This window comes from Salvelinus namaycush, chromosome 2 (assembly GCF_016432855.1).
Source record: "Salvelinus namaycush isolate Seneca chromosome 2, SaNama_1.0, whole genome shotgun sequence".
In the NCBI taxonomy this organism is placed as follows: Eukaryota; Metazoa; Chordata; class Actinopteri; order Salmoniformes; family Salmonidae; genus Salvelinus; species Salvelinus namaycush.
This window is the reverse complement of record NC_052308.1, coordinates 44,283,103-44,427,281: the sequence shown is the minus strand read 5'-3', so window position 1 is coordinate 44,427,281 and position 144,179 is coordinate 44,283,103. Positions and strand designations below refer to the sequence as shown.

The window sequence follows — 144,179 nt, the reverse complement described above, 5'->3', positions numbered from 1 at the left end:
GTGACATGGGGCCATGCATTATCATGCTGAAACATGAGGTGATGGCGGCGGATGAATGGCATGACAACAGGCCTCAGGATTTCGTCACGGTATCTCTGTGCATTCATATTGCCATCGATAAAATGTCCGTAGCTGTAACGTTCGTCGTCGGAATGAGACCAAAGCGCAGCGGGGAAAGTGTTCATGATTTAATGTTCACAAAAACACTCAAACGAAATGACAAAAGGAGAAAACGAAAGTGCACAGTTCTGTCAGGGAAACAACCTAAACAGAAAACAACACCCCACAAAACCCAAACGGAAACTGACAACTTATATATGATCCCCAATCAGAGACAACGATAGACAGCTGCCTCTGATTGGGAACCACACTCGGAAAAACAACAAAGAAATAGAAAACATAGATTTTCCCACGCGAGTCACACCTTGACCCAACCAAACATAGAGAATAAATAAGGATCTCTAAGGTCAGGGCGTGACAGTAGCTTATGCCTGCCCATACCATAACCCCACCGCCACCATGGGGCACTCTATTCACAACGTTGACATCAGCAAACCACTCGCCCACACACCGCCATACAGATGGTCTGTGGTTGTGAGGCTGGTTGGACGTACTGCCAAATTCTGTAAAACAATGTTGGAAGCAGCTTATGGTAGAGAAATTAATATTACATTTGCTTGCAACAGCTTTTGTGGACATTTCCTGCAGTCAGCATGCCAATTGCACGCTCCCTCAAAACGTGAGACATCTGTGGCATTGTGTTGTGACAAAACTGCACATTTTAGAGTGGCCTTTTATTGTCCCCAGCATCAGGTGCACCTGTGTAATGATCCTGCTGTTTAATCAGATTTCTGATATGCCACACCTGTCAGGTGGATGGATTATCTTGGCAAAGGAGAAATGCTCACTAACAGGGATGTTAACATATTTGTTCACACCATTTGAGAGACATTTCTGGGATTTTTTCTTCCAGCTCATGAAATATGAGACCAACACTTTACATGTTGCATTAATATTTTTGTTCAGTGTAGATACAACCTTATACTAAATAGTAACCCTGTAACAAAATACTAACCCTGTAACTAAATACTAAATACTAACCTTATAGCTATCATTGTCTTACTTAAGATAGCCTGACGACTCGGTCTCTACTGAGTTCATGGCAACGCAGTCATGTTAGAATGACACTATCTGTCAGAAGACAATGTATATCCTTAAAACTAAATACTAACCTTATACGTACACCATATCTTATAGTAAAGTAATATACTGTCTCGTTTTTGTAGAATTCTAATGATGACCCGCCTCAGTGTAGCCCTCCATACTACAGTGCCAGTATATATTCCACGCTGAGGGAGTGGTCATACTGACTGTCAACTGTGAGGATGTGGACACGCCCCGACAGACCCTCACCTACAGCATTGTGGGAGGTGAGAAAATATCCCATTTCACATGTAGTGCACTATTTTTGACCAAGGCCCATAGAGTTCTAGTCAAAAGTAGTGCACTATATAGGGAATGGGGTGCCATTTGGGACACAACCATATCACATAATGTGCTCTATTACTAGTGATCAGTGATCAATGGCTTGGCTGCTATCTAGAATTTAGGAGAACTGTTCGAAGAACCCCTTTTGGTTTCAGGTAGAACCTTTTTGGGTTCCATGTAGGGTTCCTGGAACCAAAAAGGGATCTACCTGGAACCAAAAGGTTGCTCCTATGGGGACAGCTGAGGAACCATTTTGGAACCCTTTTTTCTAAGCGTGTAAGCAGACTAGTCAGCCCAGACAGAACACATTGTTTAGACAGAACACACAAGATATAACCCCAGGTACAGACGGAACACAGAACATTCAGTCCAGAGAGAAATCATACAAATGATGGAAAATGCAGCCCAGAGAGAAAACAGAGCTTCAGCCCAGATGGAACAAAGACCTCCAAGCCAAGACAGAATGAATCAGAGGGAATGTAATTCACCATCTGCTTGAATTGCGGGTAAATTTGATTAGATACAAACTACCGCATTCCTTTTCTCCCAGGGAACACTAACAACCGATTGACCACGGATGGAGCACAGCTGGTGTCCAGTGCCCAGTTCTCCTATGACACCCCATGGTTTATGAGCTGCTGGTCAGGGCTCAGGACCATGGCATGCCTGTATGCTCCACTACTGTTACGGTCATTGCCAATGTGGTTCCCTGGACCACAACTCGACCAACAACCACCACCACGATCAAGGTAACTCACCACTTTTACACTTTATATCTTACCTGCAGCTAGTAGGTATAAACAAACATAGTGTGAGTACCTCTGCATGTTGTGTGTTATATGAGTGTCGTAACATGACTATCATTAAATGAAGACTGTTATATTATCAAATCAATTCTCTATGTGTAATTATTCCTTACGTGATTAAACTAATCATGTCAACTTTAATTAACTAGAAAGTCGGGGCATCACGGGATTTAAAAGAGTTTCTATTTCCCAAATCTTATTGATTACAGTCACTTATTAATGTATTATTACCTCATCAGTCTCATTCCTGAACGTCGAAACCCCTTGGATATCTGATATCCGATATGACGGCTTGGTAGGCAAAGGAAAGGGGTGAGGACAGATAATAAAGAGCCGGAGAACGGAATGGACCCACTGCATACATACAGTTGAATACGTTCATCGTAAATATGGATATTACTAGGAAAAACAATTCTCATTAGAAGACTAAGATCATATTGTTATCTTTACAAAAGTATTATTATGCTTAATCATTTATTTTATACAACATGCAGATGCAAACCCCATAACTGAGAAGTGTATACAAACAAATATACAGTAATGTGTCTCCTGTCCTTCATGAGGTCACCAAATGAAACAAACTCAACATGACTGTTCCTTGATTTCCCACCGACCAATTCCACATTCTCAAAAATATAAATATTGTTTAATTCTCCAATTTTGGGGATGTAGGAGTTTTGGCAAGTTTCTCTCTGTGTCCAGAGCTCAGAGGCAGAGTATTTACAACCTCTATAAAGTGGCCTACTCCCCCTCTCCCCCTCTGCGGGAGAGAGAGGCGCTGTAGAGCGGACCCACTGTAGCCTGATCCTTCAGATCTTTACAGGAGAGTCATGACAATGTATGAGTTTGCCTGGAGCCAATGGCTGAGTGTGTCTAAATGTGTGTCATGGGCAACATGTGTGAGTTTCTGCATACATCTGTGTTTTTGCTATCTTTCTCTGTTGGTCTCCCAGTCTGTCCAAATCAAAGTTTATTTGTCACGTGCGCTGAATACAACAGGTGTAGATCTTACAGTGAAATGCTTACTTACAGGCTCTAACCAATAGTGCAAAAAAGGTATTAGGTGAACAATAGGTAGGTAAAGAAGTAAAAAGACAGGTTATATACAGTAGCGAGGCTATAAAAGTAGAGAGGCTACATACAGACACCGGTTAGTCAGGCTGATTGAGGTACTATGTACATGTAGATATGGTTAAAGTGACTACGCATATATGATGAACAGAGAGTAGCAGTAGCGTAAAAGAGGGGTTGGCGGGTGGTGGGTGGGACACAATGCAGATAGCCCTGTTAGCCAACGTTGCAGGAGCACTGGTTGGTCGGCCCAATTGAGGTAGTATGTACATGAATGTATAGTTAAAGTGACTATGCATATATGATAAACAGAGAGTAGCAGCAGCGTAAAAAGAGGGGTTGGGGGGCACACAATGCAAATAGTCCGGGTAGCCATTTGATTACCTGTTCAGGAGTCTCTGAACAGGTAATCAAATGGCTACCCGGACTATTTGCATTGTGTGCCCCCCAACCCCTCTTTTGGCTTGGGAGTAAAAACTGTTGAGAAGCCTTTTTGTCCTAGACTTGGCACTCCGGTACCGCTTGCTATGCGATAGTACAGAGAACAGTCTATGGCTGGGGTGGCTGGGGTCTTTGACAATTTTTAGGGCTTTCCTCTGACACCGCCTGGTGTAGAGGTCCTGGATGGCAGGCAGCTTAGCCCCAGTGATGTACTGGGCCGTACGCACTACGCTCTGTAGTGCCTTGCGGTCAGAGGCCGAGCAGTTGCCGTACCAGGCAGTGATCCAACCAGTCAGGATGCTCTCGATGTTGCAGCTGTAGAACCTTTTGAGGATCTCAGGACCCATGCCAAATCTTTTTAGTTTCCTGAGGGGGGAATAGGCTTTGTTGTGCCCCCTTCATGACTGTCTTGGTGTGTTTGGACCATTCTAGTTTGTTGTTCATGTGGACACCAAGGAACTTGAAGCTCTCAACCTGCTCCACTACAGCCCCGTCGATGAGAATGGGGGCGTGCTCGGTCCTCCTTTTCTTGTAGTCAATAATAATCTCCTTAGTCTTGGTTACGTTGAGGGATAGGTTGTTATTCTGGCACCACCTGGCCAGGTCTCTGACTTCCTCCCTATAGGCTGTCTCGTCGTTGTCGGTGATCAGGCCTACTACTGTTGTGTCGTCTGCAAACTTAATGATGGTGTTGGAGTCGTGCCTGGCCATGCAGTCGTGGGTGAACAGGGAGTACAGGAGGGGACTGAGCACAGACCCCTGGGGACCTCCAGTGTTGAGGATCAGCGTGGCAGATGTGTTGCTACCTACCCTCACCACCTGGGGGCGGCCCGTCAGGAAGTCCAGGATCCAGTTGCAGAGGGAGGTGTTTAGTCCCAGGATCCTTAGCTTAGTGATGAGCTTTGAGGGTAATATGGTGTTGAACGCTGAGCTGTAGTCAATGAATAGCATTCTCACGTAAGTGGTCCTTTTGTCCAGGTGGGAAAGGGCAGTGTGGAGTGCAATAGAGATTGCATCATCTGTGGATCTGTTGGGCGGTATGCAAATTTAAGTGGGTCTAGGGTTTCTGGGATAATGGTGTTGATGTGAGCCATTACCAGCCTTTCAAAGCACTTCATGGCTACGGACGTGAGTGCTACGGGTCTGTAGTCATTTAGGCAGGTTGCCTTTGTGTTCTTGGGCACAGGGACTATGGATGTCTGCTTGAATTATGTTGGTATTACAGACTTAATCAGGGACATGTTGAAAATGTCAGTGAAGACACCTGCCAGTTGGTCAGCACATGCCCGGATTACACATCCTGGTAATCCGTCTGTCCCCGCAGCCTTGTGTATGTTGACCTGTTTAAAGGTCTTACTCACGTCGGCTACGGAGAACGTGATCACACAGTCGCCTGGAACAGCTGATGATCAGGCTGAGGTGGTGACTCGCAGGGTGCTAAAGTGGAGGCCTCAGTCCCTGTTCATAGCTGTCCTCGCCATCACCGGAACTCTGCTGATGGGCAGCCTGAGACTGCTGCTCTAGAAGCTATACATATAGTACCAGTCAAAGGTTTGGACACACCTACTCATTCAAGGGTTTTTCTTTATTTTTACTATTTTCTACATTGTAGAATAAAAGCGAAGACATCAAAACTATGAAATAACAAACCAAAAAAGTGTTCTTCAAAGTAGCCACTCTTTGCCTTGTTGACAGCTTTGAAAACTCTTGGCATTCTCTCAACCAGCTTCACCTGGAATGCTTTTCCAACAGTCTTGAAGGAGTTCCCACATGCTGAGCACTTGTCGGCTGCTTTTCCTTCACTCTGCTGTCCAACTCACCCCAAAACATCTCAATTGGGTTGAGGTTGGGTGATTATGGAGGGCAGGTCATCTGATGCAGCACTCCATCACTTTCCTTCTTGGTCAAATAGCCCTTACAAAGCCTGGAGGTTGGTTGGGTCATTGTCCTGTTGAAAACAAATGATAGTCTCACTAAGCCCACACCAGATGGAATGGTGTATCGCTGCAGAATGCTGTGGTAGCCATGCTGGTTAAGTGTACATTGAATTCTAAATAAATCACAGACCGTGTCACCAGCAAAGCACCCCCACACCATCCCACCTCCTCCTCCATGCTTCACGGTGGGAACCACACGTGCGGAGATCATCCGTTCACCTACTCTGCGTCTCACAAAACATGGCGTTGAAGCCAAAAATCTCAAATATTGACTCATCAGACCAAAGGACATATTTCCACCGGTCTAATGTCCATTGCTCGTGTTTCTTGGCCCAAGCAATCTCTTCTTATTATTGGTGTCCTTTAATAGTTAATAATTATGTCAAGAACAGCTCAAATAAGCAAAAAGAAACGACGGTCCATCATTACTTTAAGACATGAAGGTTCAGAAGAGACTATGGGAATCAGGCCTTCATGGTTGAATTGCTGCAAAGAAACCACTATGAACAGTTGATGTTGAGATGTGCCTGTTACTTGAACTCTGAAGCATTTATTTGGGCTGCAATTTCTGAGGTTGTTAACTCTAAATTATCCTCTGCAGCAGAGGTAATTCTGGGTCTTCCTTTCCTGTGGCGGTCCTCATGAGCCAGTTTCATCATAGCGCTTGATGGTTTTTGCGACTGAACTTGAAGAAACTTTCAAAGTTCTTGAAATGTTCCGGATTGACTGACCTTCATGTCTTAAAGTAATGATGGACCGTCGTTTCTTTTTGCTTATTTGAGCTGTTCTTGCCATAATTTGGACTTGGTCTTTTACCAAATAAGGCTATCTTCTGTATACCACCCCTACCTTATCAAAATACATCTGAATGGCTCAAACGCATTAAGAAGGAAATAAATTCCACAAACTAACTTTTAACATGGCATACCTGTTAATTGAAATTCATTCCAGGTGACTACCTCATGAAGCTGGTTGAGAGAATGCCAAGAGTGTGCAAAGCTATCATCAAGGCAAATGGTGGCGCCTTTGAAGAATCACAAATATAAAATACATTTTTTGATTTGTTTAACACCTTTTTGGTTACTACATGATTCCATATGTGTTATTTAATAGTTTTGATTCTTCACTATTATTCTACGTTGTAGAAAATAGTAAAAACAAAGAAAAACCCTTGAATGAGTAGGTGTGTCCAAACTTTTGACTGGTACTGTACGTATGTAGAAGGCTGTTCTGCCTGCAGTTATGGAACCCCTACCTGTCCCAGACCTGCTGTTTTCAACTCTTAATGATCGGCTATGAAAAGCCAACTGACATTTATTCCTGATTATTATTTGACCATACTTGTCATTTATGAACATTTTGAACATCTTGGCTCTCTCTAATTCTCTCCTTCTCTCTTTCTTTCTCTCTCTCGGAGGAACTGAGCCCTAGGACCATACGTCAGGACTACCGGGCATGATGACTCCTTGCTGTCCCCAGTCCACCTGGCCTTGCTGCTGTCCCAGTTTCAACTGTTCTGCCTGCGGTTATGGAACCCCTACCTGTCCCAGACCTGCTGTTTTCAACTCTTAATTATCGGCTATGAAAAGCCAACTGACATTTATTCCTGATTATTATTTGACCATGCTTGTCATTTATGAACATTTTGGCCATGTTCTGTTATAATCTCCACCCGGCACAGCCAGAAGAGGACTGGCCACCCCTCATAGCCTGGTTCCTCTCTAGGTTTCTTCCTAGGTTTTGGCCTTTCTAGGGAGTTTTTCCTAACCACCGTGCTTCTACACCTGCATTGCTTGCTGTTTGGGGTTTTAGGCTGGGTTTCTGTACAGCACTTCGAGATATTAGCTGATGTACGAAGGGCTATATAAAATAAACTTGATTGATTGATTGATGTACAGACAGACAGACAGACTTAACTGCCTATTCCAGCTTCTATTCTGTCTCTCTCCGTAGTTTAATGTCTCTCTTTCTATTTTTTGTCAGGCTCTCCTTCTACACACATGCTCCTTTTAAACATGACCCCAACTCTCTTACTAAACATTTGAGCAAAGGTATTTTGTTATTGTATATGTTGTGGTCTATGGACCATTCTGGCTTGGACAAGGCTTACTAACTTTTGTAGTAGAATAATAATATATTGTCCAAATTGCTCTATCAGAGTTAAGTCTTCTGGCCCAGAGGTTTGACCCAGGTATGACCCAGGTTATGGGCATACAGTAAGTGTTTCTGAAATGCCTTAACATGGTGATGTTTGAGTCATCATAGCCAGTTCCTGAAACCCAAGGGACACAATCAGGCTCATGTTTGTTACCCATCAGCCCCCCCATGCTCTGTGCTGATAACCCCACTGGGGGATGTTGTTGATGTGTTGTGTTCAGACTCGCCCTGTCTGTAGTGCTGATGGGAAAGGTGACCTAGGACAAGTAGAGGAGAAGCCCAACATACCCAGAGGAGGAAGCTCTAGAGGAGAACCCCTTTACCATGTTTAGTCTGACAATGTCTAACTGTCTACCTGTCAGTGATAACACACCACCAACCATGAAAAAAAACGTTCAGGAAAAAGGTCTTCTGACACACAATAAGAATGTGTCATAGCACACACCATCTGACGTTTGATTGATTGTAAATGTGAGACCACGGTTCCAAGCATCTCACTGCCTGGCAGTAATGATGTCACTTTATTGATTTACTGCCTTATTTACTCATAGAAATGGAAAGATAATTAAATTGAAGTCTATGGATTTCCTGGTTATGACTGAATGGCTAAGACAATTATTTTTGTCATTCGCGCTCAGCGGTTCAACAGCAGAGCTCACGATCCAGGTGATGATTTGTCTTTAGATTCCGTTAGCCTGGTCTCAGATCTGTTTGTGCTGTCATGCCAACTCCTATGGTCATTGTCGTGTGACAGCATAAAAAGATCTGGGACCAGGTTAATACCTACACCTTTCATCTGTATGTCTTTAAGGTACCATCTCTAACAGTGTCTTTCTTTCCTGTCTGTTTGCTTGTTATTCGCTCAGACACTGGGAGAGCAGACCTCTTTATCTCCATCTCTTCGTTCAAAGACTCAATCATGGACACTCTTACTGACAGTTGTGGCTGCTTTGCATGATGTATTATCTCTACCTTCTTGCCTTTGTGCTGTTGTCTGTGCCCAATAATGTTTGTACCATGTTTTGTGTTGCTACCATGGTGTGTTTTCATGTGTTGCTGCCATGCAATGTTGTTGGCTTAAGGTCTCTCTTTATGTAGTGTTGTGGTGTCTCTCTTGTTGTGATGTGTGTCCTATATTTTTATTTTTAATCCCAGCCCCCGTCCCCACGGGAGGCCTTTTGGTAGGCAGTCATTGTAAATAAGAATGGGTTCATAACTGACTTGTCTAGTTAAATAAAGGTTGAATAAAACATTTTAAAAAACAACGAGACGATGGAGAGATGCTGGCTGGGATGGGAACAGATGCATAAACAGAAACCAGGACGATGTGTGATTGTTTGTGTGTGTATCCTATCATTATCACTGATTACTGAAGATAATTACTACCCAAGAGAACCTGCTGAGAATGTTCAGTGAAGAACACAGTATTCAACCACCAGAGGCCAGCAGAGAGCTAATTGAAACAGTCACAGACATTGAATCAGCCGGCAGCCCTAAATATGTCCACATGAATTACACTAACTTTAGTAAGCAAAAGGGAGGGGATGAAAAAATGGAAGAGAGAAACAAAGGTTTGCCTCTCCCGCCTGTCAATCACAGACCACGGCTCGTCCGATGTGCTTGCCTTGCGTGAGATTCCTTTAGACTGCATAATGTCTGTGCCTCGACCTAGGTTGGGCAAAACTAAACATGGTGTTCGCCTTAGCAATCTCACTAGAATAAAGACCTCCATTCCTGCCATTATTGAAAGAGATTGTGATACCTCACATCTCAAAATAGGGCTACTTAATGTTAGATCCCTCACTTCAAAGGCAGGTATAGTCAATGAACTAATCACTGATCATAATCTTGATGTGATTGGCCTGACTGAAACATGGCTTAAGCCTGATGAATTTACTGTGTTAAATGAGGCCTCACCTTCTGGTTACACTAGTGACCATATCCCCCACGCATCCCGCAAAGGCGGAGGTGTTGCTAACATTTACGATAGCAAATTTCAATTTACAAAAAAAACGACGTTTTCGTCTTTTGAGCTTCTAGTCATGAAATATATGCAGCCTACTCAATCACTTTTTATAGCTACTGTTTACAGGCATCCTCGGCCGTATACAGCGTTCCTCACTGAGTTCCCTGAATTCCTATCGGACCTTGTAGTCATAGCAGATAATATTCACATTTTTGGTGACTTTAATATTCACATGGAAAAGTCCACAGACCCACTCCAAAAGGCTTTCGGAGCCATCATCGACTCAGTGGGTTTTGTCCAACATGTCTCTGGACCTACTCACTGCCACAGTCATACTCTGGACCTAGTTTTGTCCCATGGAATAAATGTTGCGGATCTTAATGTTTTTCCTCATAATCCTGGACTATCAGACCACCATTTTATTACGTTTGCAATTGCAACAAATAATCTGCTCAGACCCCAACCAAGGAGCATCAAAAGTCGTGCTATAAATTCTCAGACAACCCAAAGATTCCTTGATGCCCTTCCAGACTCCCTCTGCCTACCCAAGGACGTCAGAGGACAAAAATCAGTTAACCACCTAACTGAGGAACTCAATTTAACCTTGCACAATACCCTAGATGCAGTTGCACCCCTAAAAACTAAAAACATTTGTCATAAGAAACTAGCTCCCTGGTATACAGAAAATACCCGAGCTCTGAAGCAAGCTTCCAGAAAATTGGAACGGAAATGGCGCCACACCAAACTGGAAGTCTTCCCACTAGCTTGGAAAGACAGTACCGTGCAGTATCGAAGAGCCCTCACTGCTGCTCGATCATCCTATTTTCCAACTTAATTGAGGAAAATAAGAACAATCTGAAATTTCTTCTTGATACTGTTGCAAAGCTAACTAAAAAGCAGCATTCCCCAAGAGAGGATGGCTTTCACTTCAGCAGTGATAAATTCATTAACTTCTTTGAGGAAAAGATCAGGATCATTAGAAAGCAAATTACAGACTCCTCTTTAAATCTGCATATTCCTCCAATGCTCAGTTGTCCCGAGTCTTTACAACTCTGCCAGGACCTAGGATCAAGGGAGACACTCAAGTGTTTTAGTACTAACAGAAACTCACCCCATTCCGTACAAATGTGCGTAACCGCAACATTCAAACGAGGCTACAAAGAAAACTAATGGGACTGTAGTGACTGTGTTGACTTCAAAATCGGGGGTGTGAACTAGGTTTCTATTCAAGCGTTGATAGACATGGTAATGGCTCTATAGTGTTGGAGAAAAGTTGAAAAAAACTGACCCTCCGTTACATCTTGACGTGTCATGTCGTAACGTACAGCACGCCTAAAGCAACTATTTCTGTCTTACAATCGCTCTCCACCAGGTGTAGCACTTCTCTCATCGTTTAAAAACAAGAAATGGACAGTGACGGGAGTAAGGGGGGATACCTAGTCATTTTTTTCATCATCATTGCATGCGATCATCATTCTCAAAGCCGCTGTTTACTTCTAAGATCACTTTAGCACCGCCCTAAAAACCCGATTCAAATTCGACACAAACCTTCAAATAGGTATGTAATGACACATTATATAAACTCTTTATAGTGTTTTATTTACATTTTAGCGGCGATAAGGTGATAAGTTGGACAGATCGAGTGAAAAAAGCAATTTTCCCACACGACATCTGTCCTTCTCACTATCACGCATTAGTTTCGCTTCCCCACCCGCCATTTAAAAAAAAAACTTGACGGGGCTCATTGCCTGCTTGAATTATGCATAAACGGACAGTGTTTAGGTCTTGTAATTGATTTTGTTGGAAAGGGGAGAAATTGTGCTTTACAATGGTATTGACATTACAGTTGATCTGGAAGTATTACGTTTTTGGGGCGCTAAAATAAGGGCAATTGTACGGACCAAGGTGATATTCGAGTTTACGTTATATCTCTTGACACAATGATGAAAATAATCATGGCCTCTAAAACTTCAAGCTGCATACTGGATCCTATTCAAAATAAACTACTGAAAGAGCTGCTTCCTGTGCTTGGCCCTCCTATGTTGAACATAATAAACAGCTCTCTATCCACCGGATGTGTACCAAACTCACTAAAAGTGGCAGTAATAAAGCCTCTCTTGAAAAAGCCAAACCTTGACCTGTTGCACAGCAACTTACTTCCTTCCTGAAGACAAACAATGTATACGAAATGCTTCAGTCTGGTTTTAGACCCCATCTGTCACGATCGTCGTAGTGAGGAGACCAAGGCGCAGCGTGAGAGAAATACATTCTTCTTTTTAATAACGAAGAACACTTAATTAACAAACAATACAAAATAACAAAACGAACGTGACCGCTATAATACTGAGTGCAAACATGCAACATCACATAGACAATTACCCACAATAGCCTAATGCCTATGGCTGCCTTAAATATGGCTCCCAATCAGAGACAACAATAAACAGCTGTCTCTGATTGAGAACCAAACCAGGCAACCATAGACTTTCCTAAACATCTATACTGAACACAACCCCATACACTCAACAAAACCCCCTATACAATACAACCACCCAAGACGAGACAAATACACACAAACATCCCCCCCTGTCACACCCTGACCTAACTAAAATAATACAGAAAACAAAGATAACTAAGGCCAGGGCGTGACAGTACCCCCCCCAAAGGTGCGGACTCCGGCCGCAAAACCTGACACAGAAGGGGAGGGTCCGGGTGGGCCTTCCTACGGCGGCGGCTCGGGTGCGGGACGTGGCCCCCACTCCACCATAGTTAATACCCGCTTTGGTGGCTCTGGCAGATCCTGGCTGACTGGCGGCTCTGGCAGATCCTGGCTGACTGGCGGCTCTGGCAGATCCTGGCTGACTGGCGGCTCTGGCAGATCCTGGCTGGCGGGCGGCTCTGGCAGATCCTGGCTGGCGGGCGGCTCTGGCAGATCCTGGCTGGCGGGCGGCTCTGGCAGATCCTGGCTGGCGGGCGGCTCTGGCTGCTCCTGGCTGGCGGGCGGCTCTGGCTGCTCCTGGCTGGCGGGCGGCTCTGGCTGCTCCTGTCTGGTGGGCGGCTCTGGCTGCTCCTGTCTGGCGGGTGGCTCTGGCTGCTCCTGTCTGGCGGGCGGCTCTGGCTGCTCGGGACAGACGGGCGGCTCTGACGGCTCGGGACAGACGGGCGGCTCTGACGGCTCGGGACAGACGGGCGGCTCTGACGGCTCGGGACAGACGGGCAGCTCTGACGGCTCGGGACAGACCGGCAGCTTTGACGGCTCGGGACAGACGGGCAGCTCTGGGCAGATTGGCTCTGGCGCCTCTGGACTGAGGGGCTGAAGCTCTGGCAGCGCCGGACAGGCGGGAGACTCCGGCAGCGCTGGAGAGGAGGAAGGCTCTGGCAGCGCTGGACAGGCGGGAGACTCTGTAGCGATGAGACGGAGAGACAGCCTGGTGCGGGGGGCTGCCACCGGAGGGCTGGTGCGTGGAGGTGGCACTGGGTAGACCGGACCGTGAAAGCGCACTGGAGATCTTGAGAGCAGGGCTGGCACCATCCGCCCTGGCTGGATCTTCACCCTAGCCCGGCAGATGTGGGGAGCTGGGATGTTGCGCACCGGGCTAAGCACACGCACCGGGAACACCGTGCGCTCCACCGCATAACACGGTGCCTGCCCGGTACGACGCCCCCTCTCTCCACTGGAAGCGCGGCTGGGAGAGCTGTAGCGCCGAGCTGGCAGAGGACGTGCAGGGCTAGGAAGGCGCACAGGAGGCCTGGTGCGTGAGGCTGGCACAGTCTTAACCAGACGGCTAGCACGCACCTCAGGACGAGTATGGAGAGCTGTCCCCGGTGACATCAACTCCCCGACACGTTCAGTCGGGCGGATGTCGTGCCTCATGCACCAAACCAGCACCTCCCTCATAACTCTTTCCTCCAATTACGCCATTAACTCCTTCACTGTCTCTGCGTCGCTCACCTCCAATTCCGCCCTGACCGGCTCCTTATGGTAAGCAGGAGGAGTTGGCTCAGGTCTGACTCCTGACTCTGCCACACTCCCCGTGTGCCCTCCCCCAAGAAATTTTTGGGGCTGCCTCTCGGGCCTCCAGCCGCTCTGCCGTGCTAGCGCCTCATAATAGCGCTTCTCCGCCTTCGCTGCCTCCAGCTCTTCCTTGGGACGGCGATATTCCCCTGGCTGAGCCCAGGGTCCCTTGCCGTCCAGGATCTCCTCCCAAGTCCAGGAGTCCTGTCTCTGTTTCTGCTGCTGCTGTCGCTGTCTTTTCCCACTCTGCTTGGTCCTTTGGTGGGTAATTCTGTCACGATCGTCGTAGTGAGGAGACCAAGGCGCAGCGTGAGAGAAATACATTCTTCTTTTTAATAACGAAGAACACTTAACAAACAATACAAAATAACAAAACGAACGTGACCGCTATAATACTGAGTGCAAACATGCAACATCACATAGACAATTACCCACAATAGCCTAATGCCTATGGCTGCCTTAAATATGGCTCCCAATCAGAGACAACAATAAACAGCTGTCTCTGATTGAGAACCAAACCAGGCAACCATAGACTTTCCTAAACATCTATACTGAACACAACCCCATACACTCAACATAACCCCCTATACAATACAACCACCCAAGACGAGACAAATACACACAAACATCCCCCCCTGTCACACCCTGACCTAACTAAAATAATACAGAAAACAAAGATAACTAAGGCCAGGGCGTGACAGTACCCCCACCAAAGGTGCGGACTCCGGCCGCAAAACCTGACACAGAAGGGGAGGGTCCGGGTGGGCCTTCCTACGGCGGCGGCTCGGGTGCGGGACGTGGCCCCCACTCCACCATAGTTAATACCTGCTTTGGTGGCTCTGGCAGATCCTGGCTGACTGGTGGCTCTGGCAGATCCTGGCTGACTGGCGGCTCTGGCAGATCCTGGCTGACTGGCGGCTCTGGCAGATCCTGGCTGGCGGGCGGCTCTGGCAGATCCTGGCTGGCGGGCGGCTCTGGCAGATCCTGGCTGGCGGGCGGGCGGCTCTGGCAGATCCTGGCTGGCGGGCGGCTCTGGCAGATCCTGGCTGGCGGGCGGCTCTGGCAGATCCTGGCTGGCGGGCGGCTCTGGCTGCTCCTGGCTGGCGGGCGGCTCTGGCTGCTCCTGGCTGGCGGGCGGCTCTGGCTGCTCCTGGCTGGCGGGCGGCTCTGGCTGCTCCTGTCTGGCGGGTGGCTCTGGCTGCTCCTGTCTGGCGGGCGGCTCTGGCTGCTCGGGACAGACGGGCGGCTCTGACGGCTCGGGACAGACGGGCGGCTCTGACGGCTCGGGACAGACGGGCGGCTCTGACGGCTCGGGACAGACGGGCGGCTCTGACGGCTCGGGACAGACGGGCAGCTCTGACGGCTCGGGACAGACGGGCAGCTTTGACGGCTCGGGACAGACGGGCAGCTCTGGGCAGATTGGCTCTGGCGCCTCTGGACTGAGGGGCTGAAGCTTTGGCAGCGCCGGACAGGCGGGAGACTCCGGCAGCGCTGGAGAGGAGGAAGGCTCTGGCAGCGCTGGACAGGCGGGAGACTCTGTAGCGATGAGACGGAGAGACAGCCTGGTGCGGGGGGCTGCCACCGGAGGGCTGGTGCGTGGAGGTGGCACTGGGTAGACCGGACCGTGAAAGCGCACTGGAGATCTTGAGAGCAGGGCTGGCACCATCCGCCCTGGCTGGATCTTCACCCTAGCCCGGCAGATGTGGGGAGCTGGGATGTTGCGCACCGGGCTAAGCACACGCACCGGGAACACCGTGCGCTCCACCGCATAACACGGTGCCTGCCCGGTACGACGCCCCCTCTCTCCACTGGAAGCGCGGCTGGGAGAGCTGTAGCGCCGAGCTGGCAGAGGACGTGCAGGGCTAGGAAGGCGCACAGGAGGCCTGGTGCGTGAGGCTGGCACAGTCTTAACCAGACGGCTAGCACGCACCTCAGGACGAGTATGGAGAGCTGTCCCCGGTGACATCAACTCCCCGACACGTTCAGTCGGGCGGATGTCGTGCCTCATGCACCAAACCAGCCCCTCCCTCATAACTCTTTCCTCCAATTACGCCATTAACTCCTTCACTGTCTCTGCGTCGCTCACCTCCAATTCCGCCCTGACCGGCTCCTTATGGTAAGCAGGAGGAGTTGGCTCAGGTCTGACTCCTGACTCTGCCACACTCCCCGTGTGCCCTCCCCCAAGAAATTTTTGGGGCTGCCTCTCAGGCCTCCAGCCGCTCTGCCGTGCTAGCGCCTCATAATAGCGCCTCTCCGCCTTCGCTGCCTCCAGCTCTTCCTTGGGACGGCGATATTCCCCTGGCTGAGCCCAGGGTCCCTTGCCGTCCAGGATCTCCTCCCAAGTCCAGGAGTCCTGTCTCTGTTTCTGCTGCTGCTGTCGCTGCCCTTTCCCACTCTGCTTGGTCCTTTGGTGGGTAATTCTGTCACGATCGTCGTAGTGAGGAGACCAAGGCGCAGCGTGAGAGAAATACATTCTTCTTTTTAATAACGAAGAACACTTAACAAACAATACAAAATAACAAAACGAACGTGACCGCTATAATACTGAGTGCAAACATGCAACATCACATAGACAATTACCCACAATAGCCTAATGCCTATGGCTGCCTTAAATATGGCTCCCAATCAGAGACAACAATAAACAGCTGTCTCTGATTGAGAACCAAACCAGGCAACCATAGACTTTCCTAAACATCTATACTGAACACAACCCCATACACTCAACAAAACCCCCTATACAATACAACCACCCAAGACGAGACAAATACACACAAACATCCCCCCCTGTCACACCCTGACCTAACTAAAATAATACAGAAAACAAAGATAACTAAGGCCAGGGCGTGACACCATCATAGCACTGAGACTGCACTTGTGAAGGTGGTAAATGACCTTTTAATGGCGTCAGTCCGAGGCTCTGCATCTGTCCTCGTGCTCCTAGACCTTAGTGCTGCTTTTGATACCATCGATCACCACATTCTTTTGGAGAGATTGAAAACCCAAATTGGTCTACACGAACAAGTTCTGGCCTGGTTTAGATCTTATCTGTCAGAAAGATATCAGTTTGTCTCTGTGAATGGTTTGTCCTCTGACAAATCAACTGTAAATGTCGGTGTTCCTCAAGGTTCCGTTTTAGGACCACTATTGTTTTCACTATATATTTTACCTCTTGGGGATGTCATTCGAAAACATAATGTTAACTTTCACTGGTATGCGGATGACACACAGCTGTACATATCAATGAAACATGGTGAAGCCCCAAAATTGCCCTCGCTGGAAGCCTGTGTTTCAGACATAAGGAAGTGGATGGCTGCAAACTTTCTACTTTTAAACTTGGACAAAACAGAGATGCTTGTTCTAGGTCCCAAGAAACAAAGAGATCTTCTGTTGAATCTGACAATTAATCTTGATGGTTGTACAGTCGTCTCAAATAAAACTGTGAAGGACCTCGGCGTTACTCTGGACCCTGATCTCTCTTTTGACGAACATATCAAGACTGTTTCATGGACAGGTTTTTCCATTTTCGTAACGTTGCAAAGATCCGAAATTTTACGTCCAAAAATTATGCAGAAAAATGTATCCATGCTTTTGTTACTTCTAGGTTAGACTCCTGCAATGCTCTACTTTCCGGCAACCTGGATAAAGCACAAAATAAACTTAAGTTAGTGCTAAATACGGCTGCTAGAATCCTGACTAGAACCCAAAAATTTGATCATATTACTCCAGTGCTAGCCTCCCTACACTGGCTTCCTGTTAAGGCAAAGGCTGATTTCAAGGTTCTACTGCTAACCTACAAAGCATTACATGGGCTTGCTCCTACCTATCTTTCTGATTTGGTCCTTCCGTAGATACCTACACATACGCTACGGTCACAAGACGCAGGCCTCCTAATTGTCCCTAGAATTTCTAAGCAAACAGCTGGAGGCAGGGCTTTCTCCTATAGAGCTCCATTTTTATGGAATGGTCGGCTTACCCATTAGAGAGACGCAGACTTGGTCTCAACCTTTACGTCTTTATTGAAGACTCATCTCTTCAGTAGGTCCTATGATTGAGTGTAGTCTGGCCCAGGAGTGTGAAGGTGAACGGAAAGGCACTGAAGCAACGAACCACCCTTGCTGTCTCTGCCTGGCCGGTTCCCCTCTCTCCATTGGGATTCTCTGCCTCTAACCCTATTACAGGGGCTGAGTCACTCGCTTACTGGTGCTCTTCCATGCCGTCCCTAGGAGGGGTGCGTCACTTGAGTGGGTTGAGTCACTGACGTGATCTTCCTGTCTGGGTTGGCAGCCCCCCTTGGGTTGTGCCGTAGCGGAGATCTTTGTGGGCCATACTCGGCCTTGTCTCAGGATGGTAAGTTGGTGGTTGAAGATATCCCTCTAGTGGTGTGGGGGCTGTGCTTTGGCAAAGTGGGTGGGGTTATATCCTGCCTGTTTGGCCCTGTCCGGGGGTATCATCGGATGGGGCCACAGTGTCTCCTGACCCCTCCAGTCTCAGCCTCCAGTATTTATGCTGCAGTAGTTTATGTGTCGGGGGGCTAGAGTCAGTCTGTTATATCTGGAGTATTTCTCCTGACTTATCCGGTGTCCTGTGTGAATTTAAGTATGCTCTCTCTAATTCTCTCTTTCTCTCTTTCTTTCTTTCTCTCTCTCGGATGACCTGAGCCCTAGGACCATGCCTCAGGACTACCTGGCATGATGACTCCTTGTTGTCCCCAGTCCACCTGGCCGTGCTGCTGCTCCAGTTTCAACTGTTCTGCCTGCGGCTATGGAACCCTGACCTGTTCACTGTGATTACTATTATTTGACCATGCTGGTCATTTATGAACATTTGAACATCTTGGCCATGTTCTGTTATAAAGTCCACCCGGCACAGCCAGAAGAGGACTGGCCACCCCTCATAGCCTGGTTCCTCTCTAGGTTTCTTCCTAGGTTTTGGCCTTTCTAGGGAGTTTTCCTAGCCACCGTGCTTCTACACCTGCATTGCTTGCTGTTTGGGGTTTTAGGCTGGGTTTCTGTACAGCACTTTGAGATATCAGCTGATGTAAGAAGGGCTATATAAATACATTTGATTTGATTTGATTTGATAATCTATGCCTATTGCTATGTTAATTAAACAATCCTTTACCCTCGTTCTCCCCGTTTCTCTACGCTTTCTTAAGAGGCTTGTTTTACCCCGAAAATGGGAATCATTGCTGTTTGGACTGCAGGGGGGTTTAATGGCCCTCTGCAATGTATTGATCGTCATCTCTGGGAAGAGAAAAATAACTGGATTAACGGGGCCGGTGACAGAATGTGGACAGGGATACATTGCAAAATCTCACTGTCTACATCCCAAATGGCCCTATGGGCCCTGGTAAAAAGTAGTGCACTATATAGGGAATAGGGTGCCATTTGGGATGCACACACTGAATAACTCCATAGGGGCTGTAATAGATGGGAGCTAAAGAAAGTTCTTACCTGACTATATACAAACAGTACAATGTTTTACACTGTGTTTCCTGATTGAGATTTCATTATAGATTGTGACCAGCGTGCCTTTTACTGTCAGCCTGTGAGCTGTCAGCTCTGTTTTGATTAATTGGTTCTAATAGATTAATGAATGTGTGATTAATGAACAGGTCCCTCTCCACTTCTGTGGTGTGTGTGTGTGTGTGTGTGTGTGTGTGTGTGTGTGTGTGTGTGTGTGTGTGTGTGTGTGTGTGTGTGTGTGTGTGTGTGTGTGTGTGTGTGTGTGTGTGTGTGTGTGTGTGTGTGTGTGTGTGTGTGTGTGTGTGTGTGTGTGTGTGTGTGTGCGCGCGTGTGTTGCATGCTCGCATGTGTGCGTGTGTACGTGTATGTGTGTGTGTGTTAAACTCTGATGCTGCTGATGCTCCTGTCTCCTGGGCCTGTCCCTGTCACCGCCATTCATCGTCAATGTTTGCATCACAGTTATAGCCCTCGGGCCTTCCAGGCCCTAGCATATCGGGACAGCTCATAAAGATAGAGAGAGACGGAGAGAGTGTGTGTGTCTGTGAGTGTGTGTCTGTGAGTGTGTATCTGTGAGTGTGTGTCTGTGTGTCTGTGTGTGTCTGTGTGTGTGTGAGAGTGTGTGTGTATATGTGTGTATATGTGTGTGTGTGAGTGTGTGTGTGTGTGTCTGTGTGTGTGTCTATGTCTGGCTGTATAGGAGGGGTGAAGGTGGTTGTATTTTAGGCTGTATTTTGTTTTCAACATCAACATATCTCACATCCTCAGGAGAGCCAGGAAGTTTCAGTTATAGTGATGTCATTATGTGCGATGTAAGTGTAATGCACTCAGATTGATTTAACGCGTGCTGGGTTGCCGTGGCGAAGGCAGCTTCGTTTCTCAGTCAGTCCTGGATGTACACAGGAAGGAAGGAACCTGGGCTGACATCACCATGACGATGGGAGAAGCCATCATGTGATTAACGATGCCAAGGCATGGCTGGGAGAGAGAGGCGCTGGCTGATTCACTGGCTTAAAGGACAAGGACAACCACAGTCAGGAACCACCTCCAACCCAACCCATGAGAAAGAATCTATTTCATCATCCTATTACACCTTGCACGCACGTTAACGACCACCCATGCCTCATAAACAAGCAACTAGATTGTATTGTGTGTTGATTGTGATTCCTTGGTGTCGTAAAAAGATAATCCTCCTATCCCAACAAGATATTTCATCTCCTCCAAGCAGGGGTTACTTTGAGAACATTCCTGTCCTTCACTCCATCTCTCTCTTCTCCTGTTCTGTTTTCTCTCTCTCTGCTCTCCCTGCTAAAGTGGGTGGCAAAACATCTGTCTTTGCCTGATATGAGAATTATGTACCTCCATCCATTCCCAGTACAACTGAACAGAGCTGGGTGAGTTGGGTGAATTTTGGCCCCTTCCTCCTGACAGAGCTGGTGTAACTGAGTCAGGTTTGTAGGCCTCCTTGCTCGCACACGCTTTTTCAGTTCTGCCCACAAATTTTCTATGGGATTGAGGTCAGGGCTTTGTGATGGCCTCTCCAATACCTTGACTTTGTTGTCCTTAAGCCATTTTGCTACAACTTTGGAAGTATGCTTGGGGTCATTGTCCATTTGGAAGACCCATTTGCGACCAAGCTTTAACTTCCTGACTGATGTCTTGAGGTGTTGCTTCAATATATCCACATAATTTTCCTACCTCATGATGCCATCTATTTTGTGAAGTGCACCAGTCCCTCCTGCAGCAAAGCACCCCCACAACATGACGCTGCCACCCCGTGCTTCACGGTTGAGATGGTGTTCTTCGGCTTGCAAGCCTCCCCCTTTTTCCTATTTTTGTTTCATCAGACCAGAGGACATTTCTCCAAAAAGTAAGATATTTTTTCCCATGTGCAGTTGCAAACCGTTGTCTGGCTTTTTTATGGTGGTTTTGGAGCAGTGGCTTCTTCCTTGCTGAGCGGCCTTTCAGGTTATGTCAATATGGGACTCGTTTTACTGTTGATATAGATGCTTTTGTACCTGTTTCCTCCAGTATCTTCACAAGGTCCTTTGCTGTTGTTCTGGGATTGATTCGCACTTTCGCCCCAAAGTACGTTCATCTCTAGGAAACAGAACGCGTCTCCTTCCTAAACGGTATGACGGCTGCATGGTCCCATGGTGTTTATATTTGCGTACTATTTTTCGTACAGACGAACGTGGTACTTTCAGGCTTTTGGAATTTGCTCCCAAGAATGATCCAGACTTGTGGAAAGCTAAAAAAAAAATCCTGAGGTCTTGGCTGATTTCTTTAGATTTTCCCATGATGTCAAGCAAAGAGGCACTGAGTTTGACGGTAGACCTTGAAATACATCCACAGGTACACCTCCAATTGACTCAAATTATGTCAGTTAGCCTATCAGAAGCTTCTAAAGCCATGACATCATTATCTGGAATTTTCCACGCTGTTTAAAGACACAGTCAACTTTGTATGTAAACTTCTGACCCACTGGAATTGTGATACAGTGAATTATAAGTGAAATAACATGTCTGTAAACAATTGTTGGAAAAATTACCTGTGTCATGCACGAAGTAGATGTCCTAACCGACTTGCCAAAATGATAGTTTGTTAACAATACATTTGTGGAGTGGTTGAAAAACAAGTTTTAGTGACTCCAACCTAAGTGTACGTAAACTTCCGACTTCAACTGTATATATATATATATATATATATATATATATATATATATATATATATATAAATGTATTGGGAATAGGGTTCCATTTAGAATGCAAAAGGCAGCCAAGCCAATCAGAGCACTCACAATGCAGGAGCTTAGAATAAAATGGGCCTGAGATCCTTCAGCCAATCACCACAGACTATTCTGCATCTGCGACATTTAGAAAAGGTTACATAATTAAGCACGCAAATGATAAGAGTTATAGGGGATGGCACGCCTTGATGAACAGCAATCTCTGGTTGAACACAGTTAATGATGGTGCTTATTGGTAGATGATGGCACAGTGGCTGTGAAATTAACCTAGAGGATGACTTACTAAGACTGTGAAATGTGGTTGTCTTACCTATAGCTACCTTTATGCACTAACTGTAAGTCGCTATAAATGAGAGCTTCTGCTAAATGACTAAAATGAAATGTAAATGTAATCATCAGGGGTGTTGGTTTGGAGTGGGGGGCAGATTTTGTCACATTTTCCACCTCTCAGATACCTAATACCTCAACCAATTAAACCTGAAATTAGGCTGGATTTTCAATGCTGAAACTCCTGAAACCTACACCATCCATACAAACGTGAGGACTGTGACCAGAAAGAGCGAGGAGGATAAGGATGGAAGTCTGAGTTTGTGAGTTGAATTGTGAGATTTCGATGTTGTGATTCCACACTCAAAGTCACGTTTCTAGGATGGATTCCATCCATTCTGCTCGAGACTCTCTTGGCTGTCCCTTTAACAATCAGACTGTGCAGCTCCCTAGCGGGTAGGGGGAGAGATCGCGTGTCCGCTACCCAATGACAGTGCAGGATGCTGAGACCGGTGTGAATGGAGGCTGGAAGACGCTACTGTCTCTGGATGGTGATGGAGAGGAACTAATGGTAGAAAAAGGTACATTTCTATTTTGATTAATTCAAGATCAACGCAAATACGTATGATAGAGAACGGCACCGAATCACCACATGCAGAAATAGTGAAGTGTTTTCGATATTATGGGGTTGACGGTTCTCTTTCGATTAGACGGATTGAGGGAATGCATCTGTGCGTAAAATATCACTCCCAATTCATTCGTTGGATTGCATAGTAGATGAATGCATGGGAAAAACATACTGTAAGCTAATTTGTAGAAGTCAATATGTGTTTTTATCTTGTATATTTCAGTCATTGATTCGGTTGAACATCGAATTGGTTTGTGAGTTCATTTCGAGTAGAATTGGTATCAAGGAAAGGTGAAACGAATTACATATCTCTATTTAATTTTCAACAAAAAAGATTTCCAGGGCTTTAGAGTAGTATTTCATCCTAAACGCGCCTAATCCTCTGGAATGTATGTGATGTTATCTATAGTGGCTAGCTGTCATATATTCTCACATTGCATTGGAGAAGAACGATGTATTCCCATGAAACACGAGACATCATGGGCACTAACAATTTGACATAAGAAACGTCTGTAATGCCTCAGGCTTACATTATGTAATATATTTCCTTATTAGGGGAATTCAAGAGGAACATTTTGGGAGATGCTGTCATTATGAATAAGAAATATTATGCAATATCGACACCAGGATCATATTTATAAATAATTGAGGCTATTTGGCTAATTAACATTAGCGTGTTATGTTCCAATAATTTCAATAATCGATTGAGAAGAACCCGAAGAACCCCAGCTACATGTGTCCCCCTCAAACGAACGAAACCCCCCTCGGAAATCGACGTTTCATTTTGGCTAACTGACAGAGGCGACAGCCACTAGGAAAGGCGTGTTTGTGCTATCTGATCCTCTCAACCAATCATGAAAGGCAAGGGGAGGGATTTTAATTGTGGGGCGTCTTGTAAGCAACAGGGCTTGTTGATGGTCATTCAGTATTTTCTACCTAGTAAGTAGACCTTTCCCCCGTGTTATTATGGTCAAGTGACAACCTGCTGCACTGTCTCATTGAAATGATTGATCTCCAAACATGTCCCTGCCTCCGCTCAGATAGGATTTCCTTCATGACCATTCTGCACACTAGCCTATGCAGCTGACCTTTTGCCGCAAGAGTTGTGCCGATGTGGAGTGCATTTGAAATTATGTTCAGGTGTGCGTGCACACGTTTGTTTTCGCACTCTAGCCCATGACAATGTATTGATGTATGAAAGATTGACCATTTGTGACTGCAACGATGATGCCACATCGATGTGTATAATTATTGATTTACAATGACATTTAGAGAGACACTGCTATGATCTTATGTGGATTTCGTGTCCAACAAGATGGCAAAGATAAAGGACACTATGGGCCTAATAAAGGGTTTCTAAGGGATGGACTTAAAGGTTGCATGTGGTTGATTAAAGGGAAATGACATTGCCTTATAAAAATGCAGCCAGCACCAGAACCTAAAGCACTATTAATTGGCACAGAAAGGGTGAAAGTCATGCTTTCAGAGCATCTGTAAGGCCTATCTCCGCGAAAATGTCCATGCCACTAGGCCTATCTAATAGTTATGTTGCCCCTCGCAATCACAGCTGCTTGCGTTTATCTGCCCCATATTTAGGCCTCCCACGTGCATTTACGAGTCTAACAATATTATAATCGTTGGGCAGGTTGATTGAAGCCAAAAAAAGGTGTAAATATACAAATACCAGTAGGCTAGTGGTGCGCGGATCAGCTGTTTTTTTCACCAACACCCGCCCGCAATTGCAAATAACCCATCAGCACCGCCCGAGACTATACACTGATCATATAGGCCTACAAAACATTAGGAACACCTGCTCTTTCCATGACTTAAACTGACCAGGGGAATGCAGGGGAAAGCTAGGATCCTTTCTTAATGTCACTTGTTAAATGAACTTCAATCAGTATAGATGAAGGGGAGTAGACAATTGAAATATGGATTTTGTGGGGTGGTGGGAAAAAGTTTTTGTCCCCGCTGAAGACATCTATATCGGTCCGCAAATAGAGCACTATTAAAGGACCAGTTTTGTGAAAAAAAAAAAAAAAAAAATGTATTCTGATTTTTCAGTGGGTGGTGCAGCCAAACTTCCCGGACTATTCATATTTTGTGTGGTTGAAATACTATCAGACGGTATTTAACTGCGCAGTCGCATTCTCTCAAGATGCCGAAAGAAATATATCATAATTCTCCACTCTTGTTCCCGAGTATCATTTTACTGCAAGAAATGTTTATTTTTGCAAGAGTTAATGTTAAGGCTATGTGAGAGGGTATAGACCTAGAGTCAGTGTCCAGATTTCAGTTTCCATTTAACCCATCTGAACAGTAGGCTACAGTTCTCGTAACGTGCCATAGGCCTATTTGAGGCCCCCATCCTGTGACTGTCGAATTTGTTTAGCGCTTCACAATCATCACACATAACATATAATCCTATTTTACCACTTCACCAACTCTTTCCAAACATTACTTTTCTGGCCCTCCCTTCTCTTTTATTTCCAACTCTCAATTTCGCAGCTTTTCTCTTATTGAATTTAACTCCAACATTGTCCTTTTTGCCTCCATGGATCAACATTCACTTTTTCTGCCCATTCCAAAAATTATTTGACGATTGGCCTGTAGGTTGTTTGGCGGAGTACCGTTAGGCCCTGAAGTTTAGGCTCGTGCACTAATGCCAGATAGCCTAAAATAAAAACCTCAATGTAGACTATAGATATAAATTACACAAGAATGATACATTTCTGGATCTTTTAAGGTATTGAAATGAAACAGTCAGGGAGCAGGTCTCGAACCCTTGACCTTCTAGCCAGCCCAGCCTCACATTCAATTCGCGCATATATGTACAAAATGTATTTCAGCAGATTTCGTGCGTTTTTGTGCATTTTTGGGGTGGTTCAATTCGTTTGAAAATACACGAATTTCTGTGCTACTTAATTCGTGCGAAAAGACACGAATTTAACCAGTAGGCGACACACAAGCCGTTGCAACAACCATAGACGCGATCGCCTGTATTTATTTATTTTACGTTATGAATATATAGATATATTGTCTTTTTTTAACCATTTAACCATAAGAGGTTATATATATATTGTCTTTATTTAATCCCTATTAAAACATTGTGGTTTTATGCCTATATGTACTGTTTTCGATTTTTCTGAACAGACTTTTCAGGATAGAATGAATGTAAGCAATGCACGATGGTTAATGGTGTTTTATTCGGTTGTAGTTCCATGTATTTCTTAAAAAATAAACGTGTAAACCATTTTTATTGAACAGAATGTAACTGAAAATACAATGGCAGCCTTGCCATTGTCCATCAATAACAAAACATTTTTTTTTCGTATAACATTTGGGGAAACGTATGCAGTCATTGTAGTCTTACATTTTGTTGGCCAACCAAAATTACCAAAACGTTAACCCGTAATAAGGCTAGGGTGGCTGAGTGTAAATACATGGCTCTGAGTGTAAGCACCTTTTCACTAGAAACGTTCTTGTGTTCAAATTACCGTCAGTGCGAAATAGCTAGAAAGCTTTCATATTTCCACTTGGCTGCACCTACGGTTACGATAACGATAAATCAAGTGCAATACCTGCGGCGACCTGTGTCGAGCAGCAAAACACCGGAAAGCTTCTAGCCTACCGGAAAGTTACAAGAAGAACAAGAATAGTTACCTCATCCGGTCATGTGACACTCTGGATGCCCCCTAAAAGCAATTTCAACCGTTTTGAAAAATGACGCCTGGTAACCCCAAAAAAATACCAGGTGCATGAAAAGTTTGGACTTAGAATATTTTTTGAAAACCTCCATAAATCACTCAGGCCATTGACTCGAGAAGAAAAAACATAAAATATTTTCCAGAAGAAAAAACAGAATATTTTTTGAAAACCTCCATAAATCACTCAGGCCAGCACCCATTGATTTGGGGCGGTAGTATAGCGCTCCCAGAGCGGGTATGGAAGTCTGGATCCCCCCCTAAAAGCATTTAAGGCTCTGTGTGTCTTTAAGCACCATACTTTTTCACTCCATCCTTGCTGTGTGTGTGTGTGTGTGTGTGTGTGTTTGTGTGTGTGTGTGTGTGTGTGTGTGTGTGTATGTGTGTGTGTGTGTGTGTGTGTGTGTGTGTGTGTGTGTGTGTGAGAGAGAGCTTTTCTTTGACATCTGTTTAGCGAAATTACTGATTTACAGTTCATGAGGGTTGACCGATTCACACATTTAAAGTTTTGGAAAGATCTGACCTTTTTAAACCTTCGAAACAGCACCTATGACCCCATTTTAAGGCACTTCCGGTTGGCACAGGAAGCTATAAGTAAATACATATCCTGATCGGGGTATGCTTTTACAGAATCCTGAGTTTTAAGTCTATACGTTAAGAACTGACTGATTTACACAGGGTTGAATGCACTATATATCACAAACTGCTGGTTGGGTATGGCAAAACACTTTTAGGGTGATTTTATCACTTCCGGTTGCTCCAGGAAGCTTAGAATCAACACAGGTAGACCTCATAGTGGCTTGATGGATTGTCATTGAAGACAGGTTCATAAGACATTCATAACCCACATAGGCTTCAGGTTGAATTTAGGGGTGCAGGCAATGTATTCCTATGGGGTGAGATGTCATTGTAAACTGTTTGATGTAAACACCTTCTTTTAACTGTTAAGGGTTAATGCCACACGGTCAATGTTAGGCTTGCACAGAGACCTTAGGAACGTTCCTGAGGTCAAATTGTGCTTCTAAACCTTAACAGTTCTCTCTCTGTCTCCCAAAAGCAAAAGACTTGAAATGTAGGTCAAGGGTCATCTTCTTGTCACTGTCGCTGCGCTCAGACCGAGCAAGCTACGGTCAAGCGGGGCATCTCGTTGAACTCGGCACGGCTATGGTGATGTCATTTTTAGTGGTGATTTCAGAATGCTATTTTGGTGGTTTTTCACTGTTGAAACATATTGCAAATGCACAAAAGTCAACTAGCAAGTCAGTGTCCATCAGCCAATTAGATATTTTCAGACACCAAACTGATACCATCTGACTCCAAACTCACTTTTTCCAACTCGTTTAGAAGCCAACTATCACATATTTCAGAGCAGGCCCAAAATTCACAGCGCCTTCCATTTAAACCATAATAAAACAAATAATACGTAGTTATGTTCTAGCTGCGGGTCCAGTTTTCACATTATGTTTAGCCCTATGTGAGGCGACCTCGAATCCCAAGTTCGGCTCGATAGGTCATTCGGTGCCCGAGCAAAACCTTAATTGGTGCTGAAATTCCACTTTTTTCCATGCCTTGCTACGGGGTCCTTGAATGAGCTATCGGACAGAAATGTCGGGGTCCGTCTCTATGGGCCAAGCCGGTTTCAATGCACCTAGTCTTGCAACTCTGGGACTTTTCTAAATGTCACCATTTTGTAATGCTCAAAATGAATTGAAGTCAATGCAAATGCACCGAGGCTTTTTATCGGTCCGAGAACCTTCTAGAGCCACATAACTCACCGTGCTTAATCGATCTGAGCTCTAGAACAGGTTTGTAAAGTTTCAGAACTCTAGGTCTGACGGTTCTTTAAAAGTTCAAACAAAAGTAACTATTGCAGGCACTGTCTGCCTCTAAGCCCCTCAGTGTGTCACTCCATCCTTTCTGTGTGGGTGTGTACATTTTTCCTTGAAATCTGATGGGATGAATGACTGATTTACAGTTCATGAGGGTTGCCTATTCACATATATTAAGTTTTGGAAAGATTTGACTTTTTTAACCCTTCGAAACAGCCCTTTTGACACCAATTATGGCACTTCCGGTTGGCACAGGAAGCTGAAAGTAAACACATATCTTCATTGGAGTGGGCTTTTACAGAATCCTGAGTTTTAAGTCTATACGTTAAGAACTCACTGATTTACATAGGGTTGAATGCACTATTTCGCTCAAACTGCAGGTTGGGTATGGCAAACACTTTTAGGGTGATTTAACCACTTCCGGTTGCTCCAGGAAGCTTAGAATCGACACAGGTAGACCTCATAGTGGCCTGATGGATTGTCATCGAAGACAGGTTCATAAGGCATTATTAACCCACATAGGCTTCAGGTTGAATTTAGGGGAGCAGGCAATGTATTCCTATGGGGAGACATGTCATTGTAAACTGTTTGATGTAAACACCTTCTTTTAACTATTAAGGGTTAATGCCACACGGTCAATGTTAGGCTTGCACAGATCGGGAGGACCTTAGGAACGTTCCTGAGGTCAAATTGTGCTTCTAACCTTAACGGTTCTCTCGCTGTCTCCCAAAAGCAAAAAAATATGAAATTGAGGTCAAAGGGTTATTTGGGTCCTTCTTCTTGTCCCTGTCGCTGCACTCAGACTGAGCTAGCTACGGTCAAGCGGGGCATCTCGTTGAACTCGGCACGGCCTGGAGATAATGGCAATGCCATTGCAGGCTTTGTGTGTCTTTAAGCACCGTACTTTTTCACTCCATCCTTTTATCCCCTTTTCTTCGTGGTATCCAATCGCTAGTAATTACTATCTTGTCTCATCGCTACAACTCCCGTATGGGCTCAGGAGAGACGAAGGTCGAAAGCCACGCGTCCTCCGAAGCACAACCCAACCAAGCCGCACTGCTTCTTAACACAGCGCGCCTCCAACCCAGAAGCCAGCCGCACCAATGTGTCGGAGGAAACACCGTGCACATGGCCCCCTTGGCTAGCGCGCACTGCCCCCGGCCCGCCACAGGAGTCGCTGGAGCGCGATGAGACAAGGATATCCCTACCGGCCAAACCCTCCCTAACCCGGACGACGCTAGGCCAACGGACCTCCCAGTCGCGGCCGGCTGCGGCAGAGCCTGGGCGCGAACCCAGAGACTCTGGTGGCGCAGCTAGCACTGCGATGCAGTGGCAGAGCTTCGAGACCCACTTAAAAAATGTTCGTCTGAACACACTGCAACTGGATCTGTAACTTTTTTTTTTAACTCCTTTTTGTGAACATGACCAATTTGTCAATGTACGATTTCTCTTAAATTACGATAGATAAATGGCTGGTTCTTTTTTTCCTGACACCGTATGCTTATGTACTTTGAGTGAAGCGGTCAAATTAGCACCCTACTTTACGTTTTTGACCTTTAATCCCAGAAAAATGGCCATAACTCAAAAAGCGTTGAGGCCTCGACGCCATCTTGTTCGGGGCCAACTGTCCATTATGTCTTCGAAATATTTTCCGTTTAGGAGAAAAGGCCACATGCATTTGCAATGTGCTTGTGCATTTGCAATATTATTTATTTTCCCTCTGGTGGGAATTTCCTAGACTGCGGAAAAATGACCAAAATGTGTTATTTTTATAAAACGGAAACCGAACGTCCGAGAGATTTAGTTTGATGACTTCCTGAAAGATCTCTCCCCGCGCACGGCCCGACGCTGTCCGCGAATTTTAGAAATGTTGCAGGACGTCTAGTAAGGGACCTTACATTTGCAATGTGGCGTTTCTCACTAACCATATGGCGAGTGCTAAAATGTTCCCTTAAGGTATGGAAAGGCCTTGGAAAGGCCATAAGTGTAAGCCAACATAATTCATTATTTTACATTAACATGTAATACATGCATTATGAAGAAAGTGGTGTAATTTAGGCTCCACGAAATATGAAATGGGTTATGAAGAAAATCGTGTATGGTTGCCTACGTGACAAAAAGGCGTTCTGATTACAAGTGCACCAGTATCCAAAGTATTAAGCGAAATCAAGCACAGAAAACAGCATTGGCATTAATAAAACAATATTTCCCACGAATTAAGTCGCAGGTAAATGTGCGTCTTTTCTCAAAAATTCTGTTCAGCAAGTCTAAAACAGTACATATAGGCATACAACGACACATTTTAAAACATGGTTAAACAAAGACAACATTTCTGTATATTCATGACGTTGAATTAGCCATTAAGAAGAACAAAAATGAAATACAAATTATCGCTTCTACATGGTTGTTGCAACGGCTTGTGTGTCACCTACTGGTTAAATTTGTGTCTTTTCGCACGAATTAAGTAGCACAGAAATTCGTGTATTTTCAAACGAATTGAACCACCCCAAAACACCCCAAAAATGCACAAAAACGCACGAAATCTGCTGAAATACATTTTGTACATATATGCGCGAATTGAATGTGAGACTGTGTTGTTCTAGCCCGAAGTCCAGCGCGCTATTGACTGTGCCGCAAAAGCATGCTCGTGCGGCAGAGTCGATATCTGCGCTTATAAACCATGGGTGTTATGTCTTTATTCAACCGACCCGCCCTTCATCCACACAATGTATATAAGCGCGGAGTGGTTACTACGGTAGGCTACTATGCAATGTGTTGATTGAATCTTAGTTCAGCACCATGGACAGCACCGCGATTGGTGGATTCGGCACTATGTTGGGGCGATTCAGCACCACAGCCCTGGACAGCAATACATGAGAGAGGATGTATGCACCAAGGGGCAGACCGGCCATCCAGCATTTCTTGAAAATGCCAGATGGTCTGGTCCATTTTTTTGCCAGGTGGGCGGGTCTAACTTTTTTGTTGTTTCGCAAAATGATAATTATCTTGCTAATAATGGGGGCCTCAAGGAAGAAAATGGGCCAGTGTGTTAGAAATTCCTGGGCCAATTTATGGTCCCAGTCCATCACTGTGTTGTTGTGGCTTCACAGACAGAAAGCCTAGACTCTTTGAATTTGGGGTGACTCGAGAAACCCTGGAGATTCTCAAGGAACCATTGCAGTCAATGGGTTAATTTTTGCACCATTGGTTAGTTGAGGGGTTCTTGGAGGAACCTTTTCAATGTTTCCTGGAGGAACCTTTTTGCTGGCACATGCAAAGCACTGATTATAAATCCATATATACTATTATTTCATCATTGGATTTGTTGTGCTGCCAGACTCAGAAGAAAATGGAAATTTGTGACTTTTGGTGATGGCTTTATGCGATAGCTAGCAACTTGTAAACAATAACCCATTCCTATTTGAGTACTATTTTAATAGCAATGTTGAATAATACAACATTGTCTGTCAAGCCAATTGTATTATATGACTGTAGCCTCCTGTTTTAATTCCGAAAAGTTTATTGTGATGGTAATGACGTTTGTTTATGATGATAATTATTAGGTGTTGGCTTAGGTCACCAGTTAGCTACAGTATCTTCAACCTAGCCTACACTCTTAAAAATGCTTGGTTGTTTGTATGACCTATCTGGGTTGCAGGCATTGTTTCACTTAGTTGGGTTGTTTTCTTTAAAAAGAGCCAGGTTGGGTGGTTGATGCTGGGTTATTGATGCTGTATTATTAACCCTGCATTCATAACCAAGTGGGAAGGTGGTATTTACCACAAACGACTGGGAAACATCAACTTGAACGCCCCTCCAACTGGTCATCACTAGTGGGAAACTGACCTTTGACATCACCTACTAAGGAAATTACCTTGAAAACAGCATTTTCGGCAAGCAATCTATTATACCGTTTTTTTTAACATTAGAATTTGTTTGCAAGCATGATAGCTGTACTTTTAGTGTATGGTTGACACAGCTTGTTTTCCATTAGCCAATCGTTGTATATCATCACGTTCAAAGCACGTGAATGCATCCAAATTGTATTTACTACTTCACAACTGGAAATTGCCACCTTCCCACTTGGATATAAACACAGCATAATATATGACTCAGCGGGTCAGATGAGAAGAATGGGGGTGTTGCTTAGTAAGGGCGTGGCAGTCACATAATTATGTTTGGCCACCCGTGAGAGTAAATTCCTTCCTGTTAATCTTTCTGTTGTATTGTCATCTCATGTTAAGGTTGAACACTGATATTTTTGTAGCATCAATGAGGCTTACAGACATGTATGAGTTCCTCAAGAGCCTATGCAAATCCCAATGTTGGATTTGTTACCACTTTATTACTATATAAAGAAGTTATTGCATTTGGATGACTGTCAATGCTCTATATGTAGTCAGCATTGTTAATATTAGATTATGTAATATGCATAAACATTCAAAGAAAATAGACATTTCTATTGTACGAACTTTCAACTTCATATGATAAACAGAAATGACATTTACTCTTACCCGTAGCCAAAAATAACTACCTGAAAGCTGTGCTTCTAGTATTCTGATAGGCTGCTGCTGCTGCAATATTTTATTAAAAAGGTAAAACATTTAACTTTTCCCATCACAAAAAGGTTCCTGTTTGAACCTTTACATAGGCAGCCCAGTATCAGCATATAAACGTCAATCTGTGACATTTTTGCGAAAATATATGCATCATGTCACAGGGGTTCCTCGAGGAACCTTTGTGACCGGAAAAGGTTCCCCCCTGAGTGGCAATTTACCGATTCGCAAAAGGTTCTTCCAGGCTCCTTCACTTCTAAGAGTGTTGGCTTTAGCTCAGCGGGATTGAAAAGTCTTGTTGGGCCCAGGAGACCCGGGGTCTAAACTCAGCCGGCCACATGCAGTTCTTGCCGCTTTTCCAACATTTTCACTCCAGACTTCACAAACACTGCAGCCATTGCCAACCAATTGAAGATAATAATTGCAGAACTTCCTGATACAGTATGTGTGTTGTATAATTCGTTTGAGTTTAATTAGCTACAGTCTCTCAGAGGGACTGGCTACTGAAAAAGCAACTTGTTTGGCTAATGTTACACCCGCTCCACTTCTTTCAGCTAATGTAGGCTGACATATTACATCCCTTCCAATGGATTTTTTTTCATTCACTTTTGCCATTTTGTATTTGTAACACTCCTGTCCCATTTTAAAGTTTCTTGTTGCAGCAAACTGAAATTATAGTTATTACTGAACTCCCTGTCTGCTCTCGCCTGTCATTGTATCATTGTAATTGCTTCTGTTGAAGTGTTTTCTCGCAGGTATTTCTTCAGCATTTCTTTCTTGTCCCCAAAATGCTTAGCCTTGTCCCAGATCTATTTATGCCATCTTGCCAACTCCCCCTTGTCATTGTAATTGCCAAACACCAGGCTACTTAATGCCTCCCTTACCTCAAATACCCTTTATAGACTGGCGTGTTGTCATATCACAAAGCTATCTGACTCTGAATGGTGGCAGAGATTTCCTGTAAAGATATTGGCAAAGTCAGGTATTGTGTGAGTTCATAGACAGCCGTTCAGCCATGTCACATAGTTGATTCTGAAAGGGGGAGGTGGCACAGTGCTATAGGCAAAGTCAGGTCTGGCTGTAGGGCATGCGGATAATTGCTCCGAAAAGCTAGTGGCCATCTTGTCCCCACCCTCACCCTCACCCTGGCCCTGGCATGGAGACAAGAGTGTGTGGCACCGATGAGCAGACCATCTGTTGTCAGTCACTCATCACTTTTCCTTTTAACTTCCTCTATCCACCCGCACCGGAATTCACAGGAATACCTTTTTTTCCCTCCCCTTTTGAAACTTAAGTCAGAGTTATGTAAGAGGACTGCCAAAACCAGGTGCTTTATCACTGTGAGCCCAGACACCGCAGTCTCTATGGAAACCGTGTCTTCTGAAAAAACGATGCAAGGGTGGCCCGGAAGGAAGGAAGAATACAGCCCAGTTATCCCCAAAGACACACTGCACCACCACTATCCGTTTAAAAACAGCCGTTCATCTTTAGGTTTCTTTCAACAGAACCCTCCCGTACTATCCCCGTACTATCCTGTACCATCCAGTACCATCCTGTATCCTCCTGTATCCTCTTGAGTCCTCCTCTGATAACACTGGGGTTTTATCCAAAAGGGCAGCTATTCCCTATGTAGTGCACTACTTTTAACCAGGGCCATATGTGCCCTGGTTAAAAAAAAAGAAACTATTCAGACCCCTTGACTTTTTCCACATTTTGTTACATTACAGCCTCATTCTAAAATGGATTAAATCGTTTTTTTCCTCATGAATATACACACAATACCCCATAATGACAAAGCAAAAAACGTTTTTTTATACATTTTTGCAAATGTATTACAAATAAAAAACGGAAATATCACATTCACATAAGTATTCAGACCCTTTAATTCAGTACTTTGAAGCACCTTTGGCAGCGATAACAGCATCAAGTCTTCTTGGGTATGACGCTACAAGCTTGGCAGACCTGTATTTGGGGAGTTTCTCCCATTCTTTTCTGCAGATCCTCTAAAGCTCTGTTTGGTTGGATGGGGAGCGTTGCTGCACAGCTATTTTGAGGTCTCTCCAGAGATGTTAAATCGGGTTGAAGTCCAGGCTCTTGCAGAGTTGCAGACACACATTCAGAGACTTGTCCTGAAGCCACTCCTGCGTTGTCTTGGCTGTGTGCTTAGGGTCGTTGTCCGGTTGGAAGGTGAACCTTCTCCCCAGTCTGAGGTCCCGAGCACTCTGAAGCAGGTATTCATCAAGGATCTCTCTGTACTTTACTCCGTTCATTTTTGCCTCGATCCTGACCCTTCTGCCAGTCCCTGCCGCCGAAAAACATCCCCACAGCATGATGCTGCCAACACCATGCTTCATCGCTTGACATTCAGGCCAGAGAGTTCAATCTTGGTTTCATCTGACCAGAAAATCTTGTTTCTCATAGTCTGAGAGTCTTTAGGTGCCTTTTGGCAAACTCCAAGTGGGCTGTCATGTGCCTTTTACAGAGGAGTGGCTTCCGACTGGCCAATCGACCATAAAGGCCTGATTGGTGGAATGCTGCAGAGATGGTTGTCCTTCTGGAAGTGTTTCCCATCTCAACAGAGGAACTCTAGAGCTATGTCAGAGAGACCATCGGGTTCTTGGTCACCTCCCTGACCAAGGCCCTTCTCCCCTGATTGTTCAATTTGGCTGGGCGGCCAGCTCTAGGAAGAGTCTAGGTGGTTCCAAACTTCTTCCATTTAAGAATGATGGAGGCTACTATGTTCTTGGGGACATTCAATGCTTCAGAAATGTTTTGATACCCTTCCCCAGATCTGTGCCTCGACACAACCCTGTCTCGGAGCTCTACGGACGATTCCTTCGACCTCATGGCTTGGTTTTTGCTCTGACTGTCAACTGTGGGACCTTATATAGACAGTGCCTTTCCTAATCATGTCCAATCAATTGAATTTACCACAGGTGGACTTCAATCAAGTTGTAGAAACATCTCAAGGATGATCAATGGACAGGATGCACCTGTCCTGAAACAGGATGCACCTGAGCTCAATTATCGAGTCTCATAGCAAAGGGTCTGAATACTTATGTAAATTAGGTATTTCTGTTTTTATTTTTTATACAATTGCAAACATTTCTAAAAAACTGTTTTCACTTTGTCATTATGGGGTATTGTGTGTAGATTGCTGAGGATTACATTTTATTTAATACATTTTAGAATAAGGCTGTAATGTAACAAACATTTTGAAAAAGTCAAGGGGTCTGAATACTTTCCGAAGGCAATGTACATGTATGTGATGGCCAGAAACATGACTGCCATTTGAAGTCTCTGGTGTTAAGTGACTCCACAGGGAGTTGACTCCTACTGGGCAACACAATCTGGCCGACTTAGCAGTAGCCTACACAATAAGTATTATACACACGCTGCTCTGTACTGTTTCATGGGTGGGAATTACAATTGATTTGCAGTACACATAAATTTAGCTATATTAGCTGTAACATAAGAGGTGGATGCTATATAAGGTACACCTGTATGATGTAGGTCTATAGATGGACAGTGAAAATACAGTTGTTCTGCCCTTTGATGATAAGGAGTCAATACAACAGCATAAGTTCCATTTGTATGTACAGTATACTTTCTGCCTACCCCTGGGTCATATTCGTTAGTGCAAAATGTAGCAAAGCGTTTTGAAACGGAAAATGAAAATGAGTGTTTCTTATTGGACAAGATCAAGATAGTCCCTCCATGTTTCAGTCCATTTGCTTCCTTTTGGGGTCTAGTGAATATGACCCTGGTGTGTGGAGTGATAGGAGTGATTACATGTGGCTGAGTGCTCCAGAAGAGGAAATGGAAGCATGCACAGCTGAACTCTGGGGGATGTATTCTTGAACCGATACCCATTCCGGAGGTTACTGCTTATTGACATGTATTATATATGAATATAGTGTTTGTATTAGTGTATTGATAGAGAGCAATTCTGGGATTTAATAGTACTGCATTTGAAATATCTTCAAATACTTTGAGCATTTGCCTTGGCATGCCAGATGGGTATGATACTTGGTTCTATGCATAGAGTATATGTGATATTGTGGTTGCTATACTAGATGTACTAAATACTATGCACAGTGAGGTAGGTGTTCTCTGCTTCCTGATGGGGTCAGCACTAATAGGACTGGGATGAGTGCCTGGGCCGGGGGAAGCCAGGGTGATGCTGCGATTCCCAGTGGGTTCACTTAGAATTGGAATCCCTCCCTGCAAAAGAAGCCCACAGAGCCACAGGCTGGTGTGACTCACTCACCCAGCTCTCAATGTGAACAGGAGGAGAGGAGCTGCTTCTTATGACACTACACCTACCAAACCCTGTAGAAGGAGTGTGGGATGTGTGTGTGTGGGTGGAGAGAGTGTGAGAGAGAGAGTGAGAGAGAGAGAGAAAGCAAGAGAGAGAGAAGTATGCTGTGTGTATGTTTTTGACAGATAAAATATGCAGCATATTTCTTGTCATTATAATGACAAATTCCTCTTTCCCCAGATCTGTCAATGTCGAGGTCCTTCACCCACACAGGCATGCAGTGAGCCGCCCATGTGTGTTACAGAGTGAGGGTGCACTGTGATCGTCGCAGCTTGCCCCTGGTAAGGACCCCGTGGCAAGCGTCCGGCCGGCCCAGGCCACACCTCCCACACCCAGAACATGTACGGCAGCGCCAGAGCGGTCGGCCACATCGAGAGCAGCCCTGCACGGTCCCCGCGCCTGCCTAGGTCCCCCAGGCTGGGCCACCGGAGGGCCAACAGTGGGGGCGGGGGCGGTGGAGGGGGCAAGACGCTCTCCATGGAGAACATCCAGTCACTGAACGCTGCCTACGCCACATCCGGGCCCATGTACCTAAGCGACCACGAGGGAGTGGGCTCAACCGCCACCTACCCTAAGGGCACCATGACGCTGGGGCGCGCCTCCAACCGGGCCATGTACGGGGGCCGCGTCACGGCCATGGGCAGCAGCCCCAACATCGCCTCGGTGGGGCTGGGCCACCACGCTGACCTGCTGTCCTACAGCGACCTGGGCTCCCTGTCCATGCTGCAGCACCACCACCACCACCCTCAGGGGGTGTCGTCGGCCCTGTTGCGGCAAGCTGTGAGAGGCAGTGGGGGGGAGCTCCTGGAGATGCAGGCCACACTCCGGGACATGCAGCGGGAGAACGATCTGCTGAGGAGAGAGCTGGACCTGAAGGACAGCAAGCTGGGCTCGTCCACCAACAGCATCAAGAGCTTCTGGAGCCCCGAGCTGAAGAAGGAGAGGATGATACGCAAGGAGGAGGCGGCGCGCACCTCCGTCCTCAAGGAGCAAATGAGGGTGACTCACGAGGAGAACCAGGTTAGAACACAACATGTTTTCTCCCCTCGTCTCCCCTATGCTGCTACTTGATTTTCAAAATACAGAAATATAGCCGGTATGATAGAAAACGCAGCATCATACTGGCTGTATTTCTGTATTTTGAACGTTATATACACTACATGACCAAAAGTATGTGGACACCTGCTCGTCAAACATCTCATTCCATAATCATGAGCTTTAATGTGGAGTTGGTCCCCCCTTTTCTGCTGTAACAGCCTCCACTCTTCTGGGAAGACTTTCCACTAGATGTTAGAATATTGCTGCGGGGACTTCCACTCAGCCACAAGAGCACTAGTGAGCCTGACACACAGTCAGCATTCCAATTCATCCCAAAGGCGTGGAGGCCAGTCAAGTTCTTCCACACTGATCTCGACAAACCATTTCTGTGTGGACCTCGCTTTGTGCACGGGGGCATTGTCATCATGAAACAGGAAAGGGCTTTCCTCAAACTGTTGCCACAAAATTGGAAGCACATGATCATCTAGAATGTCATTGTATGCTGTAGCATTACAATTTACATTCACTGGAACTAAGGGGCCTAGCCCAAACCATGAAAACAGCCCCAGACCATTATTCCTCCTCCACCAAACTTTACAGTTGGCACTATGCATTGGGGCAGGTAGTGTTCTCCTGGCATTTGCCAAACCCAGATTAATCCGTCGGACTGCCAGATGGTGAAGCGGGATTCATCAGAGTCCAATGGCGGCGAGCTTTACACCACTCCAGCCGACCCTTGGTATTCCGTATGATGATCTTAGGCTTGTGTGCGGCTACTCGGCCATGGAAACCCATTTCACGAAGCTCCCGACGAACAGTTCTTGTGCTGACGTTCCAAAGGCAGACGATTTTTACGCGCTTCACCATTTGGCGCCGTTCTGTGAGCTTGTGTGGCCTACCACTTAGCGGCTGAGCCGTTGTTGCTCCTAGATGTTTCCACAACAACAGCGCTTACAGTTGACCGGGGTAGCTCTAGCAGGGCAGAAATTTGACGAACTGACTTGTTGGAAAGGTGGCATCCTATAACGGAAAGTCACTGAGCTCTTCAGTAAGGCCATTCTACTGTCAATGTTTGTCTATGTAGATTGCATGGCTGTGTGCTCGATTTTATACACCTGTCAGCAATGGGTGTGGCTGAAAATAGCCAAATCCACTAATTTGAAGCCGTGTCCACATACTTTTGTATATGTAGTGTATCTTGAAAAATGGATTATTGACACACAAAACATTTTGGGACAATATCATCAATGGTCTATTGAAACAAATACCAAAAGATTTTGGGTGGAGTTTTCCTGTCCGCTTCTAGTCAATCTCCCTTTTACAACTCACACAGACATATGTCTCCTCTCTCTCTATCTCTCTCCCTTCCGGTCACAATCTCTCACTGTTCTCCCTCCTGTCTCGTCACTCTAACTATTCTATTTTCCTCCCAAGGTACTGTCTCCACTCCCTGACGTCGAAGAACTATCCCACTGTCATGTTTGTTTAATACATTTGGAAAGCTTTTTGGAAAGAGGTGTTGGTGGTCATAAATGTTTCGTCATCCACTCGTACTCTACCTCCGTTTCTAATAGTCCCCAGAATGAATAGGAGAGGGGGAGGGATGGAGGAATGAGGGATGGAGGAAGAGAGGGAGGTTGAAAAGAGTACCGTAAGAAGCGTACATGAAATATTCATGTGAATATAAAAAATAAAAATAAATCGTTATTCAGTACAACTTCGCAACTCTCCCGTCTTAGCGCAGCACACCGCACAGTGTATAAACTGTATTAACACAACAAATTCCGCCCTTTGTAAAAGCGTAATGCTTACCCTGGTTTATCACTTAGGTGGCTTGTTTAGATTGTGTCCACGAGTGATATGTGAATATTACAACAACAATATTACAACAAGTGATTTGACAACAAGTGGCTACAGAAAGGCCAGAGGTGATTTCAGGGCTATGGCCACCTCAGTGGTGGTTGGTGGGCGAAGATATAGGAAGACATGCTGATTGTAATGGAATGAATGGAACAGTATCGAACACATGGTTTCTTTTCCATACATTCCATTCCAGCCATTACAATGAGCCTGTCCCCCTGTATCTTTGCCCACAAGCCATCACTGGGCCACAGGTCGATCCTGTTCGGGCTATGTCCACAGTCACACGCAATTTCATTTTGTTTCTGTGCCTTTCCCCTGCGTCTCTGTTTGTTAGTTGTAAGGGGGTGGAGTGAGCGGCCTAGTTAAATCACTCACACGTCTCCAGTCTCCAGTCTGCAGGAGGTTCAGGGCCTGGAGAGGAATGTCAAGGACAAAGCACTGTCTGAGAGTCTCTCTCTCTCTGTCTCTCCCCATCTGCCCTTCTCCCTCTCAATCTATTTATCTTACTCTCACTCGCTCTGTCTTTCATTTTCTCTTCCTGTCTAGCCCTATCTATCTCCCTCCCATTCTCTTCTGTCTCCGTGTCCGTCGCTCTCTCCCTCTCTCTCTCTCTCTTGCCCCCCCCTCTCTTTCTCTCTCTCTCTCTCCCTCTCTTTCTCTCTCTCTCTCTCTCTCTCTCTCTACCACTCTATATCGCCCCTTCCCCTCTCCCTCTTAATTTTCTCTGTGTCCTGCAGGGCACCATATGGGATTTCTCTGACATACATTATCAAATGAAGGTTGATTAGATGGAAATAGATAGATCTGTATACCTAATTAGGCAGGCAAAGCTAGATGGTAATTACATAATATCTACCATACCGGATAGGATGTCTTGTCTTGATACAGTGCTTTGAGGATGGACGTGGTGACCTTGTCAGTATGGCATTAAAATGAAAGTGGACAAGGGAGGCACACTTGTATGCTGTATAGATTTAACTCATACATACGGCACAGTATAAGATGAATAGGGTCCATTATGGTAGAAGTTAGGCTTACATACAATGTGTGATGTATAGTTAAACATTAGTAACATCCACAATGTGTGACGTGTAGTGTGTGTGTGTGTGTGTGATGTGTAGTGTGTGTGTGTGATGTATAGTGTGTGTGTGTGTGTGTGATGTATAGTGTGTGTGTGTGATGTATAGTGTGTGTGTGTGTGTGTGTGTGTGTGTGTGTGTGTGTGTGTGTGTGTGTGTGTGTGTGTGTGTGTGTGTGTGTGTGTGATGTATATTGTGTGTGTGATGTATAGTGTGTGTGTGTGTGTGTGTGATGTATAGTGTGTGTGTGTGATGTATAGCGTGTGTGTGTGATATATAGTGTGTTTGTGTGTGTGATGTATAGTGTGTGCGTGTGATGTATAGCGTGTGTGTGTGATGTATAGTATGTTTGTGATGTATAGCGTGTGTGTGTGATGTATAGTGTGTTTGTGTGTGTGATGTATAGTTGAACATGAGGCCCACCTATAGTATCTGACATACAGTGATGTGTAGGACCCCAGTGAAGTCCGCAGGAGGCTGCTGAAGGGAGAACGGCAATAATATTGTCCGGTATGGAGCAAATAGAATGGCTTCAAACACTTGGAAACCATTACAGCCATTTCTATGAGTCCGTTCTCCCCAATTAAGAAGCCACCAACCTCCACGGCAGAATTTGACGTTCATCCAGGTTCCCAGAACGTCGGGAGATGACGTGAATAATGGCCACTTGGAGCAAAAAAGACTCAAAACTAGTGCCTTGCAGCCAGAGCTCGGGCTTAGACCAATCCGCCATCCCTGTCCATAACATTCTAGCAAGCCGCGAGCATACATTGCTAGGCACTCGTTATTATATATTTTTAATCTAAACCTTAGCCTTTAACTTAACCAGTCAAGTGCTTTCTGTTTTATACAATGGGTGGGTCTAATCCTGGATGCTGATTGGTTAAAACCACGTTCCAGCCGGTGTCTATTCCACAAGTTATGATGTTGAAATGCCTATTCACTATTTCATCTGACTGTGCAATCCACTGTCCCATCAGCCCAGCCAGCCAATTTATAAACTTGATCTCCACTTTAAAAAGCATCTAGACATTTCTTTTAGTCTGGCGTTTGGTTTTCAACATCGGAGATTTGTATTAACCTTGCTGTCTGTCTCTCCGACATTTGTAACATTGTTTCAATGTTGAAATTCGATCTCCAGCTGTCCCATAGTAATGAACGTGTCGGGAGTTGGGATGAGACAGACAGGCAGGCAGCATGAATCAGCATCATTTTATTGGATATATACAAAGAAATGTCAATAGAAAACCCCAAAATGCAGCTAGTTTTCTGTCATTCCAGCTTCAATTTGAAGTGATTGTGTTAGCTGTGTAGTTGGCTAGCTCCTCTGAACAGTGTCCTGGCGAGAGAGCAAATGTTCTATGCCAGTCGATATCGCGAATCATTAGCTCATTGTTTGTGGATGTTTACAGATGAAAACATCTGAAACAAACGCAAAGGCAGCAACTTTTCTGTTATTCTGGCTGCAGTGTTTGACGTGACGCTGTTAGCCGAAGATGGCTAGCTAGCAAGCAAGGGATAAGAACGTTGCTAGCCATCATAGTAACGGAACATTTAGAACAAACGTCTGGGTCACGGTTCTGGCAACTGAACCGATAGAATGAACAACCAGCCGGCTTGGGTAGCAACCCTAGATTTCTGTCGGGACTATATCTTATGGAAGGATGAGGTAGTATAAATAAATTAATCAAAATAAGATGTTTAATGAAAATATGTAAATCATTACTTGAATATGTTGGTAACCCGTTGTATAAAAGTGATCATGCCCATGAAGCCAGTGTTTGGAGGGTATATTTGCCATACCAGAACAACGCCCGTGCCAATATATCCTCCAAACACCAGCTTCTCGGGCATTATCACATACTAGTGAGGCCCACCTGGTCTTGTCTGTGGTCAGTCAGTCAGTTAAACGGCACCTTATTCCCTATGAAGTGCACTACTTTAAAAATGGCCCATAGGCCTCTGGTCAAAAGTAGTGCACTATGTAGGGAATAGTTTGCCATTTGGGACGTAGCCCTGGGTGACCACATTTAAAATACCCAAATGTGGGGAGAATTGATGATTTTACGGGACAGCTTACATACATCTCTTGTGAAGCACCCCCTCCACCACACAAATATCTCCTCTCTTTACCGAACAAGCTAATTGAAGTGCTCCGATAGGCTATTCTTTTGCCTTACGACAAATTTGTGATGCAGAAATGAGAGACCAATGTGTTTTCTGATAATCTGGGAATCTTTGGCCAAGGAAACATTTCTGGTTGGTCTCAGGGAAGGTAGAACAGTTAGGAAGGGAGACTTTGAAAACTGGATTGAATGAAGTAGCAGCAAACATGTCGAATGAGCAATGAGCATGGACAGCCACACAAGTTTGACGAAATCACCTTATATCTTTCAGTCTAATACGGCTATTTACTTACTTTTGTATATCTCTTCGTCAGAAGCACGCTTTTTGTGAGTAGTTAACTGTCCTCTCCAAGTTTAGCTGAAATTTAGCCCGAAAGGATTTTACAAATGTGATTGGTTGCGATATGACATTGGCCTACGTCTCGTCTTGCCCTGCACAGAATATCAGATCTCAACAATGATTGGAGAAGTGCTTAACCTCCCCAGTACCACATTCTTATGATATATATCTTGTCAAAAGTGCAAGATGACTGAAAAACAAACAGGTTGGAATGTCTAACTGAAATACGGGACATATCAACCTTTTTTGTAAATGAATGGTGTTTGAATTTGTTGATCAAATGCAGGACATGATTATTTGGTTGCGGGACAAAGGGACAAAGGGACAAAGGGCCCGCACAATCCAGGACATGTGGTCACCCTAGACGCAGTGTGTGTCATAGTGAGCTCCTCTGACGCTCTCTCCTAGCGGCCAACAGGTCCCTCCCTCATCATTACTTACAGACAGGATACAGCCACACAGGCTCAAGGTTACAGCAGGACGCTGTCTGCCTGTCTGGCTGGGGCTCCAACCTGTGTGTTTGTGTGTGTGTGTGAATGAGCGTGCTAGTGCGTGCCTTGTGCCCAAATGAGTTTGCGTTTCTGTACCCATTTAGTTTAACCTCTAGTGTTGTGTGATTGTCTTGTGTGTGTGTGTGTGTGTGTGTGTGTGTGTGTGTGTGTGTGTGTGTGTGTGTGTGTGTGTGTGTGTGTGTAGGTTGAGATTGAAACTGAAGGAAGTCTCTTTGTGCTGTTCAGTGGAGCCAGGAGAGTCTGCAGTGCCCTGGCTCAGTGGCTCCACGGTTCTCTGGAGCTGTGCCACGCTGCCACGCTGCCTGGGGGAGAGATACCCAACATCCTGGCCTGATGGTATCACCACCCTCCATCCTCAGTCTGGGATCACTAGAGGGGAACTGGAGGGGAGAGTGGGTAGGGGGGTAGTTGAAGATCTTTTCATTTGACCCACCCAAGTATAAGAGGACCATGCCTGCGTCCCAAATGGCACCCTATTGCCTACCTAGTGCACTACTTTTGACCCCAGGGCCCTATGGTGAGAGGGGAAAGTCCCGCTGCACCTTCCATAGAGAATGTGAAGAGAATGGAACATCAGGTTTGGTCTGTGTGACTGAGTAACATGAGAGAAGAAATACAGTGTGTGGGGACAGGAGTCCATTTTGATTCTCTGCCTTGCCCTCACGACAGTCAGGTCTTGCTCTGATTGCTGTGAATGATATCTCCCTCCCTAGAGGCAGAATAAGCCTACATGAATAAATGTGCGTTTGGCTAATACAAAGCAGCTGTGTCTTGCCACTCTAGCTCTTACTGTAATTGCTCACTTGTATCTCGATTCACAGGGGTGTCGTCGGGGAGTCATTTTGGCATAGCTAGGGCGTTGTGAGGCAAACACCCACCCAGACACACGTGCACGCGTATGTGCATAGGAGGAATGCACATGCACAGGAACACGCCCACACACACGCACAGAGTACGTTTACATGCACACTAATAATTGGATATTAAAATTAGATTATGGCAGTAGGCAGATTATGTAATAGACACGTAAACACCATACTCTGCTTATCGTAATCAGTGTACGGTCATAATTGTAAGTAAGCACGCGTCGATTTAAACACCTGGTTTTCTGAGCAATCTTTTGAATTATTAGGACATGTACACGCCCTCATCCGCAATCCGGCGGTGCATTTGATCTGCTCGTGTGCCAGCGCCAGCCGAGCGACTTCTCTCTTTAGCGCGCGTGAAGTGTGTTCGGAACAACTGAATGTATGCGTCTTAGAAGTCGTTTTCACAGACTAATTGTATATGTCCTGACCCCAAAACAATATGTTCGCTGTGGTAGAACGTTTATTTTCAATGCAGTTTTTCTGCCATAAGGTAGCCGGATTTCAGATATGTCCATGTAAACAGCATTATTAGGGAAATTGTTCTTGCAAATTATGTGCATGTTTTCATCAAGACTGTCCACAATAGTTGTGTTATTGTGTGCATGTAACTGCGCTCACACACGCACCAATCCGATGGTTCTGGAGAGGGGAAGGTTTCCTCACCCCAAATAATGATAGGCTTGTTGAGCCTCTGACTGAAGAGAAAATTACCTTATTAATTATGAAGTATTCATTTCTGACCCGTCTGTGTCTAGCTCAGTCTGTCTACTCTGGCAGCAGCCCACTGCAATCGCCCCAGGTGCCTACAGCCACTATTAGCCGAAGCAAATATCCGTCTGTCACGGCCGTTGTAAGGAGGAGACCAAGGCGCAGCGTTGTAAGCGTACATTCTTCTTTGTTATAAGAACGAACACTGAACAAAATAACAAAACGAACCGTGAAGCTAATATGAGTAGTGCAGACATGCAACTAAACATAGAACAAGAACCCACACACACCAAAGGGAAAATGGCTACCTAAATATGATCCCCAATCAGAGACAACGATAAACAGCTGCCTCTGATTGGGAACCATATCAGGCCACCATAGACATACAAATCACCTAGACCTACAAAAACCCCTAGACAATACAAAAACGAACGTACCCACCCTAGTCACACCCTGACCTAACCGAAATATAAAGAAAACAGAGATATCTCAGGTCAGGGCGTGACACCGACATTATTTATATACTGAAAATATAGCAAGTGTGTTCTCTCTTGCGTGACAGTTTTAGGGGAGAAAAGCCACTTAAACGACTCACAATTAGCCTACGTCTGTTTCTTTGAACTGCTAGTTTTCTACTAACGGTATCTTATCATTAAAACATGCAGTTGGATGATGGTCTTAGCTGACCTGAACGCACTGCTATTGTAGCTGCCTTGGTCACGGCATTTTGAACACTGACCACTGTGATCGTTGTTTAGCATCGGCTTGGTTGACTGTCATCCAGTTGAGTTGAGCACGCTGTCAAACACTGCCATCCCGACTCATAACGGTGTGTGCGTGTTTTTGCGTGCGCGTGTGAATGTATGAGTATGCGATGTGATAGCTGGGCTGGAGGCTGCTCTCGGCCTTAGCGTGTGATATCCGACTGAGTCAGGAGCAGTCAAAAATCATCCCCACAATCCCCGAAAATGGAGGCACATCCCCATATCACTGCTGTGTTTATGCTCAGACACGCCACAGAGACGCAGTTTCCACAGGTGTGAGATTGTTGGTTCCTGCTAAACAGCCATATACACAGACATGAACAGCCACATGCTTTCAAAACCGTCCACTAGGGGCAACAATGAGTGCTATTACCATCAAGTAGGCTTGGGTTTTGCTAGGGCGTTATGGACGGGGGTGGTGGATGGTCGTAATCCCATGACTGGATCAAAAGGTTGTGTGTTCGATCACAGTTGTGTACATTATTTGGGTTTTAACCCTATCCAAAACCTTAATCCTTACCTTAACCATTTGGAATGAGTGCCAAAACTTCACCCCTAACTTAGAAATGTGATGTTTGGAGAAATTGAATGATATAGAGCAGCAGGAGCAACAAAAACCCAATTTGGAGCAACTTTAAAATGTTATGTTTGGGGAATGTGGATGAACGTCTAATTCTGCAGTGAAACTGTGAGAGCTTGTTGGTTTTCTCACTCCTGTTGGGAGTTCTGCATTCTAATGGCCAGCCAGCCCCCTAGCTCAGCCTCAGAGCTCCTTAGATCCAAACAGCCTGCATCCTCCTCCCAGGCTGTGAGAATGTGTATCTGTATGTGTGTGTGTGTGTGTGTTTGTGTGTATGTGGGAGCAGGTTGGTGACAAATGTGTTGCTGTGCCCACTGTTTGCTTGGGAAATATTATGTGGCCAATTTCTCTCTGAGCTTTAGAGGAGAGGCCTTATTAGAGTAACATATTGGCCCCATATCACAGACAGGGTTTTAGTCTAGATCAGAGGAGTGGAAGATGGATGGAGGAGTGGAGGGGAGGGGATGAGTGGAGGGGAGGGGATGAGTGGAGAGGAGGGGATCAGTGGAGAGGAGGGGAGGGGATGAGTGGAGAGGAGGGGATCAGTGGAGAGGAGGGGATGGGATGAGTGGAGAGGAGGGGAGGGGAAAAAGTTGACAGTTCACTAAGGATGATATATGAGAAGAGTGGAAATAGGGAGAGAGAGAGAGGGAGAACGGAATGAGAGATATACGAGATAAATAGGCTAGATATATAGACTGGATATAACAGCAGATTAGTCCAAGCAGGCCAGATCAGCTTGTGTTAGGTGTACAGCATCTCCTTGTCCATCTATCCAGTCAGTATAGCTGAGACATGAGACAATTGGACTGAACAGTACATTCCTAGAGCCAGTAATCCCGGTCTGGGATTATCAATCCTGGAGCGGCGCTCGGCGTTCCCAGAGCTCCCTGCCTTAACGAGGTGGAGTGGAGCTGTCAGTGTGTTCCTGGATGGTAACGTTCCCTGGTGTCCGGTCCGACGCTCCAGTCGGCTCCTAGCGAATGATCAGCCAGCCGTCGCCACAGCAACGCGTGTCATGGCTTTTAGGCTAATTCAGCCATTTGTGTGTATATAAAATTTGTCATCTCACTGATTACAGATATCTAGTTTTAGTCAGTTTCTTTGAACTGAGCCAAGGCAGGGAAATTACTTGTATTTTTGATTCCTTCCGCTGGTGAGGATTATACTGCTGAGTAGAAGTCAAGTGTTAAGCATGAATAGCTATGTGGAAGCAGATGACTGTGTCTTTTACCTGATCCTCAAAGGCCTCTGCTTCATCACACAAACATACACACACACACACACACACACACACACACACACACACACACACACACACACACACACACACACACACACACACACACACACACACACACACACACACACACACACACACACACACACACTCCTCACATCAATGACGTAAGTGAGGTGGGAGCCGAGCGCTCGCTATAGGTGTCGAGGGATGTGTGAGTGAGATGATGATTTTACACTTAGTGCGAGGGAGAGATATTAGTGTTTGTGTGTGCATTCGTGTAGTATGACAGTGTGTGTGTGTATGTGTGTATGTGCGTTTGTGTAGTATGACAAACGGTTAACCCGGTCTGCCCAGAAATGGAGTATAGATGATGGCCATGTCATGTAGCGTCATTTTTCTGCTACAGTATATCTAGGACAGGAGTCTTCAACCTTTTCTAGCATGAGAGCTACTTTTTTTAAAAAATCAACATGTCGCGAGCTACTCGTTTTTTTTCTAGCTTTCAAACGGGCACATTCTTCTCCTCTCCCCTTCAACTCTTCCCGGGTCCTTAGAGTACAAGAGGAAGTAGTGCACTATGTTTTCTGTCAATATACCTTGTCAAATAACACTTAACAAGCAACAAAAGAATTCTGTTTGATATTTCCCCAAATGTTTTCTCTGTTTTACTCTTCCTGGTTTTTCGATTGTTTTTGTTTTTCACTCTCAAAATTACAACTGTGAGTGGAAAAACAACGGAATTGGATGTTCTGAGTCCATGTCAATGGTTAAATCACATCAGAAGTTCTGGAAGAAAACTAACACATCATTTTTTTGGGTGTAATATCCCTTTAGTTGCGAATCTGGCCCTTTAATTGTCTAGTGAGTGAGGCATGTGCCGTCTAATGGTCCAGTCGAGCGATGGTTCTGTACTGCTGCTGCTCATTTCATGGTAACAATGCAAATAACGAATAATAGATACAAATTATATACTTCTGCCAGGTAAGCCTACTTTGCAGTTAACATTTAATTGAGAAGGTTTTGGGGGAAAGTATTACTGTCAACCCACAAGACTGTTATCACATAAACTGGCTACACACACAGTGATAGACAAATGCGTGCACCACACAGAGGGACAGGGGCCATATTGCTGAAAATGAATGGGCAGATATTGTGTTATGTATATCTTTTTAATCCAATAGTGGCTAATCAGGGGTGGGATAATGACAATGTTAGATACTAGTCGGGAGCTTGCATTGTCGGATACTTGTGAGATTTGTTTATGACAGTTTGCGATGGAACACGTGAAACATTGCATATACCTTCGGAATTGTTTGGCGAGCTACTCATAGGTGGGCTGCGAGCTACTGGTATCTCGCCATCGACCTGTTGGAGACCCCTGATCTAGGACATTTAGGCCACTATCCCTTCAGTGTGAGTCCAACACTCAGATTCCGAAAGGGATGCACATTTTTGTTTTTGCCATTGCACACCTGATTCAAACCAAAGGCTTGGGGATGAGTTGATTAATTGAATCAGGTGTGTTAGTGCTAGGGCAAGAACAAAAATGTGCACCACTTTGGGGCCCCTGGACCAGGATTGAGAAACACTGTCCTGCATTATGGTTTAGGTATATATGGTTAGATTACTTGTTAGAGATTACTGCATGGTCGGAACTAAAAGCACAAGCCTTTCGCTACACTCGCATTAACATTTTAGTCATTTAGCAGACGCTCTTATCCAGAGCGACTTACAGTAGAGTGCATACATTTTATTAAATGTTTTACATACTGAGACAAGGATATCCCTACCGGCCAAACCCTCCCTAACCCGGACGACGCTATGCCAATTGTGCGTCGCCCCACGGACCTCCCGGTTGCGACAGAGCCTGGGCGCAAACCCAGCCCAGCCTAGGCGCGAACCCAGAGACTCTGGTGGCGCAGCTAGCACTGCGATGCAGTGCCCTAGACCACTGCGCCACCCGGGAGGTCATCTGCTAACCATGTGTATGTGACAAATACAATTTGATTTGATTTGAGAACAAGTACATACCAGAGAGCATATATTGGAGAGGGAGAGAAGGAGGAGAAGGAGAGGCAGAGGGAGAGAGAAACAGAGAGTGAGAAAGAGAGAGAGTAAGAGAGAAAGGGGGAGACTATAGTATTCAAATACTTACAGTACAGTACATCGGAAGTCGGAAGTATACATGCACTTAGGTTGGAGTCATTAAAACTCGTTTTTCAACCACTCCACAAATTTCTTGTTAACAAACTATAGTTTTGGCAAGTCGGTTAGGACATCTACTTTGTGCATGACACAAGTAATTTTTCCAACAATTGTTTACAGATTATTTCACTTATATCACAATTCCAGTGGGTCAGAAGTTTACATACACTAAATTGACTGTGCCTTTAAACAGCTTGGATAATTCCAGAAAATGATGTCATGGCTTTAGAAGCTTCTGATAGGCTAATTGACATAATTTGAGTCAATTGGAGGTGTACCTGTGGATGTATTTCAAGTCCTACCTTCAAACGCAGTGTCTCTTTCCTTGACATCATGGGAAAATCAAAAGAAAATCAGCCAAGACCTCAAAAAAACAATTGGAGACCTCTACAAGTCTGGTTCATCCTTGGGAGCAATTTCTAAATGCCTGAAGGTACCACGTTCATCTGTACAAACAATAGTATGCAAGTACAAACACCATGGGACCACGCAGCTGTCATACCGCTCAGGAAGGAAATGCGTTCTGTCTCCTAGAGATTAACGTACTTTGGTGCGAAAAGTGCAAATCAATCCCAGAACAACAGCAAAGGACCTTGTGAAGGTGCTGGAGGAAACGGGTACAAAAGTATCTATATCCACAGTAAAACGAGTCCTATATCGACATAACCTGAAAGACCACTCAGCAAGGAAGAAGCCACTGCTCCAAAATCACCATAAAAAAACCAGACTACGGTTTGCAACTGCACATGGGGACAAAGATCGTACTTTTTGGAGAAATGTCCTCTGGTCTGATGAAACAAAAATAGAACTGTTTGGCCATAATGACCATTGTTATGTTTGGAGGAAAAAGGGGGATGCTTGCAAGCCGAAGAACACCATTCCAAACATGAAGCATGGGGGTGGCAGCATCATGTTGTTGGGGTGCTTTACTGCAGGAGGGACTGCACTTCACAAAATAGATGTCATCATGAGGAAGGAAAATTATGTGGATATATTGAAGCAACATCTCAAGACATCAGTCAGGAAGTTAAAGCTTGGTTGCAAATGGGTCTTCCAAATGGACAATGACCCCAAGCATAATTCCAAAGTTGTGGCAAAATGGCTTAAGGACAACAAAGTCAAGGTATTGGAGTGGCAATCACAAAGCCCTGACCTCAATCCCATAGTAAATTTGTGGGCAGAACTGAAAAAGCATGTGCAATCAAGGAGGTCTACAAACCTGACTCCGTTACACCAGCTCTGTCAGGAGGAATGGGCCAACATTTACCCAACTTATTGTGGGAAGCATGTGGAAGGCTACCAGAAACGTTTGACCCAAGTTAAACAATTTAAAGGCAATGCTACCAAATACTAATTGAGTGTATGTTAACTTCTGACCCACTGGCAATGTGATGAAAGAAATGAAAGCTGAAATAAATAATTTTCTCTACTATTATTCTGACATTTCACATTCTTAAAATAAAGTGGTGATCCTAACAGACCTAAGACAGGGAAGTTTTCCTAGGATTAAATATCAGCAATATCAGCAATGAAAAACTGAGTTTAAATGTATTTGGCCAGGGTGTATGTAAACTTCCGACTTCAACTGTATCTTTCGTACTTCCCTTGCCTTCACTCTTCTGTGCCTCCACTATCTCAGTACCCTTTATGTCATTCAACATTTCTTCTCTCCTCAGCTCTCCCTCACTTCACTATCTCCTCTTCCCCATTCCACTGCCATTCCCTGTTGGCCAACTCAGGCTGAATGATTATTCATGCAATGCTTGCATGGCAGGGTTGATAGTGGGTGTGAAACACACATGCATGCACACGCACACACGCACACACACACACTGCTGTGAGCGGTTTATTTGTGTTTCTCTCTGACTCAGCGCTTTAGCTCCAGTCCATGTGTCAGATATGAACAGAGGGAGAACACAGACACACACACACTACCCCCCCACACACTCTCAGGGGGACGCAGCTGCTACCGCCTCTGCTGCCTGGCACAACCATGTCAGTGTGTTTATGTGTGTCTGCCCCCTTAGCCCATGTGCAAACGCTAACCAATCATTTACACTCCGTTGTCAATTATGCGCAATCATCAGCCGTTTTTAAGTAGAAATTCTAGCAAAAACACATTTTATGGGTGGCCCCAGTAGGAATCGAACCCACAACCCTTCTGTTGCAAGCACCATGCTCCACCAACTGAGACATAGTAAGGTGTTTGTTGATATGCCTCCTCCCTGTCCCTTGCTCCTTGGGGTATTTATGAGAGGTATGGACAGCCAATATTACTCCCTGACCCCAGGAGATGGAGTGTGTTGTGTTCATCAGACCTCAGAATCTCCCTCACAGACTTTTCTGCAGTGAAACAGAAGCCCTCTCTGGAGACTGACAGCCTCCCCCTTCAGCCTACCCCCAAACCTTCCCATTCAACCCCCCCCCCCACAGCCTTCTCCCTCCCCCAATATCTGCTGAGTCACGACTGACAGGCCAGGGCCCCTGTGGGTAATCAAAAGAGGACCATTGCACCCTCCCAGAAGCTTGGCTGGTACGTAAAACCTGCAAATCCAGACAAATAACAGGTGTAATGGGTCTGCACTCAAAAGTATGTTGCATAATGCACACTTCATTCTTTTTTTTGTGTGTGTGATTTTCCCTGCATCAGGTATAGCGTACACAGACATTTCGGCTTTGCATCCTGCTTCAGTGTGTAGGTACACATTTTCATTCAAAACAGCATATGTAGGGAACACAGATGAGCAACCGATGGTTGTATTGAAGTTGGCCCCGAGATAGAGCCCGGAGTAGAGAGGAGGATGTGGACAGGAGAGGAGGATTGGGATAGGAGAGGAGGATGGGGACAGGAGAGGAGAATGGGGATAGGAGAGGAGGATGGGAACAGGAGAGGAGGATGGGGACAGGAGAGGAGAATGGGGATAGGAGAGGAGGATGGGAACAGGAGAGGAGGATGGGGACAGGAGAGGAGAATGGGGATAGGAGAGGAGGATGGGAACAGGAGAGGAGGATGGGAACAGGAGAGGAGGATGGGGATAGGAGAGGAGGATGGGGATAGGAGAGGAGGATGAGGACAGGAGAGGAGGATGGAGATAGGAGAGGAGGATGAGGACAGGAGAGGAAGATTGGGACAGGAGAGGAAGATGGGGACATGAGAGGAGTATGGGGATAGGAGAGGAAGATGGGGATAGGAGAGTAGGATGGGGATAGGAGAGGAGGATGGGGATAGGGATAGGAGAGGAGGATGGGGATAGGAGAGGAGGATGGGGGCAGGAGAGGAGGATGGGGGCAGGAGAGGAGGATGGGGATAGGAGAGGAGGATGGCAACAGGAGAGGAGGATGGGGATAGGAGAGGAGGATGGGGATAGGAGAGGAGGATGGGGCAGAAGAAGAGGATGGGGATAGGAGAGGAGTATAGTTGCAGGAGAGGAGGATGGGGACAGGAGAGGAGGATGGGGACAGGAGAGGAGAATGGGGACAGGAGAGGAAGATGGGGATAGGAGAGGAGGATGGGGACAGAAGAGGAGGGTGGGGCCAGGAGAGGAGGATGGGGACAGGAGAGGAAGATGGGGATAGGAGAGGAGGATGGGGACAGAAGAGGAGGATGGGGACAGGAGAGGAGCATGGGGATAGGAGAGGAGGATGGGGGGAGGAGTGGAGGGTAGGATGGGGGAGGAGAGGAAGGGGGGATGGGGGAGGAGAGGAGGGGAAGGGAAGGAGAGGATGGGTGGAGTAGAGGAGTGTAGGATAGGATGATGAAAGGAGGAGAGAATGGGTATAGGAAGGGAGGATGAGGAGAGAAGAGGAGGGGAGGATGGGGAGGAAAGGAGGGGAGGTTGTGTATGGGAAGGGATGATGGGGAGAGGAGAGGATGTTCGTTTTAACCCTGTGTGTAACCTTAATTATGAAACATGGTTTATTGGACCGCATCCTCCAATTCTGTTCCAACAGGTCAGAATATTGATCATGAGGGAGAAAGATAAGTAAAGAGAGCTAGAGAGCTAGAGAGACAAAGAGCAAGAGAGAATGATATAGAATGAAATAAGAAATGACAAAGTGGAGGGAGGGAGGGAGGGAGGTAGGGAAGGATAGAGAGAGAGGGAGGGAGGGATAGAGAGAGAGAAAGATAAATGTGCAATGGCCCTGCTGAACCCCCTGACAGAGAGAAATATAATCTCTTCTGGCTTTCTGTGTTTCTGTGTAGTTGTGGGTGTTTATTTGAGAATTTCTGTGTGTGAGTCTGTACTTGTGTGGTAGGAGAATCATGACTGTGTGTACGGAGGAGGTCTGAGTCTTTGAGTGTTCAGGTGGATGATTGATTTGCATGGGAGTGCTGTTCATCCAATATAGTATGTGAATGTGTAGTCCATTGTTCAGCTTGCGTTCGTAACAGCCTGTGGTATAATGCATAGTCAGATAAAGCAAATGGTCACAGACAGTTATACTGTACAGTCATAAGTGATGCACATAATGTGTGTGTGTGTTTGTGTACGTGTGTGTGTGCGTGTGCGGGTCATAGATTATGATTCACATAGCTGCTGCAGTGACTCCAGGCTTTGTTGCTTCGCTGCAAGGCCACAACTTCATCAACCTCTTTCCCCCACTAATACATCATGTTACTGACTAGCTGGGAATATTAATATGAATAAAAAAACGTCATAAATCAGGAGAAATTAATTTCAACTCAGCGAGTGAGTGTTACTTACCATGCATTCGGAAAGCATTCAGACCCATTCACTTTTTTCACATTTTGTTACGTTACAGCCTTATTCTAAAATGTATAAACTTTTTTATTTTTCCTCTACAATCTACACACAAACCCCCATAATGACAAAGCAAAAACAGGTTTTTAGAAATTTAGAAAATGTATTAAAAATAAAAAACTGAAATATCACATTTACATATGTATTCAGACCCTTTACTCAGTACTTTGTTGAAGCACCTTAGGAAGCGATTACAGCCTCAAGTCTTCTTGGGTATGACGCTACAAGGTCGGCAAACCTGTATTTGGGGAATTTCTCCCATTCTCTGCAGATCCTCTCAAGCTCTGTCAGGTTGGATGGGGAGCGTCGCTGCACAGCTATTTTCAGGTCTCTCCAGAGATGTTTGATCGGGTTTATGTCCGGGCTTTTTGCTGGGCCACTCGAACATTCAGAGACTTGTCCCAAAGCCACTCCTGCGTTGTCTTGGCTGTGTGCTTAGGGTCTTTGTCTTGTTGGAAGGTGAATCTTCACCCCAGTCTGAGGTCCTGAGCACTCTGGAGCAGGTTTTCATCAAGGATCTCTCTGTACTTTGCTCCGTTCATCTGTCCCTCGATCGTGACTAGTCTCCCATACCTGCGGCTGAAAAACATCCCCACAGCATGATGCTGCCACCACCATGCTTCACTGTAGGGATGGGGCCAGGTTTTCTCCAGACGTGACGCTTGGCATTCAGGCCTGAAAGTTCAATCTTGGAGTCCTTTAGGCAAACTCCAAGTGGGCTGTCAAGTGCCATTTACTGAGAAGTGGCTTCCGTCTGGCCACTCTACCATAAAGGCCTGATTGGTGGAGTGTTGCAAAGATGGTTGTCCTTCTGGAAGGTTCTCCCATCTCCACAGAGGAACTCTGGAGCTCTGTCAGAGTGACCATTGGGTTCATGATTACCTCCATGTCCAAGGCCCTTCTCTCCTGATTGCTCAGGCCAGCTCTAGGAAGAGTCTTGGTGGTTCCAAACTTCTTCCATTTAAGAATGATGGAGGCCACTGTGTTCTTGGGGACATTCAATGCAGCAGAAATGTTTTTGTACCCTTCCCCAGATCTGTGCATCGACACAATCCTGTCTCGGAGCTCTACGGACAATTCCTTCGACTTCATGGCTTGGTTTTTGCTCTGACATGCACTGTCAACTGTGGGACCTTATATAGACAGGTGTTAGCCTTTCCAAATCATGTCCAATCAATTGAATTTACCACAGGTGGACTCCAATCGAACTGTAGAAATCTCAAGGATGATCAATAGAAACCGGATGCACTTGAGCTTAATTTTGAGTCTCATAGCAAAAGGTCTGAATATTTATGTAAATCATGTATTTCTGTTTTTTATTTTGTATACATTTGCAAATTTTTCTGAAACAATTTTTGCTTTGTCATTGTAGAGTACTGTGTGTAAATTGATGAGGAAAATATATAATTTAATCTAATTTAGAATAAGGCTGTAATCGTGCAAAATGTGGAAAAAGTCAAGGGGTCTGATTACTTTCCGAAGGCACTGTAGTTAATAACATGCAGCATTTTGATATGTTGGATATTCAATGGATGATTGTTCAGCACATGACTGATGTATAAACATGAATCTTATTTAGCACTCTCTCCACATATTTACTTTGATTGTCCCCTTTAATTGGCGTTTTTGCAACAATATGGAATCCATATTACGTCTATTATGGTGTCCGCTGCCTTGTGTGTTTGTGTATCAATGTTCGAAAGAGAGAAAAAATGACATAGGGAGAGAGAGAGAGGGAGGAAAAGAGGGTGAGAGAGATTGAGGGAGATAAAGAGAGTGAGTAAGAGAGGATGGTAGAACGCAGGGTGAGCGTGTGCGAATGTGGTTTTGTGAGCATGAGTAAAGATTTGAGAGGCTTTAAGTGGTTTGAGCGTACTGGCCCAAAAAGACTGTGATGCTTACATAAGTGAGTGTTGCCCAATGCAGTGGAAGTAAGAGGCACAGGCACAGTCCAGTAGAGACAGACTAAGAGACAGCACTCTGCTAGAGTGATCACTGCCCTCTGCTGGGCGGAAGAACACATTACCACAGCACAGGATATAGGGGCTGTTGCCCAGACACAGATTAAGCCTAGCCCTGGATTTAAAAGCACTTTCATCGAGCTTTCTTTTAATCCAGGGCTAGGCTAAATCTTTTACCCGGAAACCGTGCCCCATAGTACCACACCTATTCTTTATAAATCACAGTACTGTGTAATGATTCACCTGGAGTGTGATTACTAGTGTTAATTTGCAATGCCTTGTATGTATTCCAGACTGGAATATGTTCTGGGATTCATCCAATGGCATTGAGGAGTTTACCACATCAGTCACCGGCTTCATTAATAAGTGCATTGACGACTTCGTGCCCACAGTGACCGTACGTACATATCCCAACCAGAAGCCATGGATTACAGACAACATCTGCACTGATCTAAAGGCTAGAGCTGATGTTGTTGATGTCACTACTGCTGTACTTTCTGTCTGCTGTACTCTGTTTTATTTATTTTTATAAAGCTCATCAGATGTGGCAGGGCTTGCAAACTATAACGGATTACAAAGAGAAACACAGCTGCGAGCTGCCCAGTGAAGGGAGAGTATTAGACAAGCTAAATACCTTGTATGCTTGAAACACTGAATCATGCATGAGAGCACCAGCTGTTCCGGATGACTTTGTGCTCACGCTCTCCGTAGCCGATGTGAGTAAGACCTTTAAACAGGTTAACATTCACAAGGCCGCAGGGCCAGAGAGATTACGAGGATGTGTACTCAGAGCATGCGCTGTCTTCACTGACATTTTCAACCTCCCTCTGACCCAGTCTGTAATACCGACATGTTTCAAGCCGACCAGCATAGTCCCTGTGCCCAAGAACACCAAGGTAACCAGCATTTAACACCATAGTACCCTCCAAACTCATCATCAAGCTCGAGACCCTGGGTCTCGACCCCGCCCTGTGCAACGGGGTCCTGGATTTTCTGACGGGCCGCCCCCAGGTGGTGAGGGTAAGTAACAACATCTCCATCCCGCTGATCCTCAACACTGGGGCCCCACAAGGGTGCGTTCTGAGCCCTCTCCTGTACTCCCTGTTCACCCACGACTGCGTGGCCATGCACGCCTCCAACTCAATCATCAAGTTTGCGGACGACACTACAGTGGTAGGCTTGATTACCAACAACGACGAGACGGCCTACAGGGAGGAGGTGAGGGCCCTCGGAGTGTGGTGTCAGGAAAATAACCTCACACTCAACGTCAACAAAACAAAGGAGATGATTGTGGACTTCAGGAAACAGCAGAGGGAGCACCCCCCTATCCACATCGACGGGACAGTAGTGGAGAAGGTGGAAAGTTTTAAGTTCCTCGGTGTACACATCACGGACAAACTGAATTGGTCCACCCACACAGACAGCGTTGTGAAGAAGGCGCAGCAGCGCCTCTTCAACCTCAGGAGGCTGAAGAAATTCGGCTTGTCACCAAAAGCACTCACAAACTTCTACAGATGCACAATCGAGAGCATCCTGTCGGGCTGTATCACCGCCTGGTACGGCAACTGCTCCGCCCACAACCGTAAGGCTCTCCAGAGGGTAGTGAGGTCTGCACAACGCATCACCGGGGGCAAACTACCTGCCCTCCAGGACACCTACACCACCCGATGTCACAGGAAGGCCATAAAGATCATCAAGGATAACAACCACCCGAGCCACTGCCTGTTCACCCCGCTATCATCCAGAAGGCGAGGTCAGTACTGGTGCATCAAAGCAGGGACCGAGAGACTGAAAAACAGCTTCTATCTCAAGGCCATCAGACTGTTAAACAGCCACCAGTAACATTTAGTGACCGCTGCCAACATACTGACTCAACTCCAGCCACTTTAATAATGGGAATTGATGGAAATTATGTAAAAATGTATCACTAGCCACTTTAAACAATGCCACTTAATATAATGTTTACATACCCTACATTACTCATCTCATATGTATATGTATATACTGTACTCTATATCATCTACTGCATCTTGCCATCTTTATGTAATACATGTATCACTAGCCACTTTAAACTATGCCACTTTATGTTTACATACCCTACATTACTCATCTCATATGTATATACTGTATATACTATATACTGTACTTTCGCTACACTTGCAATAACATCTGATAACCATGTGTATGTGACCAATAAACATTTGATTTGATTTGATCATGCAGTACAGTGTACAGTTATAAAGCAGTATAGCAGTTACACCGGCGGGCCCCGGTGGTAATACATTTATAAAACCAAAAGCTTACCTTGACTTGGAAGAGTTCCAGTGTTGGATAGGCATAGCCCGCTAGGTAACATAGCATCCCTCTCTGTTTGAGCCAGGTGTTTGAGTAGGCTAACTTAGCTAGCTGCATTCACTATCTAAGTAAGTGAAAGGAATTTTAAATCTAGCTAGCTCTCTCTCTCTTTCTCTCTCACTCTCTCTTGCTTCTCCTTCATTTTTGAAGAAATGTATTTGTTCAAAACTGTTCAACTCTTGTCTTTCTCTCTCTTTGAGTCAGCTACTCACCACATTTTGTGCACTGCAGTGACAGCTAGCTGTAGCTTTTGCTATCAGTACGAGATTCATTCTGTGATCCTTTGATTGAGTGGACAACATGTCAGTTCATGCTGCAAGAGCTCTGCTAGGTTGGAGGACGTCCTCCTGAAGTTGTCATAATTACTGTTTAAGTCTATGGAAGGGGGTGAGAACCACGAGCCTCCTAGGTTTTGGATTGAAGTCAATGTACCCAGAGGAGGATGGAAACTAGCTGCCCTCTGGCTACACCATGGTGCTACCCTACAGAGTGCTTTTCAGGCTGCTTTGGACCTTCATTTCAAAACAGTGTGATTTAATCAATTATTTGGTGACATTAATATATTTAGTAAAGTTTTGTCTAAAAATGCAAACTTTTTAATGTTTCATTATTTAAATTTTTCTGAAATTCACTGAGTAGGATGGTCCTCCCCTTCCTCCTTTGAGGAGCTTCCACTGGTGAGAATGCTGTTCATTGACTACAGCTCAGCGTTCAACACCATAGTACCCTCCAAGCTCATCACTAAACTCAGGACCCCGGGATTAAACACCTCCCTATCTGCATTGACCAATTTTGCACTAACTCTTATGACTCATCATGTATGCTGCTGCTACTGTTTATTATCTATCCTGCCTAAACACTGTATCCCTACCTATACGTACATATCAACATCATTTACTTCGTACCACCACACATCGACTCGGTACTGATACCCCATGTATATAGCCAAGTTATTGTTACTCATTATGCATTTATTCCTTCTGTTATAATTTTGTAAAAATGTTTCTATTATTTATATTTGTTTTAATTATCTTTGCATTGTCGGGAAGGGCCCGTAAGCAAGCATTTCACTGTTAGTCTAGACCTGTTGTTTACGAAGCATGGGACAAATACAAATTGGATTTGATTTGGTGAGACTTAATGCCGAAAATGTTCACCACTAAATAACCTCACCTTCTTTTTCCACAAAGGTTTCCATGATGTTTTAGACTGATTAGACTGATATGTCTTTGTGTGAGTTTGTGAGGTTCCTCACCATACCATGAGGTTCTCTACTGTACCATGAGGTTCTCTACTGTACCATGAGGTTCCTTAGCGTACCATTTCCATCAGAACGGATAGAGATACATGATTTGAGGGTTGGATGGATGGATAACCAGACCCATCCTCACATGTCCCTCAAACATTGTTCTTGTGCTCTTCACGGGAGCTCTCACTGTCGCTCACGGTCTCCACGTGCGCTTCGTGTTTTGTACTGTTCTGACGCTGTGTTCTCAGTGCGCTATGTTTCTCTTCTGTTGGTTCCGCCCGTGCTACTCCAGCTGCTGGACGCCAGGAGAACCAAGGTTTGTCCCTATGTTTGCAACCGCTGCCCTGGCTGCCGTGTCTGCACAACATAGAGTCACCACCGGAGTGACGTCGTCGTGTGTCTTCGGTGCCCCCAGAGACCTGGCAGTCCTGTTCCTCTGCCCCCCCCCCACACACACCCCTGGGCTGTGTCGGAAATGCACCCTATTCCCAATTGAGTGCACTACATTTGACCAGAACTTGTGTGCTCTGGCTAAAAGTAGTACACTAGGCCTATGTTGGGAGTAGTGTTGCCATTTTGGACACACTCCTAATTGGACCCCCATACACACACCAGAAAGGAGTGTGATTGGTTTAGCCTGTACCGTTCCCTAAGCCCTACCCGCGTCCGTCAGACCCTCTCCCTGCTCTTACACACTGCCAAGTAGAATTCTTCTGTGTTCTCCCTTTACTGGGTGTGGCTCTACTATAGGGGTGTGGCTGCTGTGTGACCCTTGTGACCCTATAGTATACTCTAAAATAGGCTGTGTTTTGTTCAATTTCCCCGCCCCCTAAACCTCAACACCCAGGCTACGTTCCAATATCCAAACTAGTGTAGCACTAAGAATGCATGGCCCAATCAGTGTATAGTGGCATGCTAGGGTGGATATTGGAACAGAGCCACAGTCTCCTTCTTATTTCTTCCTATAATGGATGTGTCTTTTTTTATTCTCAAGTAATGTACAAGTAATGTATTTGTCTCTTTGTATGCGCACACACATGCATACGCCACAGGAGGTTGGTGGCACCTTAATTGGGGAGGACGGGCTCATAGTAATGGCTGGAAGGGACATAATGGAATGGTATGGAACTCCATGTTTGACACGGTTCCATTGACTTCATTCCAGCCATTACTATGAGCTGTCCTCCTCTCAGCAGCCACCAGTTGCACACGTACACACGCGCGCGCACGCACACACCTCCCTAACACACAGCATAATGGATGGGCATGGACCCAGAGGTCCACTGAGTCTACTGCTGTTGGTTGACTTCCAGCTCTCAGTGGGAACACTGTTTACTGCGCTGTGCACGGATCTCTGCTGCTCTCCACTCAGCAGTACGGACAGCACACACCCTACAATAATGATAGATAATGATCAATAATGCTGCAACAATCATACACGATGACAGCGCGGCAAAGCGTTCTTTTGAAAGTGCATGCTGTTGAACGCAGCCGTGCAACTTTGAACACTCGACAGGGATCGTCAAACTGTTATCGAAGGATCACGGTTCTACAAGTTCTTCACGTTCCTACTATACAGGGAAGGATTGTGCACAATCAGTTTCTCCCAGCAACACAACGATTCAGTCATTCACTGGATGGCTTTGTTTAAATGTGGCTCTCTTAGTATTCCTACCGTCAAAGCTTCAAGGGAGATTCCTACGGATTAGATTGCTGATGCACGGTACTGCACATAGATAACCATTTACAGTACACCTTACTCACCCTGAAAATAGTTACAGAAGATGGAAAGCAAGTCAATCACGACCAGTATGTAAAAACACTTGCCTTTTATTTAACGTCTTCTCATACTGCCATACTTTGTGTCATTTTCATTTTCTCTATTTGTCTTTCATGCCATAGTGAGGTAAGTCCTCAGATTCCTCTCCAAGTTTGTTTGGCAGGAACTGTATTTCCCCAGAGGTTGAGTAGATTACGGTGTGTGTTTCTGAGTTTGTGTGTGTTCTTCGTAATACACGTCTCCTTTCCGCAGGGCCGCCTTCAAAATGCCCCTCCCCCTTTTTATAAGATGTATTGGTGTCTGTGAGTTTGCGTGTGTGTCTGAATATGCCCCTCCATATGTACATATTCAGTGACCCGTCCTAGTCTGATCTGTAATTTAATTGAATCCACCCTAGACTACGTGCTGTGACCCTACCAGATTGAGACTCCTTGATGTGTGTGTGTGTGTGTGTGTGTGTGTGTGCGTGCATGTGCATGTGCTTTCATGTGTGTGTGTGTGTGTGTGTGTGTGTGTGTGTGTGTGTGTGTGTGTGTGTGTGTGTGTGTGTGTGTGTGTGTGTGTGTGTCTGTGTGTGTGTGTGTGTGTGTGTGTGTGTGTGTGTGTGTGTGTGTGTGCGTGTGGGTGTGTGACCCGCACAGCACCTGCAGCTGACCATCCAGGCCCTACAGGACGAGCTGCGGACCCAAAGGGACCTGAATCACCTACTGCAGCAGGAGAGCGGCGGCCGCTCTGGGGACCACTACACCAACATCGAGCTGACCGAGGAGAACTTCAGACGGCTACAGGCTGAGCACGACCGCCAGGCAAGGAATCTTAATAAATTACTCATAATAAATTAGTTTGGCGTTAGTTCCAGGTTCTTATGACCAGGGTCTTGGTTGTAGGATTTGAATTCCCTGATGATTCCCTCTGGGAATTTAGAGAATCTTCCAACCGGGATTTCTGTATCTTCTTCCGTTCTGGACATTTTGGAAAGTTCCGGAATTTTAGCTACCGTAATAATGACCCAATTGACACTTCCTTCCTTTAAAATTCCTTCAAATTCCTTGCGTTCCGGCAGGCCAAGGAGCTGTTCCTCCTGAGGAAGACCTTGGAGGAGATGGAGCTGCGGATTGAGACCCAGAAGCAGACGCTGGGGGCCAGGGACGAGTCCATCAAGAAGCTGCTGGAAATGCTCCAGAGTAAGGGTCTGCCTGGAGGGCCAGGCAGGGTCAACGAGGAGGAGGAGCAGGAGAGAGCCAGGCGCATTGCTGAGGCCGAGGCTCAACTTGGACATCTGGAGGTCATCTTGGACCAGAAGGAGAAGGAGAACATCCACCTCCGAGAGGTACAAGAGTATATGTCTGTTCCATATGGCACCATGTTTCTGTATAGTTCCTCACTTTTGACCAGGGCTCTGTTCAAAAGTAGTGCACTATGTAGGGTTTATGGTGCTGTTTGGGATGCATATTATGTAGTGCTTACGGTTAGTATATGCCCTTATACTACTGTATGGCCACAGCAGACGCAGTATATGTAGTGCTATTAAACGGCTACTAAATGTCTAGTCTCAGAAATCTCACACTGCTTTACTAAAATTGCATTGGCCAATACAGTACTGTAATACATGCCATTTCCCGGAGCTGACACTTTTATCCAAAGTGACAAGAGTCTACACATGTTGGTATGTGACCCCAGAGGGAATTGAACCCACAACTCTGCTGTTGCTAGTACCGTGCTCTTATGAACTGAGCCACGTACAGAACGACTACAATATCTAAGTACAATAGAATACTGCAAAATACAATACACAATTACAATACAGGTGGAAGATGTAGGATTGCCTTCCCCATGAGCGTGCCACCCTCCTTCAGGCCGTGGATGAGGCATGCAATGATTTCAATCCAGACCTATGTCAGGCTTGGATTCGCCATGCCAAAAGGCTTTCCCCATGTGCATGACAATGAGGACCTATGGCCAAATGCTCAAGACAGGTTTGATGCAAACTAATGCCTGCTAAACATGCTGTCTCTTTCGTTTCTTTCACTTGATTACATTGTGAAAGTTGTCTTCAATGATCACACCTTTGATCACACATGGGATAGAAATGGTGGATATTTTGTGTTCATTCAATTTGAATGGGTAGTGCACTTGTGTTGTGTTGCTTGCTGTTTGGGGTTTTAGGCTGGTTTTCTGTTTAGCATTGTGGGACATCGGCCGATGTGAAAAGGGCTTTATAAATACATTTGATTTGATTTGAATTGATTGCCTAATGTGAAAACAGTGTAATGTACTGCAATTTACAGTACTACATTCAAAGGGCAATTCAAAGGGCAATTTACATACTACATTACATACTACATTCAAAGGGCAATTTTAAAAATATGTATCTCAAATATTTTGCTATTGGATTAACTGATTGTTAAAATAACGACATTGAGAACTTATAAGTTATGTTGTGTTTTTGGTGATTAAACCAATGCACTCATTACATTTCACAGTAAAATGTTGGACCAATGGTTGTGTGTTAAAAGATGTCTACAAAAGCAAAATGAATGCACAATGAAACGTTTTGAATGTAAGACTGGCTGTGTTACAAATGTTACCAGGTTGGAGTTTTGTACCAAGAGTTTAGAAAATTCACGAAATACTACAAAAGTGATAAAAAAAAAACTGTAAATAGCCAAAACTATGTAGTTACTATATGGCCACAGTAGACCTGGTCTACTTGGCCAGGGTAGGCTCTGTAGACACTGGTCTCACCTGTGTTTGAGGTGTTACTGAAAGTTATGTTGATTGTTCGGTACTGGTTTTAAAGCATACGTTTTTTGGACTTCCAGGTAATTTCCACAATTTTCTTCTAACCTACAGTGTATGCCCATCAACACTAGAGGGCAATACTGGCCGTCTCTTTGTGTACCTGCTGTGCTCTGACTGCAGTGAAAGGAGCAGTGTTCAATCTGTGTACAGTATTATTGCCAGGGGAGAAGTATATGACTGATGTAATGGTAGTGCAAGGAAATGTAACTCATTTCAATGCTGTCGCTCTAGTATTTAGCTAAGTTAAGCTAAGTCATTACCCGTGCATTTGGAGAGATTCAAGGCTCACATTTATAAAGCATCTCAGAGTAGGTGTGCAGATCTAGGATCAGGTTCCTTCTGACCATGTGATCTTATGCATTGTGATCTAAAAGGCTAAACTGAACCTAGATCAGCACTCCTATTCTGAGATGGTTCATAAGTACAGGCCCATTGCACTAGGTCCTAAAAGAGGCGACATTTGATGCTTGTCTTGTCCATTTCATATCAACTGGTGTTCTCCCAGGAACTGCACAGGAGAAACCAGATGCACCAGGACCCTGGCAAAACCAAAGCCCTCCAGACCATCATAGAGATGAAGGTAAGAACCATGGGGAATTATGGGTAGTGTAGTACACCTGGCTGGCACCATTGCTGAGACCAACCATGTAATCAGATGAAATACGAAAGCCTTAGAGTTCGGAAAAGCCAGATTTTGAGCCCATCGGCTCACTGCAGAGCCCATCGGCCCACTGTAGCTGCAGAGCCCATCGGCCCACTGCAGAGCCCATCGGCCCACTGCAGAGCCCATCGGCCCACTGTAGCTGCAGAGCTGTGATATCACTTCTAAATATAAAGCATGCGCTCACAGCCCGACAGCATACCACTCGCTCACACACCACATCATCAGACGGAGCTGGATTGGTGCTGAGCAAACCCCAGCATCCCCTAGCATTGTCACGTAACTCTCCTCTAGCATGGTCACATGACGCGCTGGCTCCTGGAGGCTCTGGATTTTCATACGGAGCAGAGCCCCTCTCCCTTCCATCCTCGGTGGAGGACCTCCCCGCTCCTCTCTGCTCTCTCCAAAAGACGTGTTGGTGCTGATGTTAGCATGAGTAATGCTAACCCCCCCCTCTCTCTACTCTCTCTGTCTCTAGGATCTCTTTCTCTCTCTCTCGATTTCTTTCTCTCCTTATCTCACTCTGTCTTTCAATCTCTCTCCCTCCCTCCCTCACCCACCAGGGAGAGCACATTCTGCCTGCTGCTACCATGGAAACAGGTGTGGTTGTTTACGACAGCGAGGCCAGTGGCACAGGGAGGAGAGAGAGAAAGGGATTCAGATAGAAAGAGAGGGAGAGAGTGTTCATGAGAGCGTCACATCCTCTGCTTGATCAGCTTGATCTGCCGTAGCAGTGAAATCATTTGGATGGCATAGCATCTCTCTGACCCATTGAGCTACGGTATGTTGTCGTCTACACTATGTCGTCTCCACTGTATACTATGCTATGTTCTCTCGGGTGGTTAGTTAGCGTCTTGCTACAAGTCATAGAATAGCGATGCATTGACGAAGCACATGGCCATGATAACAGCGTTCACACGCTCACGTTAACCCCTTAGATCCAGGACCATCTGTTCTTAACTCTCAGTCATCCTAGGGAGAGCCTCGCATACAGAGCTGGATTTCCTAGTTTTCCACTGCCTGCTGGATGACCCTACTAAAGCTCTAGCCACAGAACCACAAGTTCACAAGTTCAGAACCAGTCAAAGGTGTAGATAGAGAGAAAGAAGGAGGAGAGACAGAAAGGAGAGAGAGGGAGTGAAATGAGGTTCTTGCTCGTTGCTCTGCAGGTGAAGTGCATGTGAGATGGACCATGGCTAATCTTAAAGACGTTGTATTATTTATTTAAAAACTCTGCAAAGCCAAAGCTCCACTCGGAGGTGCAGTCGCAATCCATGGACTGGCTCCTGCATTGATGTGCGAGCGACTACAGAGCAGCACGGCTCCTCTTCCTGCTTCTACTTCTTCTCCAGGCGTTTCTCTCTGGGCTGGTCCCTCTCAAAAGGCTGACTGTGATGTGTGCCGCTCAGTATTTCCAAATGGTGATTAATCCACTGAGAGGCTGGCTGTGAGGGAGCTAGAGTTGCTGCAGCCGGAGAAGGAGGAGGCTTTTGATTTTACCCCAAGATACTGCAGAGGCTCTCCTCCGTACTACCTCAAAGAGCTCTTCCTTTCTTTGACACTTACTCTCTTTCTCCATCTTCCATCTCTCTCTCTCTCTACCCATCTTCTCTCTTTCACTCTTTCTTTCACTGTCTTTCGCTCTCTCTTCTCTCCCTCCCTCTCTTTCAGGTGTTTTGTGTTTTGTTCACTGGTCAAGCTTTGGAAATGTTCTAGTACTGAATTATAAGTGTGGCTCGGCAACAGTACAGCACAGCTGGTGTGTGTTGTGCAGGACACCAAGATAGCATCTTACAGCTGGTGTGTGTTGTGCAGGACACCAAGATAGCATCTTACAGCTGGTGTGTGTAGTGCAGGACACCAAGATAGCATCTTACAGCTGGTGTGTGCTGTGCAGGACACCAAGATAGCATCTTACAGCTGGTGTGTGTAGTGCAGGACACCAAGATAGCATCTTACAGCTGGTGTGTGTAGTGCAGGACACCAAGATAGCATCTTACAGCTGGTGTGTGTAGTGCAGGACACCAAGATAGCATCTTACAGCTGGTGTGTGTAGTGCAGGACACCAAGATAGCATCTTACAGCTGGTGTGTGTAGTGCAGGACACCAAGATAGCATCTTACAGCTGGTGTGTGCTGTGCAGGACACCAAGATAGCATCTTACAGCTGGTGTGTGTAGTGCAGGACACCAAGATAGCATCTTACAGCTGGTGTGTGTGTGTTGTGCAGGACACCAAAATAGCATCTTACAGCTGGTGTGTGTTGTGCAGGACACCAAGATAGCATCTTACAGCTGGTGTGTGTTGTGCAGGACACCAAGATAGCATCTTACAGCTGGTGTGTGTAGTGCAGGACACCAAGATAGCATCTTACAGCTGGTGTGTGCTGTGCAGGACACCAAGATAGCATCTTACAGCTGGTGTGTGTGTGTTGTGCAGGACACCAAAATAGCATCTTACAGCTGGTGTGTGTTGTGCAGGACACCAAGATAGCATCTTACAGCTGGTGTGTGTTGTGCAGGACACCAAGATAGCATCTTACAGCTGGTGCGTGTGTGCTGTGCAGGACACCAAGATAGCATCTTACAGCTGGTGTGTGTTGTGCAGGACTCCAAGATAGCATCTTACAGCTGGTGTGTGTTGTGCTGTGCAGGACACCAAGATAGCATCTTACAGCTGGTGTGTGTTGTGCAGGACTCCAAGATAGCATCTTACAGCTGGTGTGTGTTGTGCAGGACTCCAAGATAGCATCTTACAGCTGGTGCGTGTGTGTTGTGCAGGACACCAAGATAGCATCTTACAGCTGGTGTGTGTTGTGCAGGACACCAAGATAGCATCTTACAGCTGGTGTGTGTTGTGCAGGACACCAAAATAGCATCTTACAGCTGGTGCGTGTGTGTTGTGCAGGACACCAAGATAGCATCTCTGGAGCGCAACATCAGGGACCTGGAGGATGAGATCCAGATACTGAAGGCTAACGGCTTGCTGAACACCGAGGACAGAGAGGAGGAGATCAAACAGATGGAGGTCTACAAGAACCACTCCAAGTTCATGAAGACCAAGGTACACACACACATATAGGAAAACACAGACACACTATATACTATTATATACTATATGCACAGGAAAACACGCAGACACGCACACACACACACGCACGCACGCACGCACGCACGCACGCACGCACGCACGCACACACACACACACACACACACACACACACACACACACACACACACACACACACACACGTGCGTACAGTACTGTAGTAGTCTATAATGTGGCAGACACAATCTAGGGTTTGCTGTGCACGTTCAAAGTGAACAGAACAGATTAGAGCTGTCTGTCTGGCTGACAGTAAATGAGCTAGCTTTAGCATTACATTAACTGGTTTCATCAGGGAAGTGCTTCGCTGGCAGCTATACCTGTCTGGGAGATGCTTACGCGTTGTTTTGTTACTGTACACTTAGCAGAGAGAGCCGAGGAAGACCATAAAGAAAACCATTCCTGTGTTGTTAAAATGGATATTTTATTGTCCTCCGTAGCCTCGTCAATATGTTCGTATCCATCTAGCGTGATTGATTGTTAAGCATTACCAATGGATCCCACTGTCAGAAACTCTGGTTGCATTTAATTTCCGCATCAACCGTTGCACATATTATCCAGTCGGTCCAGCTTGGACTTGCTCAGTCATATTATACAGTCCGTCATCAGTCGTCTTACGGTCAGGATCCCAGCCTCCCTCCCAGCCTCCATGCCTCTCCGGAGCATTGTGTCTGTGTGTTTACATCCATGTGAGGATAAAACCAGCGGGAGTTTTGTTGTTTTATTTTTAGAAAATGATTCATCAATCATAGATAGGGTCTGATGTATAATACATGAATAATGCAGGGAGCCAGATGCATCTTTAATGAGAGGAGAGCCTGGCTACAATGAACACAGTGGATAAGGGTTTACTTTACCCACTGTCCCTCTGTTGTGGTGAGAGGCGTTTCTACCAAGTGTCCACCGCACAAAGTTCACCCGTGCACAGACACCTAATACAAACGCGCAGGTACGAAGGCACAAACACACCTGCCAGGATTTAATTTCTTCGGATGCCCGTTAGCCGACGCCAATGGCAGCAGCTAGTCCTACCGGGGTCCGACGCGTAACGAAAAAGACATTGCAGACAAAAAAACATTAACATGCATGTAATGTGTGTGTGTGTGTCTGTGTGTGTGTGTGTTTGTGCATCTATCAGTTACACATACATGTCAGTATATAACACACAACAAGCAGGTCACATGGGTTGGAGAGGCGTTGTGTTGTGTTACTTGTTTTTTAAACCAGGTTTGCTGTTCACTTGAGCTATATGAGCTGGGAGGGAGTTCCATGCACTCACGATCCTACTTTTTAGCTGCCAACTTCATACGAGAGTTAGTTGTGACAAACCCTGTTGTGTGTGTGTGTGTGTGCGTGCCTGCCTGCCTGCGTGTGTGTGCGTGCGTGCATTCGCGTGCGCCCCCCCCCCCCCCCCCCCCCGACAGATTGACCAGCTGAAGCAGGAGCTGTCTAAGAAGGAGTCTGAGCTGCTGGCCCTGCAGACCAAGCTGGAGACCCTGAACAACCAGAACTCGGACTGCAAACAGCACATAGAGGTGCTCAAAGAGTCCCTCACTGCCAAGGAGCAGCGCGCCGCCATTCTGCAGACAGAGGTGGCTACAGCGCACACACACACACACACACACACACACACACACACACACACACACACACACACACACACACACACACACACACACACACACACACACACACACACACACACACACACACACACACACACACACACACACACACACACACACGCATCCTTGCACACATGCACATATGAACACACCCGTGCGCACACATAAGCCCACACACACATTCCTGCGCACACGCATATGAACACACGCACATGCATGCATACAAAACACACACACACACACATGCCCGCACACACACACATACAGTATGCCTAACGATACACCCTCGGATGTGCACAGAATCTCCTTGTATTTATTGATACACCAGATGTATGTTGGTCCTTGTACACTGTTTTTTTACACATTAAAGGAAACACTGTATCACCGTCTCCCTGTACTCTGCTGCATACACTTACATACCCCTCCCCTCTTGCTTTCTACCCTTTAGTGGAGCATGAAGCTTGTATTGCAAATGCCAAGCATCTCAGAGAGAACTCTAGTTCTTCAACTTGACAATAATAATAAGTTGAACTTTGAACTGTGCCCTTCAGGGTTTATGCCGGGTCACTGGAAAAGCACTTTGTGACAACTGCTGATGTAAAAAGGGCTTAATAAAGCACATTTGATGGAAATTGACCTCCGAACTGTGACATTTGACCTATGACCGCTCCCCTTCCAGGTGGATGCCCTGCGCCTGCGTCTGGAGGAGAAGGAGTCTTTCCTGAACAAGAAGACCAAGCAGCTGCAGGACCTGACGGAGGAGAAGGGCACGCTGGCTGGAGAGATCCGTGACATGAAGGACATGCTGGAGGTCAAGGAGAGGAAGATCAACGTCCTGCAGAAGAAGGTTAGGGGTCAAGGGTTAAGGGTCAGGGGTTAAGGGGTTAAATGTCAAGGGTGTATTTAGGTAGAAAGTAGTTAAGGGTAGCCTGGGCATGGTCACAAGTTTGTTTAATAAATGGATAAAAAAAAGCATCTCTGACCAACACTGTGTTCTCCTACCATTGCTTACAGAACTATAGATGGGACAGCCTAGCTCTGCTGTTCCACGCTAAAAGCTTTTAGGCATAACATGTTTGGTAGTAGAAATACTGGTAACGGATGCTGACTCGGGGGCCTCAGCGACTCGCCTAAGAGCAAATCTGAGGCAAACACTGGAAAAAAGGTGTACACTTGTAGACTTAGGTTTACAAGAAAGCTCTCTTCTGGATCGAGAAGAATTCATCAGAATTGTTACATAATGTAGAACCTAAATGAGAGCTTGCTGTGCGTGGTTATAGGTTAGGTTAGGTTGTGTGGTTGTTTTGTTCCCTGTCTTATTCCTGAGACCCGGGCCGCTTCCCTAATGACATCATATTCACAATACAATGCACTACTTTTGACCAGAGCCCTTTGGGCCCTATTCAGAAGCAGTGCCCTAAATAGGGAATATGGTGTCATTTGGGATGCACACTTGAGTTGGTTGGTCTTTGAGGATACGAAGCGAGCATGCATGCACAAACACGCGCGCGAATGCACGCACGCACGCACGCACGCACGCACGCACGCACGCACGCACGCACACACACACACACACACACACACACACACACACACACACACACACACTTTCTCTAGTATGTGCTATAAATATACAGTGTGTTACTCTCTCAACCTGACCTCCTCACTTTCTCTCTTTCTCTTTCTCTTTCTCTTTCTCTTTCTCTTTCTCTTTCTCTCCCTCTCTCCCTCCCTCCCTCTCTCCCTCTCTCTCTCTTCACTTTATATTTCTCTCCGTCTCTTCTTCTGATGTTTCTCTACTCTGTCAGTGCACTGTGTCTCTCCCCATCTCTTCTTCTGTTTCTCTACTCTGTCAGTGCACTGTGTCTCTCCTCATCTCTTCTTCTGATGTTTCTCTACTCTGTCAGTGCACTGTGTCTCTCTTTGTCTCTTTGTATTTTTGATCTTTCTTTCTCTTTCTTTATCTCTGGCTAGACTATCTTGTTTTATTTCTTACTATCTTTGAGAGACATCTAACTATCTATCTGCTTGTCTTGCTCAACAACAACATAACCTTCTACCATATGTTTCTCTGTAACCTTTATAGTCCCATGTGAAAACAGACTCTACATATAGCCATTAACATCGAAACACACTACTCTGTCTCCTCTCCTCCCCTTTCCTTGCTTCTCTCGCTCTTACCCTCTCTCTCTCCCTTTCTCTCCCCAAATACCAGCCAATCTTAAAAAGCTTTAACTATATGAGATCAGACTGTATTTGATGTATTTTGCAAAAATATTAAAGGCTTCGTCTTCCAGGCTTCCCTTTAAGTAGACACAATTACTCTGCAAACATCACACACACTAACTCCTAATGCACACTCCTAGCTTTTAATGCAGTTTCTCTATCTACAGTTCTTTTGACCTCATGCTAATTCCCTCCCTCCCTCTCTCCCCCAGATTGAGAATCTGCAGGAGCAGCTGCGTGATAAGGACAAGCAATTGGGGAACCTGAAGGACAGGGTGAAGTCCCTACAGACTGACTCCAGTAACACTGACACGGCCCTGGCCACCCTGGAGGAGGCACTCTCTGAAAAGGTACAGAAAGACCCAGAGCTTCACACCCAGAGAACTCAGAACCAGAACCCAAACAATGAACTTTGAACTAATGTCCATGTGTGTGTGTCTCTAAGGAGCGTATTATAGAGAGACTGAAGGAGCAGAGAGCGAGGGAGGACAACGAGAGGATGGATGAAGTGGAGTCTTATAAGAAGGAGAACAAGGACCTCAAGGAGAAGGTCAACACCCTGCAGCTGGAATTAACAGAGAAGGAGGTCAGTGTAAAATAAGATAATTGATTTTATTATCCCCACGGGGTACATTTTTGTTGCGGCTCTGGGCATGCATAAAAACACAAAGACATTTCAAATACATGGGATGCTGTTCTCTCTGGAAGTATGACCCAATTTGGCCTGTTCTGTTATTTTTCTACTGTGCTGTGCCTCCTGGTCTGGTACTGACTGTCCTCGCTGTTCCTATTTGTCCCCATGTAGTCCAGTCTCATTGACTTAAAGGAGCACGCCTCATCCCTGGCCTCCTCCAGCCTGAAGAAGGAATCCAAGCTCAAGTCTCTGGAGATCGCCATCGAGCAGAAGAAAGAGGAGTGTAGTAAGTTGGAGACACAGTTACAGAAGGTAGGTCTCCTAACACTTCCTCATTTAAAAGTGTTAATGGAGTTTGGGTTTACTGGGATTCAAAGATGCACTGTAAATAATTACTCTTTGGATCAACCTAAAAAGTACAAAAATAACAGATTACAAGTAAATGACATTTGTTGAAACCAAATGTATGATTCACTACCAATTGTTAGATTTGATCATTAACAAACCTATATTTCAAGTTGAAACCTATTTCTTTCAACACTCAAATAACTTCCCCCCTTTGGTTAAACTTAATAAATAACATAAATAGAAACGAATATACATTGCATGTGGAAAGTATTCAGGCCCTTTGACTTTTTCCACATTTTGTTATGTTACGGCCTTATTCTAAAATAGATTCAATTGTTTTTTCCCCCTCATCAATCTACACACTATACTCCATAATGATAAAGCAAAAACAGGTTTTTAGAAATCTTTGCAAATTCATTACAAATAAAAACAGAAATATCACATTTACTTAAGTATTCAGACCCTTTACTCAGTACTTTGTTGAAGAACCTTTGGCAGTGATTACAGCCTTGAGTCTTCTTGGTTATGATGCTACAAGCTTGGCACACCTTTATTTGGGGAGTTTCTCCCATTCTTGGCTGTGTGCTTAGGGTCGTTGTCCTGTTGGAAGGGGAACCTTTGCCCCAGTCTGAGGTCCTGTAGCAGGTTTTCAAAAAAACGGATCTCTCTGTACTTTGCTCCGTTCATCTTTCCCTCGATCCTGACTAGTCTCCCAGTATGTGCCGCTGAAAAACATCCCCACAGCATGATGCTGCCACCACCATGCGTCACTGTAGGAATGATGCCAGGTGTCCTCTGTTTTAGTACCCTTCCCCAGATCTGTGCCTCGACACAATCCTTCAACCTCATAGCTTGTTTTTTTTTCTGACATGCACTGTCAACTGTGGGACCTTATATAGACAGGTGTGTGCCTTTCCAAATCATATCCAATCAATTGAGTTTACCACAGGTGGACTCCAATCAAGTTGTTTTATCATCTGAAGGATGATCAATAGAAACAGGGTGCACCTGAGCTACATTTTGAGTCTCATAGTAAAGGGTCTAAATACTTATGTAAATAAGGTATTTAAAAACATTTATATATATTTGCAAAAAATGTCTAAAAACCTATTTTCGCTTTGTCATTATGGGGTATTGTGTGTAGAATGATGAGCCTTTAAAAAAATACGTTTTTGAATAAGCCTGTAACGTAACAAAATGTGGAAAAAGTCAAGCGGTCTGAATACTTTCCGAATTAACTGTATATACAACCCATTTTATCATGTTGTACCAAGTAGATTTGTCACATTGGAATTACCTATCCAAATGTCTTAAATTGTGTTACAAGCAATTAAATCAATTTCCTGTTCATCAAGATATTAAGTTGGGTCCATAACATGAAACAATGACCCCAAACACTTTCTTTTCATAAGATTTTCACATTACAACCAAATAGTGACCATCTCATCAATAGAAACCTTTTTAGGTTCTTTAGTATCACAGTACTTATGCAGATATCGATTAAGATTCAGTGCTGGCAGTGAACATTCAATCAGACAAAATAAAAAAAACGGAACACATTGCATGTAATGACATTCACTTTCACGGGTGGGCAAAAATAACAAACGTAAACTCACGCCCACAATAGGCCACGCCCACAACTCTTCTGACAGATTGCCACCGCTGTGCAATGCGAATGCGCATGAGGTGTTGAAAGCAATTTAGAAGCTTTCATTCAATTAAATAAATCCTAGTGATCTGTCAAATTCGTTATTTGATTTCAGACTCATTTAATAGAATAGGTTGAACGGTGGGCCTCCCGAGTGGCGCTGTGGTCTAAGGCACTGCAGGTCTAAGGCATTGCAGTGCTTGAGGTGGTGTCACTACAGACCCGGGTGTGTCGCGGCTGGCCGCGATCGGGAGACCCATGAGCTTGGCGGTCCGGGCGCATGCACGCTGACTTCGGGTTGCCAATTGTAAGGTGTTTCCTATGACACATCGGTGCGGCTGGCTTCCGGTTTAAGTGATCAGCGTGTCAAAAAGCAGTGCGGCTTGGCAGGGTCTTGTTTCGGAGGATGCATGGCACTCGACCTTCGCCTCTCCCGAGTCCGTACGAGAGTTGCAGCGATGGGACAAGACTGTAACTACCAATTGGTAGCAATAACGAACCAAAGTGACATTTTGGACCATACCAATCAGAAAAAGCACTTCAGGTGAACAGCAGTGCCGTCCCACTTTTTACAGTGTGCAGCACAGGATGTTGGTGGCACCTTATTTTGGGAGTTCGAGCTCATAGTAATGGCTGGAGCGGAATTAGTGGAACGGTATCAAATACGCCAAACACATGGTTTCCATGTGCATGATAACATTCCATTCGCTCCATTCCAGCCATTATTATGAGCTGTTCCCTCCTCAGCAGCCTCCACTGGTGTACATTGATGTTTATTACGTAAACTAGCGATGACAACCTGAACAACTCATTTGGGACGGCCTCAATGTTTAAGTCCGTCACAGTTAAAATCACTGTTAGAATCCCTGTTAAAGGGATGGCAAGGATTTAAATTAACATTGTTAGGTACAAAGCTTACTTATGTTTGATATTTGGAGAGAAACTAAAGTCCATTGTGCAATATTCTGCCAGTAAATGGTTAAATGGTTCAGTGAAACAAGTGGAAGAGATCCCTTTTCTCCATTACTAATCTGCTTCTCTTCGGTTGCATTCTTACAATTCAATCTAAACCTGTAGACAGTGTTATGCCTGTACATCTGATGAAGACTTTTAATTTACCATGCATCAAGTCCAGCTGGCAGGCATAGTCACATTAAAGGTAATGTTCAGTATTGCACAGTTGCCCCTATCACTTCCGTTCTATTTTTGTTCGCTAGTTGTGGCCAAGTTAGTGTACATTTGTAGTGGCTTTTTAAAGAAAACCCAAACCATGGATTACAGATTCTCCTGGCCCATAGACGACATTCAGTATTAGGAACCATCTAACATTAAGTTGGAAAATACTTAATTTCCCCTTTAATTAAATCACTTATTATTCAAGCATATCCAATTATGGAAAAATTGCTTCACTAATCTTAATTGCTACTCTATAATACAACAACATCCTCAATTCAAGACCATTTTGGTTTAAATCTGGTTATATGTGCTATCCCTGCTGGTTACTGGACTTGAGTGTGGTAAAACCTGCCATGTTTTATCTGTCATGGAGGATAACTCTGAAGCATTCTCTACTAATAAGCATGTCTGATATATACCCCAGTCTCTGCCAACACACCCTTTTCACAATGCTGCTGCTGCTACTATTAGCACACACACACACACACACACACACACACACACACACACACACACACACACACACACACACACACACACACACACACACACACACACACACACACACACACACACACACACACACACACAACGCTGCAGCAACATTGTGAAAATGTCCAATCCCTCATTTGAATACGCTGCTTGTTAAAACCCTCTCATCAGCGACAACAAACACCTGTTCATATACATTCCTATAGTGATAGAATGCGAAAACTGGATCAGAGTTAATAACGTTCAGATAAGTTTCCTACAACACCGTAGAACCACTGAGATGGGGGAGCAAAGATGTCCATCAGATCTCCCCTGTGTGTCTCTCTGTCCCATAAACACCCATACTGTGTCCTCCTCCTCCCTCTGTTCCTCTCCAGTGGTCCTGGCTGTCTCAACCATAGAAATAGAATTACTAGAACGGGAATCCCCTTTCAAGTCAATGTTCCACGATGGGTGGACCGGCGGCCATATTGTGTGTAATTCTGTTTCTATGGTCTCAACATACTGTTCAACATATACAGTAAACGTGTTCTCTGTATTGATACTGCTTTAACATGTAACATTTAACATGTAACATGTCTGTTCTTAGCTTGGTCCAGGAACAGTTTGTGCTGTCTCGCCAACTCCCTTGGTCATTGTCTGTTTGGAATGACATTGACCATATAGGAGTTTACGAGAGAGCACAAACAGATCTGGCACCAGGCTAGTCTGTTCTACCCTGATCCTGCTGTTTCCACTCTCCTCTGGCTAATGGAGCTACATGCTAATGCTATCTTCCCCGGGTCTCCCCCCTCCCCCTCCCACCTCGTTTCCCCCGTCTCCCCCCCCTTCACCACTTTCCTTTGCAATGTAGCAAGCAGAGCAGCTGTTCAGTCAGATGAACAACCCTGTAAGTCCTTCTCCGCCCCGGAGCTCTCTGTGGTGGCACATATTGAAAGCATGAGGACACCCTCCGCCCACCAAAGTCCACCTTAAAATCCTGGAACGTGCTATCTAACTAGTGGGTGATCATGTCATGGTCACATGGACCCGGTTACACTGTCACTGGTGTATCTTTCACATCATGTATTATGCATGTTGACCTTTGCACTTAATGAGTATGATTTAGCTTTCCAACTACACTCATATTATGAGTTAGGCATTTAATATTAATGTAAAAAAAAGTATATTTTTTGGGAGTTGGATATTCGCCTCTGTTCTTGGTGAGCTTAACATTAAAGTGGAACTGACAGCATTTTATCAACATGAAATCGTATTAAAATCAGTTCATATACACCCCCAGGAAGAATATGACACGTTTTAAACATTTTCTGACAAGCGAGCACTTAGATATGGTCATTTTCAAATTTTCATGAGTTCTTGGAATGTTTGGGAATTACATACAGTTGAAGTCGGAAGTTTACATAGACCTTAGCCAAATACATTTAAACTCAGTTTTTCACAATTCCTGACTGTCAGTTAGGATCACCATTTTATTTTAAGAATGTGAAATGTCAGAATAATAGTAGAGAGAATGATTTCTTTCAGCTTTTATTTATTTCATCACATTCCCAGTGGGTCAGAAGTTTACATACACTCAATTAGTATTTTGTAGCAATGCCTTTAAATTGTTTAACTTGGGTCAAACATTTTGGGTAGCCTTCCACAAGCTTCCCACAATAAGTTTGGCCCATTCCTCCTGACAGAGCTGGTGTAACTGTGTCAGGTTTGTAGGCCTCCTTGCTCGCACAAGCTTTTTCAGTTCCGCCCACACATTTTCTATAGGAATGAGGTCAGGACTTTGTGATGGCCACTCCAATACCTTGACTTTGTTGTCCTTAAGCCATTTTGCCACAACTTTGGAAGTATGCTTGGGGTCATTGTCCATTTGGAAGACCCATTTGCGACCAAGCTTAAACTTCCTGACTGATGTCTTGAGATGTTGCTTCAATATAGCCACATACTTTTCCTACCTCATGATGCCATCTATTTTGTGAAGTGCACCAGTCCCTCCTGCAGCAAAGCATCCCAACAACATGACGCTGCCATCCCCGTGCTTCATGGTTTGGATGGTGTTCTTCGGCTTGGAACCTCCCCCCTTTTCCTCCAAACATAAGGATGGTCATTATGGCCAAACAGTTCTATTTTTGTTTCATCAGACCAGAGGACATTTCTCCAAAAAGTACAATCTTTGTCCCCATGTGCAGTTGCAAACCGTATTCTGGCTTTTTTATGGTGATTTTGGAGCAGTGGCTTCTTCCTTGCTTTCAGGTTATGTCGATATAGCACTCGTTTAACTGTGGATAAAAATATTTTTGTACCTGTTTCCTCCAGCATCTTCACAAGGTCCTTTGCTGTTGTTCTGGGATTGATTTGCACTTTTCGCACCAAAGTATGTTCATCTCTTGGAGACATAACGCTCCTTCCTGAGCGGTATGACGGCTGCGTGGTTCCATGGTGTTTTTGCGTCCTATTGTTTGTACAGATGAACGTGGTACCTTCAGGTGTTTGGAAATTGCTCCCAAGGATGAACCAGACTTGTGGAGGTCTACAATTTTTTTTATGAGGTCTTGGCTGATTTCTTTTGATTTTCCCATGATGTCAAGCAAAAAAGCACTGAGTTTGAAGGTAGGCCTTGAAATACATCCACAGATACACCTCCAATTGACTCAAATTATGTAAATTAGCCTTTCAGAAGAATTTTCCAAGCTGTTTAAAGGCACAGTCAACTTAGTGTATGTAAACTTCTGACCTACTGGAATTGTGTACAGTGAATTATAAGTGAAATAATGTGTCTGTAAACAATTGTTGGAAAAATTACTTGTGTCATGCACAAAGTAGATGTCCTAACTGACTTCCTAAAACTATAGTTTGTTGACAAGACATTTGTGGAGTGGTAGAAAAATGAGTTTTAATGACTCCAACCTAAGTGTATGTAAACTTCCGACTTCAACTGTATACTAAGGCATTTGTGAAAATTCTATAGTAACATAGAGTGGGAAAGCGGCCGTGCTTTTGGACAATTAACAGACACAGCAGTAAATAAAAACGAATAAAAACATCCGTCTCGTCCAGGACCGGAGTCTACGCAGATCGGGGCACCATGGCCAATCAGAGCTACAGTAGGCCTTTGTGCAAACAGGCCTACCATCATTCACTTTGAACTGGACTGTGTGTTTACAGGCATTTGCAACAGTGCAACTTTAGATTACTAGAACGCATTCGCCAAAAGACACAAAATACACCTGAATGGATTTCTGCAAATGCATCAATACCACGGGAGTCCTCTTACATTTGGGTACTTTACAGTCCTGTTAATCAATCAAATCAAATCAAATCGAATTGTATTAGTCACATGCGTCGAATACAACAGATGTAGACCTTACAGTGAAATTCTTACTTACGAGCCCCTAACCAACAGTGCAGTTTCAAAAAATGTAGAAAAGAATAAGAGATAAAAGTAACAAGTGATTAAAGAGCAGCAGTAATAAATAACAATATATACAGGGGGATGTTGGTACAGAGTCAATGTGTGGGGGCACTGGTTAGTTGAGGTAGTATGTACATGTAGGTAGAGTTATTAAAGTGACTATGCATAGATGACAACAGAGAGTGGCAGTGGTGTGGAGAGGGGAGGGGGGGCAATGTAAATAGTTTGGGTAGCCATTTGACTAGATGTTCAGGAGTTTTATGGCTTGGGGGTAGAAGCTGTTTAGAAGTCTCTTGGACCTAGACTTGGCACTCCGGCACCGCTTGCCGTGCAGTAGCAGAGAGAACAGTCTATGACTAGGGTATCTGGAGTCTTTGACAATTATTTGGGCCTTCCTCTGACACCGCCCGGTGTAGAGGTCCCGGATGGCAGGAAGCTTGGCCCCAGTGATGTACCGGGCCGTTCACACTACCCTCGGTAGTGCCTTGCGGTCGGAGGCCGAGCAGTTGCCATACCAGGCAGTGATGCAACCAGTCAGGATGTTCTCGATGGTGCAGCTGTAGAACCTTTTGAAGATCTGAGGACCCATGTCAAATCTTTTCAGTCTCCTGAGGGGGAATAGGTTTTGTCGTGTCCGCTTCACGACTGTCTTGGTGTGCTTGGACCATGTTAGTTTGTTGGTGATGTGGACACCAAGGAACTTGAAGCTCTCACAACCATTAAAAGGTAGTCTCTCTGTCCCTCAGTTAGGCACATCAACAACAACAAGATCAACAACTAATGCTCGCCAGAGCAAGATGAGCTAAGATATAATGAAGTAGATTAACCCTCTCAAACTTTTTCAGCTAGTTGGCCATCAAAATACCACTGATAAACGATGGGGAATTATAGCCTACTTGTCCTTCTGCAGCTTGCCTGCCTGGCTAAAGTTGGCTAGCTTGCTAGCTATCTACTTCCAGACAGAAATGAGAGAACACCTCACTCTGACCATTTTACTCACCTCTAGCAGAGCTGGTTAGCTAGGCTGTTAACTAGAGCATTCGTGACTACTTGTTTTGCCTGTGTTTACTGACACCGGTCATATTCAGTGTGTATTGCGTAAATTCATCAGTTCTTCTGTGCTCTGGCAAACTCATACGAGAGTGCTCTGAAATCGGAGTAGATAGCCAGAGTGAATGTGCGAATGCAAGAGATATGCAATCTGGATAACAGTCGCTCAAGTTCTTGCTAGCTAACCAAATGACACCTGCATCTCTAGCTGTGTATAGCCACCGAAAAACGATATGAGGGGAGCAAGTCAGTCACTCACCCTCGCCTCCAATGACATGACATCCTCCTAGCAGCTAGCTAGCTATCTAGCTAATGTTAGGCTCTGTGTTTTTAGCTTGCTACATAAATAGATACGCTAGCCTATTTACCAAGTGATGACTGACTTGTGATCATTGCCCTTGCTAGTTTGATTGTATTGACGTTCCCAGCCTTAGTTACATTCATTTTTGTCCAAAATAGAGTCATTGAAACTGAAACAGTGCATCCCGAATGGAGGCAGCAAACAATGTACCAGGCCAGCTGTGATTTACAAACTAATAGCAATATTCTTTGGACTATCAAGCAGTGTATTGGTGAATTATATGAATCATGCATTGAACAACATCTGTCTATTCTGCCAACAAGGCTTTAGTGTACGTCATGGAATGTTGAGTCAAATAGAACCTATTTTTCAAAACCTCTTATAAAGTTGGTTTCGTAGCATGAATTGGGAATTTTATATTTTTGACTGATATTATGATTGTCTGTTTGTTTCATATCTGTAAAGTAGTGAAAAAGCTGTCAGTTCCTTTAAGCTTTAAGCTTAGCATTTAACTTAGCATTTAACTTAGCATTTAGCTTAGCATTTTGCTTAGCATTTAGCTTAGCATTTTGCTTAGCATTTTGCATAGCTAAGCATAGCTAGATGTCTCTATGACTGTACAGTTTGGGCTAGTTTTTTTGCCGTCTTGATAGTAGGCCTACTCCATTGTTGACGCTCAACCCTTGGTCTCTGTAAGAAATAATTGTTTTAAGACCGGTGCAATGGTGGTATAATGTGATTTTCTTACAAATATTCCTAGCAAAAAAAAGAGAATTAGCTGAAAGTTATGGACAGTTTCTTCCTCTTCTATCGTGTTCTCACATCCGTCATCATGACTTATGATTAATAGTAAGATACCAAGATATCCATCAGCTCTGTACAACTCTGTTTAAACAAACTTGGATTTAATAATTAACCAATGTTAGTGTAGCAATAGGCCGTGCATACCTGTTCAGGGCCTATAAGGGTGTGTTCCTAACAGCACCCTTTCCCTATACTGCACTACCTTTGACCAGGGCCTATAGGGTAGTACACTGTAGGGAATAGGGTGCCATTTGGGATTCACACTCAAATCTCATGTCAGTTAGAGGTACGCACCAAACCCCACCCGCAGCTAAGAGCATTAGATTCCCCCAAACTATTCGTTCTGACCTTACTCCTCATGCTTGAAATATGTCACTTGTTGTCACTGCTGGATTGACCTGACTCTGTTCACGGGGAAAGCATTGCAAAGACTGTCTTCCCTGCTGTGTTGGACTTGCTTTGCATGCTGTGATTGGTCCTCCTGATTATCGCATGCTTTGTTTTATCGTCACTGTTTGGCTCGCTTCACTGTCTACACGTTGATAAGTGGTCAATTTAATAGAGGCGTAATATTACCCTTCTAACATTGGCAGTGGTTGAAGTGGCTTACTGTGGTGGTGTATATTTGTCTAGATACAGTATGCTCTCTCGTTGCATTAGCTCTTGTGCTGGGTCTGTGGTGTTGCTCTGTGACTGTCAGCGTGGCCATATGATGTTTCAGAGGTGATGTGTACTTCTGATCTGTTTTGTGTGTTTAGAAGAGGACTCAAGCTGTTCAATTTGTACTGTATGATGGTCAAAACCCTATCCCAGTTCAGTGACTTGGACACACTACAGGTGATACGGTGTGATTATCCAGAGGGATAAGAGAGGAGAGATGACAGTGATTATACCTAGAGATTATAACCAGGGCCTAAATTCCCAAAGCATCTCAGAGTAGGAGCGCAGATCTATGATCAGTTTAACCTTTGAGATCATAAGGAATAAGATCGTATAGACAGGTGAGGAGCCTAGATCAGCACTCCAACTCTGAGATGCTTTGTGTAAACAGGCCCTAGTCCTTCCTGTACACGCAGGGCCTGTTTCCCCCATCCCAGATTAAGCTGACTCCTGGACTAAAAGGAATTCATGCTAAATGTTGAATCTCCATTGAAAGTGGTCTTTTGTCCAGGACTAGGCTTATTAATCTGTGTATGGGAAACAGTCTGCTTTGGCTCCTGAAAAGTTATTGTCATGAGGTCAGCGAGTCTGTAAGGAGGCAAACTAATGACACTAATGACAGAATTTCCATTTCGCTTGTATTTCCTGTTAGCATTAGCATATCGTAACAGGCATAAGCAGCCTTCAGTTGTGATCACGGGACTGTTTAATGGAACAAATGACTGTCTCAGTCAGAGCTAATGAGCCAGTAGTGGTTCTGATGCCACCTGTTCGCTATGCTCTATTCAAATAGTACAGAGAGAGAGAGAGAGCGAAAGAAGAGAAGTGAGGAGAGGGAAAGGAGAGGAGACGAGCAGTTCATATAAGAAACTGACTGACTGTGGAGCTTGCCTGCTCTGTGTTCTCTCCCCTCTGTGTGTGTGTGTGTGTTCATACTTGCTTCCGTGTGTGTGCGTGTGTGTGTATGTGTCTGTTTCCCCACGTCCATGACCATGCAGAAGGCCCACGAGGTCCACGAGGTCCAACAGCAGCAGCAGATGGCGGGGCTGGGCTCCAGGGGGAACCCAGACTACGTGGAGCGGGAGCGGGAACAGCGGGTCAAGCTCCTGGAGAAGGAAGTGTCCTACTACAAGGAGGAGTCTGGCAAGGCACAGGCGGAGGTGGAGAGGCTACTAACCATTCTCCGAGAGGTAGAGAGCGAGAAGAACGACAAGGACAAGAAGATCGCCGAGCTGGAGAGGTAATAGCGTTGCTACGTTTTGTTTCTGTTCCTCTGTGTAAGTGAGCTTGTATGTGCATGTGCTCCTGTGCAGTTTGACGTAGTCGCTTATCCTGTTGTTGTTATTGTTGGTGTTGATGGTATATTGGGTGTTACATCATCCTGTGAGTCTGTGACTGTACTGTGCTGCTCTGGTGTCCATCCATGCTCTCCTATGTTTTGCCCTGCCTGGGTTCTGTACTAGCCAATGGTGGCAACCTGCGTCCTACTTATAGTCCATAGAGCATTAATGAACCAAACATTTCATCTTTAGACTTTGGATTGGCCATTTTAGTAAGAACCCAAGTGGTCATGTAAAATACTGCAGAAAAGGGTCTGTCCTGACACTCAAGGTGGGTCAAACTGTAAATGATTGGCTCATGAGCACCCCCTGGCGGTGATACGGTGCCATTATATTCCGTGTGCCAAACTCATGATGTGACTGTTGGATTAATTAACAGTGTTTTTGTTCTTCTTTACCGTCTTTTCCCAAATCTTCCTCTTTTAAATGTTCCTTGTTCACGCCAACCTCTCCTTTTTCCTCTCTCCGTGTCTCCATGTCTTCTTTCCTGCTGCCCTTCACTCCTGGCAATCCACCTCCTCTCCCTTAAACATTTTCTCCACCTTTCTTTCTTTCTTCCTCTTCTTACCACTATATCTCCCTCTTTCCTCTCTCTCTCTCTGTATCTACCCAACACTTTACCCTTCTCATCCTCCTCCTTCTACCCCTGGCCTAGCCCCCCTCACTCTGCCCCTGTCCCTCGCCCCGGCCTCGGCCCTGTCCCTCGCCACGGTCCCGGTGGCAGAGCCCCCCCTGACCCACTCCCCCCTGTGTCCTCCGCTGCCCCCGCTGCCCCCCAGCAGATAGGGGGAATGGTGTGGGATTTCCTGGGAAAGTGAGTGCTCTGCCCCTGGCACTTCAGCTCGGCTGCCCTCGTGGTTTACGTCTGCGACTGCGACTGCACCTGCATCTGGTCTCACCTGTCCGTATGTCTGTCTGTCCGGGTCTGCCTGCTGTCAGTCTGTACGACTGAGAGATCCACAGATCTTTATACCAACGCTATGGGCTCTCTGCTGCTCTCATCTGTTCATTTCTTTGGTTTGATTTGGAAGCCCATCAGCTCGTCCATGTTATGTAAAGATCACTGGATCTGTTTTGCAACTTTCATGACAGAAGTTTTGCAAAAGTCTGCATCTGTGTGTGTGTGTGTGTGTGTGTGTGTGTGTGTGTGTGTGTGTGTGTGTGTGTGTGTGTGTGTGTGTGTGTGTGTGTGTGTGTGTGTGTGTGTGTGTGTGTGTGTGCGTGCATGCTTTGTGTGTGAGTGTGTGTGTGTGTGTGTGTGTGCGTGCATGCTTTGTGTGTGAGTGTGTGTGTGTGTGTGTGTGTGTGTGTGTGTGCGTGCATGCTTTGTGTGTGAGTGTGTGTTATGTTGCATGTGCATGTGTTTGTATCATTGTGTGCATGTCTTCAACCTGCTTCTCCACCCTTGTCTGCACACCCTTTATGATTCAGTAGCTAAGGTGAGAATGGGAAATTGAAAAGAAGGAATGTTATACAGTGCCTCCTATAAATTATTCATACCCCTTATTCCAAATTGTGTTGGGTTACAGCTGGATTGTGCAACATTTGCCCATTATTCTTTTCAAAATTCTTCAAGCTCTGTCAAAATAGGTGTTGATCATTGCTAGCCATTTGCAGGTCTTGCCATAGATTTTTTAGCAGATTTAAGTCAAAAATGTAACTCGGCCACTTAGGAACATTCAATGTCTTCTTGGTAAGCAACTCCAGTGTAGATGTGGCCTTGTGTTTTAGTTATTGTCCTGCTGAAAGGTGAATTCCTCTCCCAGTATCTGGTGGAAAGCGGACTGAACCAGGTTTCCTCTAGGATTTTGCCTGTGCTTAGCTCCATTCCGTTTCTTTTTTATCCTGAAACACTTCCCAGTCCTTAACACTTACAAGCATACCCATAACATGATGAAGCCACCACTATGCTTGGAAATAGGGAGAGTGGTACTCCGTAATGTATTGGATTTGCCCCAAACATAATACTCAGGACAAAAAGTGTATTGTTTTGACACAGTTTTTTGCATTATTACTTTAGAGCATTGTTGCAAATAGGATGAATGTTTTGGAATATTTTTATTTTGTACAGGCTTCTATCTTTCCATCCCCATTCCTCTCCAGCAACTGAGTTAGGAAGGACGCCTGTATCTTTGTAGTGACTGGGTGTATTGATACACCATCAAAAGTGTAGTTAATATCTTCACCATGCTCAAGGGATATTCAATGTTTACTTTTGTTTATTTTTACCCATCTACCAATAGGTGCCCTTCTTTGCCAGGCATTGGAAAACCTCCCTGGTCTTTGTGGTTGAATGCTCAAATATAAAAAATTAGCTGGCGCACACCCAGAGAAAATTATTTTACGTAGAGGTGCTGACTAACGGCGAATAAAACTATAAGCTATAAAAGATAAAGAGAGTCGCACACTCTATATATAAACTCCCAGTAATTTATTGAGTAAATCACCAACGTTTCGGCATCACTGTGCCTTCTTCAAGACATTGGAAAACCTCCCTGGTCTTTGTGGTTGAATTTGTGTTTGAAATGAAATGCTCGACTGAGGGACCTTACAGATAGTTGTATGTGCAGGGTACAGAGATGAGGTTGTCATTCAAAAATGATGTTCAACACTATTATTGCACATAGAGTGAGTCCATGCAACTTATTGTGACTTATTGATCACATTTTTACTCCTGAACTTATTTAGGCTTGCCATAACAAAGGGGTTAATTGATTTGTAAAAATTTTGAAAAGCATAATTCCACTTTGACATGATGTGGTGTTGTGTGTAGGCCAGTGACAACAAAACACTATTTAATCCATTTTAAATTCAGGATGTACCACAACACAATTTGAAAAAGGGGTGTGAATACTTTCTGACGCCACTGTATATGACTAAACTAACTATATCACAAACTAATCAATCATCTGCAGTAGTACTGTATGAATGAACATAAACATACAGTATATTGTACTAATAATGAACTTGTCCATATGTTTAAAAACACATTAAACAAATACAGTTGTACATATACAAGCCATAATAACATCATATATTTCTCATATACTGTATGTCTCATATATGTCAGTTTTGACATATATAACATATGTATTCCTTTTCAATTATACATGCCCTGTTCCCATCCTTTAACATGAGCTCTGTCATTACAACAGCATGCCATTATAGGATCTGTAATGTAGAAAATGCACATATTGTACATGTACCTTACAAATATACCATAACCAGACTCTCACACACACACACACACACACACACACACACACACACACACACACACACACACACACACACACACACACACACACACACACACACACACACACACACACACACACAAAAACACCCACACACACACACACACCTTTTTATGTGTTATTTTGTGTGTTAGCTGTTTGGTGTAGCTTGTGTACAGCAGGAAGGTCTTTAGAGCTGAGTCCTTCCCCTGCCATGAGCACGCTGCTTCCCCTGCTCATTCCAACTCCCCATCTGCCCGCCTGCCCCCTCATCCTCCCCCACAACCACCCTCACCCTTTATACTTCAATACCTCCACCCTACTACTCACAGTGAAACCCATCCTCTACACTGACCTCTCCCCTGGTCTCCCTGCCCTATCCCCTGCACGGCCCTGCCGTGCTCTCTCCCCTGCCCTGCCCACTCCCCTGCCCAGCTTGCTGTGCCAGATGTAAAGGCTAGCGCTCAGCCTAGTAGCCTGGCCTGCATGACTAGAGCTGCTGTGCTCCAGGTCAACTGTGCTCTGCTCAGTGAGTGAGCTGCTTTAGTAGGTAGGGTCTGTATGTCCTCTACTCAATCCTCCCAGAGTCTGGTTTTGTTTGGTCCCCAGGGGTGTCAGTCAGTTGGTTGGTCCCCTCTGTCTGTCTGCCATGGCACCCTATACTGGTTCCCTTGCTGCCTTGCCCACTTGGGCTCCTCTCCGCCTTGCTGTCTATATACACTAGCTCTATTGTCCCCCTCCCTCCTCCTAGCCTACCCCCGCTCGCTCCCCCTCTCTCTAGCCCGGCTGGTGTCCTGACTGACTGCATGCCCGGCCCGCACTCACAGGCTGTGCAGCCAGCAGCTAATACACAGGCAGGGTTCTAACCTGGCTGTCAGAGGAGAAGGTGTATCCTGTGCATCCTGCATTAGCTTTGTCTGTCAGGCTGCTGTGTCCTTCAGTGACTGACTCTCATTGGTGCTTCTAATGATGATGATCTCCCCTGTCTGTCTCTGAATACACTCCAACCTCTTCTGGTTCTGGGTCCTCTGTTGTCGTTCATCTTTTCTGTTATGATTCTAACGTTTCTATGGTTTCTTTTACTCTTCTCCTCTTTTCCTCCTGTCTCCTGTGTGTGCTGCTGCTTCCTCTTGTCGTGGCATCCCTCCTTCCTCCTCTTCCTCCTCCTCTTCTTTCTCTCCTCCGCCTGCAGCCTAGCTCCCAGGTAAGTAGCGAACCCCTTTTGGCATGCACCCCCGCACCAACACCCTACACCTCCATTCTTCCACCTGAGAGGTGCAACTACCCCCCTCCCATTCTAACTCTTGCTGCCTAATCCTGTGAGTCATTTCTGAACATATTAACATGGACTTGTCGATGTCTCATCTGTGTCTCATTTATGTCTCCTGTATTATGTTTCCTGTATGTCTCCAGAATGTTTTTCATTGATTTTATATAAACATTTCAGTATAATTTACAGTACCTGTATGTCTAACCTGAGTTTCCTGTTGTATGTTGTGTCCATCTCTACGTGTTTCTATTGAGTCTCACAGTCACCTTGTGTTTAACATTTATATGTGTGTTATGCTGTTGGAGTTCTGTGTGTCTTGTTCACGTGTTATACTGTATCTACAGACAACGTGCAGTAGACAAAGTATTAGTAATGCCTCATAAGTTGTTTCCCCAACACAAAGGGACATGATCAGGAACGATTGGTATCGGTAGTCCTGGTAGTGGTGCAGTATAAAGATGGGTAGTATGACTGTAGAGGGTTGAACTCTGACCTCCTCTGTGGTACTCTATCCAGGCAGGCCAAGGAGCAAGTTACTAAGAAGGGGGGTCCCAACCTCAAACTAGGCCCCCAGGGGGACAAGAAGCCTGGTCAGATAATGGGGGATCCTCGAAAGGACAACACCATGGACTCAGGCCAGCATGTAAAGGTGTGCTTATATACACTGCTCAAAAAAATTAAGGGAACACTAAAATAACACATCCTAGTGTAAGAAATATTCTTATGAAATAATTTTTTCTTTACATAGTTGAATGTGCTGACAACAAAACCACACAAAAATTATCAATGGAAATCAAATTTATCAACCCAAGGAGGTCTGGATTTGGAGTCACACTCAAAATTAAAGTGGAAAACCACACTACAGGCTGATCCAACTTTGATGTAATGTCCTTAAAACAAGTCAAAATGAGGCTCAGTAGTGTGTGTGGCCTCCACGTGCCTGTATGACCTCCCTACAACACCTGGGCATGCTCCTGATGAGGTGGCGGATGGTCTCCTGAGGGATCTCCTCCCAGACCTGGACTAAAGCATCCGCCAACTCCTGGACAGTATGTGGTGCAACGTGGCGTTGGTGGATGGAGCGAGACATGATGTCCCAGATGTGCTCAATTGGATTCAGGTCTGGGGAACAGGCGGGCCAGTCCATAGCATCAATGCCTTCCTCTTGCAGGAACTGCTGACACACTCCAGCCACATGAGGTCTAGCATTGTCTTGCATTAGGAGGAACCCAGGGCCAACCGCACCAGCATATGGTCTCACAAGGAGTCTGAGGATCTCATCTCGGTACCTAATGGCAGTCAGACTACCTCTGGCGAGCACATGGAGGGCTGTGCGGCCCCCCAAAGAAATGCCACCCCACACCATGACTGACCCACCGCCAAACCGGTCATGCTGGAGGATGTTGAAGGCAGCAGAACGTTCTCCACGGCGTCTCCAGACTCTGTCATGTCTGTCACATGTGCTCAGTGTGAACCTGCTTTCATCTGTGAAGAGCACAGGCCGCCAGTGGCGAATTTGCCAATCTTGGTGTTCTCTGGCAAATGCCAAACGTCCTGCACGGTGTTGGGCTGTAAGCACAACCCCCACCTGTGGACGTTGGGCCTTCATACCACCATCATGGAGTCTGTTTCTGACCGTTTGAGCAGACACATGGACATTTGTGGCCTGCTGGAGGTCATTTTGCAGGGCTCTGGTAGTGCTCCTCCTGCTCCTCCTTGCACAAAGGCGGAGGTAGCGGTCCTGCTGCTGGGTTGTTGCCCTCCTACGGCCTCCTCCACGTCTCCTGATGTACTGGCCTGTCTCCTGGTAGCGCCTCCATGCTCTGGAACCTACGCTGACAGACACAGCAAACCTTCTTGCCACAGCTCGCATTGATGTGCTATCCTGGATGAGCTGCACTACCTGAGCCACTTGTGTGGGTTGTAGACTCCGTCTCATGCTACCACTAGAGTGAAAGCACCGCCAGCATTCAAAAGTGACCAAAACATCAGCCAGGAAGCATAGGAACTGAGAAGTGGTCTGTGGTCACCACCTGCAGAACCACTCCTTTATTGGGGGTGTCTTGCTAATTGCCTATAATTTCCACCTGTTGTCTATTCCATTTGCACAACAGCATGTGAAATGTATTGTCAATCAGTGTTGCTTCCTAAGTGGAAAGTTTGATTTCACAGAAGTGTGATTGACTTGGAGTTACATTGTGTTGTTTAAGTGTTCCCTTTATTTTTTTGAGCAGTGTATATATATATATAGTATGTGTGTGTGAGACAGAAAGAGAAAGATTTCTCATCATAGTTTAACAAGGTAGTGCATGTAGAAGAGCGAAAGAGCGAGAGAGAGAGCGAGAGAGAGAGAGCGAGAGAGAGCGCGAGAGAGAGCGAGAGAGAGCGAGAGAGAGCGAGAGAGAGAGCGAGAGAGAGAGCGAGAGAGAGAGCGAGAGAGAGCGAGAGAGAGCGCGAGAGAGAGAGCGCGAGAGAGAGAGAGCGAGAGAGAGAGAGAGCGAGAGAGAGAGCGAGAGAGAGAGCGAGAGAGAGAGCGAGAGAGAGAGAGTGATAGAGAGAGAGTAACACACTGTATATTTATAGCACATACTAGAGAAAGTGTGTGTGCGTGCGTGCGCTTTTTAAGATTGGCTGGTATTTGGGGAGAGAGAGAGTAATCACATCCTCTGTTTGTGTATCAGCTGGAGGAGATGATGAATACCCTGGAGAGGACCAGACAGGAGCTGGACGCCACCAAGCAGCGCCTCTCGTCTACCCAGCAGTCCCTGCAGGAGAGAGACGGTCACCTGACAAACATGAGGCAGGAGCGCAGGAAACAGTTGGAGGAGATCCTGGAAATGAAGTATGTCACAGGAAATCATACTGTACATTAGCAGAGCAGAACTATTGATATTCTACATTATCATGTTATATTCATTCAGGGTTTTCAAGAGGGGTTGCGGTCAAATCATTCATGTAGTACAAGAATATAAACCAGAACTTGCTTGGCCTTGTGAATGATTAAAAGCCATCTCATGATCAATCTTTGGATGTGGAAAGAGGCATGTCTTCTCGCTCTCTCGCTCTCTCTCTCTCGCTCTTCCTCTCTCTCTCTCTCCCTTCCTCTCTATCTCTCACTCTCCCTCTCTCTCTCGCTCACTCTCTCACTCTTCCTCTGTCTCCTTAGGCAACAGGCCCTGCTGGCAGCGATCAGTGAGAAGGACGCTAACATCGCTCTGCTAGAGTTGTCTGCCTCTGGGAAGAAGAAGACCCAGGAAGAGGTTTTGGCTCTGAAGAGGGAGAAGGACAGACTGATGCACCAACTCAAACAGCAGGTCAGAACTGGAGACAAAACGCAGGTGGACCTTGTATTCAACCTTTATTCAGGGTTGATGTCAATTCCATTTCAATTAAGTCAATTCAGTAAGTAAAATTAATATTCCAATTCCCTTTCTTTCTAATTAAATAGTATTTTAAATTTGAATTTGAATTTCAGTTATCTTCCTGAATTGACTGAATTGAAATGGACTTGACCCCAACCCTGCCTTTATGTATACAGGAGATACAAAAAGTATATTTTGCAGGAAGGACTTGCTCACGATAGCAGCAGTGGTCCGTTCTAACCTTATTTCAACTACTCAGTTGCTACTCTCTCCCTTCTAACTAGATCAATTCCTTGTCATTAGGTCGTCATAATGACTAAGTCAGTGTTTGGTCTCTCGTGTTAAATTGTAGCACTGACATGTTTGTGTTTTGTTCCATAGACACAGAGCAGGATGAAGCTGATTGCAGACAACTATGAAGATGACCAGTACCAACCCCATCCTCCTCACCACACCCAACCCCAACCCCACCCGGGCCCCAAGGCTCAGCTCCCCCAGCTACAGTATCAGCACCCTCCTAACCCCCAGCAGCACTACTGTTTCAGCAACAACAGCCCCCATACCCACATGCCCCACACTCCCAGCACTCCCAGCACTCCCAGCCCCCACCCCAACAACACCCACACCCCCAGCAGCCTCAACAGCAGTACCCCCCTCATCCGCAGCAGCATCCACAGGGGCATCCCCAACAGCCCCCGCCTCAGCACCAACAACACCAACCACGGCCCCAGCACCCGCAGCAAGCGCAGCACCCACACCCACAACAACAACACGCCCACCCAGGACAGCACCCCCATGGGCCTCCACCACAGCAGCAGCACCCCCACCTACAACAGCACCCCCAACAGCACCCACAACAGCATCCACAGCAGCACCCCCACGGCCCCCCTCAGCAAGCCCCCCACCCCCAGCACCCACATCCCCAGCAGCACCCCCACCACCCTCCACATGCCCCGCAACAGCACGGCGGGCACCCCCGCCACCCGCCCCCACACCACCGCGGAGGACCAGGGCCTGCCAGAGGACCCCCCCATGCCGGCCATCGCCCCTCCCCTGACCAGGTCAGATGTCTCCCTCTGTTGTGTTTACAATCTCTGTGGTGTGGTGTGGTGGTCTAATAGCTAGAGTGTTGCATTGTGGGTCTAAATCTACGCGGTGTCTCAAATGGCACCCTATACAGTAGTGAAGTACTTTTGTGCATTATTTCCCTATAACACATGGTATATCAGCATGGTAGAGTTCAATGGCTATAGTTCATTATTACTTATACAACGGGTGGGTCTAATCCTGAATGCTGATTGGTTAAAAACGCATTCCAGCCAGTGTCTATTGCACAATTTACCACCGGCAAAATCTAGGACGTTAAAATGCGTATTTACTTTGTTCCTTCTGACTGCGCAATCCACTATCTCATCAGGAAGGGAAATTATGAACTTTATCTCCACTATAAAAAGCATTGAGACATTATCTCAGGTTTTTTTAAACAAACATTTTGTTTTCAACAGCTGAGATTTGTATAAACCTTACTGTTTCAATATTCAAATTAGATCTCCAACTGTTCCATAGTAATGAAAGTGTAGGGGTTGGGAGTCGGAACGAGAGAGAGAGGCAGGCAGGCAGCGTTTCTCAGCCATTCAAAATCATGAATCAGCTGGCATCATTTTTATGGATTATCAAATCAACGTTTATTTGTCACATGCGCTGAATACAACAGTTGTAGACCTTACAGTGAAATGCTTACTTACAGGCTCTAACCAATAGTGCAAAAAAGGTATTAGGTGAACAATAGGTAGGTAAAGAAATAAAACAACAGTAAAAAGACAGGCTATATACAGTAGCGAGGCTATAAAAGTAGCGAGGCTACATACAGACACCGGTTAGTCGGGCTGGTTGAGGTAGTATGTACATGTAGATATGGTTGAAGTGACTATGCATATATGATGAACAGAGAGTAGCAGTAGCGTAAAAGAGGGGTTTGCGGGTGGTGGGTGGGACACAATGCAGATAGCCCGGTTAGCCAATGTGCGGGAGCACTGGTTGGTCGGCCCAATTGAGGTAGTATGTACATGAATGTATAGTTAAAGTGACTATGCATATATGATAAACAGAGAGTAGCAGCAGTGTAAAAAGAGGGGTTGGGGGGGGGGGGGGGGCACACAATGCAAATAGTCCGGATAGCCATTTGATTACCTGTTCAGGAGTCTTATGGCTTGGGGGTAAAAACTGTTGAGAATCCTTTTTGTCCTAGACTTGGCACTCCGGTACCTGGGTTCTCTGACAAATTTTAGGGCCTTCCTCTGACACCGCCTGGTGTAGTAGAGGTCCTGGATGGCAGGCAGCTTAGCCCCAGTGATGTACTGGGCCGTACGCACTACCCTCTGTCGTGCCTTGCGGTCAGAGGCCGAGCAATTGCCGTACCAGGCAGTGATGCAACCAGTCAGGATGCTCTCGATGATGCAGCTGTGGAACCTTTTGAGGATCTCAGGACCCGTGCCAAATCTTTTTAGTTTCCTGAGGGGGAATAGGCTTTGTCGTGCCCTCTTCATGACTGTCTTGGTGTGTTTGGAACATTCTAGTTTGTTGTTGATGTGGACACCAAGGAACTTGAAGCTCTCAATCTGCTCCACTACAGCCCTGTCGATGAGAATGGGGGCGTGCTCGGTACTCCTTTTCCTGTAGTCCACAATAATCTCCTTAGTCTTGGTTACGTTGAGGGATAGGTTGTTTTTCTGGCACCACCCGGCCAGGTCTCTGACTTCCTCCCTTTCGGCAGTCTCGTTGTTGTCGGTGATCAGGCCTACCACTGTTGTCTGCAAACTTAATGATGGTGTTGGAGTCATGCCTGGCCATGCAGTCGTGGGTGAACAGGGAGTACAGGAGGGGACAGAGCATGCAACACTGGGGAGCTCCAGTGTTGAGGATCAGCGTGGCAGATGTGTTACTACCTACCCTCACCACCTGGGGGCGGCCCGTCAGGAAGTCCAGGATCCAGTTGCAGAGGGAGGTATTTTGTCCCAGGATCCTTAGCTTAGTGATGAGCTTTGAGGGTACTATGGTGTTGAATGCTGAGCTGTAGTCAATGAATAGCATTCTCACGTAAGTGTTCCTTTTGTCCAGGTGAGAAAGGGCAGTGTGGAGTGCAATAGAGATTGCATCATCTGTGGATCTGTTGGGGCGGTATGCAAATTGGAGTGGGTCTAGGGTTTCAGGGATAATGGTGTTGATATGAGCCATTACCAACCTTTCAAAGCACTTCATGGCTACGAACGCGAGTGCTACGGGTCTGTAGTCATTTATGCAGGTTGTCTTTGTGTTCTTGGGCACAGGGACTATGGTGGTCTGCTTGAAACATGTTGGTATTACAGACTTAATCAGGGACATATTGAAAATGTCAGTGAAGACACCTGCCAGTTGGTCAGCACATGACCGGAGCACACGTCCTAGTAATCCGTGTGGCCACGCAGCCTTGTGTATGTTGACCTGTTTAAAAGTCTTACTCACATCAGCTACGGAGAGCGTGGTCACACAGTCGTCCGGAACAGCTGATGCTCTCATGCATGCCTCAGTGTTGCTTGCCTCGAAGCGAGCATAGAAGGGATTTAGCTCGTCTGGTAGGCTTGTGTCACTGGGCAGCTCGCGGCTGTGCTTCCCTTTGTAGTCTGTAATAGTTTGCAAGACCTGCCACATAAGACGAGCGTCGGAGCCGGTGTAGTATGATTCAATCTTAACTCTGTATTGACGCTTTGCCTGTTTGATGTTTCGTCGCAGGGCATAGCAGGATTTCTTGTAAGCTTCTGGGTTAGAGTCCCGCACCTTGAAAGCGGCAGCTCTACCCTTTATCTCAGTACGAATGTTGCCTGTAATCCATGGCTTCTGGTTGGGGTATGTACGTACAGTCACTGTGGGGACCACGTCCTCAATGCACTTATTGATAAAGCCAGTGACTGATGTGGTGTATTCCTCAATGCCATCGGAAGAATCCCGGAACATGTTCCAGTCTGTGATAGCAAAACATTCCTGTAGTTTAGCATCTGCTTCATCTGACCACTTTTTTATAGACCATTATATTCAAAGAAATGTGAATTGAAAAAAAGGTAAAACATAGTGCAGCTAGTTTGCAGTCTTTCCAGCTTTAGTTTATAAGTTATTGTGTTAGCTGTGTTATTGGCTAACTCTTCAGAACAACAGTGTCCTAACGAGAGAGCATATTTTCTATGCCAGGCAAATTGTGATTCATTAGCTCAGTGTTATGGATGTATCCAAATAAATATCACCTTAAAACAGCTTAATCAAATGCAGCTACTGTTGTTATTCTGTCTGCACTGTTTGACCTGACTGTAAGTTAGCTGTAGTTGGCTAGCTAGCAATTAAGGGACAAGAACGTTACCAGCCAGTATGGCAATGGAACATTTAGAACGAACGACTGGGTCACATCCATGTACATAGCAACCGAACCAATAGAACGAACGACCAGCCGGCTTGGGTAGCAACCTTAGATTTGTTTCGGGACTATATCTTGTGGAAGGATGAAATAGTATGAATAAATTCATCAGAATTAAATTTTTTATTAAAACATGTCAATCATTATTTGAATTTGTTGGTAACATCGTCTCGGGCCTAACAGCACCCGTGCCAATATATCCTTCAAACACCGGCTTCTCGGGCATTATCACTTAAATGTTATACGTTTGAAAACATTATTGGCATTGTGGAATTTGATTTTCATAATAGCAAGCGTGGATTTATGGTTTGGTTAGCTAAACTAGCAAGTCTGTTTGTTGGTTAAGGCAACTACTGTAGCTATCTAGTAAACTTGTTAACTACTTCATTGGATGTTTCTAGTGGCAAATGTGTTACTGCATATCCTTGGACATCCTGCAATAATTTGCTGTTGAGGCTATTTTGTATTTGTTTTTAATTCATGGTAATTAAAATTAAAAGATTACAGTCAGAGAGCAGTATAACTGCAGTACACTACAGTATAACTGAAGTTAGTGTGCAGTAATAACTGCAGTTAGAGTGCTGTATAACTGCAGTATGCTGCAAATACTCCGTCCAAATAAAAATTATGCATTTACAGAGCAGTATAGCTGCTGTTCAATTGCAGTTATTCTGCAATTTCTGCGTCCAAAATACCCCAGTTGACTGCAGTTACTGCGCTTTTACTGCAGTTTTAAACTGTAATCATGTTTTTGTACGGCATCACTACGGAGCTATAGCCGGCGCGTCGTGGAACCCACATTCCACGCAGTTCATTATTTTCCATAGAATGCATAGCCCCTCGTTGACTATCCTTTACATAACCTTTGACTTATACTAACTTCTTTCTACTCTCTTCACTTCCTGCTGACCTTTTCTGCCGGCCATATAACACTGTCACCGATAGGATGACGAGGAGGGCATTTGGGCGTAATCGTCTCCATGACAACCAAAGCTTTGATGTTGTTCTGAGGGGTGAGATGTTTTGAAACAACTTCCTGCCTTTTCTCTTTCTCTTCCTTTTTTCTCTTCTGTTCTCTCTCTGTGTTAGGAGTGTGCTGTGGTAAAAAATGTTTCGCTGACTGATATTTAACCCTCCCTCCCTCCCTCCCTCCCTCCCTCCCTCCCTCCCTCCCTCCCTCCCTCCCTCCCTCCCCCTCTTGTTTGTAGATGATTCAGTTGCTATTGGAGGACCACAGCCATTCCACGATGCTGAAATACATTGACTACCTACCAACCTTTTGTTACCACCATACAATCCACACTTCAATGGGGCCTTTATTTAATTTTTTACTGAGGATGAGGAGGAGATGGAGAGGAGGGATGAAGCAGGTGGGAGGGCCCGACGAGGAGACTGATAGTTGAGGTACAACCCACTCCTAGATTCAGACCAACTTAATTTGGAGAGTCCTCTTTAGGGTTGCAACATTTCCAGGTTTTCCAGAAATGATTATTCTTTCCTGATTCCAGGAATGTTCCAACCGGGATACATTTGTAGATATAGAATAAAGCACTGTGAGTTACTGGTTAGTGTTCAGTCGACAATCACTGTAAGCGGACAGCAACGACCGTAGTGCTGATTGTACTATTGTGTGTGTTTTTACAGGTGACTGAAGAGCCATCATGTGAAGAGGGGCAGCTGCAGCTCTTTGAGAGTGACTCCGGGGAGGAGTCTTCCTACAGACACATAGGTGTTGTGAAGTTAGACTGGGTTGGACAGACTGGGTCCCACTCAGACAGACAGACATCTGGGCTGTCTGGTCTCAGCTCCGTGGTTCTGCTCACACAGCCAAACTCACACAGCCACTCTGGTATAATTGTCAAGATGCTCAGCTCACCTGTCTGTCACCTGCCATCCCCACAGAGCCCCGCCCACTCTCGTAAGACTAGCTGCACCCCCTCACCCACCTGGCTAAGATCTAACAACTAGCTCTGCCCTGTTCACATGAGGTGCACTCAGTTCAATTGAACATTTGCTACGTTGCGGAACGGTTTGTACTGAACAAAACGTTTCCCCAAAACAATCTTGTACGTTCTTGATCAGACTTCTAGGTACGTTTCCTCCTGTTTGGGTGGGTGTGGCTGGGTGTGGCTTGAAGCAATGAATGACGTTTAGAAAGGGCAGTGGCCGTGCTGACAGCATTCCCCATACCACAACCCAGCCCCTCCCCGTTTTCCAACTGGTCATTCAGTACAGCACTGTTTCTGTTCAATGGAATGTTCCAGAACGTAAAAATGTACTGAACCCAGTCCTGGCTTGCTCCCCTGTTCTCACCAACCTGCATCTAATTGGTTCACTCTCCTGTCTCCGCTTGCTTTGCTTACCTGAGCTTTTCACCTGATTAGTTCCTCTGTATCAACAGTCCTTTCTCTGATTGGTTCACCTGACTGGCTCCGCCCTGTTTACCTGATTTGCCCCACCCTGCTGACCCCCGGCTGGCTGTGATTGGCTCCCCTGCCTGGCAGTCTCCACCCTACTGACAGTCTAACACAGCAGCCTCACAGTGCTTCTTTTGCTATGTTGTTTTTTGTTGTTGTTTCTTTGTCAGAGACAGCCTGCTCTCTTTCCACATATTTAATGAAGTGCCATACAGTTACAGCTTTAGTTCACATGTACATATGCGTTAACAGCTAACCTATTTCACAGGAAGTTCCTTTGCTGTGTCTCTAAAAGTGAAGTTGTGCTACTTATTTACATTTTTTAACTGTTGAGTGTGTTTCATTTGCAGTGCTTGACCATTGGCTATGAGTGCTTTGTGCAAAGTGAATCATAACAAGGAAGAGGAAGAGCTCTTATCTGAACAAAACAGCCACATGACCTCTTATCTGACCAATGGGCAGCCACGGGCCTTGCCTCGACTACTGAAGGTTTCCTTGTGCCGTTAATGTGCAGTCTGGCATGGCCTTATGGGCAGGGCCCTGTACTGGGGGTGTCGCAGGGCCTTTGGGCTTAGGGCTGCCGTCTGTGTATCTCTCCTGTTTCCTCAGTTGAACCAGATGCAGTCAGAACTCCCATCTATGCAGACGTCAGAACTAATAATGCCACTTTGAATCCAGTCATGAGTCAAGGGCACCAATCAAAAAGTGTTTAGATGTATTAAAGCGGCATGAGTACCAATCAGAATGGTCTATTCAAAACATACACCAATCAGATTCCGTTGTTATAATGTGTTTCTCAGCGTGATATGCACCTATGCACCTCCTCCTCCCCTGTTGCAGGGATACTTCTAATGGTGCTTTTAGATCACTGGTGCTCACACAACATGGTGTCCAACCAGAGAAACAGCTGAGAGACATGGCCATTGGACATTGTACATCCATGTCATTCAATAGGGAGTTGATCCCAAAACCTGGTGTGCTATTAAATGGTAGAAGACTGTGTTGTACATAGGATCAGCTGGAGAGACTCTGAGGAAATGGTGCAAGGAGGGTATAGATTTTATATGTTTGATGTCATCCATGGACACCCAGGAGATTTCCTGCCATACCTTTACAGCCGTCTCTCCTGCTCATTGACTCCCTCCTTCCTCCTCCTCCTCATCTTCTTCATCTCCCCTTTCTTCTCTCTTCTTCTCTTTCAGCAGTCTGTGCTAACCCAAATCCAAACCTAGTGACTCGTTTTGTCCTTCTCAACAAGGTGGCCTGTGCCTCGTTCATATCGTATACATATTATATATATAAATATATATATACATATATATAGAGAGAGACAGAAAGATCTATGGAGTGTGTCTATGTGTGGTCAGAATATTGTCAATAACAAAACATATTGAGGATAAAAATACATGTTTTATTTAATTTTCTTAACTGGCCAACGGATAGAGAAAACCCTTATTCAGTGTGTGGAGTGACGTATGTGACTTTCCTCTGTTTTGTACATTACAAGAAAATACTCCTTAGCAGCAAGCAACATTCCCTGTCTGTGGTTCTCAAGAAGGATAGTCTGGCCTAAGAAACCTTGAGACACAGTCCAAAGGAAAGGAGTGAGAAAATGATTCCATTCTCACTTAGAAGAGCTAATGTTGCATTCCTGTTGCAGTGTGAGAAATCTATTTTGAGACTCACACACACACACACACACACACACACACACACACACACACACACACACACACACACACACACACACACACACACACACACACACACACACACACACACACACACACACACACACACACACACACACACACACACACACACACACACACCATTGGGTTAGAGTGAGACCTGAGTCTCTGCACAGAGGGGAAGACATCCTGTTTTTGCAGCTCACTAAAGTAGCAAAGAGACTATTTTGAGCAGCACAGCGGATAGAAACTTGCACTTGTGAGTGAGGACTATCACTACCTTTGTTAAAGTGGAGGTTTGGAGTGACTCCGTCGTTGCAGATCCATTGTCCAGCCAGTCTCTGGGTTGTGTGTTTGTTTGTTGTCGTCTTCAATGTCGTTGTCCTGGTGTACCCAGATGTGGTGACATATGTGACAGTTGAGTGTGTAGAAAACCACACAAACCCTTTTAGTGGGAAAACATCCAAGACTGTTACACCCCCCCCACTCCCACCACCACCTGCCCCCCTCTGTGTGTGTGTGTGTGATTGTGTGTGTGTGTGTGTTTCGCTCCTTGTGGCTGATATCGTGACTGTTGTAGAAAAGTGCCCCATCCTCCATTGGGATCCAAACAGAAGGGATTCCTGTACGATGGTCACCTCTGAGTCAACTTCAACACAGAATACAGACAGGACAGTTGTCTCACAACTCCTCCTCCCATTGACTAACAATCACCAGTTCGGATTAAATCAAATTGAAGAAAAAAATAAAGACGTTGTGTGGATGTTGTGTTTGTGTTTTCAATGTCAGAGATTGGTACTAATGATCTGTAAGGAAAGGCAATCCAGAAGAGCACACGGATGGAGGCGTGAAGAACCTCTCACTTTACCATCATGGGGAACGGATTCAGAATCCTCAATTTTCAGGTCATTTACTACTGAATACTTGAAGTAGGGGGTTCTCCTACTAAGAGAAGTGAATATACAGCACCTGGTATATAGAACATGGTAGAAAGTGTGGAACACTTCATTGTACTGATGCATGCAGATTTTTACGTAATGTGCCAACAGAGAGTGAAAGGTTGGGGAGAATCTCCTATCCTCTATGCAGAGCGAGATCTTGATGTGCAATCAAACTGTTAAGGATCCACAATGGCCTATCAGTTAACATACACCAGGGTTGTGTTCATTAGGGCACGCAATGTTTTAAAATGTTTTGCAACGGAAAATGAGAATGAACGTTTCTCATTGGACAAGTCCAAGTAATCCTTCCCAGTTTCAGTGCATTTTACTTCTGTTTGGTGCCTAATGAACACGACCCAGGAGTTGAAGGCCAACAGACATCACCAATAGTAATCGAAGGAGTTAAAGACCTGATTCAGAGTATGAGAAGCCTAATACAGGCAGACAGATTTAATTTCTTTGTCGTGTACAAGTTGCATTTGATTTATTGTATTATATTGAAAATGCAAACCTTTGGATGAAACAAAACACTGTGACCAACGCCAGATTTTTTTTTTTTACTGAACAATTGCGTTAATTTTTTGTATTTAAGTTATTCTTGATGACATTTTTTAAATTAGTTTGGCTTGTTGAATATGTCAGTTTGGGACTGTACTATTTGTAATAGTAAATGTTTTCTGCTGTACAGTAAAGATTTAGGAACAAGTTAAATGTGTGTCCAGCATGCTGAATGATTACTTGTGTGAACGTGGGCTTATTTCCCATGATGCTCCAGTCCTCATACATGAATTGCCTCTGCATCGTGACAGTGTAATGTTGTGTTTGAGAGTGGTGTGTGTCTCCTCACCTATCGTGTCCCCCTAGTAGACAGCCTGTGCAGTGTTATGAGAGAGGCGGCATATTTTTGGGGTGTTACGCGTGTAAATCTGTGAGAAGTGTGTGTGTGTGTGCGCATGCATATGTGTGTACGTGTACTTTAGGTGCGTGTGTGTGTGAGCGCATGTGTTTGTGTAAGAGATAAAGAAAGAGCGCGAGAGAATGAAAACACTCTGTTGCAGGAAACCCCCTGAGAGAAAGAGAGAATGTTCTGTTCAGCATGGATACTGTGTTTAAAACCTACTGTAGGAGGCTGTCTCCACTGCCCCGGACGTTTGCTATTGTATGTGCTGTATCAGAATATTACTATTGAGTGTTGGTCAGCTTGTTTATATTCATTCAATAAAGGTGACTTTCTTTCAGACTTGTATGCTGGCTGGTCTCTATGTAAATAGTACTGTGTGTCCGGTTATAAACTACACATGAAGAACTGAGATCACATGCATACTTTCACTATGTATCATAGCTATGATACCTCTCCTACAGTGTTATAGCCACCTCTCGTCACCTAAGAAAACTAACCTGCCGGTTGGTTGACCATGCTGTACAAATGTGCATTCATGGTACTGTATATAAAACAATTAAATGATCAGCCTGTGGAATGTAAGTCATTATGTGCTGTGTGATTGAGTTGTTATTGCTAATGAACAGTCTCCATTCTACTAATGTACTGCATCTGTATAAATGTAAATGAACAACAGAAGACAAAGACATTTGAAGGATGTTTTTTTCACCCAGAATGAGTAATATGCTCATTTGACTTTTTGTCATTGCTAGATGCTGTTTGGTCTCTCCAAGCTCAAGGTTAGTGAGATAACATTGTTAACGGTGATATAGTGAGATGTCCACACACTTTAGTTTTACAGTAGTTTTTCCATTTTAACTATTTTAGTTAACCCATTAAATGAAATGTGCTAACAATATTTTAGTCAGTCACTGTCATCTGTTTAGTAAAATGCTAGTCAACTTAATATGGAGATGTCATACACTGTCTCTCTGTGTTCTCTGTTTGTGGGTTAAATGATATTGACGAAGGGAACAGAAGTCTTAGACAATATTGGAGATTTAACACATTGCCATAGTGTGAAAATGTATTTTCCTCTGATCTCACAGACCTTCCTCAGCCTAGTCTGACAGTGTGTCCTACGGTCATCAGAGAGAGACTCAGTTCAGATGAGCTGTCAGACTCCTCCATCTGTCTCTTTAGATCAGTGTTTCTTCTCCATAGTGGGAAGAGGGACTTTACTCTAGCTTCACTCTGTAGACATACACTCACAGGAGCTCAGCGCTCAGATGAACAGTTTCGCAAGTGATTACTACTGCTAATGCTAGTTAGCAATTGCGCTAATGCTAGTTAGCATTTTTTTTCCAAACTGAACGCAGAGACATAAAAATGGTATCCATGAGTTCATCTGACTCTGGGAAAGTAGAACAAGGGGAGGGGACATTTGGCCCTTAGACTTGCCTGTAACTTGAAAAGACAAAGGGTGGAGCTCTTTGTTCCGGTTCTGATCCTGGTTCTCTTCTCTTCTCTGAACACACATGGACACAGAACGTAATCAAGCATCTGACCAATTACGAAATACTTTAGTTCTGGGTTAACTGAGATTGCCTGAAATAACAAGGAGTGATTAGGCTGTCAGTAAATTTCTCAACCCACAAAATGCTAACCGCTCTATTATTCTGTTCTCACAGAACTTCCTCAGATGAAAGTGAGTTGTGGAGTCATCAGAGAGAGAGAGACTCAGTTCAACTGAGCTGTCAGACTCCTCCATCTCTCCATGTGTCTCACCTTTACTTCTATAAAGAGAGGGGATTTAATCTGCCAGGCTCATCCTGTACGCAGACACTCACAGGAAAAGAGCTGCTCTTTTGGGCAGGTCAAGCATTTCCAGCTGTGATCAAAGTGACGTGTTACTACGCTTTAGAGATCAGAAAACTCAACCACAAATACAAATACAGTTGTCAAAAACATGAAACCACATTTTTTACTCAGACAGACAAGTTAGTTTGTTGGTTTAGAAAATGTAATTGAAGCTATCAAATTATGCAAAATATCCGCTGTTAAAGACAAATAGCTACAGACAACAAAAAGAATCACTGATGAATTATTCTGAATGTTCCTCTGCAACATTAGCCACACTTGCCATGTGAGACTGGTTTCTGCTGTCTGTGGTTTTCCTGTGAACAAGCTCCACATCTACTTCTCTATTCAAACAATCCTCTCTGACACAGTCACCGTCTTCTGTGAGGTCAGACTAACAGTCTGTAGATGTCTGATAAATGGTGTTATTCATCCCTGATATGGCTGGTCATCTGTTTTTGATCATCCTCCTTTTGGGTGAGTTATTCCTCCATTCCAAGTTCCATCATCTGTTAGTGCTACAGGATTCTCTCTTCTCTTTTAATATTTTACTTCAGGAACTCTTTATATATTTCTGAATCTCATGGCTGTAATAATTGTGTCATATTCTATTGATCATCTTATTGATGTATTTTTCTGTATCGTTATATTTTGTTCAGATCAGAATGACTACTGCTTGATAACATGTCCATGGATCTATTGTAGTAACTGATACTTTACCAACTTGTGCAAAGTGTTCCTGTCTCACATGTTAATTTATTATTTAGAATGGCACATTTTCCTGATCAAGACCTATTTTGTTATTTCCAGTCACATTCCAACACATCGAAGCCCAAGGTCATTACCAAGGTCCTTGTGAGTGATTAAAACTGGAATAATTTACCATTTATAAAAATGTTTTGTCTAACTATTTTTACAAAAAATATTACCATCAATCAATCAAAGTTGTTGTTCACCTAAACTACGTATGTCACGGTTTTCTAAAGTAGAACCCAGAAGCAGACCAGGACAAGGAGAGTAAAACGAAGGTGAGTATTTATTTACAAGTTTAAATGTAGTGATAGAAAAATCCAAGTGGCGGAGCGGGCAGCGGAGGTGAGTTGATGGGTTTGAATAGGCAGATCCAAGGAAGTAACTGAAGTCACCGACGACCAGGTAGGGATGGGATGAGTGTTCCGGGTGAATGACTGTAGACAGAAAAAACGGAGGTGAGTTCAAGGCAAGCAAGACGTACAAAACAACAAAACAAACTCTATCAAACTGGAGGTTGATACACTGGCACAACATACTGTTCATGGCTAACGATCCGGCAGGGAATGGATGTCAGGTCAGCGCTTATGAAGTGGAGGGGTGATGATCAGGACCAGGTGTGCAGATAGCTGATGGGATACAGGTGCGGGTACTCAGAGATCCTCCAACTAGCTACGTCGCCCGGCAACCAGACAGGGTGCGTTCCAGGACACCGGAAAAAACACTCCAGGACAGAACACAGGCAAAAACAGACTCAGGAAGCGGGATTCGTGACAACGTATATAATTGTAGATGCGGTGTTATCATCTAATAGACAACAGTGACTTAATTGTTTTTCTTTTTCAAACGTATATCAAGTGGTACAATATCTATGAGCACTTAAACATTGAAAATGAATTTATAATTAAATGACAAGTGACACACTCCATCATCCCCCACACCATACAAGCAAGCAAAATAGTCTTTGCTATTCAATTTGATTTCACATGTGAGAATATAAGGAATTAAGTGAAAGGCAATCATTGTAAACACACAGCACACATTATTAAATGGCACTCATAAATATGCATGATATCAAATAAGACATGCTGTTAATTCATATAAAGAGAATGGCAGGCTCTAGTTTAGTAAGAGTCAGTGTCACTTGTGACATATACATTACGTTCAAATAGAGTGATGCAAAAAGAAGTCTCTGTCCTTTCCTAACAGATCCAAAACCAGACATTACAGTCAATTTTTATGAGGACTTCACCATCATCTGTTTGATTCCTGGATCAGTCAGTCCTGACACCACCTGTAACCTGTATGTTGGAGAGGAGAGTCAGCCATCCTTCACAGCAAAGATCAAGAAGAGAAAACCCCTCTCAGCTTCCAAACAGTGGTTCTGTCAATTCTTTCCAAAACATAGTGATCTGATTAGTGGTCTTCAGTCAGTGAGGCGTAAGGAGGTGAGCTGTGACTACAGAGTGAGCTCAGGACCAAACTCTCTCCACGCAGTGATGGGTACAGCTTTACACGTGAGTCATTATCTAAACAAATCTGTCAGGGCTGCAGCTCTTCATGATCTGACTCACTTTGATTTAAAATCTTCTTAGTATGGCTATATTCATTCTGACCCACAAACTAAATACCACATTTCAATCCCAAAAATGTTTTTAGATCTGGTGGGAGTTCACATTAGTGATCCAACATCTCAACTCTTTCCAGCAGGTTGGCTACACATTTGTTTTGTTTCTTTTTTTAAATGTACTTTGTGGCGCTGCTTATGTCTGTGGTGGTCTCAAAACCTCGTCAGCTGTTGATTGTCAAGCAAATAACTGTTGGTCTCACAGTAAATGACCGTTAATTAACATAAACACATTTAGCATCTCCTGTCTTCCACACATAGCCGAAAAGCCATTTTAAAAAGTCTCATAAATCCATGTAATATAGCCTACACATTCACAATAAATCCATTATTTATTTTAGACAGGTTTAAAGAAGCATGATATGAAGAAAATGTAGTATATTTCAGAAGAAAAGAATAGCATACTCTGAGTTGTCCTTCTGTTAGGTCCTGTTCGCTGTTGGCTACACTACTTCATCCAGTAGACAATATTTTCTTATAATTCCGTGGTATTATTCTATAGTATGAAGAATACAATTAAACAAATGCTTAATTTAGAGTTATTAATGTAACTTTAGTTGTTCTACTAACAAAGGCTACATGTTTAGAGTTTTAATACATTGTCAGGCTGCATGATGAGACTAATGATGATTTGAAAAAGGTTTGCTGAAAGGCATGAGCTCTGCTTTGTTTTTTTTTGCACAGACTGTACACACTCCAATAGTCTGTCATTCACAATTTGACAAGCACTTGATAATGCCTCCAATTTCACGGTGGCATCCCCTATGTGGCAGCAATGCACCCTAAAAAAATCCATGCCTTTTGCGGCCCGGAGTGCTGCGTTGCGCCCTTCTCCCTGAGTGTGCTGCCAATCCAAAGCTCTCTCACTCATATGGCTCTTTGTCACATGATAGGGTCTTTCTCACAGGCTACAAGTTAAGACAGACACATCGCAGACGCAACTGTGCGTGTTCTTATCCAATTGTGAGGTTCCATTTGATGATATTGGAAAAACTGTCCACATTGCCTTTTCGTCAGCCTACAAGATAGGTTGGCCTAACGAACAGCAAAATCACTAGGCTATGTCAATCTACTATCTCCCATAGTACAAAAATCGACCTATTCTATTCTGTGCGAGAAATAGATATACCAGACATAGTCTGGGACAGTTCTGGGATGTGATAGATCCCAAGTTAATACAACCACTAGCATCAAAAAACTATGTTATGCAATGTGTCTGACGCAACAGATCAGAACGTTTAGCTTGACATGTTGATAAAATATTTGGCTATTTCTTCACATTATAAGCGCAGAAATGTGCACATGGTATTAGGCTATAATTGCGAATGTTCCATTTGTGGAAAACACCATTATCAAAAATGACCGATTGTAATAAAATAAATAAAAGTGACCTCTTGTAAGTAAGCATTTCAAGGTAAGGTCTACACCTCTTGTATTTGGCGCATGTGACAAATAAAGCCAGTGTAGTGGTAACACAGTCACCGCAACAGCCCTTGTGCTGCTGTTATTTTATAGCAGAGCTCGTTACAGCAGTAAGAAAGGCCCTGGTTCTACTTTGCCCTTCAGCATCACAGTGAGTCCTACAACAGGTGTATTGGTCCTCTAAGGGACCATTATTTTCAAATACTGTTTCCAATTGTACATTCAGTCAAAGGTCTGGGTTTTAACAATAATGTGCCACTTGATGCTATTGTGAACATGTCATTTTTCTGTTGACTGTGTTGTTTACTAACTAAGTGATGAATACCTTAATAATTGTGTAAATAGATACACAATTAACTTGTCTTGTATTGCATCCCAGCAGGTTCGACTATTAGTTCTACTTTGACCCCCAACACCCCAGTGAGACCAACTACCAATAGGACCAATAAATGTAACTTAGTTTGCAGTTTACATGTTTATGTTCACATTAATTCACTAAAGCTCTGACCGGTTTACTAAAATACTATTCATAGTTGCTTGTAATTTCAGTCCAGATTTGTGTACTTTTAGTCCATCTGAATTGTAGGTAATGTGTAGTATACTTCTCTTTTTCTGCTTAGTTAATGACTTTCTTGTGTAATGAGTTCTCTTCTCACCAGGTTTGACCTCTCCTTTGACCCTCAGTACAGCGGTGAATCCTTCATCAGGTGTGTTAGTCATCTTTACCTAGTTAGTAGATAGAACCTAAACAAATAGAATTGCTTTATGTTCCTCAGATTTTTGTACGTTTTTTTCCTTAGAAATTTCTCTGATTTCAAAAAAAGGTTGATACTTGATTCATTAAATCAACCCATTTAGATATATTTAGATAAAACGTTTTTGTGTAATTAGAATGACTTTCCTTGCAACAGGTTCAACTGTTAATTCTTCTCAGACCACTGACACTCCAAGTAAAGGTAAGTATGTCCACTAGACTTTAGTTTAGTGTGGTAATTGTTAATAAAGGGTATCTCTCTTGCATGTTCACATGAGGTCAAAGCTCCACAGACATTGTTGTGAATTCAAACAGTCCAGAAAGTGTTCCAGGTATGTGTCCTTCTCTAGCTGCCTACCTGTCTTTTATACACAACTGAGACAACTGAAACATGCAACCTCACAATTTAATGCCATATTTTCTGAGATCAAATGTTGAGATGTGGTATTGACCCTGGGGATACAAGCTAATGACCTTCCCAATGTCACCAAACAGCTGTGCAATTTTGTCAGGAACCAGTGGGTTTGCCTTCTGGAGTGGGGATTCAAATACTTTTTCCAATTGTACATTCAGTCAAGGGTCTAGATTTGAACAATAATATGCCATATAATGAAAATCTGAACATGTTATCTCTCTACTGACTGAGTTCTGTTGTTATCTGACATAAATCATGAATAGCTTTATTCTTGTGTAATCAGATAAAAAATCATCCTTTATTTCTTCCCAGCAGATTTTATTGTTACTTCTACTTTGACCCCTGGCATCACAGTGAGACCAACTACAAGTAAGTAGGCCCTAAATTTAGCTTAGTAATTAGAATATTTTTGTTCACATTAATTCAGTAAAGCTCCAACTGGTTTGCAAGAACAATATACCTATTCATAGCTGCTTGTCCTTTCAGTCTGTAGGTAATGCATTGACTGCTTCTAACTTCCTTCTTAAAATGACCATAGTAGATATGAAATAAATTTGATTAATACATTTGTTTTTGTGTAATATGAGTTCTCTCATCTCACCAGGTTTGACCTCTCCTTTGACCCCCAGCACAGCAGTGAATCCTACATCAGGTGTGTTGGTCGTCTTTCTGTAGTTAGCAGATAAAACCTAAACAAATAGAATAGCTTCATCTTACCCAGGTTTTCTTACTCACACCCTTCCCCCGATTTGAAAAGAGAAATGACAAATAATACTATGGTTTACCATTTAAGTATTTACGTTGGGATTAAGAGCTAATGACCTCTCCTGATGACATCATGTCACCAAACAGCGGTGCAATTATGGCAGGCAGCAGTGGGTGTGGTTTCTGGAGTGGGTGTGTTCTTGATTGGATTGACAGCTGTCAGTCTCTGCAGGAGGACCAGTGAGTACTTCTGATTCTGCATAACAAATAATTTGCAAACATTTTCCTTTGTCATATTAATGTAATTGCCTTTGACATGGGTTAATCTTTCAACTCATTTTGTTCATGTTGTATAGGGTAGGCTATATTCAATAAAATAATATTGTCTGAATTGTTTTTCAGAGAAAAACAATTCTCAGAGGTAAGAATTCTCCTTGTGAATATGATGCAGATTGTATCAACCTTTAGTTCTGTATTGTCCATGATGAGATGTTCTTACCACAACCTTCTTATACTTTTATGTTGTACAGACCTACAGCCAGACAGGATGATCACAGCCAATGTATGTTCCAAACAAAATACATCAACACTGCACACACTACTAACACAACTACACACATGCATGTACAAACACAAATTGTCGTTACATTTTCATTTTGTTTCTGTTGTAGGGGATTTGTTGATGGGAGCTGTGAGCAGTGCAGGCATGTTGGATTCAAGGGATGCTGGGATCTATTCTCTCATCACCTATGTACCATCCACGTTATTGCCCTCATGTGAGTTTGTAACAGAATGTCTTCTGTAACTGTCTTTCCGACCTGGGGCGGGAAATTGTGACCCTCAGCACAATAACACTTTGTCACTCAATATCAAACGTACTAACTTAAAACATAAATAAGGTGTTAGTCAGAGCATCTTGAAAGCGTGAGAACAGAGCTGTAAGTCTACAGAGTGGTTTGAGGCAGGAAGAGAAGTGTGAAGTGACATTAAGCACAGCAAAGTAACACAGACACGCACACACACACATCCAAACTTACACTTACGTGTGTGCACACGCACATTCGCACCCAATCACAAATACACAGAAACTCTAATTCAAGCTCCCTCTGTGTTGTACAGGTCCTGTTGAAGAAAATGGAAAGTAATCTGAAAACGTCAATGTAAGTTCAGAATCACCCACTGTGTTTGGTGATTGTGAACGGCTCTCAGTTTCAGATTGATGTTACATCCTTTTAGAATACATGACATTTACAGTACTGTAGAATTAAAGGACTGAAGTTAAACTGTCTGTTTCGTTTCTCTAGTCTGATACGTACCACGTATACAGCTCAATCCCCGACAGACCAGCAACCTCAGCCCAGCCGGATGGGTTGTACAGTCTTCTGCAGACACACTGAAACTACACCTCTGGCTCTCTGTAGCTATATCTCACATGTCTCATACCCTCTTTCTCACATGATGTCCTTTATTATCACTCATCAAGTTACTGTAAATACATCTCATAGAAGGTAATACATATTTTACATGTGGACCCCTGGCTTATGTTACATGCCTGTCCAAGGTATCTGTTACTGTGTTAGTAGTAATCTACTGTATTTATGTCTAAGCGGCAAAATGTGTAGAACTGCAGGAAATTAGCTTTAAAACGAACAAATTCTCTCCGCCCCATGGTAGAATGAGTAGAATTAAAGCTGAACATTTTCTCTCCCCCACCATGAGTGTGGGCCACTAAAATGTTTTGCCCACAAAATGCTAGAAACTGCCCTTATCTACTGTATCACACATGGACACCTGATTTCTGTTACACGCCTATCCATAATAATTGTTACTGTGTTAGTATTTTTATTCAGGGGTTTAAGAGGGGACCGGGGCATACTCCCCTTTAAACATTTTTCTTATTCCCCCCTCAGTAAATGCTAAATATATATTGTATTTATATATATTCTGTCATCTGTGTTATACCTCCTTCCATAACTGTTGGATATAATTAATTCAATAAAATTTATTTAAAATCAAAATAAATAGAAAAATAATATCACATTTCGATTTTAAAAATGTTTACATTGTTGGCAACATCAGATAATCAAAACTTAAAAAGATAGATTTGCTAAATACTATTAAATCTACCCATTTCCCCACGTTTACCTGTTATTTTCCAAGTTCCCAGTTTACCATCAGGGCTTCAGAGTCTCCCCTCCAATGTGCAGTGTTGTAGACACGTTCTAGCACTTTAGTCCAATGACTGCAGAGCGGTTAAGATGACATTGGTGTAAGACCATGACTTTCATTACAATTTTTTCTCCAGTTAACATGGGAGATTAGCCTCGTTTTACCTTCCTGATAAGACTGTTTGAAATGTTCTATTCTGTAAAACAAAAAAGCATGCAGAATAAATTGACTTCAACCATTCCCTCATCTTTGTTAGTATTTTACATTATTTGATTTTGATCTTGATTTTTCTAGATAATGCAAAAAATATGTAGAGTTATCTATGTCATCGTTTTCAGGCCATTGGTGAAGATCAAGGTGCTATTCTCTCTAAATGTTTTTTTCAGTCAATATAACTACGTTTCCATCTTTTGGTCGGTTTCCCAGAGACAGTTTATGCTTAGTCCTGGACTAAAAAGCATGTTCAATGGACAATTGACATATTTTTACTCCAGTGGTAGGCTTAATCTGGGTCTGGGGAACCAACCATTGGTGTTATGGACAACAGGTAGTCAAGGACATTGATAATTTTGCTCTTGCATCCAGATTCTCTGTATTGTGGTCAGTTCTACTGTGATGGGACAAAGAGGCCTACATTATCCTGCAGCAGTCAGAGACAGTCTACAGATCACATACCAACCAGTACATGTATGTTGTCACGTATCCACACCTAAAAACAGATGCATGAGTACACACACACACACACACACACACACACACACACACACACACACACACACACACACACACACACACACACACACACACACACACACACACACACACACACACGCACACGCACACACACACACACACACACACACCACAACAGGGTGGAAAGGCTCTTGCCGCATCCTATACTTCTGAAACTTCAGCGTATCACAGTTCAGAGACTCGATGTGTTCAGAATGGATTGATGGAAATACTGTTGAACCAAACCTCAGATACCTCAGATACATTGAACTGAAACAATTCAACGTCTTTACCAAACTATTTTAGCAAGATATGAAAACCAATCTATATTCATCCTCCAAAAACACCAATATGAGAAATGTATTCATGTTTCTGACTTTAACAACGAGCATCTCATGAGTGATGAAACCCCACTTGTCATGTTATATTTCCATGGAAATATTCAGTGTTGTAGTTTTACTGATAACGTATCTGCACCTCTATCTTATTAAGCTAATAACTACAGTAAATAGGAGAAATATTGCCTCTAATGCACACTGTGCAGAGTCATATGGAGACACAGCAAGACTGTTTCTTGTTTCTTACTTTTGGATGTTGGCAATATATACTACAGTTTTTTATTTTGTATTGTGTATTGTAGTTGTCAAAGTCAAAAAGGTTCAAAAGAAAGCCTGAATAAAAGTAATTTCCTCTGACAGATAAGCAAATTGTTTTGGCTTATGTTAAGAGAAGGAGACATCGACCTCTCCCCAACCACCCATCACACCAGTTGATGGACTTTCTATGTGGTTTTAATGTGAGCAGCCTCCTCATCTTCCTCTCTATTTAAACCATTCTCTCAGTCACAGACGCCGTACTTATTATGTAGTTAGTGACCGTCTGTTTCTCTGACAAACTGCAGTGAAACATGAAACTCATTCAAATGTGAGATCAAAAGTATGATTTATTATTCTTTATCATTCTTAAAGGGATAATCCACTCCAGAAATGAAACTCATGAAACACCTGACAATTTGATGATCTTTTATGTTCTATATGTGTGTAGTGGATTTTTGTTGTTGTTGATTTCACGTAGAATTCACATTTGTTGACGACTCAACCAAATGTAAATCAAAACTAGACGTTCAACTGACGTCTGTGCCCAGTTTGTATTCACACAAGTTTGTTACAAAATTACGTCAGATCAGACTTCTTACTTAAGTTTGTCTCACACCTAGTATAAGCAATTGCAATACATTTCTAGAATATTGAGTTGCACCTCCTCCCCCCCATGTTGATTACAATGCTTCCCACAGTTGTGTCAAGTTGGCTGGATGTCCTTTGGGTGGTTGACCATTCTTGATACACACTGGAAACTGTTGAGCGTGAAAATCCCAGCAGCGCTGCAGTTCTTGACACAAACCGGTGCGCCTGGCACCTACTAACATAATTCTTTCAAAGGCACTTTAATATTTCGTCTTGTCCATTCACCCTCTGAATGGCACACATACACAATCCATGTCTCAATTGTCTCAAGGCTTAAAAATCATTCTTTCACCTGTCTCCTCCCTTTCATCTGCACTGAATGAAGTGGATTTAACAAGTGACATCAATAAGGGATCATAGCTTTCACCTGGATTCACCTAGTCAGTCTATGTCATGGAAAGAGCAGGTGTTCTTAATATTTTGTATACTCAGTGTACAATGTTTACATGAGCAGTGGAGGAAGCTCAGTGAACTTCAATAAAAAAATTGTGAAACATTAAAAAAGTGATCATTTTTATATATAACTATACCAAATATGTTCATGTTACCAAATAAATGATTACAACACACTGTTTTGCAGTGATCTACAGTAGCCTCAACAGCACCCTGTAGGGTAGAACCATTATGTAGCCGGAGGACAGCTAGCTACAGGCACACTGACACTACACCACTGGCTTTGTGTAGCAATGTCTCACATTTCATACAAATACCCTCTTTCTCACATGATGTCCTTTATTATCACTCATCAAGTTACTGTAAATATGTCTCATAGAAGGTAATACATATTTTACATGTGGACCCCTGGCTTATGTTACATGCCTGTCCAAGGTATCTGTTACTGTGTTAGTAGTAATCTACTGTATTTATGTCTATTCTGTCATCTTTGTGATACCTCCTTCTATACCAGTTCGATACAATGTATTAAATAAAATGTCTTTGGAGACAAAAGTGATGAATGCAGACAATTTGAAATCATATTATCCTCAATTGGTTAACGAGTAAGACGAGAAGGATATACTGTTTCCCCGGGAACAGGCACAAATCCCCGTCATTTGCGTGAAGAAAATACGGAGAAAATGGGGCGTACGTCAGGCTGACTTCTGAGAATCTGTAGACGATCGAATAAACTCCCACTGCATTCCGTTCTATTGGCTAACGTGCAATCATTGGAAAATAAAACTGATGACCTATGATTAAGATTATCCTAACAACGGCACATTAAAAACTGGAATATCTTATATTTCACCGAGTCGTGGCTGAATGACGACACAGATAATATAGAGCTGGCGGGATTTTCTAAGCACCGGCAGAACAGAGAAGCTACGTCTGGTAAGACGAGGGGTGGGGGTGTGTGTCTATTTGTCAATAACAGCTGGTGCGCGATGTCTAATATTAAAGAAGTCTCAAGGTATTGCTTGTATACCACCTCAGTCTTCGGCTTCATCAAAAAGTGCATTGACGACATCGTCCCCACAGTGACCGTACATACATGTCCCAACCAGAAGCCATGGATTACAGGAAACATCCGCATTGAGCTAAATTCTAGAGCTGCCGCTTTCAAGGAGCGGGACACTAACGCTGATAAGAAATCCCACTATATCCTCAGACGAACCATCAAACAAGCAAAGCGTCAGTACAGGATTAAGATTGAATCCTACTCCACTGGCTCTGAAACTCGTCGGATGTGGAAGGGTCTTTTATGCTCGCTTTGAGGCAAGCAACACTGAAGCATGCACGAGAGCACCAGCTGTTCTGGATGACTGTGTGATGAGGCTAGCCGTGTGATGACGGTAGCCGATGTGAGCAAGACTTTAAACAGGTCAACATTCACAAAGCCGCGGGGGCAAACGGATTACCAGGACGTGTACTCAATGCATGCGCGGACCAACTAGAAAGTGTCTTCACTGACATTTTCAACCTCTCCCTGACCGAGTATGTAATACCTACATGTTTCAAGCAGACCACCATAGTCCCTGTGCCAAAGGAAGAAACGGTAACCTACCTAAATGATTACCGCCCCTTAGCACTCACGTCGATAGCCAAGAAGTGCTTTGAAAGGCTGGTCATGGCTCACATCAACAGCATCCTCCTGGATACCTTAGATCCACTCCAATTCGCATACCGCCCCAACAGATTCACAGATGACGCAATCTCAATTGCATTTCACTCTTCCCTTTCCCACCTGGACAAAAGGAACACCTGTGTGAGAATGCTGTTCACTGGCTACAGCTCAGCATTCAACACCATAGTGCCCAAGAAGCTCATCAGTAAGCTAAGGACCCTGGGACTAAACACCTTCTTCTGCAACTGGATCCTGGACTTCCTGACGGGTCGCCCCCAGGTGGTAAGGGTAGGCAACAACACGTCTACCACGCTGATCCTCAACACGGGGGCCCCTCAAAGGGTGTGTACTTAGTCTCCTCCTGTACTCCCTGTGCACCCACACCTGTGTGGCCAAACATAACTCCAACACCATCATTAAGTTTGCTGACGAGACAACAGGCCCCCATTAACAATGACAAGGCTGTAGTGGAGCGGGTCGAGAGTTTCAAGTTTCTTGGTGTCCACATCACCAACAAACTAATCATGGTCCAAACATACCAAGACAGACGTGAAGACTGACTCAGGAGACTGAAAAGATTTGGCAAAGGTCCCCAGTGTCACGATCGTCGTCCTCCTCATCTGAGGAGGAGTAGTAAGAAGGATCAGAGGACAAAAATGCAGCGTGATGATTATCCATTTTAATTAGAAAACTTGAAAACAAAGAACAAAACAATAAACGGACAAACGAACGAAAACGCTTCAGTCCCGTATGGTGACATTCACAAAGACACAGTAACAGGAACAATCACCCACAACCCACAATACAAAACAGGCTACCTAAATATGGTTCCCAATCAGAGACAACGACTGACACCTGCCTCTGATTGAGAACCATATCAGGCCAAACACAGAAACAGACAAACTAGACATACAACATAGAATGCCCACTCCGATCACACCCTGACCAAACAAAACATAGAAACATACAAAGCAAACTATGGTCAGGACACCCAGATCCTCAAAAAGTTCTACAGCTGCAACATCGAGAGCATCCTGACCAGTTGCATCACTGCCTGGTATGGCAACTGCTCGGCCTCCGACCACAAGGCACTACAGAGGGTAGTGCGAACGGCAAAGTACATCACTGGGGCCAAGCTTCCTGCCATCCAGGACCTCTATACCAGGCGGTGTCAGAGGAAGACCCTATAAGTTGTCAAAGACTCCAGTCACCCAAGTCATTGACTGTTTTCTCTGCTACCACACGGCAAGCGGTACCGGAGCGCCAAGTCCAGGACCAAAAGGCTCCTTAACAGGTTCTACCCCCAAGCCATAAGACTGTTGAACAATTAATCAAATGGTCACCGGACTTTTTATATTGACCGCCCCTCCCTCCATTTGTTTTGTACACTGCCGCTACTTGCTGTTTATTATCTATGCATAGTAAATTCCCCCCTACATGTACAAATTACCTCAACTAACCTGTATCCCCGCACACTGCGGGTACCCACTGTACCTGTACCAACTAACCTGTACCAGTACCCACTGTATGTAGCCTCGTTATTGTTATTTTATTGTGTTACTTTTATTGTTTTTTACTTTAGTTTATTTGGTAAATATTTTCTTAACTCTTCTTGAACTGCACTGTTGGTTAAGGGCTTGTAAGTAAGCATTTCACGGTAAGGTCTACACTTGTTGTATTCGGCGCATGTGACAAAAAAGTTTTATTTTATTTTATTTTTAATTAATCTTTTGCATTATCTACAATATCAACATTATAGTTTTAACCATGTTTTGAGGTTATATAGTTTTTGTTGACATTTACTTTGTTTACACACATTGGAGTTTAACAAGCTTATAGTTTTGGTTCTGATGGGGAACGACAGTTTCACTAAGCGCGTCATGAGGCATTTATAAGTTATATTCTTCAAGAATCAGTAGAAGACATCTAATGTTGCAAAATATCAGCTGTTAAAGACAAATAGCTACAGACGACAAAAATATCATCATTAGCCCACATTTTCTGTATGAGACTGTTTTCTGCTATCTGTGGTTTTCCTGTGAACAAGCTCCACATCTACTTCTCTATTCAAACAACCCTCTCTGACACAGTCACCATCTTCTGTGAAGTCAGACTAACAGTCTGTAGACGTCTGATAAATGGCGTTATTCATCCCTGATATGGCTGGTCATCTGATGTTGGTCATCCTCCTTTTCGGTGAGTTATTCCTCCATTCCAAGTTCCATCATCTGTTAGTGCTACAGGATTCTCTCTCCTCTTTTAATATTTTACTTCAGGAACTCTTTATATATTTCTGAATCTCATGGCTGTAATAATTGTGTCTTATTCCATTGATCATCTTTTTGATTTATTTTTGATTTATTTTTGGTTCAGCTCAGAATGAATACTGCTTGATAACATGCCCATGAATCCGTTGTAGCAACTTACGCAAAGTGTTCTTTTATAATGGAATATTTTCCTGATCAAGACATGTTTTGATATTTCCAGAAACCTTCCAATACATCGAAGCCAAAGGTAATTACCAAGGTCATTGTGAGTGTTTAAAACTGGAATTATTTTCCTTTTTTTTGTCTAACTCTTTTTACTAAATAATATTACCATCAATCAATCAAAGTTATCTATGAGTACTTAAACACTGAAAATTAATTCATAATTAAACAAAAAGTGAAACAATCCATCATCCGTCTAATGTCACAGACCTTCCTCCCAGTCTGACAGTGAGGCCTGCCTTCATCAAAGAGAGAAACTCAGTTCAGCTGAGTTGCGAGACTCCTCAATCTCTCCATGTGTCTCACTGTTACTTCTACATAGAGGGGAGGAAGAATCTTACAGACTCATTGTGTACGCAGACACTAACAGGAACAGAGTTGCTCAATAGTGCAAGTCCAACTTTTCCAGCTGTGGTCAAAGTGAATTGTTACTACTGTCGTGACGTGAATATCATTAATGTGATGACATACTACTTATCGAATAATTACTTAATGTTAAGTATTATCTGATTAAAGTAATCATGTAACAATTAAATCATTAGGAATCTGGGGCACCATGGGAAAGGTTTGTGGGCTAGGTGGGACGCTAGCGCCCCACCTTGACAACTTCCATTGAAATTGCAGAGCACGAAATTCAAAATACAAAAATCGTAATATTAACCATTCATGAATATACAAGTGTTTTACATAGTTTAAAAGCGTAACTTCTTGTTAAAATAATGTCTGTGAGTATAACAGAACTGATATGGCAGGCGAAAACACAAGGAGAATCCATCTGGAATTTTTATATTTTTTTGAGGTCACAGTCCATTTCAATGCTTGTCTATGGGATATTCAAATAAATAGCTCCCAGATTGCAGTTCCTATGGCTTCCACTAGATGTCAACGGTCTTTAAAAAGGGGTTCAGGCTTGTTTTTTGAGTTAGTAGTTGTAGTTTTTCAAGGTGGCTCTCATTAGCGTCCCACCTCTTCAACAGCCTGTGAAACTGCTAGGAGCCAAATTCAAATACAGAAATACTCATTATAAAAATTCAGAAAACAAAACATATTTTACATAGGTTTAAAGATGAACGTATTGTGAATCCAACCACGGTGTCAGATTTAAAAAATGCTTTACGGCGAAAGCATACCTTACGATTATTTGAGAACATAGCCCACTAGACAATTCATTACAAACAGTTACCAGCCAAGTAGAACAGAGTCAGAGTCAGAAATAGAGATAAAATGAATCCCTTACCTTTGATGATCTTCATATGGTTGCACTCAGCAGACATTCATTTACTCAATAAATGTTTATTTTGTTCGATTATGTCTCTTTATATACAAAAACCTCCGTTTTGTTCGCACGTTTTCTTCAGTAATCCACAGGCTCAAACGCAGTCAAAACAGGAAGACAATAAAATCCAGAAACATGTCAAACAATGTTTATATTCAGCCTACCTAAATAATCGATAATATTTCAACCGGACAATAACGTCGTCAATTTAAAAGGTAAACAAGAATTGCTCTCTCTCTGTCGAGCGCATGAAAAAGCTCTGCGACACTTTAGCGTCCAGTCATTCCGAATGCTCTTATTCCCTCATTTTTCAGAATACAAGCCTGAAACTATTTCTAAAGACTGTTGACATCTAGTGGAAGGCATAGAAACTGCAGTTTGAGTCCTAAGTCAATGGATACTGTAATGGCATTGAATAGAAAACTACAAAACCAACAAAAAAAACTACTTCCTGAATGGATTTTTCTCAGGTTTTCACCAGCCAAATCAGTTCTGTTATACTCACAGACACTATTCTAACAGTTTTGGAAACTTTAGAGTGTTTTCTATCCAAATCTACCAGTTATATGCATATCATATATTCTGGGCCCGAGAAGCAGGCAGTTTAAATTGGGCATGCATTTCATCCAAAATTCCGAATGCCCCCCCCTACCCTAGTGAAGTTACATTTTATTGTTTATTTACATATTAGGGTGCCTGAGGCTTGATTAAAAACGTTGTTTGACTTGTTTGGACAAAGTTTATTGGTAACTTTTGGGATTTCTTTGTCTGCATGTTGAACGACTTGAACGGGTGGATTACTGAATCAAACGTGCCAACTAAACTGACTTTTTTTGGGATATAAAGAAGGACTTTATCGAACAAAACGATAATTTGTTGTGTAGCTGGGACCCTTGCGATTGCAAACAGAGGAAGATCTTCAAAAGAAAGTGATTTATTTTATCGCTATTTCTGATTTTTGTGATGCCTCTGCTGGTTTGGAAAATGTTTTTAATGCTGGTGTATGCGGGGCGCTGTCCTCAGATAAACACATGGTGTGCTTTCGCCGTAAAGCCTTTTTGAAATCTGACAAAGCGGATGGATTAACTTTTACTTGCACACAATCCCGGATCCGGGAGCACCCCCATCAGTAAAAAAGCTGACTAGCAGAGCCTAGCATAGCGTCACAAGTAAATACTAGCATCTAAATATCATTAAATCACAAGTCCAAGACACCAGATGAAAGATACACATCTTGTGAATCCAGCCATCATTTCTGATTTTTAAAATGTTTTACAGGGAAGACACAATATGTAAATCTATTAGCTAACCACGTTAGCAAAAGACACAACTTTTTTTCCACCATTTTTTTCCTGCATAGGTAGCTATCACAATTTCGACCAAATAAAGATATAAATAGTCACTAACCAAGAAACAACTTCATCAGATGACAGTCTGATAACATATTTATTGTATAGCATATGTTTTGTTAGGAAAAATGTGCATATTTCAGGTATAAATCATAGTTTACCATTGCAGCCACCATCACAACTCTCACTAAAGCAACTAGAATAACTACAGAGACCAACGTGAATTACCTAAATACTCATCATAAATCATTTATGAAAAATACACAGCGTACAGCAAATGAAAGACAAAGATCTTGTGAATCCAGCCAATATTTCAGATTTTTTAAGTGTTTTACAGCGAAAACACAATATAGCATTATATTAGCTTACTACAATAGCCAACCACACAACAGCATTGATTCAAGCCAACAATAGCGATAACGAATAAACCAGCAAAATATATAATTTTTTTCACTAACCTTCTCAAACTTCTTCAGATGACAGTCCTATAACATCATATTACACAATACATATAGAGTTTGTTCGAAAATGTGCATATTTAGCGGCACAAATCGTGGTTATACAATGAGAATAGTAGCCAAGCTGCCAACAATATGTCGGGAGAAATCTTGGGAGAGGCACCTAATCTAATCAGTAACTAATCATAAACTTGACAAAAAATACAGGTTGGACAGCAAATGAAAGATACATTAGTTCTTAATGCAACCGCTGTGTTAGATTTTTAAAATTAACGTTACTACGACATACAGCGTGCGTTAAAGCGAGACCGCACCGAAATTAATGGCGGAATATGAGTTTTACATTTTTCAACAGAACAACGAATTACCATCATAAATAGTTCTTACTTTTTGATGAGCTCCCATCAGAATCTTGGGAAAGTTGTCCTTTGTCCAAAAGAATCGTTGCTCGGTTGTAGATTGTCGCCTTCAACTTTGGAATTAGCAGTAAACATTAGCCATGTGGCCCAGACGTGCCCAACTCACTAGAACGCAGCACAAATAAATATCCGAAAATCGCAATATACTGATATAAACTGATATAACTCGGTTTAAAATAACAACATTATGATGTCTTTAACACCTATATCGAATAAAATCAGAGCCGGATATATCTAAGGGCTATAACGGGAGCTTTCTAGAACGCCATCCTGAGGTCTGTCTTGCGTCATGGCGAATGAAGGAAAGAGCGGACCCCACGTTCCCAGTCCATTTATATGGCCTCAGATCTGCCTAGCAACTCCATTCCAATTCTCACTATTTGCTGACATCCAGGGGAAGGCGTATGCAGTGCATCTCAACCAATAGAAGACATGCAAATTAATAAACTGACCTCAGAACAGCCTGGCTGATTTCAGATTTCTCACTTGCTGACAGGAAGATTGCTCCAACTCGAGTTCTGTTTTACTCACAGATATAATTCAAACGGTTTTAGAAACTAGAGAGTGTTTTCTATCCAATAGTAATAATAATATGCATATTGTACGAGCAAGAATTGAGTACGAGGCAGTTTAATTTGGGAACGAAATTTTTACAAAGTGCAAATAGCACCCCCTATTGAGAAAAGGTTTTAACAGTTTTAGAAACTTCAGAGTGTTTTCTATCCATATATTATATATGGATATCCTAGCTATGCATATCCTAGCTTCTGGGCCTGAGTAACAGGCAGTTTACTTTGGGCACGTCAGTCATCCGAATTTCCGAATACTACCCCCTAGCCCTAAGAAGTTAATGAGTTACTGTTTCCCGAATTAACTCAAGAATATATCAGAATATATCGATGTCCTAATTGTCAATAATGAACAGTTTCCTCATATCAGTCTCATTCTGAATGTCGTAGACTCAGTAAATCTGCACAAACCCGGGTCTCATTGATCATTCTGTACCACAAAACATATTTTATATAGGTTTAAAGATGAATGTCTTGTGAGTCCAACCACGGTGTCAGATTTAAAAATCACAAATTTATTTGATTTTTTATTTACTAAAAGGCTACATGATAACATAAGATACACATACACACACGGTATAGGTTATTGATTAGAAACTTGATACGATGACAAGAGGTCCTTAGCGTACCAACACAATATGACACGTGTTACACAAGATGGAGATTTAAATAGAGAGAGAGAGCGGGAGCGGGAGAGAAAGAGAGAGAAAGAGAAACAACCCATGGATACATTTGTAAACTACACTTAGTTTAGCCGTAATACCTTGCCCCAAACTGCCGCTCTTATGGGTAAGAAGTGTTATGCATGTATTTATGTGTTGAAGGTCTTCGTTACATATCTCTGTTGGGCCCAGGCCTTCGTGGGCCGAGTTCTTCTTAGTGAGAAAGGTTCGACGTAGACCTTGTTCTTTGGGTGGCCTTCTCCATCGTTCTCAGTTGTAAGTCTCTGATTGTCCACAAGATGTCACAATGTTCTTTCTCTTTGTTGTCTGTTTCCTTGTAATCGTTCTGGAAGAGTGGTCTGAGGATGGCTAATCACCCGTGTAGATGATCCCAGCGTGGGGATGGAAGCAGTGTAGACGAATGATAACTTGAAAAGAATAACCGGATGGTTCTGCTTAACCTGTTTGGCGTGCAAGCCCGACGTCGGTACATTTATGACAACAGCCACTTCAAGTGCAGGGCGCGAAATTCAAAAGATATTTTTTTTTAATATTTAACTTTCACACATTAACAAGTCCAATACAGCATATGAAAGGTACACATCTCGTGAATCCAGCCAACATGTCCGATTTTTAAAATGTTTTACAGGGAAGACAAAATATGTAAATCTATTAGCTAACCACGTTAGCAAAAGACTCCACTTTTATTACTCCATCAGTTTTTGACTCCATCAGTAGCTATCACAAATTCGGCCAAATAATGATATAAATAGCCACTAACCAAGAAACAACCTCATCAGATGACAGTCTGATAACATATTTATTGTATAGCATATGTTTTTTTAGAAAAATTTGCATATTTCAGGTATAAATCATAGTTTACATTGCAGCTACATTCAGAAATTGCACCGAAAGCAGCCATAATATTTACAGACACCAACGTCAAATACCTAATTACTCATTATAAAACATTTCTGAAAAATACATAGTGTACAGCAAATGAAAGACAGGCATCTTGTGATGCCAGACAATATTTCCGATTTATTAAGTGTTTTACAGCGAAAACAAAATGTAGCATTATATTAGCTTAGCACAATAGCCAGAAACACTTGGGCGCCGGCGACTACGACAGATATATGAAATAACATCATAAATTGGGTCTTACTTTTGCTGATCTTTCATCAGAATGTTGAACAAGGTGTCCTTTGTCCAGATGAGTCGTTGTTTGGATTCAGAATGGCAACTTTCTCTCTCCATTTAGCAAGCGCGCTAGCCGGGTTGCACGGATCTCTCCATGTAAACAAACGGAAGAGAACGGAACACGGCAAAACTCACGAAAAAATTTCAATAATCTGATGAAACTGTATTGAAAAAACATACTTTACGATGATATGGTGACATGTATCAAATAAAATCAAAGCCGGAAATAATAGTCGCATATAACGTCAGCAAAACAAAAGGCAACCCCACTGTCCAAATTGCGTTCTTCAGAGTACCGGAAATTGGGTACACGTCATTCCAAGAGGATTTATTCCATCCCAGATCGAGATAATCACCTAATTTCTTCTCTCACAGCCTTCTTGACACCCAGAGGAAGGTGTATGACGTGTATGTATACTAATAGGTCTTGTATGGATTACCTGTAATGTTTTTAAATGCAACTTTCAAAGAGACACTATTCTCCTGATCTCACAGAACCTCCTCCTCCCAGGCTGACAGTCAGCTCTACAGTCATCAGAGAGAGAGACTCAGTTCAGCTGAGCTGTCAGACTCCTCCATCTGTCACTGTGTCTCACTGTTACTTCTACACAGAGGGGAGAGATCCTAAACACTCACCCTGTATGAGGTCACTCACGGGGACTGAGCTGCTCTTGTGGGCAGGTCAAAGTTCATCTGCTGAGATCAAACTGAGATGTTTTTACACTGTAGAAACTCACTATCCATCGATGCACAGTGGTTCTGTCTCTGTTACTATTCTTGGTAAGAAATTATTATTCAGATTGTATTGAATGATTCTGTTTAAATCTCAATCTCATCCAATGTCATTCCAAAATAGCTGTTGTGAAGACAATAAGTCTATATAATATTTTAAATGTATGTGTCAAAAGTAGAGTTTTAACATCCCACGGCAAACAACCACAGAGACAGGCCAAAGTACAATCAAAGGTTCTTTATAAACTCAGCTTTACACAGTAATACACAGTATCACTATAGACCTATTAGAAACGTATAAATAGGCTGGGATTTAGGGCTGTAGGCTTACTGGAAGAAACGAGCCAAACTAACACAGCGGTTGATTCCCGATCTGTGGCCAATGTTCATTCGGCTCTGCCCGAGCAAGGTTCAGATCTTCCTCCCGAGCAGGGATCGTTAGTCGATGGCATGTATGGTGTTCAATGGTAGGTCGCCTTCTGTCACTCGCTCCGCACCGGGCTGGCTGTTTGGTAGAGTTGGGTGTAGCCTCTTAGCTGCGTCAGGCGTGTCCCCCGTGTCTGTAGTCGTGGGGGACAGAAAACACACAAATAGAACATGTACTGGCCAACAATTGAGGTCACACTCACACGTTTGAAACGAGCACTTTTCTTTAGTAGTGCTGCAGAGAGCGTTGTGATTTGTGTCTTTCCTACAGCAGGGGACCAGCAGAGAGGAGCAGTGAGTTGGTCGAGAGGTCCCTGGTCTAGTTCCTTATAACTCTAGTTCTGGGGGCGTGTTCAGCAATTAGTTTGGGGAGGGAGGAGATGATAGGGAATTGGCATCAGCTGTCTCAATGTCACTTTAGTCCATGCTAATCTGTGGAATCACAGCACACCATACTAGCAAGCAAAATAGTCCATACAATTCAATTTGATTTCACACGTGAGAATGTATGGAATTAAGTGAAAGGCAATTGTTGTAAACACACAGCACACATGATTAAATTTCACTCATAAATAGGCATGATATCAAATAAGACATGCTGATACGTACTATAAAGAGAATGGCAGACTCTAGTTTAGTAAGAGTCAGTGTCACTTGTGACATATACATTACATTCAAATAGAGTGATGTAAAAAGGAGTCTGTCACGTTCCTGACCTATTTCTGTTAGTTTGTTGTACGTGTTAGTTGGTCAGGACGTGAGTTTGGGTGGGCATTCTATGTTTTCTGTTTCTATGTTGGTTTAAGGGTTGCCTGGTATGGCTCTCAATTAGAGGCAGGTGTTTGGCGTTTCCTCTAATTGAGAGTCATATTTAGGTAGGTTGTTTCACAGTGTTCGTTGTGGGTGGTTGTCTCCTGTGTCAGTGTTTGTCGCACCATACGGGACTGTTCGGTTTGTTTGTACATAGTTCCTTTTGTGTAGTCTATTTTCCCTGTTCGTGCGTTCTTAGTGTTATATGTAAGTTCGTATAGTTCAGGTTTGTCTACATTTGTTTTGTTATTTTGTTAATTATTTCAAGTGGTTTCGTTTCGTGTTTTTCCCGTCTTGTTTTATTAAAATTATGTCATCACAACCCGCTGCGCCTTGGTTCAATCACTACTCCTCCTCTTCGGTTGTAGAGGAGGAGGAATACCTTTACAGAACCACCCACCATTTAACCAGAACCAAGCAGCGGTGTAACGGGAGGAACGGACAGCGCACGAAGCAGGATTTATGGTCTTGGGAGGAGATCATGGAAGGAAAAGGACCATGGGCTAAAGTGGAGGTGAATCGCCGCCCATGGGAACAGCTGGAGGCAGCTCGGAGAGCGGAGGAAACTGGAGAGAGGAACCGGCATTGAGGGGACTCGTCTGGCACGGAAGCCCGAAAAGCCCGTGAGTACTACCCAAAAATTTCTTGGGGGGGGGGGGGGCTAAGAGGTAGTGGGCCAAGGGCAGGTAGGAGACCTGCGCCCACTTCCCAGGCTAACCGTGGAGAGCTGGAGTACGGGCAGACACCGTGTTACGCAGTAGAGCGCACGGTGTCTCCTGTACGTGTGCATAGCCCAGTGCGGGTTATTCCACCTCCCCGCACTGGTAGGGCTAGATTGGGCATTGAGCCAAATGTCATGAAGCCGGCCCTTCATATCTGGCCACCAGTACGTCTCCTCGGGCCGGCTTACATGGCACCAGCCTTACGCATGGTGTCCCCGGTTCGCCTACATAGCCCGGTGCGGGTTATTCCACCTCCCCGCACTGGTCGGGCGACGGGGAGCATTCAACCAGGTAAGGTTGGGCAGGCTCAATGCTCAAGGGAGCCAGTACGCTTGCACGGTCCGGTATTTCCGGCACTACCTCCCCGCCCCAGCCCAGTACCACCAGTGCCTACACCACGCACCAGGCTTCCAGTGCGTTTCCAGAGCCCTGTTCCTCCTCCACGCACTCTCTCTATGGTGCGTGTCTCCAGCCCAGTGCCTCCAGTTCCGGCACCACGCACTAAGCCACCTGTGCGTCTCCAGAGCCCTGTACACACTGTTCCTTCTCCCCGTACTCGTCCTGATGTGCGTGCACTCAGCCCGGTGCCACCAGTGCCGGTACCACGCACCAGGCAAATAGTACGCTTTGAGAGTCCAGTGTGCCCTGTCCCTGCTCCCCGCACTAGGCTTGAAGTGCGTGTCTCCAGTCCGGTGCCTCCAGTTCCGGCACCACGCACCAGGCCTACAGTGCGTCTCAGCCGGCCAGAGTCTGCCGTCTGCCCAACGGCGCCTGAACTGTCCGTCTGCCAAGCGCCGCATGAACTGCTCGTCTGTATTGAGCCTTCAAAGCCGCCCGTCTGCCATGAGCCTGCAAAGCCGCCCGTCTGCCATGAGCCTACAGAGCCTTCCGCCAGACTGGAGCCGCTAGAGCCTTCCGCCAGACAGGAGCCGCTAGAGCCTTCCACCAGACAGGAGCAGCCAAAGCCTTCCGCTAGACAGGATCAGTCTGAGCCATCCGTCTCCGCAGCGCCATCTGAGCCATCCGTCTCCGCAGCGCCATCTGAGCCATCCGTCTCCGCAGCGCCGTCTGAGCCATCCGTCTCCTCAGCGCCGTCTGAGCCATCCGTCTCCCCAGCGCCGTCTGAGCCATCCGTCTCCCCAGCGCCGTCTGAGCCATCCGTCTCCCCAGCGCCGTCTGAGCCATCCGTCTCCCCAGCACCGTCTGAGCCATCCGTCTGTCCCGAGCCATTAGAGCCGCCCGTCTGTCCCGAGCCGTCAGAGCCGTTAGTCAGTCAGGATCTGCCAGAGCCGCCAACCAGACAGGATCTGCCAGAGCCGCCAACCAGACAGGATCTGCCAGAGCCGCCAACCAGACAGGATCTGCCAGAGCCGCCAACCAGACAGGATCTGCCAGAGCCGCCAACCAGACAGGATCTGCCAGAGCCGTCAGCGAGCCATGAGCGTCCAGAGCCGTCAGCGAGCCATGAGCGTCCAGAGCCGTCAGCCAGCCATGAGCGTCCAGAGCCGTCAGCCAGCCATGAGCGTCCAGAGCCGTCAGCCAGCCATGAGCGTCCAGAGCCGTCAGTCAGTCATGAGCTGCCCCTCAGCCCAGAGCGGCCATTAATCCAGAACTGCCCCTCAGTCCAGAGCTGTCTCTCTGTCCGGAGCTGCCTTTCAGTCCGGAGTTGCCCCTCTATCCTGAGCTACCTCTTTATCCTGAGCTACCTCTCTATTCTCACCTACCTCTATGTCCTGAGCTACCTTGTTCCGGAGCTGTCCCTTTATTTTGTGTTGCCTATATTAGGTGGGTGGAAGAGAGGGGTGGTCATTCTGAGGGGGATTAGCAAACTGGGATTGACTATGGTGGGGTGGGGACCTCGTCCTGAGCCTGAGCCACCACCGTGGTCAGATGCCCACCCAGACCCTCCCCTAAACTTTGTGCTGGTGCGCCCGGAGTTCGCACCTTAAGGGGGGGGTTATGTCACGTTCCTGACCTATTTCTGTTAGTTTGTTGTACGTGTTAGTTGGTCAGGACGTGAGTTTGGGTGGGCATTCTATGTTTTCTGTTTCTATGTTGGTTTAAGGGTTGCCTGGTATGGCTCTCAATTAGAGGCAGGTGTTTGGCGTTTCCTCTAATTGAGAGTCATATTTAGGTAGGTTGTTTCACAGTGTTCGTTGTGGGTGGTTGTCTCCTGTCAGTGTTTGTCGCACCATACGGGACTGTTCGGTTTGTTTGTACATCGTTCCTTTTGTGTAGTCTATTTTCCCTGTTCGTGCGTTCTTAGTGTTATATGTAAGTTCGTATAGTTCAGGTTTGTCTACATTTGTTTTGTTATTTTGTTAATTATTTCAAGTGGTTTCGTTTCGTGTTTTTCCCGTCTTGTTTTATTAAAATTATGTCATCACAACCCGCTGCGCCTTGGTTCAATCACTACTCCTCCTCTTCGGTTGTAGAGGAGGAGGAATACCGTTACAGAGTCTCTGTCCTTTCCTAACAGATCCAAAACCAGACATTAGTCACTTTTGATGAGGACTTCACCATCATCTGTTTGATTCCTGGATCCGTCAGTCCTGACACCACCTGTAACCTGTATGTTGGAGAGGAGAGTCAGCCATCCTTCACAGCAAAGATCAAGAAGAGAAAAACCACCTCAGCATCCGGACAGCAGTTCTGTCAATTCACTCCAAAACATAGTGATCTGATCAGTCGTCTACAGTCAGTGAGGAGTAAGGAGGTGAGCTGTGACTACAGAGTGAGCTCAGGACCAAACTCTCTCTCTCCACGCAGTGATGGGAAAAGCTTTGCACGTGAGTCATTATCTAAACAAATCTATCAGGGCTGCAGGTCTTCATGATCTGACTCACTTTGATTTTAGCATCTTCTTAGTATGACGATACTCATTCTGACCCACAAACTAAATACCACATTTCAATCCCAAAAATGTTTTTAGATCTGGTGGGAGTTCACATTAGTGATCCAACATCTCAACTCTTTCCAGCAGGTAGGCTACACATTTGTTTTGTTTCTTTTTTTAAATGTACTTGGTGGTGCTGCTTATATCTGTGGCGGTCTCAAAACTTCGTCAGCCGGTGATTGTCAAGCAAATAAGTCTCACAGTAATTGACCGTTAATTAACATAAACACATTTAGCATCTCCAATCTTCCACACATAGCCGACAAGCCATTTTAAAAAGTCTCATAAATCCATGTAATATAGGCTACACATTCACAATAAATCCATTATTTATTTTAGACAGGTCTGAAGAAGCATGATATGAAGAAAATGTTGTATATTTCAGAAGAAAAGAATAGCATACTCTGAGTTGTCCTTCTGTTAGGTCCTGTTCGCTGTTGGCTACACTACTTCATCCACTAGACAATATTTTCTTATAATTCCGTGGTATTATTCTATAGTATGAAGAATACAATTAAACAAATGCTTAATTTAGAGTTATTAATGTAACTTTAGTTGTTCTACAAACGATGGGCTACATGTTTAGAGTTTTAATACATTGTCAGGCTGCATGATGAGACTAATGATGATTTGAAAAAGGTTTGCTGAAAGGCATGAGCTCTGCTTTGTTTTTTGCACAGGCTGTACACACTCCAATAGTCTGTCATTCACAATTTGACAAGCACTTGATAATGCCTCCAATTTCACGGTGGCATCCCCTATGTGGCAGCAATGCACCCTAAAAAAATCCATGCCTTTTGCAGCTCGGAGTGCTGCGTTGCGCCCTTCTCCCTGAGTGTGCTGCCAATCCAAAGCTCTCTCACTCATATGGCTGGCTCTCTGACACATGATAGGGTCTTTCTCACAGGCTACAAGTTAAGACAGACACATCGCAGATGCAACTGTGCGTGTCCTTATCCAATTGCGAGGTTCCATTTGATGATATTGGAAGAACTGTCCACATTACCTTTTCGTCAGCCTACAAGATAGGTTGGCCTAACGAACAGCAAAAGCACTAGCCTATGTCAATCTACTATCTCCATAGTACAAAAATCAACCTATTCTATTCTGTGCGAGAAATAGATATACCAAACATAGTCTGGGACAGTTGTGGGATGTGATAAATCCCAAGTTAATACAACCGCTAGCATTAAAAAAACTATGTTATGCAATGTGGCTGACACAACAGATCTGAACGTTTAGCTTGACATGTTGATAAACTATTAGGCTATTTCTTCAAATTATAAGCGCAGCAATGCGCACATGTTAGTAGGCTATAAGTGTAAATGTTCCATTAGCGGAAACACCATTATCAAAAATGACCGATTGTAATTTAAAAATAAAAAGGGACCTCTTGTAAGTAAGCATTTCACGGTAAGGTTTACACCTGTTGTATTTGTATTGTGACAAATAAAGCCAGTGTAGCGGTAACACAGTCACTGCAACAGCCCTAGTGCTGCTGTTATTTTATAGCAGAACTCGTTACAGCAGTAAGAAAGGCCCTGGTTCTACTTTGCCCCTCATCATCACAGTGAGTCCTACAACAGGTGTATTGGTCCTCTAAGGGACCGTCTTTGCAAATACTGTTTCCAGTTGTACATTCAGTCAAAGGTCTGGGTTTTAACAATAATGTGCCACATTATGCTTTGTGAACGTGTCATCTTTCTGACAGTTGTGTTGTTTTCTAACTAAATGATGAATACCTTAATTCTTGTGTAATCAGATACACAATTAACTCGTCTTGTATTGCTTCCCAGCAGGTTTGACTGTTGGTTCTACTTTGACCCCAAACACCCCAGTGAGACCAACAACCAATATGCCCACTAAAAGTTTGCATTTAAACATTTTCTGTTCTCATTAATTCACTAAAGCTCTGACCGGTTAACTAAAAAACCTATTCATAGCTGCTTGTAATTCCAGTCCAGATTTGTGTATTTTTGTCCATCTGATTTGTAGGTAATGTGTAGTATACTTCTCTTTTTCTGCTTAATTAATGACTTTCTGGTGTAATGAGTTCTCTTCTCACCAGGTTTGACCTCTCCTTTGACCCCCCCGTACAGCACTGAATCCATCACCAGGTGTGTTAGTCATCTTTACCTAGTTAGCAGATAGAACCGAAAGAAATAGAATTGCTTAATGTTCCTCTGGTTTTTGTATGTTTTTTTCAATAGAAATTTGCCTCATTATAAAAAAAGAGGTTGATACTTGATTCATTAAATCAAACCATTTATATACTATATTTTTGTATAATTAGAATGACTTTCCTTGCACCAGGTTTGACTGTTAGTTCTACTTTGACCACTGACACTCCAAGTAAAGGTCTGGCCACTAGACTTTAGTTTAGTGTGTAATAAGTTGTGTTGTGTGGTAATTGTTAATAAAGGGTATCTCTCTCCATGTGCACATGAGGTCAAAGCTCCACAGACATTGTTGTGAATTCAAACAGTCCAGAAAGCGTTCCAGGTATGTGTCCTTCTCTAGCTACCTACCTGTCTTTTATACACAACTGAGACAACTGAAACATGCAACCTTACAATTTAATGCCATATTTTCTGAGATCAAATGTTGAAATGTGGTATTGACCCTGGGGATAGAAGCTAATGACCTTCCCAATGTCACCAAACAGCTGTGCAATTTTGTCAGGCACCAGTGGGTGTGCCTTCTGGAGTGGGGATTCAAATACTTTTTCCAATTGTACATTCAGTCAAGGGTCTAGATTTGAACAATAATATGCCATATAATGAAAATCTGAACATGTAATCTCTCTACTGACTGAGTTCTGTTGTTATCTGACAAATAATAAATACCTTTATACTTGTGTAATCAGATATACAATCACTTTTTATTTCTTCCCAGCAGATTTTATTGTTACTTCTACTTTGACCCCTGGCATCACAGTGAGACCAACTACCAGTAAGTAGGCCGTAAGTTTAGCTTAGTAACTAGAATATTTTTGTTCACATTAATTCAGTAAAGCTCCAACTGGTATACAAGAACAATATACCTATTCAAAGCTGCTTGTCCTTTCAGTCTGTAGGTAATGCATTGGCTGCTTCTAACTTCCTTCTTAAAATGACCATAGTAGATATGAAATAAATTTGATTAATACATTTGTTTTTGTGTAATATGAGTTCCCTCATCTCATCAGGTTTGACCTCTCCTTTGACCCCCAGCACAGCAGTGAATCCTACATCAGGTGTGTTGGTCGTCTTTCTGTAGTTAGCAGATAAAACCTAAACAAATAGAATAGCTTCATCTTACCCAGGTTTTCTTACTCACACCCTTCCCCCGATTTGAAAAGAGAAATGACAAATAATAATATGGTTTACCATTTAAGTATTTACGTTGGGATTAAGAGCTAATGACCTCTCCTCCTCCATCATGTCACCAAACAGCGGTGCAATTATGGCAGACAGCAGTGGGTGTGGCTTCTGGAGTGGGTGTGTTCTTGATGGGATTGACAGCTGTCAGTCTCTGCAGGAGGACCAGTGAGTACTTCTGCATAACAAATAATTTGCAAACATTTTCCTTTGTCATATTAATGTAATTGCCTTTGACATGGGTTAATCTTTCAACTCATTTTCTTCATGTTGTATATGGTAGGCTATATTCAATAAAATAATATTGTCTGAATTGTTTTTCAGAGAAAACCAATTCTCAGAGGTAAGAATTCCCCTTGTGAATATGATGCAGATTGTATCAACCTTTAGTTCTGTATTGTCCATGATGAGATGTTCTTACCACAACCTTCTTATACTTTTATGTTGTACAGACCTACAGCCAGACAGGATGATCACAGACAATGTATGTTCCAAACAAAATACATCAAACACTGCACACACTACTAACACAACTACACACATGCATGTACAAACACATACTGTCGTTACATTTTCATTTTGTTTCTGTTGTAGATGATTTGGTGATGGGAGCTGTGAGCAGTGCAGGCATGTTGGATTCAAGGGATGCCGGGATCTATTCTCTCATCACCTATGTACCATCCACGTTATTGCCTTCATGTGAGTTTGTAACATAATGTCTTCTTTACCTGTCTTTCCGACCTGGGGCGGGAATTTGTGACCCTCAGCACAATAACACTTTGTCACTCAATGTCAAACGTACTAACTTAAAACATAAATAAGGTGTTAGTCAGAGCATCTTGAAAGCGTGAGAACAGAGCTGTAAGTCTGCAGGGTGGTTTGAGGCAGGAAGAGATGTGTGAAGTGACATTAAGCACAGCAAAGTAACACAGACACGCACACACACACATCCAAACGTACACTTACGTGTGTGCACACGCACATTCACACCCAATCACAAATACACAGAAACTCTAACTCAGGCTCCCTCTCTGCTGTACAGGCCCTGTTGAAGAGAATATAAAGTCATCTGAAAATGACAATGTAAGTTCAGAATCACCCACCGTGTTTGGTGATTGTGAACGGCTCTCAGTTTCAGATTGATGTTACATCCTTTAAGAATACATTACATTTACATTACTGTAGAATTAAAGGACTGAAATTAAACTGTTTGTTTCTTTTCTCTATTCTGACACGTACCACGTATACAGCTCAATCCCTGACAGACCAGCAACCTCAGCCCAGCCGGATGGTTTGACAGTCTGCAGACACACTGAAACTACACCTCTGGCTTTGTGTAGCAATGTCTCACATTTCATACAAATACCCTCTTTCTCACATGATGTCCTTTATTATCACTCATCAAGTTACTGTAAATACGTCTCATAGAAGGTAATACATATTTTACATGTAGACCGCTGGCTTATGTTACATGCATACTGCATCGCAGTGCTAGCTGCGCCACCAGAGTCTCTGGGTTCGCGCCCAGGCTCTGTCGCAGCCGGCCGCAACCGGGAGGTCCGTGGGGTGACGCACAATTGGCATAGCGTCGTCCGGGTTAGGGAGGGTTTGGCCGGTAGGGATATCCTTGTCTCAGTATGTAAAAAAAAATGTTAAAAAAATATAAAATGTATGTACTCTACTGTAAGTCGCTCTGGATAAGAGCGTCTGCTAAATGACTAAAATGTAAATCTGTGTTAAACCTCCTTCCGTTGGATAGAATTAATTAAATAAAATGTATTTGAAATCAAAATAAATAGAAAAATCATATTTTATTTCGGTTTTAAAAATGTTTACATTGTTGGCAACATCAGATAATCAAAACTTAAAAAGATAGATTTGCTAAATACTATTAAATCTACCCATTTCCCCACGTTTACCTATTATTTTCCAAGTTCCCAGTTTAACATCAGGACTTCAGAGTCTCCCCTCCAATGTGCAGTGTTGTAGACACGTTCTAGCACTTTAGTCCAATGACTGCGGTGCAGTTAAGATGACATTGGTGTAAGACCATGACTTTCATTACAATTTTTTCTCCAGTTAACATGGGAGATTAGCCTCGTTTTACCTTCCTGCTAAGACTTTTTAGGTACAGTAAATACAAAATCATATGCTTTTTTGCTCTGTTTGAAATGTTCTCCTCTGTAAAACAAAAAAGCAAGCAGAATAAATTGACTTCAACCATTCCCTCATCTTTGTTAGTATTTTACAATATTTTATTTTGATCTTGATCTTTCTAGATAATGCAAAAAATATGTAGAGTTATCTATGTCATCGTTTTCAGGCCATTGGTGAAGATCAAGGTGCTATTCTCTCTAAATGTTTTTTTTTCAGTCAAGATAACTACCTTTCCATCAAAACAGAACCTCTTTTGGACGGTTTCCCAGAGACAGTTTATGCCTAGTCCTGGACTAAAAAGCATGTTCAATGGACAATTGACATTTTTACTCCAGTGTTAGTCTTAATCTGGGTCTGGGGAACCAACATTTGGTGTTATGGACAACAGGTAGTCAAGGACATTGATAATTTTGCTCTTGCATCCAGATTCTCTGTATTGTGGTCAGTTCTACTGTGATGGGGCAAAGAGGTCTACATTTTCCTGCAGCAGTCACAGACAGTCTACAGATCACATACCAACCAGTACATGTATGTTGTCACGTATACACACCTAAAAACAGATGCATGAGTGCACACACACACACACACACACACACACACCACAACAGGGTGGAAAGGCTCTTGCCGCATCCTATACTTCTGAAACTTCAGCGTATCACAGTTCAGAGACTCGATGTGTTCAGAATGGATTGATGGAAATACTGTTGAACCAAACCTCAGATACATTGAACTGAAACAATTCAACATCTTTACCAGACTATTTTAGCAAGATATGAAAACCAATCTATATTCATCCTCCAAAAACACCAATATGAGAAATGTATTAATGTATCTGACTTTAACAACAAGCATCTCATGAGCGATGAAACCCCACTTGTCATGTTGTATTTCCATGGAAATATTCAGTGTTGTAGTTTTACTGATAGCGTATCTGCACCTCTATCTTATTAAGCTAATAACTACAGTAGATAGGAGAAATATTGCTTCTAATGCACACTGTGCAGAGTCATATGGAGCCACAGCAAGAATGTTTCTCATTTGTTACTTTTGGATGTTGGCAATATATACTGCAGTTGTACATAATACCTGCTTTTTATTGTGTATTGTAGTTGTCAAAGTCAAAAAGGTTCAAAAGAAAGCCTGAATAAAAGTAATTTCCTCTGACAGATAAGCAAATGGTTTTGGCTTATGTTAAGAGAAGGAGACATTGACCTCTCCCCAACCACCCATCACACCAGTTGATGGACTTTCTATTTGGTTTTAATGTGAGGAGCCTCATCTTCCTCTCTATTTAAACCATTCTCTCAGTCACAGACGCTGTACTTATTATGTAGTTAGTGACCGTCTGTTTCTCTGACAAACTGCAGTGAAACATGAAACTCATTCAAATGTGAGATCAAAAGTATGTTTTATTATTCTTTATCATTCTTAAAGGGATAATCCACTCCAGAAATGAAACTCATGAAACACCTGACAATTTGATGATCTTTTATGTACTATATGTGTGTAGTGGATTTTTGTTGTTGTTGATTTCACGTAGAATTCACATTTGACGACTCAACCAAATGTAAATCAAAACTAGACGTTCAACTGACGTCTGTGCCCAGTTTTATTCACACAAGTTTGTTACAAAATTACGTTAGATCAGACATCTTATTTAAGTTTGTCTCACACCTAGTATAAGCAATGGCAATACATTTCTAGAATATTAAGTTGCACCTCCTCCCCCCCATGTTGATTACAATGCTTCCCACAGTTGTGTCAAGTTGGCTGGATGTCCTTTGGGTGGTTGACCATTCTTGATACACACGGGAAACTGTTGAGCGTGAAAATCCCAGCAGCGCTGCAGTTCTTGACACAAACCGGTGCGCCTGGCACCTACTAACATAACCCTTTCAAAGGCACTTTAATATTTCGTCTAGTCCATTCACCCTCTGAATGGCACACATCCACAATCCATGTCTCAATTGTCTCAAGGCTTAAAAATCATTCTTTAACCTGTCTCCTCCCTTTCATCTACGCTGAATGAAGTGGATATAACAAGTGACATCAATAAGGGATCATAGCTTTCACCTGGATTCATCTAGTCAGTCTATGTCATGGAAAGAGCAGGTGTTCTTAATTATACTCAGTGTACAATATTTACATGAGCAGTGGAGGCTCCTCAGAGGAGGAAGCTCAGTGAACTTCAATAAAAAAGGACCATCATGCTCAGTGAACTTCAATAAAAAAATTGTGAAACATTAAAAAAGCTATCATTTAAATATATAACTATACCAAATATGTTCACGTCACCAAATAAATGATTACAACACACTGTTTTGCAGTGATCTACAGTAGCCTCAACAGCACTCTGTAGGGTAGAACCATTATGTAGCCGGAGGACAGCTAGTTCCCGTCCTCCGTATGGGTACACTGACTTCAATCCAAAACCTATGAGGCTCGTGGTACTCACCCGCTTCCGTAGACTTATACAGTAATTATTACAACTTCCGGAGAACGTCTTCCAACCTAGCAGACCTCTTGCAGCATGAATTGACATGTTGTCCACCCAATCAAAGGATCAGAGAATCAATCTAGTACTGAAAGTATAAGAAACAGCTAGCTAGCACTGCAGTGCATAAAAGGTGGTTAGTAGTTGAGACAAAGAGGGTGAAAGCCAATAGTTGAACAGTTTTGAATGAGAGAGCTATATTTTGTAGTATGTTTTTTTCACTTTCACTTACTTAGCTAGCAAATGTGTCTAGATAGTTTAGCCTACTCAAACATCCGGATGAAACAGAGGGATGCTAAATTAGCTTGCTGGCTATGGCTATCCAACACTGGAACTCTTCCGTGTCAAGGTACGCTTTTGGTTTTATTAATTTATTCCCACCGAGGCCCGCCGGTGTAACTGCTAAACTGCTTGCAACTGACTGTATGATGTACTGTATGTTTTACTAACACATTAGTTCTAGTAGCTATGTTGACTATGACGTTAACTTCTACCGACTCAGAAACCCGGATCCGGGAGAACCCCCACCTCCCCCACCAGTAAAAAAGCTGAATAGCATAGCTAGCATAGCGTCACAATTAAATAGTAGCATCTAAATATCATTCAATCACAAGTCCAAGACACCAAATGAAAGATCCAGATCTTGTGATTCAAGCCATCATCTCTGATTTATAAAATGTTTTACAGGGAAGACACAATATGTAAATCTATTAGCTAACCACGTTAGCAAAAATCACCATTTTTCTTTGTCCACCATTTTTTCTCAACACCAGTAGCTATCACCAATTCGGCCAAATAAAGATATTGATAGCCACTAACCAAGAAAAAACCTCATCAGATGACAGTCTGATAACATATTTATGGTATAGGATAGGTTTTGTTAGAAAAATGTGCATATTTCAGGTATAAATCATAGTTTACAATTGCACCCACCATCACAACTCGACTAGAAAAAATACAGAGAGCAACGTGTATTACCTAATTACTAATCATAAAACATTTCTTAAAAATACACAGCGTACACTAATTGAAAGACACAGATCCTGTGAATCCAGACAATATTTCAGATTTTCTAAGTGTCTTACAGCGAAAACACAATAAATCGTTATATTACCATAGCACGTGCAAACATTACCCCAGCATTGATTCACGGCAAAAAGAGCGATAGCATTATCACCACCAAAATGTATTAATTTTTTCACTAACCTTCTCAGAATTCTTCAGATGACACTCCTGTAACATCATATTACAACATACATATAGAGTTTGTTCGAAAATGTGCATATTTAGCCACCAAAATCGTGGTTAGACAATGAGAAAAGTAGCCAAGCTGGTCAGAAAATGTCGGGCGCCATATTAGACAGTGATCTAGTCTTATACATAAATACTCATAAACTTGACTAAAAAATACAGGGTGGACAGCGATTGATAGACAATTTAATTCTTAATGCAATCGCTGAATTACATTTTTTAAATTATCCTTACTTTTCAATACAGGTTGCGCCAAGCGAAGCTACACCAAACAAAATGGCGGCATAAGCGTTTAACATTTTTCGACAGAAACACGATTTATCATCATAAATAGTTCTTACTATGAGCTGTTCTTCCATCAGAATCTTGGGCAATGAATCCTTTCTCCGGTCTAATCGTCTTTTGGTCGAAAGATGTCCTCTTGTCCCGTCGAAATGGCCACTAACGTTCACCATGCACTCGAAAAGTGCCCAGCTCCTCAAAGTGCATCACACAGAAATGCCATAAAATCGCCCTAAACGGATATAAATTGCTATAAAACGGTTCAAATTAACTACCTTATGATGTTTTTAACACCTATAACGAGTAAAAACATGACCGGAGAAATATTACTGGCTAAACAACAGCTTGGAAGGAGGCAAGTCCGATGTCCATCGTGCGTCAGGCGCAGAGACGAAAAGAAATGTACTTCCGGTCTTTGGTGTTTTATACAGGCCCTGATTGCGCAATCGACTCCATTCAAAGCGTCACCACGTACTGACATCCAGAGGAAGACGTAGGCAGTGTTTGTTTCTCCATAGCATTTACAGGGACCTTACAACTGACCTGGGAACAGGGGCCAAGATTTCTGAAATCTCACTCCCTGTCATGAAAAGTGCTGTAGAAGGAGTTCTGTTTCACTCAGAGACAAAATTCCAACGGCTATAGAAACTAGAGAGTGTTTTCTATCCAATAATAATAATAATATGCATATTGTACGAGCAAGAATTGAGTAGGAAGCCGTTTAATCTGGAGACCGATTTATGCTAAGTCGAAACAGCACCCCCTATATTCGCAAGATGGTGACAACTATGTAGGCTGTGTGTAGAAGTTAGGGGTTATGATATGAAGGTTTGTCTTGGAAAGGTTTTCTAGTACATAATGTTGCTGCTACCATCTCTTATGACCAAAAATATCTTCTGGACATCGGAACATCGATTACTAACCTCGAACTGAAAGTTGCTTTTTCCTTTAACGAGTAAGACGAGAAGGATGTACTGTTTTCCCGGGAACCGGCACAAATCCCCGTCATTTGCGTGAAGAAAATACGGAGAAAATGGGGCGTACGTCAGGCTGACTTCTGAGAATCCGTAGACGATCGAATAAACTCCTACTGCATTCCGTTCTATTGGCTAACGTGCAATCATTGGAAAATAAAATTGATGACTTATGATTAAGATTATCCTAACAACAATACATTAAAAACTGGAATATCTTATATTTCACCGAGTCGTGGCTGAATGACGACACAGATAATATAGAGCTGGCGGGATTTTCTAAGCACCGGCAGAACAGAGAAGCTACGTCTGGTAAGACGAGGGGTGGGGGTGTGTGTCTATTTGTCAATAACAGCTGGTGCGCAATGTCTAATATTAAAGAAGTCTCAAGGTATTGCTTGCCTGAGGTAGAGTACCTTATGACAAGCTGTATACCACACTATGTACCAAGAGAGTTCTCATCTATATTATTCATAGCCGTCTATTTACCACCACAGACCGATGCTGTCACTAAGACCGCATTCAACCAACTCTATAAGGCTATAAACCAACAAGAAAATGCTCATCCAGAAGCGACAATCCGAGTAGCCAGGGACATTAATGCAGCCAAACTTAAATCCTTTTTACCACGTTTTTACCAGCATGTCACATGTGCATTCAGAGGAAAAGAAATCTGGATCACCTTTACTCCACACACAGAGATGCATACAAAGCTCTACCCCACCCTCCATTTGGCAAATCTGACCATAATTATATCCTTCTGATTCCTGCTTACAAGCAAAAACTAAAGCAGGAAGTAACAATGACTCGCTCAAAACAGAAGTGGTCAGATGACGCAGATGCTACACTACAGGACTGCTTTGCTAACACAGACTGTAACATGATCCGGAATTCATCAAATTGCATTGAGGAGTATACCACCTCAGTCTTCGGCTTCATCAATAAGCGCATTGACGACACCGTCCCCACAGTGACCGTACGTACATATCCCAACCTGAAGCCAGGGATTACAGGCAACATCCGCATTGAGCTAAATTCTAGAGCTGCCGCTTTCAAGGAGCGGGACACTAATCCGGACGCTGATAAGAAATGCCGCTATATCCTCAGATGAACCATCAAACAAGCAAAGTGTCAGTACAGGATTAAGATTGAATCCTACTCCACTGGCTCTGAAACTCGTCGGATGTGGAAGGGTTTTTTATGCTCGCTTTGAGGCAAGCAACACTGAAGCATGCATGAGAGCACCAGCTGTTCTGGATGACTGTGTGTCTTTGCTCTGGGTAGCCGATGTGAGCAAGACCTTTAAACAGGTCAACATTCACAAAGCCGCGGGGGCAAACGGATTACCAGGACGTGTACTCCAAAGCATGCGCGGACCAACTGGAAAGTGTCTTCACTGACATTTTCAACCTCTCCCTGACCGAGTCTGTAATTCCTACATGTTTCAAGCAGACCACCATAGTCCCTGTGCCAAAGGAAGTAACGGTAACCTACTTGAATGATTACCACCCCGTAGCACTCACGTTGGTAGCCGAGAAGTGCTTTGAAAGGCTGGTCATGGCTCACATCAACAGCATACTCCTGGATACCCTAGATCCACTCCAATTCGCATACCGCCCCAACAGATTCACAGATGACGCAATCTCAATTGCATTCCACTCTTCCCTTTCCCACCTGGACAAAAGGAACACCTGTGTGAGAATGCTGTTCACTGACTACAGCTCAGCATTCAACACCATAGTGCCCAAGAAGCTCATCAGTAAGCTAAGAACCTGGGGACTAAACACCTACCTTCTGCAACTGGATCCTGGACTTCCTGACGGGTCGCCCCCAGGTGGTAAGGGTAGGCAACAACACATCTACCACGCTGATCCTCAACACGGGGGCCCCTCAAAGGGTGTGTACTTAGTCTCCTCCTGTACTCCCTGTGCACCCACACCTGTGTGGCCAAACACAACTCCAACACCATCATTAAGTTTGCTGACAAGAAAACAGGCACCCATTAACAATGACAAGGCTGTAGTGGAGCGGGTCGAGAGTTTCAAGTTTCTTGGTATCCACATCACCAACGAGCTATCATGGTCCAAACACACCAAGACAATGGTGAAGACTGACTCAGGAGACTGAAAAGATTTGGCATGGGTCCCCAGATCCTCAAAAAGTTCTACAGCTGCAACATAGAGAGCATCCTGAGCAGTTGCATCACTGCCTGGTATGGCAACTGCTCGGCCTCCGACCACAAGGCACTACAGAGGGTAGTGCGAACGGCCCAGTACATCACTGGGGCCAAGCTTCCTGCCATCCAGGACCTCTATACCAGGCGGTGTCAGAGGAAGACCCTATAAATTGTCAAAGACTCCAGTCACCCATACATTGACTGTTTTCTCTGCTACCACACGGCAAGCGGTACCGGAGTGCCAAGTCCAGGACCAAAAGGCTCCTTAACAGCTTCTACCCCCAAGCCATAAGACTGTTGAACAATTAATCAAATGGCCACCGGACTATTTACATTGACCCCCCCCCCATTTGTTTTGTACACTTTTGTACACTCCTACCTACAGTACATG

General features: G+C 44.0%; 1 protein-coding gene across 2 annotated transcripts; it reads left to right on the top strand.

The window, feature by feature from the left end:
• The first annotated feature begins 37,733 nt into the window (after positions 1 to 37,733).
• On the top strand, positions 37,734 to 98,390 carry erc2 (ELKS/RAB6-interacting/CAST family member 2). 2 transcript variants are annotated; one of them, XM_038971004.1, is made up of 17 exons: positions 37,734 to 38,414; positions 63,471 to 63,635; positions 63,893 to 64,159; positions 66,137 to 66,211; positions 69,199 to 69,354; positions 70,821 to 70,988; positions 71,701 to 71,868; positions 73,460 to 73,597; positions 73,693 to 73,833; positions 74,053 to 74,193; positions 84,771 to 85,009; positions 90,132 to 90,264; positions 92,297 to 92,457; positions 92,782 to 92,929; positions 93,359 to 93,429; positions 93,966 to 94,038; positions 98,364 to 98,390. In XM_038971004.1, the coding sequence occupies exons 1-17, from the start codon at positions 37,734 to 37,736 to the stop codon at positions 98,388 to 98,390; spliced, it is 2,952 nt and encodes a 983-aa protein (XP_038826932.1). The 2 variants fall into 2 exon arrangements, with proteins under 2 accessions (XP_038826932.1, XP_038826925.1); XM_038970997.1 differs by having other exon boundaries at positions 92,782 to 92,953; positions 93,365 to 93,429.
• The last annotated feature ends 45,789 nt before the right edge of the window (positions 98,391 to 144,179 follow it).

What these genes read in the sequence shown, in the direction of transcription:
- erc2 (XM_038970997.1), top strand. Translation starts at nt 37,734, where the DNA reads ATGTACGGCAGCGCCAGAGCGGTCGGCCACATCGAGAGCAGCCCTGCA. An exon ending in TGACTCACGAGGAGAACCAG is followed by an intron (nt 38,415 to 63,470) that starts GTTAGAACACAA and finishes TGACCCGCACAG; the next exon opens with CACCTGCAGCTGACCATCCA. An exon ending in TCAACGTCCTGCAGAAGAAG is followed by an intron (nt 71,869 to 73,459) that starts GTTAGGGGTCAA and finishes TCTCTCCCCCAG; the next exon opens with ATTGAGAATCTGCAGGAGCA.